This window comes from Drosophila takahashii, chromosome 3R (genome assembly GCF_030179915.1).
Source record: "Drosophila takahashii strain IR98-3 E-12201 chromosome 3R, DtakHiC1v2, whole genome shotgun sequence".
Classification (NCBI taxonomy): domain Eukaryota; kingdom Metazoa; phylum Arthropoda; class Insecta; order Diptera; family Drosophilidae; genus Drosophila; species Drosophila takahashii.
In genome coordinates this window covers 33116090-33245139 of record NC_091681.1, presented here as the reverse complement: position 1 = coordinate 33245139, position 129050 = coordinate 33116090, and the positions used below count along the sequence as shown (strand labels likewise).

The following is a 129050-nucleotide window of genomic DNA, read 5'->3' as shown; positions in this document are numbered from 1 at the left end:
TACCAAAAACTCAGGCCCCACGATGCTCCCAGTATGACTATACCTCTACCCCCTCGAACTCCTCCTTTTCATCATTTCCTGAACTATTTTAGTGGGCCCGACCAACAAACAAAGGCAACTCGACTTGGCTCGTTTTCGATTCGGCTCGTTTTAGCCGAGTTCGGTTGAGTTTGGCTGCTTTGGTCGCTTTACTCGTTTTCATAAAGTCGATAATTGTGATTGGCGCCTAACGGTTTCTAATCGATGCCGAGCGATTGTATCGATACTATTGCATTTCGGTTGCCAATGGGCGATCGATATTTGCGCGGTGGCAATCGCTTAATATTTTATGATCGCTATAAGGAAGGTTCCCACGTTTGATTTAATATTTAAGTTTATAGCATTCATAAATGATTAATTTTATCAAATAATTTAAAATTTTTACTGTTTTTTGGGTTATGCAATATATCATAAGCCAGCATCGAAATTACTCATACGCCACGTGAGCCCTTATAAAATTGATGTTGAACTAGTTTAGTTTATTTATGAGGTTTTTTATTTATATATAGTACATATTAAAATTTAATGATATCATTGGGGATATATTAAATAATAGTCAATATGTAAGTATAACCATATTACTTTTTTTTACTCAGAGATAACATTGCGTATGATTGATATGGTAAAGATCACTTTCTCTGTAACTCTTTTTTTTATAAAATAAAGATCATAAACCGAAATAAATAGATGTAAGGTAGCTTAAAATTTGTATTTAATATTATATCATATCTGGGCAACATAAGATCCAAATAAGATCCATTATATCGTATGTAAAGTTTACATATAAAGAGGTTTTAAGTTAAGAATAATAATATCCTATACCCAATAACGCCTATGATAGTAAAAGACATTAAAATCAAATCAGTTCAAAGACGATCGTGAGTGCTCATATCATTGTTGTTGATTACGAAAGCAGGCAGCGTAACGTCGCACCTGATCTCGCTGATTCTTATCAGCAGCTGGCGAGTCAGGTGCTTTTCGGAGCGGAGCCACCACAGTGCCGAACGACCTTTTGCTGACTGATAAAAGTGGGTGGTTCGGGTGGCGAGGCGTCCGCTAAGGCATCCCCGCTCTCTCTCATCTCTCTCTGGCTCATTCTCCTCCCCTCCCGCACACACAGTCACACTCACGAGAGCAATTCCCCACTCTCTGACCCCGCTGACTGCTGATTGCTTTGCTTGCTTCGCTGCACACTCACACACATACACAAGTAGGGTTGGGGAGTGGGAGAGAGAGTTGGGTGGCTCTTTGTTTTGCCCAAGCTCTCCCACAGTTACCAACCCACAACCGCCTCCCTCTCCCCTACTCTCTATCTCTGTTTCTCTTTTGGGAGAGCCAAGCCGAACTGAGAGCCAAAGTTTCTGCTACCAAGGCAAAAACCAAAGCCGCACTCAAGAAAAAACTTGACTGAAATTCGACTTGAAAAAAATCGACGGCTAATTTTGTAAAGTTTTCGAAATAACTTTTAAATATAGAGAATTTAATAAATCTTTCTTTCTATATTTAATAAGTTTTTTTGAAATTTCAAAAATTCTCCATCAATTTATTTTCATGGAAAAAGACCAAATTTTTTTCTTTGAGTGTAAAGCTAGATTTCTGGCTCTGCCGCGGTGGCTTTCGCTGTTGCTGCCTCTGCCGCTGCCTCTGCTGGCGGAAAACTCCTGGTCCAAAGGCAGCCAAAACAACCGTCGACGGATGACGACGTTTTCCGACTAACAACGGACGCGCATTTTCCACCGTTTCGAGGCAAGAGCGCATTGAAAATTGTGCGACGCAGCGCAGCCTCGAAATTGGCAAAAGGGGGGCTTAAGCGAAGGGGGACAGCGAAGTGGTAATGGGCGGCTAGCAAAAAGGGGGGTCGGTTGAAGCTCTAACGATGTTGGCCGCTCTGGCGGCTGTGGCATTCATTGTTCGCCTTCGAGCGCCAAGCACTGAAAATGCCATTTTCACTGAACAGAAAACTGAGTTTTAAAAGCAAATTACTAAATTTTGAAAATGTAAAATTTAAATTGAAAGAGAAAATTTAATTTTTGCAATCAAAATTCAGAATGATCCATAAAACTCAACTCGACTTCCGAATTACTTGAAATTTTTTTGTATATTATGAGATCATAAGTATTTAAAAACTAAATCAATATATCACACCTTTACATAATGATTGGTTACAAAATCCTTAAGTGATTTGATATGATTCATATTATTTGATTTTTTAAAAGTAAAAAAAAATTATTTAAAAAACGATTATAGCAATAATACAACTAAAATCGAATAGCTAAAATCTTGTTTGTTTTAATTTATGTTTAACTAATAAGAGTTGAGAACATAAAATCTTGTACCTATCTTCATAAACCTGATATTATCTCTCTTTGAAGAGTGATTTTAATAACTTGAAATATTTTATCGCGCAGTGTGGCGATGTTGCTGCCGCTGTTATTCCATCCACTTTGCGTATCCTTTGGCTGTGCTGCTGATTTGTGCGCAAACTTTTACAACATCGCTATGGCAGTGGCAGTGGCAGCGGCAGAAGCACCAGCACCAGCCGAAGCAGAGGAACAGAATCCAAAGCGGCAACAACAGCAACGGCTATGGCAATGGCAACCTATGGCTGTATGGCTATGGCTATATGGTATCAGCAACATTAACGAGTCTCAGCAGCGACAGCGTCACCGTCGACGAGCGCCGTTGTTGTCGCGTGGTTATTGCCGCCAGTTGCGGCTCTGCTTTGTCTACGAAAGGTCGAAGACGGAGTCTGTGGTCTGTCTCAGTCGCAGCTTCAGTCTAAGGGGATTCGGCCTCAAGTGGCAGGGGCATTAACAGGGGAAGGGGTAGCCGGCTTTGTCCGCTCTGGCAAAAATAAGTTCAAATATGCATTGCCTTGGGTAACACGGGGGGTCATAGGGGGTCCTCATAGAGATAGATGGATGGGTGGGATCGCTGGATACTTAGATCTAACTCATATCATAGATGGAATAGGTAGCTAGGATAGTCAGATAATTATGATGATAGTAAAATAAAGAATTTTAGTCACAAGTTATTTGATACAAATAGAGATAAATAAACAGATAGATTAACAGAGACTTGGAAATATTAAAGAAAAGTCGATGTATGATAGGTAACTAAATCTCAAAAAAGGAGTTGACTTAGGAGGATCGATTCAAAAATAAAAATTATAAATTAAAACTTACAATATAAAATAAAACTTACAATATGTTTTGATATGAAGATCATTTATTGGAACTTGGGAACAATTTAAAGATTTAATAAACCCTTAAATCTAGCTCATTTTAAGTTATTTGTCCATTCCGATCCATAACGGAAGAAATACTATTACATCAAAGTATTATGACTGATCTTCCCCTCTATAAGACTTTCTTACTTCACTATAACCCTTTTCTTAGGCTAAATGCTTCCCTCATTAAAGACTTAACCGACTTTGCCTAGGGAAGGCTTTAATAATTCTGTGTTTCTAATAAAATTCTCCTGATTGCCCGAAATGTTAATCATTTATTGATATTTCATTTCTGCCACAGGCCTTTCTACGCGCTTCTCATGCCAGACTCGAGCCGTGTCCACATCGCATCCCATGCAGCCCGTCTCTTTCGTTCAGCTGGCTAGCTGGGGGTTGAGTGCTCGCTTTGATGATTTTGTTTTCGAGGCTTATCCACCCCACTCAGCCACAGTGGACACTGGCTGCCAAGTCACATTCATTTTTTCCTTCAACTCGATTCCCTTGAAAAAATAAAAGAAACTTAAGAGGTGGAATATCTAACTGAAAGTAGGGATCCCATTTATTGGGGAGATCTTTGAAAAGGATTTTACTCGAGCAGCCTTTAGAGAGAGCTTTCACTGTATATGCCACAGCTTACACATACATTTGCCACCCGTTATATACATGTATGATATACCCAAATACATATGCATCTATATGAACAGAGACACACACACACCCCGGGCATATACACACATCTATAAGTAAGCATATGAAGGCAAACAAAACTGAAAATGCGGTAAGCCAGGGGCGTGTATTCTATGGTCACTGGAAAGGGGCTTCTATAATCTTTTGTAATATTTGCCTAGTCCAGTAGTTTATTTAAAAACCCATTGGCTTCCCTCGTTGGTAAAACCAATTGAACAAGTACTTATTGTAATCCGTTTTCATCTATCAAAAATCTATGGAATTTTTTTTGATCCTTTCGAATTAATTTGGGTATAATTAAAATATTCCTGTTTAAGCAGACTTAGACAATTTTTTTTGGTTTTCATAAAAAAACTTTCTAATATTACAAATAAGTTATCTTAAATCCCCTTGAATAGTGTTTGGCTCATTTGCTTACTTAAAAACAGGTTTAACGAAAAAAAGTATTGCATACTTAAATGGTGTTGTTGGGTATTTTAAGCCTTATTAATTATGGTGAACTTCGAAATAAAGTTCCATCAATATAATAACTATGTCTAATAGCACACAAAATACAAACTCCTATTACAAGATTATATAAATATTTAAAATAGTGTATTTTATTAAAAAAAAAACTTTTTTTTCTGATTTGTTGTATAATAAAATCCCCTTTCTAGCGAACGCCTCTGATGTTGCTGCTGTGATGCGTTGCTTGCCCTTGTTGTTGCTGTTGTCGTTGTTGTATTTTGCCGCAGCAACAACAGCACAGGCAACAAAAACATCAGCAACAACAACGAACATTCGTTTCGTTCGTTAGATGACTGGCTCTGTGTGTATCTGTATCTGAGTGTGTGTGTGTGTATACAGTCCTACATTTCCATCGATTTAATCTATCTGACTACGACATCAGCCAAACACACACACACACAGGGAAAACACCACCCAAAAGTGGGTGGAGGGAGTCGTAGAGTGGGTTAGTGAGTGAGTCAGTGGGCGAGTGGGTGGGTTGGTGGATTGGTGGGTTGGCGGGTTCGTCGGTCCTCGGTCGACGGTTCGACAACGCCGACGATCCGTACAAATAACGAAATGGCAATGGGGTGTACTATACTGCGAATGAAAATGGGAATGGGATTGGGCATGGGTTTGGGTTTTCGTTCGAGTTTGGGTTTTGGGATTGCTATTGCGATGAGATGGGAGTTGAGAGCTGGGAGTTGTGCTGGGTGGTTCTCAGAGTGGGAATGGCAATGGAACTGGGTGCTGTTTTTGCTGGTTGGCTGCCATTGCCGCTCCATGAGCAGTGACACGATGCTAGGGCACAGTGGGAGTGGGTTTCCAAATGGGACTGGGACTGGGAATGGGCCAAATTTTGGTTCGACTCTATAGCTGCTAGCTCTGGCTCCAGTTCTAGCTGGTTCTACGGCTCGGATTGGATTGGACTCTGCTGTATTCTGTGTGCTATATGCTGCTTTTTGGGCTGAGTTGGAGCCGCATAAATTTCGCTCGTCTAGTTGCCTCTGTGTGGCATTGTGTATGCCGACAACTACGACGGCGCCACAATTGAACTGTCAGTAAGCCGAGTCGAAGGGAAAAGGGGAGCGGACTGGGGGTCCTGGAAAATGATAAAGGGGAGTGGCCGGGGGGCGTAATAGGAACGGGACTAAAACAGAGTGTAACTCATAGTCTGTGCTGGAGTGTGCATAGTGTTGGAAAAGCACAAAAGGATTTCCCCCCTCCAGCCAGGAAGCGAATAAATTCATGACGAAACTGCAGTCTCGCTAGTCTCGCGAACTTCTGTTCAGAGCATAGCCAGGGTTGCCACATTCCGCCGCACAGTTCATTAGTAATTCTGAGTGTGGGTGCTAAGTCATCAATCTAAAGGAAATGCTCCAGTTATCTTCTCGCCCATAAAGCGAGTGTAGTTGGAGCAAAAGTTGTTCTTCTTCTTGACTCATAGCTGGGTTTTGGCCAGGGTTGCCATGTTCATAATGCAAGCAAACATGTTTATAACCTCACCAAGATGGCATTTGAATTACAAAAATGTTTATTTCAATTTAAAACTAGTTTGTAGTGTTAATCACCTAAATATATTCCTTTAAAATGTTTAACTAACAAGTATCAATTACCGATATTTTTATGACACACTTTACACATTTAAGAACAATAAGTCCTTTGTTTTCTGGTTCTTGTTGACTTAATTTATAAACAAATATTTTCCGATTCGATATCAGGTATGATTGTGATTATTTCCATACAATAAAGACAGCATTTACACTGTAAGGATTGATTAGCTGCAGCAGTCCATCTATGGTTAAAATTAAAATACATATGGTGTATACTCCTTTGCTTAAGTCTTTAACCATCGCTCAGTGTATCCATCTATTGCCATGGCGACAACAATGAAGCAACAATGCAACAAAGCATTGGCCATCGCAGAAGCAGCCAGAAACGAGTGCTGCATACGGCTTGCTTGGTGGGGAATCGGAAGTGGATGTGGAAATGGAAATGGAGGTGAAGTCCTGGAGCTGGAGCCATGGAGCCATGGCTATAGTCGCATAGTAATAGCAAGAGCTTTGGGCAGCAGTTCACTGATTGCCAGGGCAGCTGAGTGGGGAAGTCTGTGCGCTGAACTCGGGCCCCAAACTAAATAGAAGGCACTGGTTGTTGGTGGATGGTGCTTCGTAGTTGGATGCTGAATTTGGCCAACGGTCACCAGGATGGTCCAAAACTCAGGACTCAGTCTGGACCGGAGGGGACAGCAAAGGCTGTGTGAGTTGGCAGGACGATGATGATGACGACCATTTCGGCATGGGCATGCAATATAGTTGCACGTTACGTATACGTACTGTAGTCTCCGGTGTATATGGTCAGCAGACACAAATGCAAATACACAGATACACTGATACACCAGCACACACATAGATAGAGATTCTCATAAACATGAACATGGCCACGTGCATATGAAATACTGACCGCTGCATAGGGTAGCTCGGACATTAAGTTTGCGGCAGGCACTCGGCTTTCGTCTCTCGATTTGGCCAAAGAATTGAGCTGGGATCAAAACCGAGTACCGTTTGCCGTTTGCCATGGCAACTCGCACAGCTTGCTCTGTGTTTTTGCTGTTTCTGCTTCCTGGAAACAATACAGAAATAAGATGGCTCGAAAAGAATTCGAGCTTAAATTTAACTGGTTGCCAAAGGCTTTGTTGTGGCTTAAAGCTGGCTTTTGAAGTGTCGGTTCAGGGAAGCTATTATATTGTGCAATGCAGTTTGAATTTTCCATTCATTTGGCTGCTCTGATCTCTTATTACATATTACTTGATTTTGGTTTTACAAGCAGACTTTTAAAGGTGGAAATAACTAACTTATAAAAAAGGATTTTAGTTTATTTTTTTAGATTACTTGTTTATATTTAAATATAATAAATTAAGACAATAAAAAATAAACAATTCAATAATACTGTCATATATTTTGTATTCAATATCAGATCAATTATCAGATCATCAGATTTGTCAATATTATCATCGTATTTTATGGTTTACTAAATGTATTAATCTGTATATCACCTTTATATCTTAGTTGGTTTCTAAAAATTCCCCCGTCCTTCTTTCGTTATTCCCATTCATTCATTTAGGCCAAATTCATAACGATTTCAATCACTCAATCAATCCACATTCATTCATAGACTTCCCGCATTCATTAAAGCGATGTTAACGGCTAATTACGACTACCACTTTTTGTTCTTTGGTGAACTCCACTTAGCGCCATTCTTGTTGTGGCTGTTTTAGCCGCAGAAACTAAGGCAAACCTGATTTCAGTTTGGTTCTGGCCAAAAAGGTTGGGGGATTTGAGGAGAAGGGGTGGAAGAACCACTTGTTACTCGCGGGGGTCTCGATATATTTTTTCGCGCTGTCGTTTTGGGAAAGCGCCAAAGTCAAAGTGGCCGAAAGAGCATTGAACGTAACACTTTCGCTGATGACGTAGCAGCAGAAGCAGCAGCAGCTGAGGCAGCAGCAACATCAGAAGCACAACAGCAACATTGACTAATGATAGATGGATGGATGGCTGCGGCGCTGTGTTGTTGAATGCTTTTTGGTGGTTTGATGTTGATGGTTTTGAGTGACAGGTTCGCCGGTTGTTCCGCGTGCCCCGCGTGCCCCCTGCCACACCTTTTCACCATTCTCCTCCTGCCGCTTGCATACATTACAAAGCGGCAGCGGCAGCAGCAGCAGCAGCAACACCCATAAATAAATAAATAAATAAAAAGCAGCCAGAGGAGCAGCAACAACAGCAAAGTCGTGGGGCGGTGCGCGGCGTTTGGGGAGGCAGTAAATTGTTCAAGGTCGCCGCTTGTCTGCTGCTTTCGAGCATGAAAAATGCAAAACAAACGCCGTCGTCGACCGAGGCAGAGGCTGCGGCAGAGCAGCCGGCGTCGCTGCTAGCGTTCAAGCTTTAAGCGTCTGCAGCGACAACAAAAGTCTGTCATAATTCACATGCGAGCCCCCTTTTTGGAGCCACCCCCTCTCGAAAAGGCAAAAACCAGACATAGAAGCTTTAGTTTAGCATCGCCAAACAGCTGGAAAAATGTATTAAAAGCAAAACGCACCGAGCGGCAACAACAGCAGACGACGCAGCTCCCAACTCCCCACCACCCACTCACCACCCCCTTTCGGGTGCATTGCCACATATGCACATGTGTGTGTATGTCTGAGTTTGGCTTTCCCGGAGTCTGAGTCTGCATACAAAACCATAAATTGAAAATACGCTCTGCCTTCGATGCTGACGTCAACGTCGACGCCTCTGTCGCTGCGCGGCCTCTGTCGCAGCCGCTGCCTCTGCCGCCGTCGACAGCGACGCTCAAAGGGGTTGCTGGCTAAAGTTTTTCACTTTTCACGGCGGCGCAAAAAAAATAATAAAAACCGAAATTGCTGCCTGCCAAGAAGCACAGAAGCGGCAGAAGAAACTTTCGCTTAAAAAGGGGGCCGTGGACTTACACAATGGAAAAAAGAGCGCAGAATAAAATTCTAGACATTCAAAATGAATATGCTAATTTCCACGGTATCTTATATTCGCAGCCTATAACCATGAAAAAGTTTGACTTATAAAGCTTTGCCAAATATTTGCCAATTTTAATACAATTTATTGGGTAAATAAGCACTGTGACAAATAATGATTGAAACACCAAATCAACAATTGGTTTATCTGTGAATATTTGAACAGCAAGTGTCAAGCGGTTAAATTGTTTAAATTTTAATTACATTTTGTGATTCTTAAATATGCAGAGATCTCGGTTTTAAATGGTATATATTAGACATCTGCATGAATAACAAAAAATACATATTCGAATTGACAATGTTCAAAATGAGTTGAATGAGTTGGAATGTGTCGGGAAACTGGCTTGAATAAATAACTTTGCTGACGTAAAACTCAGTCGAACCAGAAAAGGTGATGGAAAACGAATCGAGTAAATGAGAACACGAACAACTCAAACGAATTTATTCGAATCCATTCGAATTCTTACATGACGTCATAAGGGCAAAATGGAAAATGAAATTTGTTTTGAAATACATATATATTTGGCTTTTTGTCTTTTTTTTTAAGTATAAAGCGGTAACTTTAGTTTTAGCTCGCCACAGAAAGCAACCATGCCATTATATTTAAATCCTAAGAATTCGCGGACCAAGGAGAAGCACAAAAATAGTGTCGTGAAGAGGCAGAAAGGAATGGTTCATTGAGAAAATTAGTTGTTAACCTTTTTTGAGTTATGGACCGCTGTTCCAAAGATTTCGCGAATTGATTTTGATTGTTTTTTGAATCGGTTGCTGTTTGCATTCGCAAGAGCCAGTGCATTAGTGCTATGCTTTTTCCTCCATGGACCGCGACTTCTTCAGCACTTTTACCAAGAAGTTTTGTATGTTAAGCATGAACTCGTTACTAACGCCAAATGAAATGATCGAAATTAATCCGCGAAATCTTCAGGTTACAGTGGTTTAAGACAATCCCAATTGTCCAGCTGTCAATACCCACATAAAAACGTTGAAAAACTGTTTTTCCTCCATGGACCGCGAATTCTGTTAGGTATGTTAAGTATGAACTTGTAACTAATGCAAAAAAATGATAGAAATCACACCGCAAAATCTTCAGGCCTAAAGGGTACACCACAAAGATGGCGATTTCTTTCGAAAAAAAATGCACTTGTCGTTACATTAGGACTATCAAGTTCTTGTAAGTCAATTGCATGTTGTGGTAACATAAAATATACTTCCTACTGATGTAAAACCCTGCCTTTAAAATAGCGGCTTATCTTAAAAATATTGTATTTATAAAGACACATATGTGTACTATGTGTACTATACACATATGTATGTATATACATATATATATATATAAAATGTAATTTTCTATTTTTCCCTAATGACGTCATATAAGAAAATCGAATGGATTCGAATAACTCGAATGATTTCAGCTTATTCAAATATGACATTCTGTTTTTCGTTATCACTCGTTTAACTCTATGCCTTTGCTGTCATACTCTATACGGACCAAGATTCAATCCATTCTAGTCATAGTGTGCTGAGCACTTACTCAACTCTATTCTATTCGAATGGAATCATTTCAAAGCCTGTTTGATTCCAGTCATGCAGATGTCTAGTATATATATAAATATTCCTAGCTGAAATATAAAAATAAGAGGTATAGTCACTTGAATTCCATTTACTTTATGAGTATTAAAATCCTACTTTGTAATTTAGCCCCTAAACCATTCGAGAATCCCCAGGGTGATATTGGTGAAAAATTAAACGAGTTTCGGTATTTAAAATATATGCAACAAAACGTTTTGATATCAAAAAAAAATCCTAGATCTACCACTGCTCTAATCTTAATCTCCTTTATAATCTTGAAGTGTTTAGGCATCATAGGAGACCGTCTATAAAAGTTTTTTCCTGATGATAAGACTGCAAAATCTTCACAAAACAGGAGAAGCTTGCATAAAAGGTTCTAAAAGTAATAAAAGTAATATATCAGAATCTTTTTTCTCAGTTCACAGGGGCGTCATGTGAGGGGGGGGGGACATGCCCCATCACCCCCCGCTGATTAAGCGCCGCAAGGAGTCGTCACCGTCTGCAGTCTCGCTCGGCATTGTTGTCCTCTGCTGCTGCGGTTTGCCAGACTCAGACCAGCAGGAATTACGTGGGGGTCTGGGATCTCTCCGGGGAGTATGTGAAAGTGATGCGGATGCCAGGGGGGGGGGAGTGATGATGCACCCGGGGGGAGGCCGGGAAAACCGACACGAACTCCTACACTTCATGCATTTGCATAAACCTCGACGCACTTTGACATGTGGCAGGCCAAGTGTTTGGCTTATATGAATGAACAGCCATTGTGTGTTGGTGTTTGTGCCACTGTGTGCTTGTGTGCGTTGTTTGTTAGTATGTATTTGGGTCACATGCATTCACGCACCAAGGGGGTGAAGGGGGTGGGGGTCCCACAGACAGCCGCCAACAAGGAGCAGAAATAGCAGCAGGACACGGCTGGTTCTCGGCCAAATTGCACCGCAACCTGCGGTTGCCTTGGCTGACCTTTCGCACAGCGGGCGGTGTCAGTTTGGCGGAAAGGTGATGCCGAGTGGGCGGTGGCTATAAGGGGGCGTGGCATCAACATCATTGCCTTCCAGGTGTCATCACATCTCACCTGCTGCTGCTGCTACTGAGAACCCCGAAAACCGAAAACTTTTACCAGGTCAAGTCATTTCGTCGCTTTCTGCACAAACCAATTAGTGGGTCATGTTACCGAATGTTTACTCGCTGCAATTCGGCCATAAATATTGTTGTGCGGGTGGCAAAAGGGTGGTGGGTGTTGGGTGGTTTGGATACAGCACAACACACGTTTAAAATGCGAACATTGCGGTGTTCGCTGAAAGATAGTCGCCCAGATATACAATGCTAAATATGAAAAACAAATAGCCAAAATGAAAACTTAAATAAGAGCTTTTATAGGTAGAATATGCATAAATGAAATGGAAACCATTCAGTATAATTATCAGCAATTGTACAGAGAAAACCTTGATATTTAAAATACAAAATTAAGTAGCATTTATAAAATTCGCCAAATATCTTTATATTTTTTTACATTTATTTAACATATTAAATACCCAATTTCTCTAAATTCTATTCACAAAATTTTACAATTTTGTCCAATCACCAAATACTCATAAAATGGCAAGGGGTTGTTTCAAAAGTGCTTGTCATCAGGGGGTTGTGTGATACTTATCGTCTATTATCCCGATCTGCGACACAGCTGTTGGCATTATTAAATGCGTTATCCTATCTATTACAATATATTTCAGGGCCAAGAATGAAGAAGAAGAAAACCCAAGATCAAAGATAATAGGTAGCTATTAAATTTGGTATAAAGTTTGATTTAAGAAATATTTCAAGTTAATAATGTTAATATACAAATAAATTTACCAATAATGTCTAGAACTAAAAATATATATCCTTTGTTGAAAGCATCTTAGATATCTTCTGTACAAGCAACCCATTGCATGTTCAAGCCATCAACTGTCAAATATACTGAACGTTATTCAAGATCACTATTATCCTGGGCCCCTCATTAAAAATATAATGCTCTTTCATTCTGCTAGATTGCAATTTGATTCTGTTCCTTGTGTTTTGCTTTGTCCAGAGCTTTGGTTTTGCCCAATTCCAACAAAACAGCTCCAGCTTAAATGCCAGAAATTTAATAAACAATTCTAGTGGAATATATTTTCGGTCTCTGGCTCTGGCTTCGGTTCTGTGTTGCTACCAGCAAGAGTCCTGCAACCCCAAGTCCTTTCCTTGGCCCCCCTCCCAGCTCAACCTAACATCAATTCCTTTTACGACCAACCTCACCCCTGCTGTTGGGCTTCCACTTCTTGTGCTGCTGCTGCTGCTCCGGCTGCTCCGGCTGCTCCTGCTCCTGCTCCTCCACTGCCACTGCTGTTTGTATAAAAACATGGAGGCCAGGACATCAGGGGGCGGGGGGCGGTACGAGGCGGGAATAGAGAAGCATTACGACAACACCAACGGAACACCAACAACAAGAACAATGCGGATTCTTGGCGTGTTAGACTTTTGCCCAGCAACAACAAGACATTCGCTTCGAAATGAAACGAATGAAGCACAGGACGGAGCTCCGCTTCTGCTGCTTTTCGGTTTGCACAGGGAAAAAATATTTAAATTTATGGAAAATTTAGAAGATGGTCTGTTATTAAATTGGATTTATAATTATTTGATACTATTTATTATTACAAATAATTTAAAATACGGATTCCAAAAAACATTGCCTACTTTCTGGCGTTTTTCAATATTTTTCAAAACTTCCCAAATATATTGTATCAATTAAATTTTATAGATCCATTTCTAATCTGGCAAATTACAATTTATTTTTGCTTTGTTCAGTAAAAAAGAATCTGTTGGCTACCATAAATATTTAGGAATACAAAAGAAGCTCTAATTCAATAAAACAATAAGGATTGCCTAATGAACGTAGATTTATTAAAGGTGATGAAAAACTAAGAATTTAATTATTCCTTACATATGTATATGTAAGGACTTTAACTGAAAACTAATATTTAAAACCCGAATATTATTTTTCTGATATTCGGATAAAATCTAAAAGCACTTCTAGCAGAATTACAAATTTTTTCTGTCATAATATTCGATGAGATATCGTGATATTTTGCTCAGTGTAGACCCAGCCTCAGATTTAGCTTCAGTTCAGCTCGTTTCTATCTCTGCGCATCTCTGTAATCATCATCAACACCAAGGCGAGGCAAGGAAAGGAATGGAAAGGAAAGGAAAGCGAAGGCAAGGCAAGGCAGTCAGGCAGCCATCCTGTCCTCGTGCGCAATATCCTTGTCGTCCTTTCACAGAGCCACACACACACAAACAGATATACAAGCGGCAACTGCGAGACAGACACCGACACAGCACCGTACACATTTTCCATTTTCGTTTTCATTCTGGCCAAGTCTTCTACTGGCTCGTATCCTTGCCATGCCATCCTTGCTTGCCATCCTTGCCTTGCCTTGTGCTGAGTCGAGTCGAGTCCTTGCTGCTTCATTATTTCAGCATGCGGCTGCTCGATGCCTTTTCTATCTGATGGATACGTATACGTACCGTGGGCCACGTTCAGGCTGCTGCTGCTGCTGCTTTCGTCCTTTCCTCTTTTCCTCCTTTCCTCCTTGTTGTTGCCGTGAATTTGCAGCATTTTATCCTTCGCTCAAGTATGGCTCTCTGTGTATGTCTGTGTTTGTGTCTGTTTGTGCTGACAATAAAAGTTTCGTACACACACAGATACACCCACAAATACAAACACACTCACATGAAAGCTTAATGCTTTGTCGCTGTTTGTTGCTGTGTATGTGTGTACGGTTACGGGAATGTATGCGTACACGAGTGTGTATATGTTTAGTCCATCGTATTTCAGAGCAAGTTTCATTTACCCTATAACCATGAAATCGCCAAAGAGATTCAACACGATCTCGCATGGGTTCAGCTAAGTTTCAGAATCTAAAGATTTGCTAAAGTTTATTAATAAATCAATTCTAGAACTGTCTGAATTTCGATTTGGTGTTAGGAATTTTTTAATACTAGATTTTATAATTATTTTTTAGTTCCCCTTTTATTTATTTTAGATTTCCTTAGAATTAATAAAAAGATAAACTAAATATTTCTTATTTAATTTAGATTGTAAGGAAATATCCGGCCCAAAACAGATTTTATATTTATTTTTCCTGTACATTTTGGATTTAATTTTTATATTTGGAAATTTTAGGAATTTCTTACAAGATCTTAACATCTTTGGTTTGGTAATAAAGAATACCTTTTAACCGGGAATATCTTTGCAACAAAGCTTCAAAATAAAAATCGAAATAGTATGGAACTTTTTAGGATAATTATGATAATTATGATTTATAAAATTAATATCTTTTTATTCAATTTTTAACTAATTTTATTTATTGCATATCGCTTTTAGTTTTCGTTTACCTTTTAACACCGAGGGCATAATCCTTTTCGGCTATTCCCTGTTTTCTACTCCCATCCTGTGTTGGTGTTCGTTATGCCGACAACGTAGCCCAAGCGGTGGGTTGGTAGTGGGTGGTTGGGTGGTGGGTTGGTGGTGCGGCTGCCTGACATGGTGGGTGGCCGGCTTGATTGGGTGGCCGTGGTGATGGCTCTGGTGGGTGGATGGCATGGCAAGGGTGTTGGGTGGTTTGGTGGCATTGCGTTGCGTTGCTCTTGCCTGTCAGACATTTGGGCTTTGGCTCCGGCTCTGGCTCTCTACCAGCTGGGGAGGTGGCAGGCGGAAGGCGGGCAGGGAGGTGGTGGTGTCTGTGGGTCGCATAACGGTTACAGTGAAACTTTTGCCCTATTGTGACAAACAAACGAAAAGGAGGGGTGGCCAGGGAGGCTGGCTGGGGGAGGACAAGCGACTGGCATTCACCCTCAGCCGAGCGCCGTGCGCCCTCCCTGCCCCCTTTCATCCCCCCTTCCCCCAATTACCCGCCCCTGCCCTGGGCCGTTGAATAGCAAAGTGAGCGACCGACTGACAGCCGAACCGGGCCTGAAATGTGTGCCGCTAAACAGGGTGCTTTATCTTTCAGGATAACCCAAAATGAGTTGGTTCTCTTTAAAGAATTTCAGTTTTTAAATTATAAAATGAATTAAAACTAGAAATATAAAAATTTTAAAAAATATATGAAATATTGGGGATTTTTTTAGTTATAATCTTTGTTGGAGAAAAGTAATAATGAAACGGAGAAAATGGAACTTTGAAGTCAGAATAAGTTTTTAAATAGGCACTCATGGAAAAAGTATATAATATTTTAGTTATTAATAACAGTTTTGTCGAACTATTTTAAAATAAAAAAACAATTTTAAGATGTATTGTATCAGAATCAAGCAGTTCATCATTATAATTTTTACCAGAAAGGCTTTGCTCTAATAAGTAATCTCTATTGCAAGAGGTTAGAGTTAAAGTAAGTTGAGGTTATCTTGAGTTAGTAATCTCTATTGCAAAGTAAGTAAAGGTTAAGTAAGTAAGTTGGGGTTATCTTAAGTTTTAGATAAATTTTAAAGGAGACTTAAAAGAAACAGTTACCCTGTAAAATCTCCCCTGGCTTTTTATGCATTCGCCTGGGCGTCGAGGTGGCGGGAAGGAGAGATGGGCACAATCTACCTAACAGCAAGGACTGCTGCCCCGTTTCCCTGCCCCCCCTTCCACAACCCCGAGGAACTATTGTTGCTTTGGCTGTACGAAAACTAAATGAATGAGGCGAGTTGTGGGTGGTGGTGGTGGTAGAGGCAGCAATGGTGGTACAGCGTGGCTGATGGGATGAAAGTGGGTGGCGTGGCGTGCAGATTGGTTTCAGGGGGTTGGGGGCGAGATATCTGTGTGCGCCAACGGCTCAAAATCCGGCTCAAAGTTTGGTCCCTTCTGGAGGATTTCGATGGGCCAAAGTAGCAGCAGCGACGACGGCGCAAAAACGCTCCCCAAGGATCGCACATTGCGCAGCCCTGATTGAGCCATCGGCTCAAGTTCGCCGCTGGGAAGAGGGCATCTCATCGCAATCGCATTCGCATCGCATCGCATCGCTTTGCATGACGCATCGCCAACACTTTCAGGTTTTTATCGGTTGTTTCTCTTTCGGCTGAGAAAAAAACTGAATTTTTTCGCGCTGCGTTGTTTGCTTGCCGAGTGACGAACCAAACCAAACCAAAACGAAAAACGAACCGAGCCGCCTGAACTCTGGGAACGTCCCAAAAAATATCTCATGGCAGTACTACACGCAGTTGACTTGGCATTGGTTCAACACCAACGAAAACAACAACAACAGCAGCAATCGTCGTATCCATCGAAAGGGGCTAGGCCCCATTGGAGCGAACCTAAGTGGGGCACACACTCCCAAGCACACAACACACTCGTATTGGCTTTAACTGTTATTCATGGCAGTACTTCGATGATTTATCGATTTAGTAATCGATTCAAGTGCATAGTTGCAATCATATGAAATCAAACAATCAAAAGTATCCACAATTGCATTGATTTATCTATCAAATCAACCAATTTATGATGGTATTTCATTTGAAATGATGATCAAATGTTAGAGTACCTCAAATGTTATGAGTGAATTAGTATGTTGTTTAAATATAATTCGATATTATTATATGTTCTTAAGGAAGAAGCCTTTTTAATTAAACAATCCTTTTTTCCCGATTTAAGGCAAAGGAGCGTTTTTAATTATTGAAAATACTTTTTTTTACCTTTTTTATTTTCAGAATATTTTTAATTGATCTCTTGTTTTATTCTTATATTAAATCAAATACATAACAAATATTTGATCTTGCTTTATATCCTTGCTAAATCCCAACCTAGACCGAAAGTATTTCCAGTGCTTGCTCTAGATCCTTTACACTATTACCCCCTTAATTTTTAATTAACCCATCTTAAATTTGGAGCAATCGATAGAGAGCACTCTCTATCTTTCCATTCCTTCCCACTCCGCCCACCTAGCTCCACGGCCAAAATCACCCACTCGCTTTTCCGCAAAGGCTGAGTCCGCTACTATTTCTGTCCGCCACAGCGGATCGATGTTTCAAGTTGTGTGTGTTGTTATTGCCGCCGCTGGTTTGGTTATTTCGGTGGCGTTGCGCAAATGGCAAGTGGTCGTCATCGGTTCGTCGTCGTCGCTGTTGGCCATGTGCTGGCTGAGAACCAGAACTGAAGCTGGGTTTGAGTACTGAGTGTAAGGCAGCCGAAGAGGAAGAATCAGAGTCTCAAGTCGCACTTTAAATGGGAACGAAGCAGTAATAATGAAGCTCTACACTGAAAATAACTTTAAAAGCTGTTCCTAGCTTAAAGTAGATTTAATTTATGTATCCAACTCGTACTCTTTAAGAAAGAATACAGTAATTAAATGTATACACTTCTTTTTCTGAGATACTTGTTTTGTTAATAAAAATGTAAATACAGCCTTAAAAAGTTTACTTTGTGACAAATAATTAAATACCATAAATATGGTATACCCTTTAGGGTGAAGCTTAAAAAAAAGATTTATTCAAGTCACTATAAGTTACGACTGAAGAAAGCCAAACATTTCTATAGGGATCCTCAAAAAGATTTATAATATCATTGCATACTTTCAGACATATATCGAGTGATTACAAAACTCCAGAATTTTTTCGAAACGTAACATTCAAATTGGGATACTAAAGTCTGCGATCGCGGATTCTCTATTCTATATCTTTGCTACCAACGTTTGCTTGTGAATTGGTCCTGTGTCGACATATAAGGTCTAACTCAAGGCTCAGGGCAGCAGGACAAGAAGTGGAGACAACGATCTTGGGACAAGAGGTGTCTGGGGGGTTGGTGGTGGGGTGGCTCAGTGGTTCGGTGGCACTGCAGCGGCAAATGTGTTGTCACAGTGGTGTGGTATTTCCTTTATCGCAGCAGAATGAATGGTGGTAACCGAAGGAAGGACCAGGTGTGGAAAGGGGGAATATTTTAGGTCTCCGCACACTCGACGGCTGCCCCGCCAACACCCCTATCCCTCTACCTCTCCCCCTCTTTACCCCCCTTTTACCATCTAAAGCTCTCAGCACTTTGGGTCGCCCACCGCCCACTCCTTGGCGTTTCATTTCGGCCCGGTTCGTTTCGTTTGGCTCGTTCCGTTGCGTTCGCTCTTTCGTTCATTCGTTCGTTTGTCTTGACATTTGCGTTTTGCCTCTGCCCTCAGCTCCAGCCCCACTCCAACCGCCCCCCCACTCCACATCCTTCCTCCCAAAAGAGGCGACAGTGGGACGATGTGGTTATCGCTTAAAGAATGCCTGCAAATTGAGGCTAAAATGCGGTCAACAAATCCCAGCTATGAGTTTCTATTTGGGATTTTTAGCCAGCAAAGGTTAAGCAAATACCTGTTAGCACTATACCAAAAATACATATAGATATACATTTCAAATTAAATCCATACATCTGAAAGGGAAATAATATTTGGGTAGTATATCAATTATAATATTTAGGCTAACTTTAAGAAACTTTAAGAATTAATATAGAATTTTTAGAATTACTTCCAAAACTTGTTCTGATATTATACTTTGACTTTAATGTTCTAAAGAGAATGAATTGGGTATGTATTTATTATATGTCTTTTTCTTTGAAAAACAATTTTTTAATAGATCTACTTATAACCAATATTATTCTCATAACACATTGAAGTCCTTAATAGAGGATACCCCAGAATACAAATATTTCACAAGCTTAATAAATCACCAGATTCACCTTTAAGAATATTTCCTAGGGAAAATCCCCCAAACAGTTTGCTCCACGGTGCACGGCTTAAGCGAATTTTCGTTTATTCTGATTACAAAAGGCAGCATGGGGGAAAAGGAAGGAAGGACGCAAGGTAGGGGCTACAGCTGGGGGAATGGGCTGGGGGAGGGGGTGTCTTTCGGAGGACAGAGCGCTGGTTGAGGCACAAATTCCAACTTTACTTTAACTTTAATGTTGGGTCGGGTCGGTCGGTCGGCTGCTTGTCGTTGTTCATAGCCGCTTGCTTGGTTGCTGGCTGGTAACTCTGGGTTCTCGGTCCCGGTCTCATTCTCGTTCTCATTCTCGTTTTCGGTCCGGTCTCTGTGTGTGCTGAGACCTCAGAGCAGTCGGTGCGACGATGACGACGGTTCTGACGCGAGCACCGACTCCGACTCTGCCGATGATTACGTCTATGACTCTGACTCCGGCTCTGGCGATGTTCTGTTCTGTCGTTCGGAATACTCTAGAGACTTGCTGGGCACTCGAAATTCCCTATGTTTGAGAGGGGATTATACCCTTTAGTCTATAGCTTTGGGTTATATTATGAAATTAGTATTGAGGTTTTTTTAAATTTATTTTAAAGTTTGAAAAAGAAAAAAAAAGAATTTAAAGATGAATTGTTTTAGTAATTTTAAAACTTTTTTAATCAACATTTATTTTATTTTTTTTTTTTTTTTATATAACCTAAATTTAAAATTCAATATTTTAATATAGATTACAACTATTCATTTTTTCTAGATACTTAGATAGTTAGTTTTTACCTATTAAATTAGAGGAAGTATGTATAAGAGACTCTTTAATTAAATAAGAGAGTATAAATAATATCAAAACTCATTTAAATTGCTCATAAAATATTTAAAAATATGAATTCTTTTTATTTAATTTTTTTTTTTATTTTTTATTTTTTTTTTTTTTGTCATGTTAAAGCTGGTATACAATACTAAAATTAATTCAATGAAAATGGCACTGGAAACTGAAGTCCTTCTGCCAACTATTTAATTTTCTTTAATAAATGTAGCCTTACTTCAAAACAAAATCTGCTAAAACAGTTCTGTTTCAGATACATCTTTAGAGATACCGGTATATTATATTCCTCATTAAATATATTTTCCTAAATGATCCCCCATCGATCAGTTGGCAAGTGCATTCCCATTTCGGCTTGATTGCGGCCATCTGAAATTCTCGTTCTTGGCCAGGTCTGGTGCTTGGTGCCTGGTGACGGCTGATGTTGCCGCTGCCCCTGGTTGCAGTTGCAAGAGTCGCCATCGCCATCGCAGCCGCTTTTATTCAGCCTTTTTGTTGTTGGTGCTGCCGCTGGTTCGTTGGTTCGTTCATTTGCTGGCTCTATACATATTTTTTTCCTTTATTTTTTCTTCTTATTTTCCATCAGCGTCGCCGTCTTGCCTGTGGTACGGAGCCAGGCCAGCCAAGCCATCCAAGCCAGCCAAGCCAAGCCAAGCCAAACCGAACCGAGCCAGGCCAACCAACGCCATCGCCATCGCATGCTTCACCTTCGCCCCACCGCACACAGATACACACGCACACACCGGCACTTTGTGTGGCGGCTGCCTTCCCATTCAGCCCACCAAGGCCCCTCACCCCTCCCACTTTGCTGCTGGAGTTTCTTGTTTTCTTTCGACGTTTTTCCCCCAAGCCCCCGTCCACAGCCACTTGGCCAAGCAAGCAACGAACCAACCAACCAACCAGCCCAGCCACCATCAGCAACCTTCTGCCCCATCCAAGCCCCAATCCCCCAGTCCCCCATCTGCACCATCCACCATCCATTCTCCATACCCATTCCCCATTCCCACAGCCCACTGCTTTGCCTTGTCGTAATTTTACTTGGATTTTTTCCCCTCTTTTTCTTTTCCTTTCAGCGCGCTGCTTTCTGCGCTGCCTGCGATTCGGTTTCGAAATAAACTTTAATGCGAGCCATTCGTTCGGTTTTGGGGTCTCAGTTTCTGCTGCTCTGTTAAATTTTCTGGTTAAATTTTGTGCGCAGTCAGCTCGCAATGCAGTTCGAGGCGGTGACTCGATTGGGGCTGCTCGCGGGGTTGCTTTGGGTTCGGGTTTTAGGTTTAACTTAAGGTTTAAGGCTAGCTAAAATTGCTTAACTTTCTGAGATTGGTTGGTTAACAAATCTAGGGGTTAAGTGCTGAGATGATTCGAACTAATATTTTTGCATTTTGTGGGTAGGATTATGAAAAGAATTCTTAAATTGAATAGATATTCATATTCTGCTTGAAAACTTTAAATTGGAATTTTATTAATGTTGAAAATCTTGTTATTCAAAATTCCTAAATATTATTGGAATAAAAAATATTAAAATTTATAATCAACGATTTTCATGAATGCAGAAAATCTTATTGTTAAAAATATTCTAATATTCTAAATATCATTGGAATCAAAAATTATCCCTCTTTAAGGACAGAACCCTAACTACTTTAATCCTTTCTACCCAACTAAGCTCGACTCCTTTTGCGCAGTCTCGCCACTGAGGCAGCAACATCGCCGGTGACAGCGGCAACATTGCAAGTTGCCGGAATGCTGCTGCCGTTTATAGTTTCACTATAAGGCGCACATATGAATTTTGCCATCGCTTGCTTTTTGGCACGCAAACGCACACAGCACAGCACAGCAAAGCACAGCGAAAGAGCCAAACAGCCAACCCAGTCAGCCATCTAGCGAACGTCCTCGACAAGCCCAGTCAGCCAGGCCAACGGCAGCGGCAACATCATCAGCAGCAACAACAGCAACCACTTCAGTTCCGCCGACCCGCCAATACCCCCTATATCATACAATCTGAAAATATAGAAAAAGCAGCGACATTTGGGACGTTCGCTCGCTCGTTCGTTCGTTCGGTCGCCTGGTACGTTTACGTTTGCGTTCCGTCGTTCGCTTTTTGTTGGTATCGCTCTGAGCCGGAGCCCCAAACACCAGATACAGATACGAGGCGCACACACTCGGCTACAGCTACAGATACAGATACATTTACGGTGCCAGGCCAGCAACAGCAACAGCAACAACAGCAACCTTCCTATATGAGTGCGCCCCGTGTACATATACGAATATATTTTTATATAGAGTCGCAGCAACACGCGCACTGGATTCGAGAGACGGACACAATGCTCTACGGCTACGACTGCAGATATAGATACGGACGGAGGGCTAGAATATAAATGTGGGGTTGGATCTCGTTCTTGTTGGGGGGAAAATGGTTTTCGGGTGTTCGGGGATTTTTAAGAACTAGATCTGGGATTTCAAAAGCGCGGTTTTTGAATGATATTTGAAGCACTATGGTCTTTTCTTTCCTACGATTATGAAAAATTGGAAATAAACTTGTGAAACGGTTTATATTTAGGTAATATGTGAAGTATCAATAACAGTTTCTTGATCATTCATATTTTTGAAAATGTATTGTTTTTTTAATAAATTGGAACATTAGAATACTATCTTAAATGTAACATATTCGGATTTAGACCAAAAAAAAATTATAGACTACCAACTAAAAATATAAATGATTCACAGAAAGAATATCATACTCTTTTGAGTGGGAATAATAACTCTAAATAATTTTGCAAAAAGTATTTATCCCGACTTTCTAAAGTAAAAAACAAATGTCTTCCAAATTAATTGATAATGAAATTCCCAATTAATTAACATTAAAAGACTCTTAAAAAAAAAAAAACATTAAAGCCTTTTTAGAAAAATTCAAGAACTAAGACGTCATAATTAGCTTTAACCCTTCTTCTGTGGTATTCTTAAACCTTCCTGGAAATAAAGAAATTCTCTAGTAATATACGGTGATATGGTTAATATCGGAACTGGCTAAGCCGGCCGCATTATAACCGCAGCGCTTTATCAGCTACACTGAATTTCTCGAGTGACGCAGATGGCGAGCAGTTCCGAGACCGGCGATATGATGTTCTGTTCTGTTCTGTTCTTGGGGCAGCGACATCGATGTGGACTGTCGTCATCGCCTGAGCTGAATTTGAATGCAAAGTCGAGAGTTGCAGAGAGCTCTTGTTGCTGCTGTTGCAGTTGCAATTGCTGTTGCTGTTGATGTTGCAGCAGCATCGGCTCAAGAGCAATGCGAATATAAAAATGGTGATTCTGTTCTTCCGCTCCGTTTCGGGGGACGCCTCTCGGGTGTCCAGGTTTTTATTAGCACCCGACTAACGGACACTTGTCCGCTCGCTCGCTCTTCCTCTTTGCTCCTTCGGCAACTCAAACAAAGCCGCCTGCCGCCGGTAACTAATTTTCGAAAAAAAGCCAAGATGATGATGACTACTCGTGGCTCTGGCAACTTCGCTTGAGTACGAAGCGGGTTTAAGTCGTCGCACTTGCATCCTGTTCGAGGCTGTAAAATGTTAAATCTTCGTGCATTCTATTAGCTCTATTAAGTGAATTTTTATATGCCTGATTTGCATTGCGAGTGAATTAAATTTTAATTTTCTTCATTATTTTTTGGTTAATGGTATTTGATTATTTTACGACACTTACACTTAAGTTGATTTTTAACCTGAACTATAGTTGAAGTACATGAACTTTTTAAAGGTACTTTATTTATTTTTTTTAGATGTTGTTATTAAACGTAAGATTTTTTTAAGTTTCTATCCAGATTTTCTTTGAGAAAGTGAAAAATTGTTTGACAATTTTTTATTAGGGCCGCAGTACATAATTGACATATTTATTTAATGGTATCTTTATACCCTTGTAGAGGGTATTATAATTTCAGTCAGATGTTTGCAACGCAGTGAAGGAGACGTTTCCGACCACATAAAGTATATATATTCTTGATCAGGACCAATAGCCGAGTCTATCTAGCCATGTCCGTCTGTCCGTCTGTCCGTCTGTCCGTTTCTATGCGAACTAGTCTCTCAGTTTTAAAGCTATCGCGATGAAACTTTCCCGAATGTCTTCTTTCTATTGCAGGTAGTACATATGTCGGAGCCAGCCGGATCGGACCACTATATCTTAAGGCTCCCAAACAAATATAAGAAAATTCATTGTAACTTTGTAGGAAGTAGGCGTTTTGATTCTTGACTACTTAAAAACAAAATTGAAATAAATCGAAACGCTGAATCTGGAATCCCTGGAACTGCACCGAGTGAGTATTCTTTTATCTACAAGGGTATATAAGCTTCGGCTGGCCGAAGGTAGCTTCCTTTCTTGTTTATTTTCTGAAATCTCAAAAAAGTTTAAACTAAATTTGGGGTTTAATATTCAATCTTAAGTTACCACAATGGCGCCCCCATAAGCATTACATTCAGATGCAGAACTATGAGACGCCACATGTTGGCTGAAATTGGTAACTATAAAACAGGGAAGGTTTCCACAAACATCCACGAGAGGGCTCTGCTGGCCACGAACAGCTGACTTCAGGCGCTTACCAACACTTGCTCCATACTCGATATATTCGATATAGCGATAACATTGTTAACCCAGCTCTATTTGTAATATAATTTTTGATCAGCCAACAAAACTTTTGTTAAATAATGATGCAACACACAAAGCGCATGGTAAGTAAACTTAATAAACTGAGTGGAATGCAAAGTTACATAATCCTTGGTGCTTTTTAGCTGACTCCTCTGATAAGCGGACTGCGCAATTTACCGGCACGCGGTGCAACAACTACGACGGCAGCTGCGCCCGCCAAAATTGAAAAAAGTAAGTGATTCTAGGATTCGAATTATGAAATTGAACTCATGGTTGGCTTTCTTAATGCAGCCGTCAACACGGTTACCATTTTGGGAAGAGTTGGAGCCGATCCCCAGCTGCGGGGATCCCAGGAGCACCCGGTGGTCACCTTTTCCGTCGCCACACACACAAACTACAAGTGAGTACGATTACCTATGTGTGTGTGTGTGTTTCGGGGCACAGCATGTGTTCGCAATTGAACTTGAATTTGAATCTCCAAGGAGGCCAGACAGTAGCGGTCATAAATATAGGAACATTACATTATTTCTTTATCTTAATTATTACAAATTTCCAATCTCTGTTTAAAAGGTTTATTTACAAGTTTTACAGAAATCTCCACCAATCAAAAAACCAAAAATTTTAGTTTTTGTGTCCCAGAAACCATTCCAACTCTACTAGATATTTTAAAACCATCTTTTGACAATCTTTTTCTAAAATCAGAGAAAATTTATTCCGTAGCACTTTAAAAACTCTACAGATTTGGTCACACCGGTCAGTTTTCAATTGTTAGAGGTTTTGAAATAGTCTATAATAATTTGAATATCCTATATTTTATTTATAACCACTTTTAAATATTCTTATAATGATTTTTAAAGCTTATATAGCACGTTAAACCTTTCCGAAAATTTAAAGCAAACTCGGTTTTTTTAGTCACAGAAAACCCTTTAAATTAATTAAAATAAGTGAATTTTTAGATGCTACTACACAGACATTATTACTAATTACTTTTACAAAAATTCCCGCACAGATACGAGAACGGCGACTGGGCCCAGCGCACCGACTGGCATCGAGTGGTGGTCTTCAAGCCCAATCTGCGCGACACCGTGCTGGAGTACCTGAAGAAGGGACAGCGCACCATGGTGCAGGGCAAGATTACCTACGGAGAGATCACCGACCTGCAGGGCAACCAGAAGACCAGCACCAGCATCATTGCCGACGATGTGCTCTTCTTCCGCGATGCCAATAACTAGGATTTAAGCCCAAAAGACCAAACCTAATCTTAAGCACAAAGTTTAACTTGCAGCATTGTAAGCATTTATACTATACGTATGGATATATTATGTTATCAAATCTTGGATTACATGCGTAGTTGTATTTCACATGGGCTTTACCTCGACGTTATTTTTGCAGGAGCACTGTGGAAGGTATTTGCTAGCTTCCTGTTTTCCTTTTAGCACTTCGTACTCTCGCTGAACTTTCGTGACTTCGCTCTGCAACTTTTGGATTTCTTTTTCCAAAGACAACAGGATATTATTGTGGTAATCCATGATCTTGGTAATCTGTGGTTGTATTTATTTAAATCTTTATAAAACGTTTAAATTACTGTTTATTACCACATTTTTTGGAGGTAGTTTTTCGGACGCCTCTTTGTTGTACATCTCGATCTCCTCCCTTAAGGTGTTGCACTGGGCGGCTGTACTTTCCGCAGACAGAAGTAAACTCAGCAAATCCTGGTAGGTGAAGCGGGCCAAGGGATATGTTCGACAAGCCGTGCTATCAGATCTCGGACAAGCCTGCTCCAGTCGAGTAACAGCCTTCTCTGCCTCGATCAAATTAAACTCGTTGTCATTCAGCTCCATTTCTACCTTAAGCAAACAGCAATTTATTGAGCCCAGCAATTGGTCCATTGAGAATACCTGTGCTGGTTTAAAATATATGATATCTATATTTATTTATATCCGGAATACCTTACATTTTTGGCATTGTCCAAAACCTTTTGCTCCTGGTCCTTGATGAACTTCATCTGGTTGTTAAAAGACGTCTCCATCTCAAGGGTGTCGCGCATTAAAAGATCCGATAGCATATCCAAGTACAGGAATGTCGTCGGATCTGAAGAGTTTGACTCACTCATAATTTGAAAGATTGTGTATTTTGATTCTGTATTTCTGTAACTAAGTTATTCTTAGAATTTGGTTTGAAAATTTATGGGATAAATCATAGCTTGCTTTGCTTGGGATTCAATTAAAAAAAAAAAAAAAACTTAACAATTAAAAAAAAAAAAATTTTTTTTTTTAACTTTTTTAAAAATTTTTTATTTTTATAAAGGATTCCGAACTTGGACGTTTACCAATCAGGAATGGTTCGACTTTAAAGCGCTTACCATCCACCATTTATATATCTCTTTAGCTACCAACATTGGAGACCCACTCAAGACCCGCGATCCACAAGCGCTCTCCACATGTGAGCTCGTGGAGCGACCTTATCGCTGTAGACCACCATGAGTGTGTAGAGTGTGTTATTCAGCCCGAGCTCGGTGGCCTGAGAGACACAGTTCGCAGTTAGTATTTGCCAGTTCAAATGCTGCCGGCGGTCGGAAGAGTTGATAGCTGATCGAGTGCTCCGTCCGCGGTTCTTTTTCCATTCCTTCGAGCACGTTGTTTGTCCCGGATTCCAATCCATCTTCGCGACCCGCAACTATCAGTAGTTTACTGGCTCCCCCTTTGCGGAAGATGATGATTTGCTGAAAGACAACAACACCGCAATAACTATCATATATCATCCTCGAATAAAGTTGGCAGTAAAGAGGCAAATATGGCTGTGGATTATGTGCTGGAGGACCTGATGGGAAAACTAGGTGAGTGGATTGCTTTTTGGAGCGAAGACTTTTGAAAGGTCAGCTGTTGCGTTGCCAGGCGTCTCCATCCCTCCCCTGCTGATAAGAACCCAGTGTTAAAGCTTATCATTTTGAGAGGTCTTATCAGTGATGCAAGCTGCCATGGATAATATTTGATTTCATGCCCGCCAAGTCGGTTTAACGCCGACGTTGTGTTCTGCATTTAAATTTCATAATTAATTTATTTCGGTTTTTCGCTTTTAATCTCCGCCTAATCTATCCGGCTGGCTACCGTTCGTCAAGTGCTCAAAAGAAGCCGCCTCTAATACTGTTTTAATTACACCTATTTTTACTTTTTCATTTCGCACTATTTCTAATTTAATAAATCCTCAAGGCCGCTCAAAAGTGACAGACATCTATGACAGCTTGATAGAGACTCCGACGACCTGTTGATCTTCTATAGATTCCATTTATATAGTGTTCTATCGACACATGTTCGTGTGGGCCAAGTTCTGAGTTTGAGCCTTCTTGGCTTTAGCACAGTGACGCTAAAACGAGTGCGGCGCCTGAAGAGCAAACAAAATTGGGATGGAAAAGGGGCAGTGACGGCTGAGCTTTCGTCACAAGACTCTGAAGTAGGCTCATCATAAAAAGATCTTGGGATCTACGGATCTCTGGGCTATATTCTGCTAATTTATTGTACACTCTAATTGTGCGGTTTATACATTGCAGTTAGCTTGTGGGAGCTGGAAAAATAAGCCTGTTTATCTGCTCTATGCAAAGCAGTTAATAATAATTGTGGGAATACAGTAAAAGCTCGACGGGGCGGAACTAAGCTATAAATCATATGTTTATAGCTCAAAATATACTCAAATGTACAGAAAATTTCTTTAATTAAAATCATATCTATTTGTTATAGAACACCTACAGCTTTTGCAATAATTTTCATAGGAAAACCATTCAAAACTGGTTTTCTACTTAGCAGTCGAGTAACCGCAGCCTATAAGAAAGTGAGAGGAGATGGAGAGAGGGAGTAATAAACGCATTAGCGACTTTTTCTTAATCGTAATATGTTTATTCATTCGCATACGATTGTATCTGTCAAATGCAAAAAAATAAAAAACTCAAACTGGTTTGTTCAGATTCAACTGTATCGCAAATGCGCTCAGCCCTCAAAATTCACATATCGCTCTTTTTATGTGTATTTATTTTGTTGAAGGCCTCTTTGGTGGGCAGGCAGCTCTAATTACTTCGAATTTGGAGGCGTGTTACATTGCTGAATTCGTGAGTTTTTGGTATGGTAAGGTTACCATAAAACCAGAAACTTGCAATGACTTTGAGAGTGCTTCCACATGTGCTGTGTGTGAAGCTCAGAACAAAACTGAAACGACCTTCAGTTGTTTGTAACTGAGGGAAGTGAAAATGTTAAAAAAATATTGCGAAAAAGAACAAAACGAAACCGTAAAATAGTGATTTAAAACCCTGATCTACCTCAATCCAAACCAAACAAGATTTTTTAAACCAAAATAAAAATAGCTTTCAATAAAGTATCCACGAATAATGAGATATGTAAAAAATACAGTTTAATTTTTTAAATAATAATAATCCATATTATTACTATAAATTAGACTGTACTATCACAGTTTTGTAATATTCCATGGCCTTATCAATTTCCTTTATCACCTATATTGTTCCCAGAGTAAACACCTCTCTGTAAACTTGCCCTATATTAATTTTAGTGGGCAATCTGTAGTTTTCGTACATCAATTATAACTGACTATTAAGAGAAGTACAAACATTGAATGGGCCAAAAACAAATGTCATATTCAAGGGCCCCATGGCAACAATTATAAGGCCAGCTATACTGATCGGATGCAATAAATCCCAAACAACAATAGCCCTGATATATGATATAGCATTTAGTTTTAGTGGCCCCTGATAATCCGCTATGATTTCCACATGTGAATTTACTATTCCAAGTTTAGTTATCATGATTTCGCTTTATCGATTGCCAAGATTGTGGGCAATTATACGCTGATTATGTCTATTGGGGGCGTAATTGAATTTAATTAAGGATTGTGTCAAATTATAAAAATTTAGATTAATTAAGTCATGCTCTTTGGCTTCGATGACATAATTTTACACTCCACGCAATCATTTTAATTACAAAAAATTTAAATTCTCAGACGATTCACTCACGAGTTGTCGATCCTAACGTAACCGGGGTGAACGTAACTTTCTATATCGTTTAAACGATCAATAAACGTAACCCACAAATCAATTGAAACGGTCGATTGAACATTGGACCGCTCAAGTGTCAAATTCTCGTATCTAGGCTACATACTGTCCAAGTCGATAGAAATTTACACAGCCCCGATGCCCTCTTTCAACGCGATCGCCAAGTCATAATCGATTCAATGCATTCTCCCAAGACATCCGAGTCGAGTCTCCAATAGACTAAACCAAACCAAACTGTGGGCAAATATTTGACGGGCCATACGAATGCGCTTCAATTGAAATCGAATTGAATAAATTCCACTTGATTTAATTGCAAAGCCTTTGGTGTGACGACAATGCCACCGAAACCCATAAAAAGATCTCATCTGCATAAAAGTCGGGTGTTTCTTTAGGTTCTTTTATCGCTGATACGTGGGGTTTTGGCTAATGATTTCATAAGAAATTTGAAATAAATCACTTTACTTATAAGATCTATATCTTTAGTATACAGTGACATTCTGTACAAAAAATTAATTTACTAGTAACTGTATATTTCCAAATAAAAAGTAAAATAAATAAATTTAAAACAAAATATAGAAATACAAAAAATAACCTTTAAATTTTTATATTTGCTTAAATTGTTTAAAAATTGGATTGGTTTGAGTAACGATAATGATAGTTCTGTTTGTTAGGTATTATAAAGTCTGTGATCCATTCAACAGATAATAGCTATTGGTTATTTAGCTGGAAAGTTGACTAGAACAATTTCCTATATATATTTCTGACCTTTCCCAACCGGATTCTAATTGAGCTTCTTTCTATTTGCAGGGGAATTTGGAAAGTACCAGTTCCTTCAGTTCTTCCTGCAGGTGCTTTCCGGCCTCACCGCTGGCATGCACATGCTTTCGCTGGTCACCGTGGCCGCCGTTCCCGAACATCGGTGCTTCATCGAGGGCCTGGACAACAGCACGTTGTCGGTGACGCCGTGGAACTCGAGCGCCATCCTGGCCGCCATCCCACTGAAGGCCAATGGCGAACTGGAATCCTGCCTCATGTTCGATCCCTCTAATTTGGGATCCAATGCCACTGTTAAGTGCACAAGTTACGTATACGACACGACGTACTACAAGACCTCGCGCACCATTGACTGGAACTTCGTTTGCGAACGCCGTTGGATGGGTTCCATTGTGCAGACTGTTTTTATGCTGGGAGTGTTCACTGGTGCCGTCACACTGGGCGGACTCGCCGATAAAGTGGGCCGAAAGACCGTGTTCTGCTGGTCAGCTTTATTCCAACTGATCATCGGCGTGGGCGTGGCCTTCATTCCCGAGTACTTCTCATTCATGGTGGCCCGCTACCTGCTGGGCATTGTGGGATCTGCGGGCGCCTACATCTGCGGCTTTGTGCTGACCATGGAGCTGGTGGGTCCCAGCAAGCGTACTGTGTGCGGCATTACCTTCCAGGTGAGGGAGTTATCCAGAGATCTTATCATCTATCATTTTTCACATTTTTCAAAATATGTTCCTTTATCCCTTCACTAGTGTGAAAAGTGAAAGGAGATGTGGAATTCAAAATAATGCAACAAAAACTTGTGATGAAAACAATTGTTTTTTACTTTTATGTGTTTTTTGTCGTATTTCTGTTAAATTTTATGGGTTTTTTGTCTTATTTCTGTTAAAACAGTTCTCCCATCTAAAAGAATTAGAATTAGAATTTGGGTAGATTTCATAACAATTAATTTTTGGCTTATTGTTGAATTTTTTATTAGGGGTTACAACAGAATTTTTTTGAAAAAATGGACAAAAATATAGTTTATAGATTTAAATGCTAGTCGAAAAGGGATTTTAATTACGATCTTAACTCGGTATAACATTCCATATTTCGACAAATTGTTCCATTGTTAGGAACAAAATACTGATTTATTTTCGTTGAAAATAGGGTTAAACTGAAAAATTAAAGAATGTGGTATTTAAAACGTATGCAATATAAACTGGACTCTGGATCCCTCAGTACGAGATTATATTCCAAAATCCTCTTTAAATATCTTAAGCTTTGATTGCAATTGCTATAATCACCAAGGCACCTTGAATCTATCAAATCAGCGGCATCTCATTATAAAGATCTCTTACTTGGCATTTAATCTCTATTCTCAATTTGTATCCATTCTAATAATCTCCCATCACTTTCAGGCTGTCTTCGCTGGTGGCATCATGTTGGTTGCGGGATGGGGAGCACTGATCCACGACCACCAGTGGCTGCAGGTGGTCTATGGACTGCACGGCTGCCTGTTCCTGGGCCACTGGTGGTGGCTCGATGAATCTCCGCGCTGGCTGTGGATGCAGGGTCGGGCCGCCGAGGCCGTGGATATTGTGGCCAAGGGGCTGAGGATAAATGGATCTGGCATACCGGTGGACAAGGAGTACTATGTCCAGAAGGCCAAGCAGCAGGCGGCTGCGGAGGAGAAGACCAGTGCTGGATTAAGTGACCTCTTCCGGACGCCCAATCTGCGGATGAAGACGCTGAATGTGTGCCTCTGCTGGTTCGCCAATTCCCTCGTTTACTACGGACTTTCGCTGAGTGCCGGCAAGCTGTATGGCAATCCCTACCTGATCCTGTTCATCATGGGCCTGGTGGAGTTCCCTAGCTACATAACCATTGTGTTTGTCCTGGATCGCCTGGGTCGTCGATCGATCACCTCCACTTTGATGTTGGGTGGCGGTCTGTGTTGCATCGTGGCCGCCTACATTGATCAGAGCAGCTCGACGGCAGTGGTGTTTGCAGGAAAGCTCCTGATCGCCGGATCCTTTGCCGTGATCTACAATTACTCCGCGGAACTGTTTCCCACTGTGGTGCGAAACTCGGCCATGGGATTGGGCTCCATGTGCGCCCGTCTATCTGGCGCCCTTACCCCACTCATCACATTGCTGGACTCGTTTGATCCCAAGATCCCAGCCGTGCTGTTTGGCGTGGTGGCCCTGCTTTCCGGTTTCTGGGTGATGTTCCTGCCGGAGACCATGAACCAGCCCATGCCCGAGTCCATTGAGGATGGCGAGAACTTCGGAAAGGGCGATACTTGGTTCAGCCAGTGCGCTGGTCGCAAAAAGCGACAGAATAGCGTATATCCCGATTATCCCGAGCAGATGGTGCCGCTCAAGAACATCGAGAGCAAGTGAAAAGCCAAGCCAAAGTCCCACAACCAGTTTAATGTCCTTGTTACCCTGTTTTTCTTGTTAAGAATTCTACTCTTCTGTTTAGTAGTATGTTTTAAGAGTTGCTATCCATTCCAAGAGAATAAAATGATGCTGCAGATTGGGTAAAACTATGGTTTTACCAATTTCTGTGGGTCCTTAAGTTGTTTGTAAATTATATTTTATTTTTTTGGGGACTGTTAGGACTTATCAAATATTTAAGCGTTAAAGTTCTTGATAAGCAATCCATGAAATTATAAATATTTGCATACTTTTAGGCCACACATAACGTATACGTTATGCGTATACGTAACGTAGCTTTTAAAATATGTTTTTGGAATATCAAGTTGCAGTTTCATTTCATGGCAAAACCAATGCACCTCCACAACACACAAAATGTTTTTCCAAACTTTCGCCAATTAAAGTTTATTCTCCGCCGCTCACAGCAAATACGAGTTCGCCTGGCCTTGCAAAGTTTTCAGTAATTTCCACTCAATTGCACTATCGAATTGCCAATTGTCGACAGGGATTTCCAATGTCAAATCCATAACCCAAAGCTGCCCCACACACCATCGCCCGTCAATTAAAGTTGGTTCAAAGAGTTTTGTTTAGGTTTTTCTGTTTTTGTTTCGTTTTTGGTATTTCTTCTTGTTTTTTGTTTTGTTTGGTACATTTGAGAACATTCATTTCGAATTTGAATATATTTTCAATTTAAATTTTAACTACACGTAGGCATATAGATTTATATACGGTATGCATGGCGATATCTGATGCGATATCGTTACACCATTTCGCTGGCTTAGAATTACATTAACATTTACATAGATATAGTAGCTTTATATCTGGGATTTCTTATTTCGGTTTTCGGATCGCGGTTCTCGGTAGCGCCGTCAAAGGTACACAGAGATAGAGATATCGTTAGCAGGTAGTCGCGATGGCCTAACATCAATATTCTTATTCTTACACATAGACATACACTCAAATCGAGAGATAAACACATCTAGATGCGGTTGCTAGCCAAAGAACACTGGTATCAGAAGCCAATTTCGGGTAAATGCTACACTTGAAATGAGGAGGGGTGGGAAAGTAATGGGTAATGGGGGTTCGAGTGCCTAGTAATACAAACATACGAACGTAGCTAAATATATGTATGTGTAAATTAATCACAATTGAATCGGAAAATATTTACAAAAAATACTCAATCCAAGCCCCAACCATCTTCTGTTCGTTTTGGATTTACAACTCAAGTTTTCAGTTTCAGCTTCTCAGCATCGTCTTCGTCGCTGCCTAATGATTATGCTCGTTCAGGGCACTTGGTCTGGACAATGGGCGCCTTGACCTGGATGCCTCCAGATCCAGTCTCCGCCAGCATGGCCGTGTGCACAATTATGGCCGGCTGGTCCTCGCTCTGTGGATGCAGCTCGTGCGACTCGCCGGGCGTGAGACTGGCCAGGGCGGCCAATAAGTCATGGTTGACCAGCGGCTCGCCCTCCTCGCGCGGCTCCCAGCCGGCTGGCGGCGAGGCGGGCGGCGAGATGAGGAACTGTTTGACCGGCGCCGGCGGCTGCAGGTTCTTGTTGCTCACCGGTGTCACCGGCTGGGCAAAGTAGCAGGTGATCACCGTGCGCGGGTTGAACTCGTACTGGTGCAGCTTGATCCGCGCATTGGCCGCCGCAATGGCGTTGTCATAGTTCACCCGCAGGCGGCGGAAGCTGCGCAGCCATTGGAACGTGGCCGTTTCGCTGAACGTCCGGAATAGCTCCTCCATGGCGTGCTTCAGTTCCGGATTGGCAAACACCTCCGAATGGATGTTGGTCACGATTATCGAGGTGGGTAGGTCGTCGAACGAGTCCGCGTCCACCTCCGGCTCTGTGTCGCTGTCCACGTCGCCCTCTTTAGGTAGCGTTGGATGCTGATTGGGTAGCCCGTCGGCGGCGTTGATGAAGATGTCCTGGTCCGGCGATAGCTTGTCTATGCTCCCACCGCCGCTGCTATTCTGCGTCGACTTCAGTTTGTTCGAGCTCTTGCTCTTGCTGTTGTTGTTGTTGTGATTACCACGCGGAGTGGCTTCATTGGTCTCATCAGGAGGAGCTCCTCCAGCGGAGGGAGTGGCGTCGGGTGTGGCCGGATCAGGTGCATCGGCGGACGCATTGTTGTTGGACTTGGCCGCATCGGACATGGCTGGCTGAAAAACATCAGGTAAAGCTATTTTAAAACATTTCGTTAAGTGAAAAGTTAAATAGAAATAAAAACGTATTTCCATAAGCTCATTAAAAGCAATTAGCATAGTTTTAAGTGCACATTTTCCTCTCTGTGGGAAGTCGACGGCTGCTTAAAAGTGCTATTTTTGGAGCCAAAAGCATTACTGCCTTATTTATACACATACGGTTTTTAATTATAGCCCTGAAGGCAAGGATTTTCCAGTAATTAGATTCAACAAGTCGGTGACATTTTCCATAAATAGAACTGTCAGTCGGCTAGCCTTCACCTCCAAACATTTCTAAAAAATTGGTAAACAGCGTTTGCAAATTAATTCCACACAAAGGGTGCTACTACTTTGTTTACGTAATACACTTGTAACAAATTTCAAGCGCCACGCTACGACAATAAAAATTGGTTTGCTCCTTCCTTCCATGCAAACCAATTACGAGACCAAAAAAACTACAGACGTGTCTGAGTTTCGGGAAGGAGTGGGGAGAATATAAGGAAGGCCAGGACTTAAGTATCGACACGTGAAGCTAATCAATAGGTCTACCGAGCGGTTGGAGTGCCCGAGGGGAATCGAGATGGTGACGCACTGTTGATTCACAACTGCTCTTGATTTTATTGTTATGCCTTAACAAACTTGGAGCGAAGGGAAGGCGCCGCCAGACGGGTGATTAATAGTGGCGAATTTTTTGTGAATGAATGAATGAATGGGTGAGGAACTGGCGCCGCTGGTTGCTGGCGTCAGAACAAGATTGGTGACGTGTGTCTGCTTTCGCACCTGTGACCGCCACGAAACCCCAAACCCTTAAACCTTAAACCCCGTGCTTTCATTATAATAATAACTGCCAGTCGTCGGTCCCCCATTTGTATGCTATAAAAATAGCATTTCTCTTAGTGTTTTATTGTGACCCATGAATCAGCAATATGCAGTGAGTTAATTATACGCTGTTTACCCCAAGGAGGCAGCTATTTTAGCCAAATGCAAATGGTTCTCTGTGCCACCAGCTTGGGTAAAGCAAAATTGGCTTAGTTTTGGGTGAGAAATTTGCAAAAGTTTTTACGATTTTGGGTTTGGTTTCGGGTGAGCTGAAAATGTTCGCTTTGTATTCCTTAATTAATACTTTGGGCATAAATTAAAACCCCGTTTTGCCAGAATTTTTTATGGATTTTAATTAGATTTGGGATTTAATTGATTTAGATATTAAAGAGATATTGCCATAACTAGGAATTAAATCCTTTTTTAAGAGCCTGTTAAGATCCTTATAATATTATTCTTACTAAGAAAACAATGTTAAATTAAATTTATCATGGAAATCCTAATTAAAATTACTTCCTAATCTCTGATGAGCAAAAAACACTTTTCTTAAGATCTTGATCTATTTTAAGCACGCAAATAAGCGGTGTTCATTGTGAAGTGGATTGCTTTTTAATGTAATTAAATTGCAACGCCCCCATATTTGTGATAAGCCATCATACTTATGCACTCCGAAAAATGAATAACCACTCGAAGGGATGAGGAGGCCAAGTGGTGGGTTTTAAAGCTCGCCAGACGCTACTCGGCGGCAACCCCTTTCCCCCAATTCTCCCAGCCGAAGGTTCTTTCACTTTCCCTTTTATGGCCACTTTTTTTTTGTTGACTTTCACCTCAACGCAGCCAGGCAGCAGAGGAACAAACAGCGTGGCTAACAATAAAAACAAAGGCCAAAAAAGGAACCCAACGACGAGTTGATCTATTTCCGGATGATTGATTTCCTTGAAAGGACACACCCACACAATTGTTACTTGTGCTTCCCAAGGAAGCGGGGATGTATGGAGGATATTTCTGTATCGGAAAGTAAGGGAAACTCGTTCATGACGTGTGTACTTTGTTTCGCTGAGCAGCTTGATCCCTATCGCAGGAACAGCACGAGGACGAGGAAACTGCAAGTCAGCATAAATGAGCTGCTGGCATGCAAATCGCTTGGCCCCGTTGTGACGTCATCGTTCCTGCACGCAATCCATAAAAAGCAAAGAAAGCGCACTTTAAACTAGACAAAAGTACCTCTTAGCCCCGCCCACTTTTCTGAAGGGGAGGGAGGCGGTACCGTGGTTTCGACATGATGATGAATTGCCTGCCGGTCGTTAGCCAGCGACCTTCACTCATTCATAATTGCTGTCATCATTATATCAAGTGGTCGCCGCCCCCCGGGAATCCTGATCTCCATCCATATATCCATTCATTCGCCAATCCATCCATCCTTTTGCTCATCCCGTCATAAGGGACTTTTGCTGATTTTTTTTTCTCTAAGTAGCCTGCACGTAAGACACGCAAAAGCTCTTTAAATCATCTGAGACGGCTTCATTGGGGCACTTAGAAAAACCAAAAACACAAAGGAATATAAACATATTGGTTTAAGCTAAGGATTAGTCTACAAGCAGCAAATTCTAATATCATGGAGATATTTTTAAAATATTTAAAAATTTCTTATAGATATTAAAGGCTGCAAAGACTACTATCATCATTTTCGGAAGTTTGACAACTATTTTGATTTAGTCCGCTTGTTAAATTTAAAGTAGGCTTTAAGCTCTCAGTTTCCCTTCCTTAAATTTACCAAGCGGGCTCTAATAATAAAGTCCTTTTAGACACCATTTTAAATTTTTCTCTTAAGATCCTTAAAGAGTTAAAATGGTTTAACTCCAATTCATTTAAAACTCGTCCTTGCACTTAACATTGATCGGATGTGTGAGTGCGCATACGAATGTGATTGAATTGTGGCCTTATTTACATTATCGTCTCGTTTTCGTGACAAAAGGCAAATCCCCCGAGTGCGTTTTCCACTCTCCATTACAGCTGCAGCCGCTGCAGCATTTGTAGTTGCAATTGCATTTTACACCATTTTAATTCAAATGCAAATAACGTTGAGAGGGGGAAGATTAATTTGATTTTCTGCTAACATTTTAAACTTTTCCTCGGCAATTTTCCGCCTTTGCCAGATATTTGCGATTGATGTATACCGCTTGGAATTTAATTAAATTCTTCCTGGTCTTTTTGCAGGGCTCAGAGCATGGCTATGTTATTACAGCTCCTTCTTGCGGTCTCCTGTGGATGAGGATGAGGATGTGGCTGTGGAGGTTGGTGGCTGGTGGCTGCTGCTCATATTTGAGCCTGCAAGTGTCGGCTTCGTTTGCCACATGTCACATGTTGCTGCAACCGGAATCCTTTCAAGGCAAACGCAAAAGGTCAGGCGGTCAGGTATGTGTGTTGCTACAGACCTTATATACTGGCCGTTGGGTATTATATTTTCAGGTATTTTATCACGAGTTCTGTGGCAGCGAAAGGTTCACAAGGTCACGCGAAACGTGTGCGAAACCTAAGCCATTGTTGAATGGAAGCCTCGTCAACAGAATTAATTGAATCCTAATTAGTTTGAAACTTCCTTTCCTTTGTTTTGGGCTTCTCGTTTCTTACCCATTAGTAGTTCCTGGTACAAACTTGGTAATTTCGCACATATGCTGAATGTGGGAGATTTAAATTTTACCATCTATGGGCTGCATTTGAAAGTCTGCTATGCTATTCTTCCCACACAAACACACAGGATTCTCTGTAATTGAGAGCTCCAACAAACCGACTTTTTGCTTCCACGGCTGCTGTGGTTGGATAATTACTGCCAAAGGTGAAACGTTCACCGAAAGCTTACCCCGCATGGGCGGTTCTGCGTGGGAGTGGCACAACCTGGGGGCGGTTACCAGGTGGCGGTGGGTGGCAGCGGAACAAATACGGCTGATTGGCAGGACATTGATTGGTCGCATGTACCGTGTGTGTAAAATGCAAAATGGCTTAGCTTTGGACTGCAAATCAGCGAAAATTGTGTGTGCACAAAGTACATAGCGTGACATTCTTGTAAGGCTAAACGTTAAAAATGTTAATAAGTTTGTAGTATAGTTTGCATTATAAGCATTAATTCCTGGCTAAGGAAAAAGTAGAGATTGCAAACTGTAAGAAAACGATAGCCATATAATACTAAAAATCATTAAAAGTAATTCAAATTTCTTCAGCTAAGTATTTAAACTTGCATAAAAAATTCTGTTAAATTATAGAAAATTAACCACTTATAAAAATATATTTAATTTCCGACAAACTGCAAGGAAATGCAATAAATAAAATGTAACTTTATGAAATATTAATCTTTTTTTCTTAATATGAAATACCAGGAAATACCAATTACTCGCACCCCAAAACGGACATCATTCAATAAATAGATTAATTATGCCAAAAGTTGGCATTTTCTATTCAGATTAAACTTTCGGTTTCAGTTTCAGTTTCGCATCGCGCTGTCCGCTGTACCGAATGTTCTTACTAATTCAATAGGGAAACTGTGTGGGTTTGTTCTGTGGACTCATTAAACGTAATCCCCTTATCCATTGGCCAGTCCAACCAGTCACCGGTCACAAGGGGCGTCCATGATAACAACTGGCTTTCGCTTTGGGCTTTGTTGATATTGAGACCTTTTTTTAGTTGGATAGAACAGCACAGCATCCGAGGGGAAATTACTGAATTTGCTGAATTTACCCACCTTTGGCATTGCATGACAATATCAGGTTTTCGTAATTACCCGACACTTCCAGGCATGAACTGTTAATTAAATCATTTACACACCGATGGCTCGCACCGCAATAGGTTTGTAAACAAATTTGAACAGCAAGTGAATATGAGAAATGCCTTTCTTTTTGGCCTGGCATTTCGACTGACCTTCAATTGAAATTGTAAATTCATAGATTCTGATGTGGGTGGACCAAAAATCCACACACACAAGCACCCATCAAAGTTCACCCAACCCCACCCCTTCACTACTTTTACAAATTGGATTGTTATCACTCAAAGTCCTTGGGCGATGCCGAGGAATTCTCACTTGTTTCACCCCTAAAACCGATTCGACCAGCCCCTTTCTGGTCGCCTGTCACTCGCAACTGTGCATCTGTATCCTGTGGGTTGCTTGGGTTTTTGGGTTTGGGATGTCAGCGCTTTGACACGAAAATAGTTTGGCCAACTTGGATAGGGCTATGCAAAAGCGATTTATATTAAGAGCAGCCATCAGCCGACATGTGCTGCCGAAAGTCGTCGATTTGGGCGGAGAGATTAGCAAAAGTTTTCAGTAAAATAAGATCAATATTTATCTCAAATAAATGAAATATTGCCTTGCCATTTGCTATCAGCAGTTCAAGGTTGGGTTCAACCGGTTGAAACCCGCTGGTTATCGTAAATCATGACCACGGTAGTCCCCTCGATTCGCTTCTTATCGCCACTGACGCATTCGATGGACGCATCAATCCCAAAAAAAATACAACATTTGGCCATTGTTGCTATCGTTTATTGAGACGTTTACAGCCCGCATATATAGAACCTCAAGTTAATCGAAAGCGATGCCAATCAGGCCGATGTGTTAAGTGAGTTAGGAGCACTTTTGCTGGGACCTGACGTCAGTGGGACTGCCACTGCTACTGCAGCTAGATTCAGTAGTCCAGTACTCAAAACCAATTGACGAAAGAGCCGACGGCAGCGGTCTGTACTCAATTCATCAATTGGCAACCCCTGGCAAAAAGGCAACAGAACGGCAAAGAAGCTAGAAAACAAAACAAAACAAGAGAGAACGCTATAGTCGGGTGCCCCGACTATCAGATACCCGTTACTCAGGTAAAGGGAGTGCGAAAGAGATGGAGAAAAACTTTGATCCGCCGTAACTTTTTAACGAATGGTCCGATTTAAAAAATTTCTTCTACATTTCGATAGGTATTGATAAACACAATAAAACTGCATTTTTACTTTTCCAAAATATTGAAATTTTTAAAATCGTATATATGCGATTGTGGGCGTTAGAGGGGGCGTGGCACCCTTTTGAAACAAACTTGCGCTGCGTAGGAACTCCTAGAATCTGCATGCAAAATGTCAATCTTCTAGCTTTTATAGTTTCCGAGATCTCAGCGTTCATACGGACAGACGGACAGACAGACAGACAGACAGACGGACAGACGGACATGGCTAGATCGACTCGGCTAGTGATCCTGATCAAGAATATATATACTTTATGGGGTCGGAAACGCTTCCTTCTACCTGTTACATACTTTTGCACGAATACAATATACCCTTTTACTCTACGAGTAACGGGTATAACAAGAGCAAACGCAAACAGAAATAGCATAGAAATGGACAACAGACGCGACAACACAGAGCACAGACCTCAATCCAATCGCACGGGGGGAGCAAAAAAGATGAGTTGCTTTTATTTTAAAATCGTTTCATTTATTTTGCGTCAGCAGCACCGCCTCTCAATGAGGAAACGCTGCGTATACATAATTTTCTGGGCAAATATACGCAATCCCATATCTGTCGGCCGTCGATTGTGGTTGTTCGGTTGATTCCAATCAAAAGCACAGACGAGTGATCTTTCCTTGGCCTTTGCAGGCTCTTAAAGAAAACGAAAACGGGTTGTTTTCGAGTGTTCTTGGCGGTTCGGAATTTGTTTTCGAATTCCACCTTTATCACATAGTCAAGAAACGGAAATATACTCAATGGCCTTTCCCAAAATATGTACTTCCATTAATAATCTTTCTCTTGAAAACTGATTTTAAGACTCAATCTCTTTACTTCTCTAGTAATCAGTTACTGATAACACTTTAAGGGGAATAGTTTGTTATTGCTTTATCTTGAAGTGATGATTACCATTATGGTTTTAGTTTGTAGTTCCAGAAATAGACTTAATCGGATTATAATTAAATTTCCTAGTGGGTTAACCCAAAAAAAAAACCTACTTAGTAATAACTAATTCGCGGTTATTCATGACTAACACTTAACACAAGATAATATAAACAAAGGGAAGTAATCTTGAATTCTCCTAGAAAGTATCAGACAATGTAAGGCAATTAAATCCGCAATTAAACCAATTTTATTGTTAGTTTGATTCCATACAATAATGTTCAAGCCATTAATGGGATAATGGGTTAATAACCAGCCACATTTCTTAGCCATACATCCCATGCATAGGTGCTATTAAATGATAGTTCTTGGCCAGCTGTTTTGTATATACTTTTCTATATCCCTTTTAAATACGCATTTGTTGGCCGTGACACGATGATTTGCCATTTTATTCACAAGTATTAATTTGTCATGATTCTTTTGAGCGTGCACTTTATCTGAAAGTCTGAACAGCTGGCTGGGAAATGGAATCCGGATTGGAATCGCCGAGTGAATCTGTCTTCGCCTCAGACGAGTGGGCGCCACTGGGCATGGGATTGGGGATATGGATATTTGTGGCACTGGGGAAAAGGACAGAGCTACGCTGAGGTCGCTATGCAAAGCCAAGGTCGAGATTTACAGCCAGGTCATTGTGTTGCTGGTTGCTGGCAGTTGAAACGCCCACGCACACGCCCCCTGTCAACTAGCCGGGTAAAAAATAGAATCAAATACATGCATAGAACAGGAGCCGCCACAGCAAAGCTCGCATTTTATTTGCATTTGTGAATTTATTGCGTTACATTTTTCCCTGCCCCAACTCGTTGGGCTGCTTGGGGAATTTTCGGGAATTCTACGGGATTGGGTTTTCGGTTTGAAGCAGCCAGGGGCTTCTACTGTTGCTCAAAGCAATTAAATTTGTTGAGAAAAAAGAAAAACAGAAAGCGAAAGCAGCAGCAGCAGCAACAAAGCGACCGCAACAGTGGCAACAAACCGCCTCAATCTTCATTTTTCAGCCAAGGACTTGGCACGTTTTAAATTCAGCCAGAGCAAAAAGGCCGGCGACAGTGGGCGGAATTTAATTTCAACGAAAACATATTACTTTATTGTTCACGTCTTTACCCACACCTCTAACTCTCGTTCGAAGTCCTTTACTTGAAGACAGTAAAAGGATTTTCCAACTTAAGGTACATTTCCTTTGACTTTGCTGTTTCCAATGAATATGCTTTTCTTTTAAACTTTATAGTTAGTTAGAACTTCGCTTACTGAAAGTTTGTATAAGTCAAACTAGTTTTATTAGCAATTTTCTTTGATTTTATAACTTATAAGTTAAGGGTGATTTTAGTTCATGGTAACAATTTTCTACATTTAAGAAAAACTTCCTTGATTTAAGAAAAACTTTCATGACTTTAGAAAAATTTCCTTAGATTTAGAAATAACTTTCTTGTATTTAGAAAATAGAAATTTTAATGGCGATTTTTTAAAATTTTGGGTAAAATTTATTTTGAGTGTAAAGTCTTCTGCCTTAAGTTATTAAAGTTCCACTGAAAAATGTTAATTCTGCTTAAATGATTTAATTTAAAAATTGAGATTACTCATTTAGTACTAAAAATAATTCATGGATCTCTTTAAAATATTTTTTCGTGGAAAATCTTCAATGTTGTTAGCCAATTTAGTGTTCAGCGAATACCAGGAATTTTTTAAGTGGTTAACGAAACGCTTTGTACCTTATATTGGGTATTACGACCACAGTGCAGTGGCTGGAAAAGTATGCGATAACAATAACAGCGTCCACTATGTGGTAGTGCTGGGGTTACGGGCTGTCAGTCACGGTCACGGCTGCATCCCCTCCCCACCCCTCCGCTCCACCCAATTTGAGTCCGGCAAACAATGGCTGCGGTAGGACGAAGGATGATAGTAAAGGAGATGAAGGAGGGGAAAATTCAATAGCAGCAGCAGGAAGAACAAATATTCCACACCCACGCAGGAGCAGCAGAAACTGTGGCAACAACAGCTGCTGCAGGATCAACGAGGTGGGAGTGGATTCGAGGACTTAAAAACGCGAGCAAACTAAAAACAATCAGATGCGCCGTAGCTGGAATACTGTTATAAGTAGTGTGGGCATTAATCAAGGGGGATTTTTGAAATTCCTGGGTATCTTTCTAGCTATTTCTAATTTTTATCCGGAATTCGTAAATCGGGGGTTTTAAAAATAAAGCCCTTCAAATTTCTGTTCTGAGTAATAAGGGGATTTTAAGGAAATCTCTTAAGAGTTTCTTATTCTGCTGTGTGATTCCCAGAAAAAAATGTATTTCTAAAAATTCTACCTTTCTGCACAAAATTTGAATATTTTAGTTAAAAGTTTATTATATCGAAAAATAAAGAAATTTAGAGAATTGATTTTCGGTATGGAAGAATGTTTCGAAAACTGAAAAATAATTTCATAAACATTACTTTTTTTAAAGCTGCAGATAGTATTTAGATAAATAAATTTTTGGGATATTAGTCCGATTTTTAATTAAATAAATAGCTAATTTTTTTTATAATCCCTTTTTGCACGCCACTGCAAGTGTATAAAATATAGAGCAACAAAAACGACATTATTGTCGGCAAATTATGGCATGTGCATAAAATGAGCAAGTGGAAAAAGGGGTGTCTTTTTGAAGGGGGTCTGTGCTAGCCTTGTACTTTTTGTGATAAAAACAATTCTCCTGAATGTTTATAAACAAATCGAGAAAGAGAGAGTGATGGCCGCAAAAGGGGGACAGGGGATGGCCCCTGTTCGCAGACGCTGCGGCACCAACACAAACAAACGCAACAAAGGCAACACAGCAACAATTTGCACGTAAAACCTCAGCTGCTGCGTTACATAAGAAATGAGAAACTCTTGCAAAAAGCGCAAATCTCAATTCGGTATGCAAATGGACCGCTGCCACAAATTTACTTACCTTTTCAGAAACTATTCAAAGGCCAAATTGCGATTCTTTTTTATGCGCCAAACGGCCGTTCTCCCTTTTGTTGTTGTTGCTGCAGGGGTTGCTTGACGCAATTGTTGTTGTTGTTTTCGCAATGCACACTGCCCGTGGCAACGGTAATTTGCAAGTGCACCGCTATTGTTGAATATTATTTAGCCGATTGTCATCCAAGTGGAAGCTTCCAGTCTGCGTCGTCATTCGCGGAGACGCGCTTTTTTCCGCTTTTCCGTTTTCCGTGACGACCGCTCGCGAAGAATTTTGTTTTTGTTTAGAGGTGGGTGTTTTTAGTGTTGTAGGATAAGAAATGGATTTTCCCTAAAAAATCCTGAAAAATATCGATATTTAATGGCGACTATCGGCATTAATAAATCACTGAAATGTTAAAGTCTAGCGGTTTTTTTTTAACAGAAATGTTAAGATTCACGCTGTTAAGATAATTTGGCACAGCTATAGAAAGAGATAGAAATTGCAACACTTACGCTGCTGCTCTGTTATTAACATAATGTTAAAGCAAACGGCCTCACTTAGAGATGTGCGATAGTGGAAAACCGGAATATTATCCGATATCTTTCAGTCCAAAGGGAAGCCCAAACATTGCAGAAAATAGCCATTTTTGTATTAAAACTCGGGAATTAGGTGCCAAATAAAAGCGCAGGAGGAAAACATGGCCAACGTGGAGTCAATGATTGTGGAGGAGAAGACGCAGGTCAAGCAGATTGACCGCGAGAAGGTTTGTTTGCCCAACCGGCGGGGGAGGCAATGTTTACCTGGAAACTTCTCGGATTTACCTAATTTCTATGACTTTTTCAGACCTGCCCTCTGCTGCTCCGAGTGTTCTGCTCCACGGGTCGCCACCACTCCGTGCAGGAGTACACGTTCGGCAACGTGCCCACCAACGAGCTGCAGATCTACACCTGGCAGGACGCCACCCTCCACGAACTGACCTCCCTGGTGAGGGACGTGAATCCGGACACCCGCAAGAAGGGCACCTACTTCGACTTTGCGGTCGTCTTTCCCAACTTCCGGAACAATCACTTCCAGATGCGCGAAATCGGAGTGACCTGCACGGGCCAAAAAGGCATCGACGACAACAAGACGCTCGCCCAGGCGAAATTCTGCATCGGGGACTTCCTGGACATCTCGATAACGCCGCCCAACCGACTGCCACCCACCGCCAGGCGCCAGCGACCCTACTGATGATTACATTTCAATCTATTCTAATCGTATTTAATCTTTCACTTGACACTCAATGGAGTATGGACATAATTATAAGTGGAATACACACAAGTAAGACGACCTACGAGCTGCTTGACTTAAGGGACTATGATGTGGGTAGTAGTATCTCAGTTCCTGTAGATGCCATTCGGGCGCTTCGACTTCTTCTTGCCCAGCTGCGTCATATCGATCTCCAGGCCGTTGGGCAGCACGGCGCGGTTCTCCTCGTAGTTGATGAACCCGTTCTCCTGCAGCTCCTCCTCGTTGTTGCGGTTGTTGGGATCGCACTTGATGCCCGTCTCGTAGTGGTACTCCCGCTTGTTGCCGTCGGGGTCAACGTAGCCATAGGTGCCCCTAATTGGAGGAGAAGAAGGGTTATTTGCTTAAGTATTTCATCTAAAAGAAGAGACTATCTAATACCCGTGACTCGGCTAAAGGGAGTGCAAGGGAGATGGACATATAAGAAACTTTGATTGCGCATAACTTTTTAGTGAATGGTCCGATTTGAAAAATGTCTTCTACATTTCGATAGGTATTTATAAACACTATAAAATTGCATTTATATATTTTTAAAATCTTAAAAGATGTGGCCGTTAGACACGTTTGTGGGCTTTAGAGGGGGCGTGGCGCTCGGCTGAAATAAACTTGCGCTGCGTAGGAAGCCCAAGAATATGTGTGGGAAATCTGAACCTTCTAGCTTTTGTAGTTTCCGAGATCTCAGCGTTCATACGGACAGACAGACAGACGGACATGGCTATATCGACTCGGCTAGTGAATATATATTATCCCTTTCTTCAAAGCTTTACTCACTTGGTAATGCAATCGGTGCCGATCAGCTCCTCCTTGAAGGAGCCATCGTCGTTCTCGTAGCCCCAGGTGATGCTCCCATCCTCGTTCTCCTCGCGCCACTTGCGAATAGTCTGGGAAACGGGCTGGCGGCGACGCTGCTGCTGCTGGTCGACGCGGTCGTCCTGCAGTTGATTCTGATCGATGAGGGGACGCGGCTGAACTGGCTTAGGGCGCGGCCGGGCCACAGGCTGTGGTGCTGGTGGCTCAGGACGCAGGGCAGCAGGCGCCGCTGGTCTCGTTCGGATCACAGCCACTCGCTGTGGCTGCTGAGGAGGAGGTGGTGGTGGTGGCGCTGCTGCTGTGGGAGTGGGTCGCTCCAGGCCGAATCGCTGCGAGTTCTCAAACCGACCGATGCCGAAGTCGTTAAAGGCGGCGGGACGATTGAGAGGCGCTGGAATCGAGGGACGTTCGGCGGGAAAGCGAGCAGGAGCTGGTAGAATAGCAGCCGGCTGGGAGTCCTCGTTCTGGAGGAACTGCTGCACTGGCGAGGGTTGCTCCACGGGTTGCTGGCCAGCCAGGAAGGCGGCCGCTGCCTGCTGGAACTGCGATTGCTGGGCCTGAGCCAACTGCTGTTCCCGCAAGAGATTCGGCAGGAATGGCTCCGGCTGCTCATCCTCCGCCGACTCAGTCACGGGGCGTGGCTCCTCGAGGGCGATGCGTTGCGTCACCGCCGGCAGGATGACATTCTGACGGAGGGAATTTCCCGGACGACGGACACGCAAAACAGGCTGCCGGTGGGGCACTGAACCAGGTGATGGCACTGCTCCGGGGATGTTCAGGCGCTGCGGATAATTCTGGGCCTCGGCCAAAGCGAGGGCGCTGCAAACGAGCTGCAATCGGATGGAAAATGGAAAAAATGGAAGTCATTAGTGCCGTCCATTTAGGGATCAACTGTGTCAATTGCCGGAACAAGGCGTTACTTTGGCGACAGCATGCCACACGTGGCCAATTTGCCACTACCTGGTATCTCGCTTAATTATTTCTATATGGTCAGTTTTGACTTGTTGTTCGCCCCATGGCTTCTTAGAATTTTCATCACCGCTCGACGGTTTTGGGGGTGGAATAGAAATACCATCGAATTGCGATTTACTTATTTGGAACCCTAGTGGTCAATGGGTTCATAGAGGAATAGGAAAACTATTTTATTATAATAATATATAATATATTTTTTGGATTTCCGTTGGGGAGGTAAAAAGGTCTACAGATACTTTAAATTACAAATCTTAAAGATGTTGGGTATATTACCATTTTTTTTTACATTTGAATAAGAGGGTAAAATGTTTATATTTTTTCTGTAAAATTTCCTTGCCTTTTTAATAACTTTAACGATACAATTAAATTGAAAAGCCTTTATCTTTTTAAATAACTTTATATACAGATCTTTATAATTTGTTAAGAAACTGTCCGCTATTTCTCATCAACTCCCCCATATTAATAGTTAAATTCCAAAAACTACCTATATTTTTAGCATTCCTCGATTAATTAAAATGCATTTTGGGACTGGTAAAAATATCTCCACTTGCCGTCACACTTTTGTGGCACTTCTTGGTTAGCTGCTCGCCTCACACCTCCGTAAACTGGTTTAAAATTTATCAACCGCTTATGTACTGCCGCAGCAATTTGTAATTGTAACGGTGTGCTGCCGCCGCCACAGCAACAACAACAACAACAATTGTGGCAATACTGTAATGGTTGTAAATGTAGCACATAAAACAAATCGCGATTTTTGCCCCACCTCGCTGCCGATCGATCATAAAAGCCGATTCCAAAAAGCCAAGACAAGCCAGAGCCAAAGCCAAAAGCGAGACCAAAAACAGTAGAGAAAAACCGAAAACATTTCAGTCTTTTGCCGTCTGGGTTGCGTAATTTGCATGGCCGGAGTTATGCGACTCTCGTGGCGGCATGTAGCATGTGGCAAGCACATTGGCCAAAAGTTTCCGGTTCGCGAAAGAAGTCAAAGTCTAGGACAAGTGACCGACCGCCTAGTCGTATACTTAATTTTTCTTTTTTTTTTAGCACGATGTTTCGGTGTTTCAACTTTTAATTAGTAGCCCCTGTTATTACACAATTCTTAAGAGGGAGGTGAAGTGGAGGGTTTATTTTAGCCGGCTTATGGGTTTTTGCCTTTGGTTTCGGTTTCCATCTGGCCACAGATCAGATAACTTTTTGCCCCACTTCATGAGGTAGCTTATATAAAAGAATTACTGGTTGGGGAAGTGAATAAAAGTCAATACGGAATTATGTTTTCCATTAAAGTTCTTGACAGAATTGGAAACCCGAGTGGGGAATTAGTTTGAAATTGGTGGTCATTTGGGAATTAATATTTTAACCAATTCTGTAATTCACCTTATTTTTTTAATTCTCCTTATTTTTTATGGTTTTTGTTAAGATGTCTTGATATTTGCATTAAAGGGTAATTAGATTAATAAAATAAATAAGTAAATTATATCTGTACATTTTACAATCCTAAGAATAAGTTCTTAAGTATGTTTGATAAAATTTTGCAATTAATTTTTAGCCTAAGCTTAAAAGAGTCATCAATCCCTTAAGTTTAATGTACCTTATTAATTGAATAACTTATTTCCTAGGTATTTATATACCGTTTCCAATCTAAACTGTCGCCCATAATTCAATTGTTCAAACATGAATAACTATTACGGCTTATGGTTTATAATAATCAATCGAATCCAATGAAGCCTTCGGCTCATTCAGATTTTGTTATGCATGCAGTCAACACATTTTTCTGCCCGCTTCTGTTGTTGTTGTACTATTATTATCCATTACTTTCCTGTATCTGAGCCATTGGCTTTGTTTTTTCGCTTTTAGTTTATCTTTGTGTTTGCGTTGTTGACCATTGAAGCCGAACATTCCAGTGGCTTGGCTGGCTGCCCAACTACCTGGTCAAGTGAACTACTTGGCTTTTATAAATTAATGAAAAGCCAGGCCAGGGAGATATGTAGCTGAAACTGAAAAACTGAGCAAGGCCCGCCAGACACTTGCAGCTATTTATTTGGGTGCATTGCTCGGCAGGGGAACTTGATTTGATTTAATTGCCTTTATGACTCCGCCTTGCGTCTGCGTCGCGGTTCAAGGAAACCGAAAAATTTCGTAGTCATGTGTAATGGGAAGGTGTTCCCAACTTCAAGTTGAAACCAAAACCAAAACCAAACCAGGTGAAGCCAAGCCTAGTCCCCAGCTGGATGCAGGCGTGGGTGTTCCACTGGTGGAGCATCATCAACATTTATATCTTCATCATCAGCGAAAGACAACAAAAGATGTTTATGTTCCCGTTGATCTTCCATCATCATTAGTAACAATAACTTGGCTAAGGACTTTTAAGACAACCTTGACTGTCCGAATGGCCATTGACCGAACAACCGAATGAAATCGAAAATATGTCCTATGCCAGCCAGGCATTTTTCTGTTATTTTTTTCGGTTTTTTTTAGCTGGCTGGACTCGTTGAGCTGGAATAGTTGTCAGTGCACTTTCGAGCCGGCTCGGGTCTCTCAAATATGTAACACTTTATGCATGTATAAAGGCTTATTTATGCAGGCTTACTTTATATACCCGTTCATTACGTAATCCCAGCACACTACGCCCAAATGCGTTGCGGTGTGGGCAAGTATCTGTATCTCGGTATCTTTGTATCTGTATCTCTAGCTGCACCTGAATATGAAGCCACTGGAAAAATGAATGGAGTGTGCGTGCCGAGAATTTGCATCGCCTTGGGTGCGTTTTCTGTGGATGTGGATCCCAATCGCCCATAACTAGTTATTAGCTGCGGCCACCAACGACCTTGAAACACATAATATCGGTGCTCGCACAAATAACGTGTCGTGACGAACTGCTCGCGAACAATACTCCCCGAAAATTACCGGCAAATTGAGTGTTTCTTGTCATTAACAATTCATTTTCTGGTCTACATTTTGGCCAACTCATTAGGCCGTATCCACAATTTCGCCAAGGCAATCAATCAATCAAGCAAAAGCGGGAAAATCTGATTAGATACGCTGATTTATGGGGTTTTGAAAGACCATTTAAGATGGAAAATTTTAGAAGGATATATATTAGTTTTAATAGATTTTTCTCAAGTAAAGAAGAAATATTTAGAAATATTTTTTTTGGCTTCGGGACTTTGTATAAAAATAAAAACATTTTAAGGAAGTTAAATTGAATAAAGGTCTCTTAAGCCCGTTTGTTTTGATTGATTTGGTTGATTGTATCGCAAATAATTGTATTTATTTATCACATAATTGGCCATTCATCAGCTTTGCGCAGTAGCCAAAGCCTTTGATAATCTTTGGCAGAACAGCAAATTGAACTCAAGTCAATTGTGGGCCAATTTCGAGAGCCCAATATTCAGGTTAATAATGGAGGTCGGGGGGAATTTTGCAAAGTTAAGGCGGAGCTGGGCTTAAAGCCAACAAATGCTCGTTAAAATTTCTGACCCGAGGGCTTGGTTTGGTAATTCCTCAAACGGAATTCTTGGGCCACACAGTGCAAAGAGAAAAAACAATTGCTGGGCGATTGTATCGCATATTTATGATGTGAGTTCCTTTGTATTGCTCGATCGTTGGTTTTATGATGCCAAACGAAATGAAATGTCAATTGGCCAACATTAATTGCTAATTGCATTGCATTGAGACACAGGTACACACAACAACTCGCGCACTTTCTATAAAATGCAAATACTCGTAAATAAAGTAGTAAATGTATCAATCTGAGATCGAGTGATCTTAAGCTGAAACCCGAACGACCTTGATGGCTGCATATTTATGATTCACTGACATGCTTAAATGGTGACTTGACCGAGAACACGAACACACATATGATCCTTAGTTTCAGGCTTCCAACTTACCGCAATTAGTTGGAGTTTCATAATGGATCTCTGGGCTGGCTGACTCCTCTTCGCTTTTTGTAACACTTCCGCAAGACGAAAAGAAAGCACTTTTGATGTCAGGGAGAACAGAAACTTATTTATCCGCAGGGCACCTGGTACTACTTCTTGGCCAACCGTTGATCGCTCAAATGCTGGGCCCGCCAGGTGCGCAGGCGGCTTTATAGCTCCTGCTCCAACGCCAATCGGAGCTTTGGAAACAGCGGTGGAAAATTTATGTGCGGTGTGTGTTTGGCATGGACTGAAATAAACCAAATGAAATAAATGACCGGGCCGAAAGTGGAGCGCATCTCTCGATGAAGTAACGAAAGTGACAGGGCTGCCTTCTTTTTTGTTATTTGCACTCTTTTGTGGACATGAGAATTGCGGTGTTCGATCAGCTCCGGGAACGTGATATAGTTTTAAATTACTTTTACCGCCTTTAACTGTTTCCATTTAAATTCAATGGGCTGGCAACGCTGCTGCTCAAGCTTAAAGTTTACGTTTAACGAAAGGAAAGTCTGACCAACAGAGCGTATGCGCAATGGTTGGTGTATTGGCTAGAATGGGTTATAGCAAAGTTAGTATGGCTTCCAACCATTCCTATAAAAATTAAAATTCCATAATAAAACTAATTCCTTTTGCATATCATAAAAATACTGCGTTTTTAATGCAATGAAAATATAAATAAAATCATATCAATTAAATAAAATCATAGTTAATGGGTAGAATGAGAAAAACGATTTAGTGCGGGTGCGCAAAGTCCCCCAAAATAGGTCCAATATATATCACAGTTAGGCATGTCATAAAACGGAAGGTCAGCTCCTCTAAAAATGTCCAATTCCCGATCCTGGCTATTCCACATCCTTCATAAGGCTGATGGCAATGGCGCCAATCAGACCGCTTACTCCCATAACATTCAAGGGCAGCAGGGGATCAATGTGCTCCTATGATATGAAGATGAGAACAGATTGGTAAAATCAAGATATTATAGGTAAACGATTTGAGAACCCACCAGTTGCCAGAGGAAGGGCACAAGGATTAGGGCCACTCCCGAGGCCAAATTGCCCATGCCAACGCCAAAGTTGCGAACGATAGTGGGATATTGCATTGCAGTGTAGGTGGGAATAATGGCGTTGTTGGCTCCAATAAGGCACTTGGCTGCAAGAGGAGATTGTTACTCCCTTATCATTAATGAAATTCACAAGTTAACTACTTACCTATGGTGGCCAGTGCAATCACACCCGTCTGATTCGGCATTAGATTCGTGGCCAGACAGCAGAGACCCGGCAGTAGCATGTAACCAATGAGACTTTTTCGTATGCCAACCTTCAAAACCACCAAGATGCTGATGCAGATGGAAATGGCCTCCACGGATCCCGCCACGGCACTATTGATGTAGATGTTGCCACCCAAATTGCTAAGGTGCAAGGTCAGGCCAAAGTAAATGATGATTAGGGTGAGCCAGATGACCAAAGTGAGGCATGTGGTGCGCCAGTACTTGGCACTAAAAACCACCAGCAGGGGATTCACATGGCTGTGATCGGGTGCCTCTGCTTCGGCTGCCTTCACCTCTTCGCTGGTCGCCGCTTCTGGTGGAGATTGGGTGACCGCCCGAGGAACCGCCGCCTCGAGCGTCTTGCGATAGTTACTGGGCAAAGTGCCGCTGGTCCCATTCATTCGGGCCGCTCGCTCAATTAGCGCGCACAACTCATCCAACCGACCCTGGGCCAAAAGCCAGCGGGGCGACTCCGGCAGCCAAAACCTGAAAAGGAATGGTATCAATGGAATCAATGTCATGCCCCGGTATTTATTGGCCGCTTGGAATTTTTTCATTTGATTTCCAAGAGCGGTCAGCTAATGTGGCTTCCTTTGGCCCGGATAAACACTGAGGAATTTCCTGGACAGGGGTTTTTCTTTGTCCCTGCCGGAATCTAATTGGTCCCACATCCCACGCATTGTGCTGTGTGTTCTCGGTTTTCTGTTGTCAATTCATTTAGTTGACTGGCTATTAGAAATGTTTACACTTTGAAGTTGAAATGCGCTTTGAAATGGACAACAAATAGAATCTAAGAATCTTGTCTGATTTATTGAAGGAATTATCTTATTTTAAGCGGCATATTAAAGAACTTTTAAATACAATTTTAAAGCCAATTATAAGAAGATAATACTTAAAACAAACATTTATATTAGTATTTAAAGATTCATATTTCTATTTTAAAATATTAGCATGCTATAGTCATGCAATTTTAATTATAGCTAATATTTTCTTGAATATTTCTTGTTGGTAAAAATGTGTTCTTAGTATTTTACCAATGCAAAAAAATATAGAAAATATTATTGTAAGTATTTTTTGATTAACGGAAGGTAATACTAATACTAATCATGATTTAATTAATCATAATTTAATTAATAAAAATATATCACTTCAGCGTTTATGAAAAAAGAGCCTAAAGCAGAATGCATAAAAAGACCTCGATTTCCCCCAAGCTGATTTCCCAATACGGTTTACCAAATAAACGGCTCATTATGGCATAGGCCCCCTCCCAGGATGCAGAACTTACCAAATTGTGAGCATGATTAGCCAGGGAAAGGAGATGGCCAGCTGGAGGTGCCGCCAGTCGCGGATGAGGTAGGCCAGTCCGGCGGAGAGGACGTACGAGATGGCCACGGGCAGAATGTTGAGAATGCCGATTACGGTGCGCCACCTGCCGGAGACCAGCTCCACCACCAAAACGAAGCTCACAACAGTCACGGTCATTGATGCGAATCCAATTATAACACGTAGCGACATGAACATGGCCACCGATGTTGAGAAGGCCAAAATTCCACCTGCAACGACGGAGAGCAGAGGGGAGAAGTGAGGTGGTAATGGTGGACAAAAGGGTGGCCGGGGGGGTGGTGGGTGCAGAATGTCAGTGGCAAGGTCGGGCACGTAAATAAGAGTGTAAAGTCAATTAAAATCCCAGCCGGGCCAGAGAGCAGGACAAATGCAAATGCAGCTGTTAGCCCAACGATTCACGGACAAAGCTGCATATAAATGACAATTAGAAAATGAATCCCACTCAAATTGCCATGGTCAAAGGAATTCTCGTCCTCTCGGCCCTTTTTTATTTTCTCGGACTGTTGCAATTTAACCTGAAATCTACACAGAGAAAAATGGGTTCAAACATTATCTTCTTTAAAAAATCTGTTGATTTTGAAGATCTCTTTTCTTATAAAAAGCCTTATAAAATTTTTTATAATTTCTAGATTTTTAAAATTTTGTTTTAAATCAACTTTAAGCTAGTACTTACCGAAAACACTTTGGATAGTGACGAATGCCATTAGGGTGTGCCTTCTGCCAAAGCGATCTGAAATCCAGCCGCTGAGCACGGCTCCTGCTGCAGCGCCTACCAGAAAGCAGGTTTCCACCAGACTGAGGATGTCCCGACCGCAAACCAGCTCGAACTCCTGGACCAGAGTCTTAGCAGATCCTTCCTCGTCGGAGAACTCAAAGTGCCGGCACTGCCGGTAACCCATTTCTGAAGCATTTGCCGGCCAGTTGACCAGCTGATTATCCTCGTAGGTCACCTGGGTGAAGTCCATATCGAGCAGCAGGCAACCATTTGAGGACTGGCTGATATTACGCCATTCGGAGACACTCATCTGCATTAGGTTGTCCGGCCGCGCACACCAAAAGTCTTTGGGAGCAATCTATAAAGTAAAAGTAGTATTGAGAATTTATAAAGATTTATAATCCTTATGAAAATATTAGTTTTAAGTTTACTATTAATATATAGTGATAATAACCAGATTCGCAGACCTAATCAACATTTTCTCAAGATTGCTCTTTTAATTTCTGATAACACATTCTCTTTTTAATGCCATGCAGATGGCGATTTTAAGTCAAACAATTTTAAACTTGTTTCGTTAAATTAACACAAATTTTACTTGTCTAAATTAGCAAACAAATGTCGCAATATAAAGGTTGGTGGCTTTCAAAAGTCCATAAATAACTTTGCATATAGAAATGCTATTAAAAATTGAAGAAAAAACTTTTTCTCAGGATTTGCGTAACAAGTTCTCATAGGAATACGAAAATACTAAAATTTTGAATGTTTCTTGATTCAATTCACGTTTGCAATTACGTGGACTACATAAGACATTATCTTTTTCCAACTTCCATTGCTTCGAGCCAATCAAAGTTTGAAAGGGGAGCTATAAATCGAACCGGAGATTGGAGATCGGGCGGGACTCAATTTAAATCGGTAGTAAACCGTTTAAATTTCTTCCGCATGTTGATTGCGGTTAGCTCGTAGTTAGTTTGTTTTACAGCAGCCCCATTTGTCATTTGGGTTTCGATTGCGAATGTTTCGTGACAGGTTAACACGGCTGAAATTACTGAATCTTGTTCGAAAAAACACGAACAAAAATGTGCGGCCGTCTGATTGATGATCGAATCAATGGAAGCGGCTTATCAATCGCAAAACGGGGAGGCGAAAAGGTTGTTCACCAGCACCACCGCCCACTATACGAAACCCCCTTGATACAACCCATAAACAACTATGTACAACTTACAACAGGTTGATAGCCTCGGCCGACATTGAACGTGCCTCAATTAAACATTTAGCAGGCGCTGCGAGGAAATGGTTTCAAGTTCAAGTTGAAGTGTAACAAGAAAGCGAAACATTTTCAATAATTAATGGCCAGGGAAAAGGTAAGCTTTTCCCAGTGAGGTTTCCTTATTTTTTCACCCGGCTTTGTGGCTTTAAGTCTGGCGACTTTTGATCGCGTGGCAGCCTCTGATGTCATTTGTGGCCGCCGTGGCAGTTGTTCTGTCGCCAGTCCGTTGGTTACATGTCACGTTTCAGGCGAAACATTTGCATAGCGAAACAGACTCTCGACTCTCGGCCAACAATGGAATTCTGTGCCACAACGTGGGCAGTAGTTCTCGACTTTGACTACACGGGGCACATAAATTTCGCTTGATAAATTGGTTTGCAGATATGCACGAGCTGCACCTGAGAGTGCGCTTTATATTAATGACAGCCAGGCAGGCACACTGGGCTAGGCTCTAATTACCCCCAACCCTTCGAGAATTGGATTTAAAAAACTGTATTTTTCGGAAAATATTCCATATTCTATTGATTTATAATAACCAATTCTTCAAAAGCTATCATGTAGGGGACTTACCAGGTCAAGCACCCTGGCTAAGTGCTTGCACAATGCAAATCTTAATTTAGATATTCAACTAATGGCACGATTAGTGACAATACATGTTCTATTGTTTCGGAGTAAGGTAGTGACATATCCGTAATTGATTGGTTCGGAAAAGTTTGAATCGATTTGCATTCAATTGGCTAGGAAAACGTCAGATGAGTCTGTTAACTGAAGCTAAGAATTTTTAGTTAGTCATTGGATTAATTTCCTGGATTCTTATGTTTTGTAAATTACCTTTCTTATCGATAACATTTTTTTAGCATAACCTTTTGCTTCTGTTTAAAACAACGAAATATTTTTAACTGATCTGTTTTTGTGTCCATGAAATTGTTTATATTTTAAAATTCGTGGTATCTTGAATAGTTCCAAAATATTTCTTTAAATTTAAATGATTGTTATTTTTTATTGACAATTATCTCCTTAGAATTGTCAAGGCTTTTTTAATGCCAGATCAAACAAAACGATTCTCTTTTAATTAAATTAAATTTATTCAATCTAATAAGAGGAGGGTTTTGTCTAAAAACATCTGGTTCATCTGGCCTTCTGAGAGATTTTCTGATTACACAAAGCCAGACTGTTAAATATAGTACGACGTCTAGTCTAGGTGCTTATGGGGGATTGTTAACTTAATTGTTACAGGGTCATCCACTGACCCTAGGTGAGAAAGTATTCAAATTGCTATTTTAGATCTAAATTCAAATCAGATTTGGTTTCTCCGGCAGATTGGAGACCAGTGTACCAGGTTTAAGTTGAGTGTGTGGCTCACAGAGGTATTTCTGTGCATTTTATTATTATTGTTTAATTAATATATTTAGACAGTTAGCGGTCAATATTGGCCTGTGGCAGAGTGTAACCTTTCGAAGGCAACCTTGGGCTCGGTTTGAAGTCGGAGCAAACCACCGACACCACTGACACCACCTGATATGGATCAGTTGGGAGTGGAAACTAATTGAAAAGTCTCTAACTGCTCAGCGGGAAATCGTGTTGTCATGGTGTCAGACCGCAGAGCTTAATCCACCGAGCTGTCGTCTTCTTCAAAATAAATAAAACACAAAGCGTGCAATTTGCGGACTTGGCCAATTAAGATAAGGTAATCCAACACGAAGACTGTGTCAAATATATGCCATTAAATCAGTGTAAACAAATCAACGACTTTCGGGGGTTGAGCAGGGTGGTAAACTCGTTTCGGCCTAAGCCAGTTCAAATTTGTTATTACTGCGCTGGCAATTATTGTGTGTCAATAATTAAGCCAGAAGTGGAACAATTAAGGTGGAAGAGTCCAAGGCGCATTTTAGACTAATGAGTAAAAGTTATAACTGAACAATTTTAAATATTTGCAAATTCTTTAATTATATAAAATAAAATCACACAAGTTTCAGGTATCTGAAACATTTTACTAATTAATTTGACAAATATTTCAACTGGTTCAATTAATAAAACACAATTTTAAGCCTTTAATGTTTCTTCTACACATCAATCTTTGTAAATTGAACAGTTCAATAAACACATTAAATGTATCTGATACTGGCAATTCCCGCTCCCAATTTCGCTCAATGAAACTGTATCTTTGGCGGATCAAAAGTAAGTCTCGCAATCAATCGAGAGCGAAAACACGGGCAACAGGTTTGAGCTGAGGCACACACACCTGCAAACGGAGTCACTTGAATTCACGTTATCACAGAAAAAATAAAACGCTGATAACTGACATTGGGGGAGGCTTCGTGTACTATGAACATATGGGTGGGCAAAGGCAAACACAGAACCTTGTCAATTGCGGTTGAGTTGTAGTTGTCCCTCTATACGAGTACACCAGCATTAGCTCGCATTAGTTGGCACATGTGGCAGGCGATGGAGCGCGACGATGGTCTAAGGCCGAGCAATCAACTCAACCCGACTCACCTGGAACACGTAGACGAATATGTGGAAGGTGCAGATGGCCTGGAAGATCGAGAGCAGGGCACACCACCTGGCCTGCCAGGGAGTCAGGCAGCCCAGCAGGCGTTCCAGGAGCTTGGTGTGCAACTGGTCCAGCTCCTCCATATCGCCGGACTCCAACATCGGCGAGGCCTCGTCCGGTCCACTCACATCCGTTAGCTCCATTCTGGCCCGAATTTCGAATTGCAACCGCTTGCCTCTTGCGATGCAAGTCAACTGAGTTAGAATGCTCGACTTTCGAAAAAATATATATCTTATGAAATTCAAATTGGTCTCAGATGCAAGATTCGGCAGGTGTCGAGAGCCGAGAATGCGTGTGCCAGAGAGTTTAAGTCGAGTCTCTGGTTTTCACGCAGGCGCGCCGGTATTTAAGATTTCTGTGGGGGCCCCCGAGAGATAATGTCCAAAAAAATACACACTCGGCGATATTACGATAGCCAAATTACTTGTTAACTCTGTTTCTGTCTTCATGAGTCATTAAAGAATCACTTGATGACTTTATAACTTTTATGGGGAGTGCCTTGACCAACTCCTCCCACAAGGTTGATGCACACTCTGCGACACTTGAATTTCATTTGGTACATCCAGCCAACATAAAGATATTTTTATAGAACCCAACTTTCTTTAGTTCGGCAGCCGTCTAATCTTATCTGCACACGACTGTCTCTATTATTTGATTGGTTCATGTAGATATAGAGGATTCTTTTACAATTGCTTATTGTTTGTCTTCTTTAAGATAACATTATGCTTATCAAGGCGAAAAATAGCACAGAAGCAATCAAAGCAGACCAAGTCGTTTGCATTAAATGTGTTATCAAAAGTGCGCCAAGTTGTTGTCTATTTCGCTACTATTCAATTAGGTTCCTATTGATGATTAAAAAATACTTTTATAGTTCGCGGTGATAAAAGTTTTGATAGACCAGGGTTTGACTATACTAAATCTTAAGACTTTAAAAATGATCTAACACTTCTTCGCTCTTGCATCACACAGCCACTAAGGTTAACCAATCTCTATACTTATTCCCCAATTTATTAACGCTCGATTGGTATAATTAACCTCTGCAAAATAACTGTGCTCAGTTGGTCGAACTTCTTGGGTTCTTGAATGACTATTGCAACTTCCATTGGTTCTTGCCAAGCTCTATTACCCACCGAATCCACCGATCCGCCAATCCGACGATCGTGTGTGTCAAGGTCGCGTGTGGTTTTTGCTTAGCTCCCTTCGATTTGGGGTTACCTTTTGTCAGTCGTCGGTGATTACCCTGATTACCTTAAGCATCGGAGAATCATAGGCAAATAATGCACACGCAACCTGCTCGCCGATAAATGACTCCTAAGTGGCTGTGACAGCCTCCCTGAAAAAAGTTGGTCAAAAGTGCCCGAAGGTCGATCATAGTTTTCGAGGGGCAATTCGAAAAAAAGGTCGAGCTAAGTGGGCCTCAAAAAATGTGTGGCCAAAATTGGCATGCGTGCTGCCGTGATTGTCGGTGGTCGGTTAACTCAAGTGGCAGCCTCTCAAAAAAAAATTGTTATCAATTGTTTTGTATATTTCCACCTTACTCACTCCACGCAAACTCATTTGCTGATAACGTTTTTTCTTTGTAATACCCCCTTACTCTCTTTCGCTTTTCATTCGGCAATTACTTCACTGTCAACACTTCGCATCGATGAGATACACACAGGCAATTAGCCGCCTATTATTAGTGCAAATCACCAACAGACTTTACAGCTATCAATCAATCAATTGCACAATGTTTTCTTCCGGTCTAAACACTAAACAGCCCTGCATCCGGTAAAGGTTTTTTTTTTAGGTGGGTAAAATGGTAGGCTTACCTACCAAAATATTTGATTTTCATGTTTTTTTGGCGACGCAATCAACTGGGCAAATATTTACCATGCCATAAAACCGAAAACCTAAAACCGAAACTCACCTGGAAGACAAACATGAACAGGTGGAAGGTGGTGGGCAGCTGGAAGAGGCAGAGCAGCAGGGTCCACAGGAAGCTCCAGCGGGTGTAGTGGCCCAGGAAATTGGATATCACGTCGCTGTCCGCATCCTGGCTGAGGTCCCTTTTTGGAGGTTGCTCCCTCTGCTCCTCCTGTGCGGCTGGCTTCTTGAGGTCTTCGGAGTAGCGACGAAAGTCCAATGCTATGACACTGATTTCCGGGGTCTTTGGGCCGGGCCTTGTCTCGCGATATCCGCCATACAGGTTCGCCTCCAGGCTGCCCCTGCCCTTGTCCCTCGGTCCGCCCACACAGTCGAAATTCAGGGAACCGCGACGAAGCACGCCACTCATATCGAGGAGTAATATCTATCTATATATCTAGCGATTTCCCAAGACTTCCGATTTTATTGCTCCACTTTTGCGTTTCGATCGATCGATTGGAAATGAATATAAAACCCGCGTCGATCGTTGGTATCTCAGCCGTCGGCGTCGATCTGGAACCGTTAAAAGTTTGGGGGCTCTGTTATAAGCACTCTGTAAATCTGCAAAAGAGCGAAAGCTACGGCCGAAGGCATTGCCAGCATCGAAAAAGCTTAGCTTTAAGCTTCAACTACCCCACGATCGTTCGAATTGGTATAGGTCTTTTCAAAACTTTTATGAGCTTGAGTGAGCTAGAAAACCTTCCTTAAAAATCCCCTAGAATACAAACAAATATTTTATTTTATTTATTTATTTATATTTTATTTTGACACTATAATTGCGTTTGCTTTGGTAATTTTGATTTACAACAATTTTCATAAATTTATTCGAGTGCTTCATCTCAACACCGTCAACTTAACAATTAATTTCATGTTGTTTTAGATTCGGGTATTCCGTTTATTTGAAGCTTAAAAAAATCTCTTACTTATGACAAATACATAACAAAGCTGATCTGATCTTAGCGGGTAAGTACAATAGGCAACAGAAAAGTAATCGTTAGCGAAATAAAAGTACGGAAAATAATACAAAATACAAAAGATGAGCAAATAACAACTTGGTAGGTAAGTACAACAAGTAATTCAACAGGTTTGCTTTTTCTAATTTGATTGTTTTTTTTTCACTACATATACACAAACGCACACATATCCATATACACATAATTGTATACATTGTTAAATGCATTATATTGGAAATTTATTTTCTTCATTTCATATACATACATATATTCTTTAATGACTCCAAACAATAAAACTCCTTGTATGCGCTGTGTCCCCAAAAACACAGACCGACATACATATATACAAATCCATAATTGACCGATACCTATAGAGACTGATCTGTGTTGTATATAATTTTTTGGGGTTCTCTTGGGGTGGACTAAGGATTAATTGACTACAATTACTAGAGATTACAATTTGTCGCTTGAATCTGCCATTCTCATTTCCCTGGAAGATTTAGATACTCTGCTTATTGATCTCGTATTTGGAAAACATTTATTAATAGACAACAAGAAGACGACGACGACGAGATTATGAATACGTTGAGATATTGACAAGATATATTGACAACATTATAATTTGTGTTTTTCCTTGATTTTTTTGGGTTTTGCTTTGTGTGATTCGTTTGTATTTAAAATTTAATTTAATTTAAATTTTAAATTAGCATACAATTATTGTAACGCTCTGTGTTCAGGGTAATTTACTGGGTATTTTGAAAAACTTTCCTTTTATAAACTATTCCTAGGGAGGAGCAAGTGTATGATGGTGTAATTGCATAAAAATGTGAAAAATTAAAATATTAAACGTAGTTTTAGAACTGAGAAGAAGAGTCATAAAATAACTAAAATAAATTTGTATGATTGCTAAACCTCCCTAAGATCTGGCCAAGTTCATATTACCTTCGATGGGAACCGAAGAACTTAAACTACTTCGAGTGTGTTTGTTTTTAATGACATTCTGGGTGTTGTGTGTGTGTGTTGGTGCGTTTTCTCAGTACTTAGACTATGACATAAGCTACAAGCCATTGTTGTTAGTTAATTGTTAAGATACATACTCACTACATGCTACGCAAACAAGGTCCTGCCTGACATGTGACATTCTCTAGCGAATTGGCATTACTCTTGGACAATCATCATCGAATCATCGTAACCGTAAATTTTAGGTGGCTTCAGGCGGTGGATATGTCGGGGGGCGTGGCAGGTTTTAAGGGGGTTTTTGAGGTTGGGGTTTAGTAGGGGTAGCAGAAAGCATTACGCTGACTTATAATCGGCATACTTTGGACCAGCCAAAATACTTTGTTCCTCGGGGGCTGAGCAGGTTTTGGGTTTTGGCAACAGCTAGCAGTCATTACACCTGCTTGGCCGCACTGGCATTTGCATTGGCATTATTGGTGGTGTTATTGGAGCCACCCTGGTTCTCTGGCTTTGAACGCACGGCGGTCTCGGGCAGGAAGAGCACCACAAAGCCGCCAAAGATGCTCCAGGCGGTCAGCAGGGTCATCAAAAGGTGGCCCTCGATCTTGTTCTGAAAGGTATGAATTCAGGGTTAAGGGGTTATTAAGTCTAAAGCTGAAAAACTCACCAGTAGCGATAGATAGGGGGTGAGGATCAGGGCCAAGCCGGCGGCCATGTTGCAGGCACCCACGCCCACATTGCGTATGGGCGTCGGGTAGAGTTCCGCCGTATAGACCGGCATTATGGTGTTGCCCGCACTGATCGTGAACTTGCCCATCATCAGGAATGTGATCTTCAGCCAGAGCAGATCCGCATGCCCCTCGGTGATCGCCGCACAGCAGCAGGCGACGCCGGCACAGATCAAAGTGGCGCAGAAGAGCCACTTCTTGCCCACCTTGGTGATGATGTACATGGCCACGGCGATGGCGGGTACTTCGACTAGGCCAGCTAGCGCCTGCGGAAAATATAAAAAAATATTTAAGAGGTGCTAAGGGGATGAGAAGGAAGAGGATGCCCAGGCAAGTGAACAAGATGTCAACTGTCGGCGGGGCGCATTAAATCAGAGCGGCATCAAAGGTGCGCCCGGCGTTGTCAAAATAAATTATGCAATAAATTAGCTGAAAAACCTCGCTGGCATGCGCATTGTCGAATGCTGGACAGTGCTGAGCATTTGGCTCGGAAAAGTCAGGGAAAACTGAAAAACTATTGCCTAAAATTCGAAAAAGTATGTCTGGATTTTTGATGAATTAACATTGAGACATTTTCTCGAGGAAAAAATAGCAAAATAAATATTTTGTGCATACTTCAGATATATTTAAAAATTTAAAAGAATTTTAGGGAACACCTTTTGTTCATAAATATTTTTAAAAATATTTTTAAAACTCAAGCCATGTCAAATTCCCATTTAAAATCTTCACGCCACTTAGTCCATTAGCTTTCTCGTTGGACAACAAAAGAAAACAAACATGGAGATCAGACAACATTAAGCGCCTTAGCGTTTTCAAACAATCAAATCCCGAACAAATGCCAAACATGTTTAGAAAACACAATATTCCAAGGCCCGTCAGCACTGTGCTCAACATTCTGCTGGCCAGCTGCCAGGTGGAGGGGCTAAGATGGCTGCGAGTGGCGCTGCGACCGCGACAGGATTTATCTACTATATATTATAATGGGGGGTGGGAGTGGGAGTGGGCCAGCAACATCATAATTCGATTGCAAACAAATTTCGGCATCAGCAGTCCAGCAGGCCAAAAACACTTGACATCGCACAGACAATCTTCAGTCATCGGCTGATGGAATTGCTGACAAATCCAATTAGGCGGCCACCGGCTTGGCCACTTGGCACTTGGCTAAATGCTTGATTGATCCTATATGTTTGACGAAATTTCGGCTGAAGTTTGCCTAAGTGAATTTAGCCTCTGCGCCCACGCTGCGTATACTTAATTCTGGGAACACACAACTCACCGAATTCAAGTAGACATTGCCGCCGAAGGAGCTCATGTTGAGTATGATGCCGTAGTAGACCAGATTAATGGTGAACCAGATGCAGAAGAAGCAGATGGAGATGCGTCGCAGGTAGCTGGAGCGGAACAGGTAGGTGACATCCTGCGAACTGCTCTCCTGCGTCGGCGGCGTCAGTTGATAGTCGGCGGGCAGCTGGCGACCATTGAACTTGGCCGCCGCCTCGATGATGCGACGCACCTCATCGATGCGACCCTTGACCAGCAGCCAACGCGGCGATTCGGGCACCACAAACCTAAAAAATAAGAGATCCCAGGAAAATATAGAAAAGAAATCAAACGAAATAAATCGTAGGAAACATGTGCCGCGGCAATTATGCCACTCTGTTTATAGTGCTTATAGTGGCGAAACGGAACGGAACACCCACGCATCGTATTCCTCTTATTTATTCACACCAGTCTGTGATCTATATACACACATGTGCTTTTTTCTGTGCAATATTTTATGCTGTTTGTTTACCTGCCACATCTATCAAAGACTCACCAGAGGAAGCACAAAAAGATCCCCGGAATTCCGATGCACAGCTGCAGGCGTTGGTAGTCCTGGGTCAAGTAGGCCAGACCCGATATGATCATGTAGGAGATTGGCAGTGGGAACAGGTTGTACATCCCGGCGATGGTCCTCCACTTGCCGTCCACATACTCGATGGCCAGGATCAGGCCGGAGTAGGTCACCGACACCGAAACCAGGCCGAGAAGAGCGCGAAGTGTGAGATAGAGCTCAAAGGAGCTGCAGATGTAGAGCCACAGGCCTAAAAGGGAGATATAAAGAATATTTTCATATGAGATTTACTGGTAATTGTTGGGAATTCATAGTAGTATAAAATACTAGAAATAAACTACATTCTATATATCAAAGGTAGATGATTTTCTTTTGGGAATATCTTTGTTGTAAACTTATATTTTAGGTTATTTATAAATTGTAAATAAGGAACTTTAGGATGATAATTAGCTTCCAAGTTAATTCCCACACTTTACGGAATTTCCTGAGTATTTCACATGCAATCAAAAGCCAGTCCGCACACACGTGTGCACCCTCGATATGCCAGTTCCTCATTAGTAATGTCCTTTCGAATGCAAATTTCAATTATACATTGTGAGAGATTTAATCAACAAGGACAACAAGGCCGGCAAGAGCCTGGCAGCCACAACTACTGAGGAAACCACCTGACAACCTGAAGCCACCCAACCCCACAACGCACAGCAAAAACCCGCAGAGAGCCACTCGATGTGCTCGTGTTGACCCCCTCGACATGGCCAAGTTCACAGTCACCACGAGAGGAGGACACCGTCAGGGCCAATGTCGGTGTGACTTCCGTATATATTAGTGGCCTGTATATACATATATAAGAGGGGTGGCACATGGATGGCCTTTAGACACTGACCGAATATGGTCTGCAGCACGGCCGATATGAAGAGCATTGTCTTGCGGCCGAACTTGTCCGATAAATAGCCGGAGATAATGCCACCTGTTGCCACGCCCAGCAGAAAGAACATCTCGGCCACGTTCTTCAGGTGCTCCTTTTCGCACACCAGATCCCATTGCGATGTCCAGGTGTTGCCCACATTGTCGTTCGTGTCGTACTCCCACTTCTCGCAGGCCACCAGCTTTCTATCGGCCTCTAAAGGTTTCTGAAAAGTTAGAAATAATATTAAGAATTTTAATGGATATATAAAAACCCCATCTCACCTTCCATTCTGATGGCAGCGCGGTCTCATTGTTCACCTGACTCCAGTCGATGCCCTCCCATCGCTGGCAGTTGTCCGTGGAACCGCTGACATTCCGCCAAACATCGACGGACATGTGCTGAAATTGCGCCGGTCGCTGGCACCAAAAGTCCTTGTTGGCCGCCTGGTAGACGGACGAGGATATGTGGAAGGTATTGGGCACCTGGAAGAGCGACAGCAGCACCGTCATCAGCAGCTGCCACTTGCCGTAGTGGCCCATCAGGTCGCCGATCACGTCTGTCTCGTCCTCATCGTCCGAAGGATCCAGCCCGCTGACCGCTGCCGCCGCTGCCGGCGACTGGGGCGTCGCTGCCTGCTGTTTGGGCGGGATGGTGGGACTGGTGGTGGGGGACGGTTTGCCGGAGTCGTGCATGATGCACAAAGGAACTGGAAGAGGCGAGAAGAAATAGGGTGAATGTGAGTCATCAAATGCAGAAAATAATCAAGATTGACAATATGTTGATAATATACAATAGGAGTAAAATTAAACATGGTTTACAATAAAATATGGCACCATGTTAATGCTATAAATATTATATTATAAATATTTTAAGCATTTTAAGTTTATGTAATTATTTAATTTATATTTCCGCTAGTCTTAAACTTTACTAATGTTTACAGGATATTTTCAATAGAACAAAGAGACTGCAATAATTATATAAATATTTAATCTATGAAAATCTCTACTTAATATTTGTATGAGTCATAAACTTTTATTAATGTAAAGAATAGTTAAAATTGCCTGGTAAAGTTGTATTTTTTGAGTTAAAAAATGCAAGCTTTTAAAAAAAAAATTAAACTAGTCTTCAAACAACTTAATATTGCTGCTTTGATTTGTTTGTTATTTAAATTAGATAACAAACTTATCTGACACACCAACTCCAATTCATTTTAATTCAGTTCTTCATCAACCGAAGATAAATAAATGCCGAGGATGCAGATTGAACAGTTTTGTCTGCGGAAAAAAGCATGCAAATAATTGACTTGGAAGATGCCAACGCAACGGATTCAGATCCTGCGGGCAGGGGAATTAATTTTATTGCCCGTGTCAGGAGCACACAAAGGAGCAATTAGTTAAGTGGTCAGTGACTGGCCATAAACCAACTCGGAGTCGGAGGCGAAAGCAGAAACTGAAGCTAAAGCCTCTCAGAAACAGTCAAGTCCGAATGCAGTCAATTCAAGCGGCTCTATTTCATTTATTAGGACTAACCCCCCGAAAGCACCCCGCTTTCCCAGCCAAGGATGCCGATGGGTCATTGGTCAACCTGCGTTCGATGGAATTCAATCACGTTGGAGGCGATTAACTACAGCAGCCGAAGAGGAGACCGGCAAAAGTTGCTGCTGAGCACCGAGAACCGAGAGCTCTACAAAGTAAAAGAATAATAGCCAAGATTTAATGTAATTGCGTCGGGGGGAGGGGAAGGAGTGGGTTGCTCCTGCCATGTTCGTGTCCTTTGCTCAGTTTGCTAGTTGAACTTTCCCCCCACTCTCATTCCCCTTCCCCTATTCCATTCGCATCCTTTCTCCGCTTTGCTCTGTTTGCGTTTTCTTTTGTGGCCACTGGCCAGCGGGGCTTTTGTAGCGCATTGGCTTTGTCTGGGATTTGCCCGGAATGGGTCCATATACAAGATATGGCCAAGTGGCCCAAGGTATCAATGCCCAAAAGTAGGCAGCCGACTGGCCAACTTTTCGACTTTAGTTAGCCGAAGTTAAATGTTTAATTCCATTCAGTTGATTTAACAGTGCGGTATTACTAGGCTAAATTAAGCAATTTACCACACGCCAAGTAGGGGTTTCAAAGGATCAGTACTTGTAGCGAAGAAAGTTTGGGGATTATTTAATAAGTTCAGAGGAAACGTGTAGGGCTATAAAACTTAACAACTGAAATGGTGAGGGATAAATAAGGGATAAATACTCCCTCTCAATTAAAAAGTTAAAGGAAATATGGTATACAAAAAGTAAAAAAAATATTGTCAGCCAATCAGTCAACCTATAAATTCTCGACATTAATAAAATTAATTATTTAAAGTATAATTTGACGATTTTTTTTTAATTTCCTAAAATATATTTTATTTAGATTTGAAAGGACATAAAATCTATCTATATTTACTGACTAAAGTTTAATTTAAGATAAATAAGCCTTTTAAATAAGATTATAATAATCAAAAGTTTTTAAACTCAACTTGTGTGTTTCAGTAAGGTAAACTATACTGCTGATACTTTTAATATCAAATACATCTATCCCATTCTATGTTCATGATTTGTCAACAGCATGGATATCCATATTCCTGTGTGTCTATGTCCCATGAATCAAGGACTCGCACATATCAATCAACGGAGCCAACATTTATGGCACAATTCCCGGGAGCCGTTGGTTAAATTTGCATATGCCCGGGGGGAGGCGTGTCCAAACCCCCGGAAGAGATATTCCATTTAGGAGGGGATTTAGCATATGTGGCCAGTGGGCAGGGCACCACACATCGCACCACTACCGCAGTAGCTGTGCCAGTGGTAGTGGCAGTAAAATTCACGCCATACGCCGCACGTGATAAGCAGTTGAGCGCACATTTTCACGCACTTGTAAACAGGAATAAGCGAAGCGTGTCCGCGAAAAGCCGCGGGCTGGAGAGAGAGAGACCCCAACCGCCCCCTAAAATCCTCTATCCTCTGTTTTCCACAGCAGGATAATTAATTATCAATTTTATAGGGCAGTTGGCTTAGCTTTTGGCCAACGGAGTTACTGGGCAACCAGCAGCTGCAGTTGCAACTGCCACTTGCCACTGGTGTCCGCCGAAGGTCGTCGTCGCTATGTCGTCGTGTGGGCACAACGGCTCAATTTCAATGCTATAAACTACGTCGTCGCCGTTTACCTTCAACTCGCATGCGGCGCACATGGCGTATGTGCAATATCGTGGCACGCTGAAAATAACGCTAATTGCATTCAGCAGCTGTTGTCGCCCTGGTCACACCCCAGATGCCCAGATGCCCCAGCCCGATCCCCTTTTTCTGTAACATTTGCTGGTCTGACAAATCGACAGGTTCCCGGTTGCGAGATTAAATTAATTCAATTTAATAGACTAATTGAAAGCTGTCGAAGATGGATTAGTTACCCATTTTGTCTCTGCAAGCGCTTTTATTGAAAATAATTGCTATATAATTAACAGATTTATATGGATTAAATATTTAATATTATTAGGAAATCACAATACAAATAACATGATAATAATATATTTAATATTATAAGCAGTCATTTATTATTATTACAAGGAAATTCTAATAAAAATAATACAATAAGTTATTAAAATCAAGTAAATATACACATTCTAATATTGATAAGCTAATAAATTTATTTAATTTTTAGTTATTGTTCACATTAATATTTAATTGTTTGCATTTACATTTACAAGCTATTCCCTCGATAGATGAATGTTCTACTCAATCAATTACCTACATTTCCAACCGACAGCTAGCCATAAAAAGCAGAACTGGTCACTGACGCAATAACCATTCGATCTACTTGGCGCTCTTGCCAGTTTTGTATGCATATCAGGGGCTCATTGTGCTGCCAAAGATAGTACCTTATAGACAGTTTCACACCCCATGCTAATCAAGTGGCAATGGCCCATGTCCAATTGGTAATTACGTTTACACTGCAGCCATAAATAACGAATTATAATGCCAGGCACGTTCATAAAAATGCATGCTAATACCGCCCATCCCCCTATGGACACATATCTGCTGTCTCCCAGTTTTCCAATTTCCCAGCAATTTCCCAGGGAGATGCTTTGGAGCTTTGGAGGCGGATGCGTCTGGGTACGATCTCTTGACACGCTCCACCAGCGCCAGGGCGCCTCAATTGAACATGATCCACACAAGCTTCTCTAATAATGATTTGTTTCAATTGAAAAGTCAATGCCAGAGCTCCGCTCTCTCCCACTGGCCATTAATAATTTGCTTAGCTTCCATTCGTGGTCAATTAAAAATATAAAACAAAAATAGCAACGAAAAAACGCTAACGCCGCTAAAGACAATTGACAAAGGGTGAAAGACAGTGCGAGGCTTTCTTGTTACTCATATTTGCATAAATATGCGAGAAGCTGCTCCCGCTGCTCGTAAAATATTAATGAATAACTAATTTAATTAACAAAGAGTGTGGGTAAGCGGAGTTTCCCTCGCATTTATGACACTTTGTTTTTCACACACTTAAGGGGAAATTTAAGCGGAATTTCTCTAGTTTATAACTAACTTGAAACCATAATAAAGTATGAAAATTTATCTAAGGAAATTCCATCATGATTTATGCATTTATTTTATTCATATCTGAACAATAAACAAACGTGTTAAAACATAAAATATATGTCTCACTGAGTTCCATTATTACTTCTTAAATTTAAGACAAGGATGACGTTTTCGCATGACAGATTTTAGTGGGAATTAACTCCTTCTTTGGCTATTAATTTAATGGTGCACATAAAGAAAATCTAAAGCAGTTCAGATTGTAGCTATTAAAAAAACTAAAAGTCGCATCGCATCCATAAAAATGCTCTTAAATTTAGCTATTAAAAGAACAATTAATTCCTTATTTAAGCCATTTTTACTTTGCATTTAGCCAACTTCTCAATATTACTGCTTCGCAATGCTGCGGCTGAATTTCTCTGCCTGTTTAAGCAGCACAATGACAAATCGCGGGGGGCTTCCCCAGACAATTACCACTAGCCGAGTGTAAATAATCAGAAATGGGAAGGAATCGCATCAGCGTCATAATCACAAAAGCCGAAATGTGCTAAATATTTTTAATACAAAGGCAAGCGTTTAGCTCTGGGGAGCGAAAAGAGATGGGCTGCAGAGGCAGACAAATTGCCTCTGTAATTAGCCGTCATGCATATAAAAGTGCATTCACTTTCATGCCATGATAGAAAAGAGAATTGAGAGTGCCGAGGGGTGGAATGGGGGTGGAATAGGAGGCTGGGTTGCTGGGCTGCCATGATGATAATGATGACGCCTCCATCTGCATTTTGTGCAAGCATGGCTCGGTGACGTTGCCAGCTAATTTGCACATTTATAGGATTTGATTTGTTTATTATGCATTCGCCTGCAGGGGAAACAGAAGATAGAAGGCGGCACGGCACACAGAGTGCTGCCAAGTGGGTAATAGTAATCTTCAGACACTTGCACGCAGCAACGAGCTGCGCTTCCGTTGCGCCGACAAGTGCCCTCAGTGCGGATGAGCGATGACGATGGCGGATAGTGGGGAGTGTATAGAGGATGGGAGTGTCGCAAAACCAAATCCAAATCCCGCCGGATGACGGCCCGTCATCGTATAGCATTGGCCAGCCTCACTTCATCACTTGTCAGACTAATTGCTGCCTGTATGACAGCCGCTTTCGTATAAGTAACATCGCCACTGCGAAACTGCACCACAGGGCGTATGCGCAATGTCTGGCGAATTGCATTTCATTCTGCTGGCTGGCTGTTTGGCTGGCAGCCCGCGGCGTTCGTAAATAATGGCAATTCAAATTCGATTTTCACCCGCTCAACGCACAATCCTCCTCCTCGTCTCATTGTAAACAATTCAACTTTAACTTTCCATATCGACGATTTGCGCACGAACGTGCTTGAACCAAACCAAGCAACTAATGTAGTGGGTGAAATTTACGATTTCACGCCTTGCCATTAACACAATTGATTTTGGCACTGGCTAAACAAATTTTAAATACATACCCATAAACAACACGGATTCGATCGGATCCCAGAAAACTAATGCGACTAATTGCGAGGTAAATCAGCCGATAAACGATCTGAATTTTTTCTCCATTTTACTACCAAACCTTGTAGTTTACGACTGTTTTTCCAGTGGAAAACAAAGGCAAAGAAAATATACGAATCGAATACCAATAGGCTCGTCTGGCGTCCAAAGAAAACTTTGAGCGTCATTAAAAGGCAAAATTGCAGGCATCATAAATTTTGAGAAAAACAAAAACAAAGGAATTATTCATGATAGCCTGTGGAATTATTTTATAAAATTTGTTTTGACTGTGATATCGTCGAGTCATTGTTTTATTAACAATTAGTCACTAATTACATGATTATAAAATTTAAAATGCTAAGAAAAACATAAGTTAAACCTTACCTACATATATTCCCCAATTCACCCTCTCAAACTAATGAGCAATAAAAATACAATAAATTCCTGGGAAATGAAGCGAATATAACCAAATAAGAGCAGTTGTCAGCGATTTTCATATCAATGCGAGAACACATTTGCAACTTTATAAACCCGGCCAAAGCCACAAAAACCCTCGAACACATTTGATTGCCACAAATTGGCGGCAGCTTGACAATTTTGTGTGATCGGATTCCGTAAAATGGTGAATTTTCACAAATTTTCAAATGCCAAAATCATTACAATGAAGTGGGCGACCCTCCAAACACACACATGCACACTCGCACAAGGATCAAATCAATTCGAATCAATTGAAAAGGCAGCCGCAATGTATTTTAAAGTTTTTATGAGGTGGGCGTTTGCCAGCCTCTCGTTTTGTTGATATATATTATGCAAATTTTAGCTACCTTTGCTTGGTTCCGTCCCCTTTTCATCTGCGGATATATTTTATTTAGCCAGAATTACCAGGAGAACTCAGTTGAAAGATTGGAAAGGGTGGCACTGGGAGGTAAAAACATTGCAATATGGCAATTCCGTTTCGTTCTCGTTCACATTTGAAGGGTCTTTACTGGCTTCCTTCCGCTTGCCGCCTACCGTGCAGCTGCTACTGGGCTGTCCTGTTCAGTTCAGTTCGGTTCAGTTGAGTCCAGTCCGGTCCTGGCTGCTGCATTTGGCTGTAAACAAAGTCAGAGATGCACAGGATACAGCCGGACTCGCAGCCGGAATCGGAATCCAGTGTTGTAGCGCAATACAAAAGAATATGGGTCATCAGCCATGGGCGAAATAGCCCTAACAAAAGGTATATGGAGCATACCATTTCAATTTGAGATACCATCTTTTAAATATAAATGACTTGATGGGTTATTGAACTATGTTGTAATTAAACAAAATTAAAGTAAATAAATATACAGAATTTATAAAGTCTCTGCCAATCAAAGGGTATTCCCCAATTCGTTAGCCCGTCTCTTTATGGAATCATATTTGGTTTCTGTTTAGCTTCACTCTTAATGTAAATCCGTATGGCTGTCTAAGTGAATGCCTGCTGCTGATCCATTGTTGTCAACATGAATTCACAAATCTATTTCCATTTCGACTTGTCGGTTCTTGATGATGGGTTTAGTCCCTCCTTGCCCCTTGTTCTTGCCCCGCGGCTCGTGTCTTGTTAATCGAATAGCAAATCGTTTGGCAATTTCAAATTTTGCCAGCTAAGCAGGAGGAAAATCCCCGCCCCCATCTATTGTGGGGGAGCGCGCCTTTTTGATTAGAATTTCCATTTCAAAGTGCGCACTGATTTGCTACTTTTATGCGCTTCCAATCAGTGGCAAGTCGAGAGTCAAAGCATCCGCCATTAGCATAACCTTACGGCAAAAAGGGAGTAGGGGGATGGAGAGCCAGGTGATTGCCAGCTATGTTTGTTTGTCCCCCCTTTGACCTCCGGGCTCAGTAAATCTTTAGCCTGCATTGTCAGGATTCCCTTGCCATTCGAATATATGCTTATGAGCCACTCAATATGTTCAATGCTCGGTTATGCGTCTTTGGGGTTCAGCCATGTGGAGTTTTCAATTTCATTTTCATGAGCTCTCAGTCGACTCCTTAGACTTTTGCCTCAAGCTTGAGTAACCTTAATTCCTCAGAGGCATATGAGCGTGTTTTGAGGAGGAATTTGATCTATATTTGCATGCTTTTCAAAGGCAAATAGTGTATTTTATTAACTTTAGCTTTATGTAAATTTAGGTTTAAATTGAAACTGAATATAGGGCTTAAAACTTTGGTATGCTTAATATATTAACTACAAAGGACATCTTAAAAGTTATTTAATAAAATATTATTGTATTTTTAAAGTAACCTTTTGTGTTTTTCTCTTTTTTACAATAGTGCATCTTTACCCACTACAACCATTAAATTTAATAGATTCAAGTAAAAGCTACATTTAAAGACCGTTTCCGTTTATGTCATTTATGGCAACAATTTACAGGAACAGGAAAATCCTCGAAGCAAATTCGGATGCTTGGAGTGGATGCTTGCAGATTTTCTACCAGAGGGCCTAAAGCTGCCTTCAACAATCTGTCAGGATAAAGTCATTGTCGTTGTCATTGTTGTTATCCTCATTGTTGTTATCCTGCTGCTACTGCTGCTGCTGTTGTTGTTGCAAGAGCCAAACAAATAGACTCGGGCGGCAAAAAAAAAGAAGAAAAAAAGAAAGCACACACAGAGAAAGAAAGCAAGCAAAAAAAGGCGCACAAATAAACAAACAAAGGAGAGCAAAGCAAACGTCGCTGGCGGCACGTCCGCGAGCAAGGATGCCAGGACTCTTGCCACACATATTCCTGCCCCCTTCCCCCTCCCCCCGTCGCCTGGCAGCCTGTGTGCGTAATGAGCTTACCTTATGGATAGACAAAACAAGTTGCCGCTGGCGTTTTCGCTGGTGTTGCTGCTGCTGCTCTCAGGCGCAGCCAATCCTGCAGCACGCGTCCTGCTGCACAATTGGCAGTGCTGATGGCGACTTCCTAGCCCGTTTCCTGTTGCTGCTTCAGCTTTTTGTTTTTTGAAGGTGTCTGTGTGTGTGGGTGTTTGTGTGTCTGTCTGTCTTGGCGCGGAAATCCGTCGCACGTTCGTCGTTTGTTTTTTCCCGTATTTCTTCTTTTTTACGTTTGGAATAAATTTACGGCCAGTAGCGCACTAAACGGAAACTAACACATAAAATGCTGTCTGATTTTACGAGCGTCTATGGGTGGTTCTACGAAAAATATACGATTTTTTAACGGCATTCGACACGTGGTTTAGGTTTTCAATGCATTTCGCGGATTGCTCATACGCAGCGTGGTACGGCTGAAAAGGCGCGCGCGTTTTTTTTTCGCTTTTCTGAAGCAACAGCAATTTGCAATTTGGACAAACGGGGAAAAATAACAAGCAGAGAGCAGCAGCAGCACTCTAGTAAATAATAACGTCAAATAATAATAATAATAACGCGCTGATATTATGAAATTTCAAGCGGTTCTCCGCTGTGTGGGCTGCCTGCTGCTGCTGCCCGCTGGCATTATTTATGGGTTGTCCAAACATTGTCTGGTGTGGCGGCCCGTCTTCGTCTATATATTAGCACATCTCAGAGGGAACTCAGTATATATAGCCATCATTGTTGCCACTCGCATTTGTTGCTGTTGTTTCTTTCATTCTGTTTAATTTTATACTATGCGCACTCACGCACCCACACCTCGAATTTTCGGGGATCTCGGGATCTTAGAACTCGTAGCGTACCGTACCGCACTAGTACCGCTTGTCTTTTAGCTGCTCGACGCTTCCTGCTCTTGATTCGCACTATTTCCTAGGCGCTGAGTGGCTGAAAATGCGATTCGATGGGCAAAGACGGGCGAATTGCGATTGCGGCGTTCAAGTTCATCACACAACGACTGACCAAGAGCAACTGAGCGCTCGTCTCCAAAGCGAAGAACTTTTATAACCTTCTGCCCCGCCGCTACCCGCCTCGCCCCTCGCTGCTCCACCGCCCCCAACCGACTGCGACGTCGGCAGCGACGCCGGCAGAACCGATGCTCGGATGCTGCCAGCTTGGACCATTCTTTGCCAGCCGACGACGCCGTTGGTTGCCTCGTGGTTGTGGTGTTGTTGCTTCTGCCGCTGCCTGCTGCACCTGATGCGCGTTCTCTTACAACGCTCTCTTAGGTGACTCTCTTTAGCTCGACTCTCGATTCGCGTGGCGCGCAAAACTGTTGCTGTTGTTATTTAATCGCCGGCACCAATTCACTCGGCATTACTGGCATACACTCTACCCAGAAGGGGAGTCCCCGGAATACCGATGGTTTTGGGTATACAATATGATAGAGCCCTCTTTAACTTAAGTAGACAAATATTTATTTTAAAGGTGAAAATACATCTGTCAACTTTAAATGTAGAACTAGCTCTACTTTGTTTTATTACGATCTCAAATTTATTTGATATAATCCATTTTAGAAATTTAAAATTCAATGAATACATTCCATTATAAACAATTACTGAATAAACTAACTATCTAATACTAAAAGGTATCTAAGAAGTCGGTAATAGATCACTAGCAATAAGTAGTAAGACCTAACAGTAATGTAAAGGAATAAGAACGAAGCTCAGCATTTTTATTAGTTGGTGACCCCAACCAACCAAGTTTGTAGAATAAACCCTTAAGAAAATAACCGTATAAACGCCGTTTATAAATTACTCTCAACAGAAATATTATATTCTTACCATAATAAAGGAATAGGAACGTAGAGTGACTATTTTCTAGGATCTGTGAATGGTGACCCCAATCTACGAAGTTTATAGTACAATTTTTTTAAAAAATCCCCGAATTAGTAAAGTAAGGGTGTGTCTAATTCGACATCAACAAAAGCCTAGTTGCTCTCCTCTTGCACTTCCGCCTGAGGTGTAATGATATAAATCAATTGATCAAATGGGTATAGCGCTATAGCTATCTCTGATGTGTGAACCTGAACTGCAATTCCACTGACATTAAACTTAAAACAACGGACAGTAGTGGTGGAGATCGGCAGAGGCAGTGGCAAATCGGCGGAGCGTGCCGAAAGATCGCTCGACCCTCGGCGATCAGCGGGTGTTTGGGCCTAATGTGTTCGTCTGTCGGCGGTCGCGAACAATTTGCCTGATAGATCACATCAAATATAATTCTGACAATTTGTTGACACTTCTGTATGCTGTTGGGCCTTTTGTTTTGTTTCTCGTATTTATTTTAGCTTGGTGGTTAGCTGACGATGATTGTTTAATGGCAATTTACTGTGGCTCGTCGGCTTGTTCATGGCGTTATGATTATATTATTGACACAGAGAGAGTTTCCAATCTCTCTGCTGCCTCGTTTTTCTCCCGAATAATTGTTGCCGGAATATTCGGCAAACTGAGTGTGCCGGTTTACGATTGATTTATGACTGCGGGGTTCGTGGGGTCTGCGCTTGTTTATTGTTATTTTGTCTCATTACGCGAAAATTTGTTATTTATTTGCTTAGAATAAAACGAATGAAGACAAAGTTGCGGAGGCCGATCCGCACTCGTCGAAGATAACAAACAAGACTCTTTGTTCGGTGGCTAAATTGTTGCTAATTGAGTGCCATAAATGGTGCTAATTGTGAAATCAAGCTTGAAGTCTAAATTACTATTAGCTGAAAAGATTAGGATATCTTCGGGCGGTATATCTTCATTGAGTACTTTAAGTCGCTATCAGCTTTGGTGTAAGAGAATCATTTTATAGTAAGTCAATACTTTGATTAAGTATATGATTCACTTTGCCCAACCCAATTAAATTCGACGTAAATTAGCTCATGAATCATGCATCCTGTTGATTTCGGAAACGCCCTCTTTTTGTAGGTAAATATTTTCAAATGCGGAAATGTTCTTTAAGAAAACATAATAAATTTCTCATCGCCTCGGACAGATTGTCAATTGGGAATTTTGAGTGATTGGGCTCGTTAAAATTAGAACTAGAAATTGGGCCATGTGAACAATTGAATATTATATCTTAAATGATGATCGATTGAGTATTAATTTATTAAGACTTAATATAATTTTTTACCGTACAATTTAAATTGGTAAGAATAGAAAAATATAATATTTGTTTTGACTTTAAAAATATTATAAAATTTTCTGTTGAAGGGCACATGTTTTAAAGAATATAAGACCGATAAAGAATGAACGCTACTGTTTGTAGAGGGTTCAAATTTTTATCAATTTGTGTACACAATTATATAACATTTCCTGTTCCCTCAATAACTTGATAACACATTTATTCACAGAATTCTTCTCCCTCTTTTCCCTTTCCGAATTTGCCACCCTTACAACCACTTTCATTCACAGCTGAAAAAGCAAAAAATGTCGCATGCAACATTTTCGCTTTGCCTGCGATAAAAATGACTCCCTAATCTCTTTAAAATGCTCATACAATAAACATTATTATTCCCTTGGCTGTTGTTTTTGTTTGATTTTATTGCCTTTGTAGCTGGGCAAATAAAATGCAAATTGCGCTGGTTTTATTTTAATTCACCAACGACAGAAATAATTAGCTATCGAGTGGGAAAACAAATGACACCGAGCTTTTATCAATGAACCGAAGGGAAAAAGGGGTGGGGTGTTTCGATTTCGTTATAAACGATATGTGGGAAAGGCAATAAGGGAGGGGCTCGACTTGGTTTAGCTGCCAATAGTATTAGTTTCGTTTTGGTTTGATTTGATTTATTCTAATATTCTAATTGGATTGGCGCTACACGATTTCCATAAATTAACTGGCATACAAATAATTCGCATTCTGAATCGAAAGGGGGGAATTCAAAGCAAAGTCCGCAGTAAAGCCCCTGGCACCCCTCCCAAAAAAAAAAAACTCTGGCCATATTGCAACCTGCAAGTGTCACTGATTTATGGCCAAGAACGCAAGTGTGTGTGTGGTGTGGTGTGCCAGTTAGCTTGTTTTGACCAAGTTAACTGGTTTAATGGCCCAATGGGGGGAAGTGGTGGGGTGGCATACTCACTGGTCCCGCTCCTGCTCCTCTGACTCCGCTCCTGCGGCGCCAGCAGCGGCAGCTCCAGTTCCATCGACTTGCTGTCGTGTGTTAAGCTCGCACGCTTGGCCATCGTTTTTCCACTTCTTTGGCCGTTTTGTTTATACTTTTAATAATGCCTTTGATTAATGATCATATACTAATTAATATGATATGCCACCAGTGCCGTTTTGATTTCGAATTCTATTTCAGTTTCTATTTCTGCTCACTCGATTTACGACTTGGCGCCTTTTTAATTCCGGCCTTATCACGCTCGCGGCGCTTATCAACCCGGCATTGGCTGAGTTCCGCTGGGGACTGAGACCAGCTAGGGCACTCGGTGTAGGAACTATTCACTCCGTTGGCCCACATAAATCACGTTCCAATTACCCTAAACTGGCCAGACGTGCTGGCATTCGCTGGCATTACTAGAGTCCAGTAGCAGTTCCAGAACAATGGCTCAATGGGATCCCGATAAATCGCGGGATGAGCCAGGCACTTGGTGACTAGTATTGTTTTCTTGGCGCGACGTGTGAACTGAACGGCGAACGGTGGCTAACTAACCGACTGACTGGTCAGCAAAAGCCCCAGAGTCTGAAGCGATTGGCGTCGCCTTCGGCAGCGGCTACCGAAATTCACGATTCGCAGCGGAGGGTATCATAGGATTTTTCATATGGTTGCAGCACACCGAAACGGAACCTGGCTAAATGCCTAAATAAACAACACTACATCAAAAATGATTTTAAAAAAATGTGTTAACAAGCACCAAAAAAAATATTCACACTGAATTTTAGAAATTCCAAGTAAATGGCGATTTTTTCTATAAATTAAAAAGCCTTGCTAATAATTTCTTAGATGTAGATGTTTCTTTCAAAAGGTGTGCAATCTATATGTTTTATACATTCATCCGTCTACAACAATTACTGTTAGTTTACATGTCTAAAAGTCTACTTGAATATATTAGAAGTTTATTACAAAACCGCAAAAACTATTAAAAACCATTTATTGCTGCAATAATCAGCAAAAAAAAATTTAATTGGTACAAAATTTACCAACATAATTAGTAAGAGTATGTAAACTTCGACTGAATGCAAAACTTGCAATTCTCTTTTTTTTTGCACGGCTTGTTTGTTTTGATTTTGTTTTATAATTCACAGCACAAAGAACACCAGCAAATTCGTTTATTTGGGGTTCATTAAAATGTATTTACACGTTCATTGATTACTAGTTTCGAACCGAAAGCTCGCATGTTTGCTCATTGAGAAGTGATGTGAAGTGCGCGGGCGACAGCTGAATGTCATCCGCGACTGAATCTGTAAACCCCATTGAACCCGGGCATCAATATTTTCCTCTGTTTTCAGGTGGTCTTCTTAATGAACGCGACTCGACAGGCGTTTATCGAAAGATATGCAAATTTTAAAGTAGTACGCCGAAGTTTGCTAATTTCGAGGACAGGTTGATACCTCTATATTTCCGAAATGTTTAGCTAAAATTATGGTATTTTTATCGTGCACTCAAATGAAAAGAAATAGTTATTTCATAAATCTTGTCTCTTTGTTTATTTTTGATCCATTGGTATTCCCAAAAATAAAAAAACGCGTTGTTGTCGAGTGGCTCGACTATCTGATACCCACTACTCTTCGAAACATACCCCTTTTTGGCAGCTAACAACCAAAACTAATGATCTCCAGGGGGTCAGGGTCACTTTCCGGAAAATTAATTTTTTGATCAATTTTGGCATGATTTTTTGCACAAAATTGTCAATAATAAATAGGGAATTAAATTACGAGCCCAACGAGGTATTACACTCTGTATTTTGAACTTATTTTGCTCCATGACGGCAAAAATACCGATTTTATTTGGACACAAAGCAGGAATCCGATTTAGAATATGCGGTATAAAAACAATTGCGGAAGGTTTTATTATTGCATATATATTCTGTAACTTTACATTAAAAACTAAATCAAATTCCTTAAACTCTTTCTGATTTGAATGCGTTCCGGAAGATTCAAGTCTGTTTGCCTCACAAAGCACAGGAATGTCCTTCTGCACAGAAAGCTTATTCGAAATCAACAGAGACAATTTTCCAACCATTTTGCCTTACTAAGCTCCAGTGAAAAGCTTTTAGCTTTCAAACTAAAACTCACCTCAGCCAGCGGCGCTAAGGATGTTTGTTTTTCCCAGGATACTCTGGCACGGCGAATCGGAACCCATGAAATGGCAGAGACTTAGCACGCATTAAACAACATCAAAATAAACAAACAATTTCGCAGACAATTGCTTCGAGGCAGTTTGAAGCAGCCGCAGCGAATTGCGGTCAAAGGACGAAGGACGAGGAGAAAAAGTTGCACAAGAGGATGGGGTGGGATTATCCTTGCGGAAAAGTGCTCGGTGCTTGGGTCGTGTGCCGCTACACAGATTCACGGAATGGATTTGCTCTGGTTTGGATGCAAAGCGCTAATCGATATGTACCATACAAGGGTCCTGCGTCCTGCGTCCTGCGTCCTGTCAGCAACTCCGAAAAGGGGATGGCCTGCGGTTGATGGCTGCGTTCGCAACTCCTTGACACTATCAATCTGTTTTCTTTATTTGCCCAGTGTGTGAGAACCAGGGAACGTAACTGTTATAAGTTTTATTTTAAAAATCACACTTTAACAGTTATTTTCTGATTTGTAAAGTAAAACTCAAAGAATAACTGTTATTTTTTGAGTTTTATAATAAAAGTTGACAAATAACAGTTATTCGTCGTGATCAAAATAAAACTCAAACTTGATTTATGGCGATTTTGTGGGTAAACAAAATTTTAAAAAAATATAGGTATAAAATATGCGCGGTTGCCTTTTTTAACAAATTTTTAGTAAGTTATAAAAAGCACGGGTATTATGTTTTTTTTAATTATTTCATTTTTTCAAAAATGTCAAGGGAATAACTGTTATTCATAAAAATCAAAAAATAACAGTTATTTTTTGAGTTTTATTATAAAAATCAAAAAATAAAAATCATTACGGATTTGTAAACTACAATGGCTAATAAAAATTGTGGTGTATTTAAAAAATTTTTAGGACCCTTCTAAGTGCGTGATTTTTTTGTATGAAAAATTTACAATAACAGTTATTTTCGTTCCCTGGTGAGAACCATTTGATTCAATTATGCCAACTGACTGATCTCAGATAATCTTTGGTAGATAGAGGTTTTGAGGTAAGCCCGATTAGAAATGCACTTTGATTTAAACGCTTGGTAAATCCGTAACTATTATTAACTACGTCAATAGTACAGATACGTACTTACCTAATTTAGTTTTAATCAACTTGATTATCAAATTAAAAATAACCAATCTGATTTCAAGGTACAAAGTTGGCTCTATGATTACGGGAGGTTTCTTTTTATTTCCGTGAAAATTTTTAAATTTAGGTAGGCATATTTTAAGAATTAGTTCTTGGAGATAGTGGAGTAAGCTATATATTTTTAAATAATTAATTTCTCTAAGGAAATAATTTAATAACTTATTCCCACAAAGCTTCCAACTTAATTGGCCTTTGGGTTAAAATTATAACCCTAACTTAAATTAGCTTAGACCCAAAGGACTTTTCAAGTAATACTCTTATATGCAAATCAAATGGGTTTAGGATATTCATTCTATTTGCTTTTGGTTTTCCCACAGTCCGTGATTTACACTTCCTTCGGTGCACTCGTTTGAAATGCGATAATTTAATTGTGGTGCGATGACAAGTCCACCTCAGTGGGTAAGGGTTAGGGCTAGGATTAGGGTACGACCAGGCTGCAGGGCGGTTTTCCTGCGGCTATTGCCAAAGTTAAATTAACAATCGTGTTTACATTGGTTGGTAACAAGATTTCACTTAAGGATGTCAGCTTTCCACATTCCTATCTGCCGCTCAATCGTTTTGGCTGCGAATTCTATGCCGGATTCGGGCACTTACCCTCCATCAAAACTGATTACTGTCATCAGACCCCGGAACTCTGGGGTGCGAGGGGAGTACGAAGTGTGCGCCGACGCGTGCGACAAGCAAATTTGTCTGGTAATGAAAAGGTTTGCGCATCCGCCCTGACATATTGCCGGTTCTTTTGTTCTGCGGATCGGACTGCTCGGGATTTTCGCGCCTCGGGTTAGGGCACGTGACCCAGTCGCCTGGCTGGGCGGGGACTTCTTCTTCTGACGTAGCTAATTTGCGAGCAAACCAAAACATCAAATAAACATAATTCAATTTCAACAATTGCCCCGTGACAAGGACTGCGGCTTCGAGTGGTTCCTGATCCGCAGTCTGATCCCGTTTCTGGTTTTCGCTCTGGTTGGGTTAAATGATCCGTGAAATGTAGCGACCAGCTATATCTGCCTTGGATCTAATTGCTCTGGTTCCCCGTGGGAATCAAAACTGCAGTCGAGTCAGAGTCAAATCAACAGGTCCTTTGAGCCCCTATATCTTACTCCGATTACTAGCAGACTTTATTGAGAACCTCGTCTCCCATATGTCTGCAAAAATTGACTTTAACATGCGGTACGATAGGGTTATTCAGGGAGGGTTAGACCACATCTCCAGAAAATTCTTTCCTGTCCTCCCACATCATCAAAGTAGTGGACTCAAACATGGCGGCTTCCTGCTGTGCAAAATATAATGGCAGAATGTCAAAAACAGGTGAAGGAAGCACAAAGCGAATGCTGGAGCTGAAACTAAAAGCGAAGGGGAGTGGCTGGAATGGGGATTCTCGGTAAGGGAGACTTTGGGATGTCCTACATGCAACAAGGAAATATTGATAATTTAAAATATTGGTTAGAATTGAATTGTATTTTGTTTCGATAAAATTGCTGTTATTTCAAACGTATTATAAAGTTGTTCTTCCAAATCAGCGAATTAGAAAAACAAATAAACCTACAAGAGTAGGTATTTTGAAAAAATATACCCATATAAATTTTATAAAAAATTAAATCTGAATCCAAGAACTCCCATTTCTAAGAAACCCGGAAAATCAATTATCATAATTAACTCCAGATCCAGATCTACGCCCAGCAATCGAAGAGCAGCCGGAGGCGAATAAGTCCAACGAATTTCCCACAGCATCCTTTCCACTTCCATTCGCAGGGGCAAACACCCTGTACTTGCCAAGCTCCGCCCATCGAGTAGAGGGCGCACGGCGACTGGCTGCCAGGATGTTTAGGGGTGGAAAGGTCCTGACCAGAGTTGTGGCATTTCCAATTGGATCTGCGGCGCTATAAAAGGCTCGCAATTCCCGGGAGATGGACTCATTAAAGTTTATAACTTATTACGAAGCGGAAGTGCGTAAAAGTGTCGGGAAAATAAAAAATAATTTAAAATTGTCATTTTAAAAGTAATTTTTAGTGAGAATAATTATAGAAAAAATGTCGCGAAATCAATTACCAGACTCGTCCTCTTCGCCTCCCATTAGGTACGGTGATTTTGAATAAATAAAAATATTCGAAAAATCACATATTTAATAATTCAGTGATTTTGATTTAAAAACGCAACATTGTTTTCTTTGTTCTTAAGTTTTAAACATTTTTATAAGCTCTAATTATGTGATCAACTTAAAATGGCTGAAAGCCCCAAATAAATATTAATGAAAAATACAGGAGTGGCACCACGCCCTAGAATATGTATTAATCCTTGTCTGTGCCGTCGGCTACTCGACTCGGTTAAATAAGTTCATACCTAAAAATTTTTTAGCACATTAAATATATATGGGATAATATAGAAATTATCTCTCTTTAATGTTGATATGCCACTAAAATATTTAAATTATTCTGTAAAATTGCCTTCAATAACATAAATATAACGCCAAAAATTTCTAAACCTAAGCAAATCCTTAAAAAATCGCGTTCTTTCTTAAAATGTAAATGATTACTAATTATTTTAGATATATTTAGTCTTGAAACTAATTGAAAATGTTCTCCTTACCCCGGCAGTCACTTACCCTTTCACAATTTTGACGACGATCTGATCAACGATCTGCCCTCCTGCATTTATGCGGGTCAGCATCAAGGTGGAGGCGCCTCTGGTGGAGGTGGCGGAGGTGGTGGGTCAGGAGGAGGCGGTGGCAACTCTGGATTGCGTCTCAGCTCCAACAATCTGCGTCACATCCAGCAGCATTATATGCAACATGGCGGAGGTAAGCAGAAAGAAATTACATTTTTTTAAAAAATGTTAACAATCAACAATCCTCTAGAGAATCTGCTGGACTCCTCAACCAACCCAATGGGGGTGCACAATCCTGGGGGCGGAGCACCCTTGATGTGCAACAGTCCCAGTGCCAGTAGCAGTGGAGGAGGCGGCAACAACGGTGGAGGATCAGGCACCCCTGGCGGCGGAGGTGGCCCCAATCCTAACTACGGAGCCGTGGGAGCCACTGCGGCCTCCAGTTACAAAATGCAGCGACAGGCGGCCAATGTGCGAGAAAGGAAACGCATCCAGAGGTCCGCCCCAACCGGGTACACCAAATGGTCTTTTCCATTTTACAACTCCTAATCCCTAAGTTATAAATTTGATCATTTTACTAACGAGCTTTCCTTTTTTTCTTGTATTTTCCTTGCGCTTTGCAGTAGCATCAATTCGGCCTTCGATGAGCTGAGGGTCCATGTGCCCACTTTTCCGTACGAGAAGCGTCTCAGCAAGATTGACACTCTGCGGCTGGCCATAGCCTATATATCCCTGCTGCGTGAGGTGCTCCAAACCGACTACGATCCTTTGACCTATGTGGAGAAGTGTCTGCGAGGGGAGATCAAAGCGGATAGGGCCAATTGGAATACAAGTGGTGAGTGGTTAAGAGAAAATCCCAAGTACAAATGGTCAGTAAAACTTTTCTTAATGCAGATCTAACAGCTCGTCTTTCCTGGATCAACTGGGAGAACCTAGGCGTCCATCCTGGTAGACGAACTCTGCTCACCTCGTTGGCCTTGTCCTCGGAACCCTTGTGCGGAGCTCACTGCGGAATGCCATAAATAATAGGAAAAGAAAAACAGGCCTAGCCTGTGAACTGCTAAAAGCACTTACCACATAATCTCTTGATCTTCCCCCAAAGATACCACTATGTCTTCCCTTCATAGTTTCGATCTCCCAATTTAGTTTAAGGCTGTACATATTTCTACAGTTACTAACAGTTAGCAATAGTATTTTATTTGAAAAGCGTCTCGGCTGCATGAAATATATAAAACCCATCAGCCATTGAAGCCCACTTCCGCTTTTGGGGAATAGTTGTTGGGCCCAATGGCTAGCGGGATAATGCATTTACAAATCAATTCCTCAAATTATATTTCAGGATAAATCTTTTGTAAATAGTATTGAGTATTGCGGCTAACAGACGTTTTACAGTTAGTCAACTATGTAACAACTTTAAAAGCATTTTTATATATATAAAAGTAAATACATGTTTCATCTAGACGTAGACATTTACATAGCTTCCTATCAAAGTACATATACTCGAAAATAAATACTTCTTTGATCAACAAGATAACTTAGAACACAAACTCTCTTCTTTTTGTTGGGTGAAACGTGGGCTAAATGCGCTGCCGATGGTTGGGGATGAATATATATATATGGTCTACATGCGGAAGATATCAACTAGAAACTTTTGGCTACTACTCCTACAGCATAGGTACGTACATATGCGGCTAAACTAATCTGTTCTTTTCTGTTCCATTTTGAATTTGTTTCGCTTTGGTAACTCGATTTGATTTCGTTGGCTAATACTCGAATTATTTTGGCCTTAGCTACAATTGGGCTACAATGGTAATACAAATGCGCGTACTATATAGAAACGATTACATAATGCACACTCACAATCATGAACATAAACACAATGATACGGTCGAACTACGCTCCTAATAATTGAATTTTTCGATTGCTTCTCCAATTTGTTTTTGGTTTTGTTGCTGTTTGTTTGATCTGTTGGTCTTTTTAGGCCGGATTCAGCACGGCCACCTTGCGCAGGCTCTCCAGCTCGCTTCGCTTCAGCCTCAGACTGAACATGGCCTCAATAAATCCGTGACAATCCGTCACAATGCTGTCCTGGATCATGTGGTCTCGAAATAAGTTGGCCAGGGCGGCTATGTCATCGCAGGCCAGAATGGCGTTCTTATGGGTGACGAACATGGCCAGGGCAGCGCGAAAAACAATCTTGTAGCCCTCGGCGAAGACGCAGTCCCAAATCCGCAGCACCGTTTCCACGGGCAGCACCTCGGCAAAGATGCAGATGAACCATTTGCTGGCGATCACCGGGTAGGGAAGGCCTACAGAGAGTTTTTATAAATAAGATTTACAAAAACTGATGAAAACTTTATCTTACCCAAATTATCCACATGCCGATTAACAGCGGGTATCCGCCGGATGACCAACTCGCGGAACACGGCCAAATCCCTCAGCAGATTGGCCATGTTGTGCGAATGGTACTGCGGTACAATGTTCTCCACAATGTGCTTGAGCAGCCAGAAGGACTTCTCCTCGTCGTCGGTGACGATCAGCAGCAGGCCGGCTATGTAATTGAGGCCCTGGCAGTAGCCGACATCCCGATTGTGGTGCGCGTAGGCGATGAGGATGTTGTACAGGCGCTGCTTCTTCGTATCGAAGTGAATATTGTCGGGAAAGGTACGAGGTAGATCGATTGATATGGAATCGCTGATTTCCTTGTCGAAGGGCTCCGAGCGCAGCAGCTGGCGAAAGAGTTCCGGAGAGCGTCGCTGGGCGGCGGCGGCGCCGGATATCTTCATCCAGACGTCGGGACGGTACGGCCCAGGTATGCCCTTTCGTATGTACCGCTTCAGCTTGGCGTCCACCTGGCTGAGATCGGTGTTCTGCTGCAGCATGGCCTCCCACTTCATGCGGCGTCGCGTCAGCGTCTTGAGGTAACCATCCATGAACTTGGAGTAGTTGCTATAGTCGAAGTGCTCGCCACGCTTGAAGCCATACTCGTCCACATCGCTAACCACGAGTGGTTAAAGGGAAATTGTTGAAAATAGTGAAAAGGGGGTATTAACCAAAAGCTCACCTGAACTTTGAACTTGCGGTAGCATCCATATGAACTATTGACTAGAGTTTCTATTGCTCACAGTAAAGAAGTTTGGTTCTGTTGGTCTTTCAGCCGCTCGACGTTCGTGGCATGACCCCAAAAAAAAGTTTTGGTATTCAGCGCACGTTGCCCGGTTACGTCGCTGCTTTTGCCTCTGCCGCCGCTGCTGCTTTTACTGCAACTGCAAGGGATTCAAGAGTCAATAAATATTGCCCTTAACTTGGGGGGCCCTTCATTTATTTATATGCCCATTTGGCCTTGGGCTTACTACTACCTACCTCTGCCTACGCCTCGTCCTTGAGCTTCAGTGGGTGGCCTTTTGTTTTTGTGCGCGCCCACTCGTAGTTGTTGCTGCCTCCGCTGCTGCCCAACTGCTCAACTGGTCGACTGATAACATTAACGGACCGACGACCAAATTGGGTGGGCGGCCAACGCACAGGTGACGGTTGCGGGGAGGGGGTGCTGCGGTTGGTGGGCGTGGGCGAATGGGGCCGCTCCGCTTGGCGCGCGCTTGCAGGTGGTCGATGGCAGGCTATCTAGCGGTAGTGATTTCATTGAAGATTGCTGGTCCCCTCGCTTATCAGTGGGCTTGAGTTGCTTTATTTTTGTTTTTATTGGCAAAAAGCCTATCGGCACACCTCTTCTTCTTCGATTCGAGGAGGCGTCTCGTTGAGGACTATCGGTATCGGTAGGTACTCGAAGGTACACACGAAGCACGAACTAGTTCAGTTTGGCGATGTTCGTGATGCGATATATTAAATAACAAGAAATAAATTAATACAATTAATAAATAAAGGGCCGCTTTCTCGTCCACTCGTTAAATTTAAAGTCAAACCCTTAATTCCCAAAAGTCTTTAAGCTTTAAAGACCAGTTTAAATTTACGAAAATAGCCTAATAAACCATTTTTTAAACGTGAAGTGAACTGGTCATATGAATAAATAATTAAGCAATTTTTCTAATAGGTTAAAAACAATAAATAGTTAAAATTGTTATTAAAATAATTAAGCAGCTATAAATAATGATTTTTCCTTTCTAAATGCCTTAAGGTTTATTTTGTTTTACATTGATTATATTTATTTTCCTAATTTTAAGTAAATAATAACGGTACATTCAACCCAATACCGATATATATCGACCACCGACCACCCACACGTGACCGCTGCGAACATCTGTTGCACGAATCACCCGCTGCGTCATACGTAATCATGCACACGTCACTCGGTCGCACCGTGCCTTGCAAATTACGCAATGTCTAACAACTGATGTAAAACACAAGCAATTTTACCCAACAGTTGGCTAAATTCCGTGTGTACACACACTCCGATCGACCACTGACCACTCCGAGATGCTGCGCACGACGGCGACGATGGGATTGATGGCGGCGGTGGCCGTGAAAGCGGTACCAAGCGAGCCCCAAAAACCAGCCGCCAGTGCTCCCGACTGCAGCCTAGTGTGCCGGCCCAGCGAGCTGCCCATCTACGGGTCGCTCCGCAAGCCAGAGTGAGTTTGGGGGCTCCATTTTTAGGTCAGGATTACCTACTTATCCATATCCCTTCTTTAGACCCAAGAAGGAGCGCCACACGCCGCAGGATTCGGTGCTGCACCGCAATTTGGAGGCCGGCGTTCGCTATGTGCGCGAGGAAGTCCAGTCGGGATACAAGGCGGTGGCCGACCAGGCCGGCATTGTGGGCCAGTACGTGGACACTGCCAAGGCCCACACCCAGCACACCATCGACCTGCTGAACGAGCCGCAGAATTCGCTGCATCGCAGCGGAGCCATCGTGGTGGGCGGTCTGGCCGGTTTCATCTTTGCCGCCCGCGGTGGCTTCATCAAGAAGGTGGTGTACACCGGCATCGGTGCGGGAGCTGTGGCCTCCCTCTGCTATCCCCGCCAGGCGGAGGAGAACTGCCGCGTGGTGCTCTACGAGGGTCGCAAGATCTTCGCCGTGGCCTACAACTTCATCAAGGGCGTGAAACCGGGCGAGGAGGTGCCCCTGGAGCCCATCCAGAAGTTCCCCACCTCGCTGGAGGACCTCAAGTATCTGGCCGGCGATCTGTACGAGGAGGCCAAGGAGCTGATCTTCCCCAAGAAGAAGTAATCCTAAACCAAACACCCCTTCGGCCGTGAAGTGTGCATCGATTTAAGTTTTACGGAGCTTGGACTTCTTTCCCGATTATGTGATCCAGCTGGAAGTAGTTATCTCTTTTCTTGTTGCCAGAAATAAATTGGCCTCGCGTCGCAAAAGTGAAAACCTATGTGTGGCCTATGTGTGTGGGATGCCAGAACCCGCTCTCACATGAATCTTCGAGTGATTAATTGTTCAGATGGCTGGCTGGCTGACCAGAGGTGTTGGTGTGTCGTCAAGTCAAATGTCACGCCGGTGAGCTGTTGAAAAGTGAAATCCGGATGTCTCCCATCTTCCAACTTCCATCTCCCCACGTGCAAATCGATTGTGCCAATCATCATTGTCGAATGGCCCGCAGCCCAAACGATGACTGTAAATTGTGCGAATGATTTTGGCCATTCGTAGTTGCCCTCGGGCGACACAATTGTTGAGATTGAGGAGGAAATCGGCTCTTATGCAGATACAGTCCATCTGTATCTATATATGTATAAGAGCCCTGCATGAATGGATTCAATGAATTATTTTACATTTTATGTTTTATGTGAATGAATTAATTAGAATTTTGAGTTTAATAGAATTGAATGAATTTGAGTTTCGAGTTTAATAGAAGTGAAATAATTCAATCGACAATTTCTTTTGAAGAAGAAAAGGCCATAATTTTGTGATTAAATCTGCATGAATTTTATTTTCTATAGTTAACATTGATTTGTTAAAAATTTTCCACTTTTTGTTCTAAATAGAAAATACAAAAAAAAAAAACTGGCAATTTCAAAAAATTTATAAAAAATTTTCATTCATTCATTCAATTCGAAATAAATTAGAAAAACATTCAATTTATTTCACATAGAAATTTAATGGCATACTATGATAAAACAATAATTGAATGATTCACGCAGGGCTCTAATCTGAGGACCGAGGGCTACGTTTTATATTTATTAGACAATATTTTCAGTAATCTTTTATTCGCTATAGATAAACTTGTTCTTTGGGCAAGATACAAACAACGTTTCAGCTGTCTGCATGCATTTGTTTACAATAAATATAGATTTAGTTAATTGTTAAATATTACTACACTAAAATACCAACAACTTGTGGACATGCAAATGACTCTCCATCCCCCCGATTCCCATTATTCCCCGTTTTAATGATCCCTTCGGCTATGTACAAAAAGATAAATCCCTTTCGAAATCGCGATCGAACTTAGGTGCTAACATTTTCGCTAGACTAACTTAGTGGGCGTTGACTGTGTGAGTGTTTAGGTGAGTGAGTGCAAATAGGGGCGTGGCAGTGGCCCACAAGGCCAAGTCAAGGTCAATGCTGTTAAAATTGTTAAATTGAAGCTAACTACGCTTAACATTCCTTTAAGATAAATCACACAAGACTTATAGATACAACTGATAAATTAAAACAAATAACAAAAGTCGAGCTGCCATCAATATCGCCGTGATCTCCCTGCTGATCATCATCTGACATGCTCCAGTATCCACGGAGTAAACTTGGAGATTCGTGTACAGACCCCGGGCAGATTGGCCTCGGCGCAGCCAATGCCCCAGGAGATAATCCCGGCCAGAAAGAAGCGGCCATCCTGCGACTTGGCCTGGAAAAGTGTGGTTTAGTATATTTTTAAAGGGTTCTAAAGAGTTCTTAAAACTCACCTGTAGGGGACCTCCTGAATCGCCCTGACAAGAGTCCTGGCCTCCTGTCTCGTAGCCCGCACATAGAAATATGTCCGGTATAAATTCCTGGCGACCCGCGCGCATGAACATCGATTTGCAATTGTCGTTACTCACAATCGGAACGGAGACCTAAGATATTGAAAATAAATGGATAAATAATTTATTGGAGAATGAAATTAAATAATGGACCATTATTTCTATTATTTTTAACATCGAAAACTAAAAATACAAAATTATTTAGAAATTTCAACAGCTATATTAAAAACGTTTATAGATTGAGGTTTTAAATTGGGTGTTCTTATGGATTGCCTTGCTAACTTAGTATACCTATTTTTGAGGTAATACTATCTTTATTCTGAAACTTATTTTAAGTGAAAAATCTTGCTATAGAAAAAATATTTTTTCTTTTAAATATTTAAGTTATACCAATTAACTGGTTCACATAAGTATTCATTTTAATTATTATATTATTAATCATTTGCTTTTATATAGTTTAAAGCTTTTCCCTCAAGTAAATCCCTTATAAAATCATTCTGACTATTCCTAATTGCTATCGCCCCATCATATTCCATAACCCACACCAACTGCGTTCTCGATTCGCTGCGGTTTTCATTGTCGCTGGACTTCGAAGCGTAGTTTAAACTACTCGTAAACCTGGGCCAACACTCACCTCCTGGAGGACGGAGGGCAGGGTGCCGCCCTCGCTGAGGCGACCCCAGCCGGTGACCGTGGCGTTCATGCCAATTAGAAGGCTCTCCGTCTCGGGCAGGCAAATGGGACTGACATGCGGCGCGAATTCGAGCGGCTGCTCCAGCTTGACCAGCGCCAGGTCGTACTCGTACGTGAGGAAGCTGTACTTGGGATGCACCACCTTCTTGGCCACCCCGCGCTCGATGTAGGGCAGCTGTTCCTGCACATGCGAGAAGTCGTACTCGCCCACGCGGATGCGTATCTGCGAGATGAGCAGGCTGCAAATGAAGGGGGAAGGGAGGGATTAGCTCGATCTGGATTTGGATTCGAATCTAGTCCGGTTTATGGGCCGATCCACTCACTCGTCCACGCAGTGTCCGGCGGTGGCTATCCAGTTCTCGTTGATCAAAGCGCCACCGCAGCGGTGGGTGCTGGAGAACCCGAAGAAGGAGGTGCGCCGCACAGACACCTGCCAGGGCCAACGACCGAAGGCCGCGCTCTTGCCGCCCACGATCCGCGTCTCGGGACGCGCCAAAGTCGGCACTCCGCACTCTGCAATGGCAACAAACAAATAGCAAATAACAAATTGCATTGTCAAGTCGGGTGCTTCGAACAGTCAGCAGTACATATCAATGCGATGTTGTCTCTTCCTTTCTGGAAGTTATATAAACGGAACTTGAAAGAATTGAATTTTTATAGGACAACGAAACACACTTATCTAATAAAACTAACTAATTTTAAAGTCACAAAATTGTTGATAACCACTTAACAATTTTCTAAAATATATATGTTGTCAATATTATATTAATTTGTATGGGTTTGTATTATTTCCCAATATAAAAAAACAGTAAACTCTAAATTTTACCTCCTTTTACTCAAAATTTTATAGATTCTAGAAAATTCATGGAATGTTAAAGTCTAAAAAAATATATGTTCAGAGGTTAAAATCGTATTAAAATTATTGAAAAATTTTCAGAATACATCAGTTGTCAATATTATATTAATTTGTAATTAATTATTTCCAAATTAAAAAAAAAAAAATCTAAATTTGATCACCTTTTACTCCAAATTTTATAGATTCTATAATATTCATGGAATGTTAAAGTCACAAAACTTAAACGTTCAAAGGTTAAAATTGTTTTAAAATTATTAAAAAATATTCTGAAGGATATTATTAAATACCTACTATTATATGGTTATGAATCTTTTTCGAACCAAAATGTTTAATACCCATACTTCCTCAGATTTGCCCATAATTAGTAGTTGATAATTTCGATCAAATATATTTAATTTATCTTATCTTTATCTTACTCACCGCTTCTCGCTGCCGATATGGTCTTCACATGGCCCAGAGCCCCGGAGTCGGGGCTGGAGGAGTCCGTTATCTCGTTGGTCTCGATGCCGGAGGTGGCCAGGACCGGCGGACGGTGCGTGGGCCGTTGGCTGCTGCTGGTGACGATTCCACTGGAGCTGCTGCTGGAGCTAATCGGCCTGGTCGTGGTGGGTGTCTTGCCCGAAGTGGTAGTGCTGGTCGAGATCGCCGTGGTGGGCCGCTGGTAGGGCCTGGTGGGCTTGCTTGTCGTGGTTTTCCTCGTTGTGCTGGCCGGTGTGGTTGTCTGTCGAGTGGTTGTTGTTGTCGTCGTTGTTGTGGCTGGGGATGTGGATGTGGATGTCGTCGAGGTGGTTGGCGATGGCGATGGCCAAGCCGAGGACGAGGATGCGGCTAATGATGTGCCCGGCGACAGCTGCAAGGCAGGCCAAAGTGGTAAACATTATGCTAAAATACTCGGACTCGGTCTCGAGCGGCAAATCATTCTCCATTCTCATTCCCATTCCCGTTTCTCATTCCCCCATTTCCATTCCCATTCCACGCAAAGAATCAATTTTTCATTTTGCCGCTAAATCTGCATTAAGTGGGAAGGTTTCTAGGGGTTTAGTTGGAAGTCGGGATGCTCTAACTAAGGGAACTGAGATAAATATTTTTTAGAATTTTTTGAAATGTTTCATTCGGTCGTATATTGATCTGAATATTTAATATCTTTAAGATTATCTATTATAATGACTGAAAATCAAATTTTGGATATTGCCAACATATTATGTTATATTATAACTCAATATTAATAATTATAAATTTCTTTCATCTACATTTATGAGTTCTGTTTGTGAGTTCCAAAAACTTGTCAACTAATCCAGTTTTTTAGTTCATTTAAATATTCTTCGAAGCCAGACTAAATTTTTTCCTGAACTTTAAATTAGCAAGTGGCTTGCTCTGTTTGAGTTACCCTTTCCTGGAAGGGTCCTAAATTCCACACACACCCCTGAGAGCGGCGGCAGGCGAATCTTACATCAACTTTTGGCTCCGGCTCCGCATTGTGCAAACAATAAAATGTCCCCCAAGGCTGTGGCCTGCCATTATGGGGCTGAGTTTAAGGTTGAGGCTAAAGCAGAGGCCCAGTCCCAGTCGAGGAGTAAATGACCTCGTGGCTCGTTTGTTTCGCTTTCGACATCAATGCATCACCCAGAACTGAGAATCCAGAACCTGAACCTGAACCCAAACCAAAACCCAGACTTGTATTTACATACCTGCGGCCTGGTGGGGCGATGCGGCTGGGGGGGATGCGTCTGGCCCGGCCAAATCAGCGACGTTGATGTCGTCGTCGAGGTGGACGATGGTGGCGACGGTGTCCGCTCGTAGACAATCGGTTTCTTTGTGGGCTTCGAAGGCTTCGAGGGTCGCGCGGGCATTGGCAAATTGACGATGCCGGGCTTGGTCCAGCCGGTGGGTCGCGGCTTGGTAATAAAGCTCGGCTCGGTGGTCATCTGCCAGTGGTTCTGCTGATTCTGCTGATGCTGCTGCTGCTGCTGCTGCTGCTGCTGCTGCTGCTGGGTCGATGTATGCCAAATGCTATCTGCAGATGGTATTTGTTTGTTACAATTCATGCTAACAATGCAGCACCGCTGGGCGGGGGCGCCAAGCCTCCTGAAACCTAAACTAAATCTTTACTTACTGGGATTCGAACTGGAGCTGGAACTGGAGCTGGGATGCGAGGCGGAGCTCTGCAGATCCGAGGACGTAGTGGGCTTGCTCTGGTAGGGCGGCGGATGCGGCCGCGCCAAAGTTCCCTGGTGGTGCGGCCCCGAAGGACGAATCACAAGGGTGCCAGCGCCATGGGGTCGCTCTATAGTGGTCATGCCGCTAAAAAAGAATACAAATAGGGAAAAGTAAGAAAAATAAGCCTTTCTGCATATGAAATTATATGTTTATGTATCGACTGTCTCATAAGACTTAAGATTATAATTGATTAGTTTATATGGTTCATATGTTTTTCATATTTTTAAATAAAGATATAAAAGATGTAAACGATTACGAATACAAATTGAGAGCGAAAAAAGCCTAGAACAAATGTTCCCAATAATCTCACTCATTAGGAAAGAACGTTCATAAAATCAGGAGCAAAGTATTCTCGATTAGTTTGTGAATGATCTTGGCAGAGAGATTTTTTGAAACGAAATTAATCTAATCTAGAGACATGAGATTAAATCGATATTGGCTTATGTTACACAACGAGAAAAAAATGTTAAGAACAGGTTTATCATTTATCAGATAAAATTGGATAAGAAAATGTTTATGAAAGAATAACAGGAAAATATATTTAAGCTTGTTTTAATATTTATTCAAGTTTTCATTTAAATATTTTATGATATAAAGAAATATCTCACTCTTCAGATATTTCTTTATATCTCCGGATATAAAGAAATATTTAAATATTTTATAGGTATATTTTATGATATAAAGAAATATCTAAAGAATGAGATAGATCTGAAGAATGAGATATTTCTTTATATTATAAAATATACCTATAAAATATTTAAATATTATATCCGGAGAAAGAAAAAAGATAGTATAGTAATGGCAAACCATCGATTAGCTAATCGCTTACCTGATCATGGGCTTGTAGGGCGCCGGGGGTCTGGGGCGCAGGGTGAGCGGCTTGGTGGGCCGCGTGTAGGAGAAGGCCGTCTGCGGCAGGGCGAGGTTGTCGGTGTAGTTGTGCGTGCAGCAGGAGCCGAACATGAAGGAGTCGACGCACATGCCCACGTGCCTGCCCTCCGATTTGATGCACTCCCACACGAACATGCAGGTGCCCTCGACGCGGCCAAAGGAGCACGGCTTGGGGTTGATCTTGAAGTTCTGGCCGCGCTGCAGCTGCTGCATCTGCGGATAGCCCTCCAGGCGATGGGGGCTGCGATAGAAGCCGCCGCTGGTGATGTCGTCGTCCTCGGAGGAGGAGGCGGAGGATGGGGAGCCCAGGGACAGCGACTCCAGATCGAGACTGTCGGGCGGTGTGATCAGCGCCGCTGCTGCCGTGGCCAGGCAATTGACTAAGATTAAGGCTACTAATACTTCTACTATTTGGTCTAGACTGCGCCTGCTCCTCGCTGCAGTTGCTCCTCCTCCTCCTGATCCTCTGTTGACTAGCCAATGCCGCTTGGGACACATCTTGGTGGCTGCTGCTGTGCTTCTTCTGCAACAAAACGGGCATGACAGTTTTCGGACATTAGTCTTGTTTCGCCTGCCGGAACCCATCCAAATCCAGCATAGAGAACCCTGTTTGCCCCCCACTAATTAAGCGCACTTGTCGCAACAAAAAGTGGCAGAAAAAATTAAAGAAAGAAAAAAAGCGAAGCAAAGCCAAAGTCAGGCAACGATTTCTACTCTTTATGATTGTTGCCGCTGCTGTTGCAGATGTTGCTGCTGTCGCGTTGCAGTTTGTTTTTGTGCAGTCAGTGACTGGTTTAATTACAACTTTTCACTTTTGCTTCATAATCAGCTTTTTTTCGTGGCTGCTGTCTCGTTTTATTGTTGAACAAGACTGGAAAAAATTTATTGCGATCGCACGACGACGACGTCAAACGACACATGCTACAATTAATATTTTTCTTGTCCCAAAAGCAAGTGCACAGCTAGTGTGCCCCACCTCCCCAGCTTGCAGCTCATCAAAGCGGAATCGTTGGGGTTTTTTTTTTTTTGTTTTTCCTTCTTTAAATTTAATTAAAGTTTAGCCAATCCATTGCTGGCCAAATTAGATGTTTGCCTTTATGGTTTGTAACCTAAACTGGTAGCACACATCGCTGCCTCCTGCTGGAATCCCCCCTGGAATCCCCCCTGGAATCCCCCCGGGTTGTCAACTCACCTGTGTCTGAGTCTGGGTCTGATTAAAGTCGCTTGCTTCATCGGTAACGTGCCGGGCGCATGTCTGCAATGGATTGCCAGGAGAGAATAGTAATAATCAGTATGGTTAGCAGAGAAGTCGGTTGTTAGAAAATCGTATGCTCTTGCTGTCGAGAGTGTAATTAGTAGGATATCTAACTATATGCGGTCATGCATATGGGGTATATGCTATATGGTGTGCTGCACTTTCTGGTGCTGCAAACGGCCCACCCACCAGACAACCCACACACACGAGATTGCGGTATTAGCCGGCCACAGATCGTAATCACAAGATCGCCATCATCATGATGATGATGATGATTATGGGGGCTGCTGCGGAAGGAAATGTGGCAGGATGGTTAAAGCATGGGGGCCTCGGGGAATGTGAATGTGCTGACAACACTTTGGGGGCGGGATTGGGGCAATTATGCGACACTTGGGAATATTATGCAATTCATGGTTGCTGAAGTGAAGGAACTTGAGTTTCAAGGAGGAAAGTAAGTGGTCAGTGATGGAAAGAATTATATCTAAATGGTTTCGTGAGACATCAATCACTGATATTATTTAAGTGGAAGATAAAGAAAATAAAACAGTAATTGGAGATAATAATTTAAAATAAATCTTATAAAATCAAAAAAGTATTTTACTAATAATATAAAGCAATCTTTAAAATATATTTTCATCTGCTTTCTTATTTTGATTATGTCTAAAAACTTAACTTTTTTGATTGTGGATAACAAAGCTAATATAAACCATTTATTTTCCATACCGTAATCAAATATTTAGTGATATTCATGCAACGATCATTTCAATACCCAGACACCCAAATAACTTTGATCCGACACACTCAAACACACATGATCGAAAGCAGGCCCCCAAAGCAAATCCCGTTTATCGCCTAATCATCTTAATGTTGATTATAATTACAAATCGTTTGAATGCAATTTGATACCAAATACTTTGTGCACATCATTGGCTCGGAAAACGCTTCATGTCCATGTTGATTGAAACCGAAATTGATATTGATGTTGGCTGGTGGATGGTGGATGCTGCGGATGAACATGTGCCTTGAGATTAATTTCAGCTTTGGCCCCGAACATTTTCCCCACATCGTAAGCGACTTCGTGCCGAGTTCTCCATGGGCCACTCGAATCGATTCATCAATTGACCGACCGGCCGGGCCTACAGACTGCTCAATGGACTGGGACTGGGCCAGAAACGCAAACGAAACGCTAACGTTAGCGCTCACTCCTAATAACTCTATCTCCAATTGGGAACGGGGGGTAAAGATGTGCTTGCCCCTGCCACACGCCGTCTATATGGCAATGTTGCTATATAACGATCCATTCGGCGCATGAACCGTTGGAAATCGATTTCGTTACGTTTTCATTTCCTCAACGAAAGCAGCAGCAGCCTCTAGTTTTTGTTTTACTTCTTCTTTTCAACTTCTTGGCCTTCTGTACTTTTGGGCTTGGTTTTTTTCGCAGAGTTTTTGGCTCGAAAAAGTACCCGAAACGTAATTACCCCGTTTAAACGCCCCAAAACAGAAGCAGGGAAAAAAGTAGCTACTAGTCGAAGTAGCAGCAGCAATCTCTCGTGCTAATGACTATCTTTAGGAGCCCAAAAACGAGCCAAAAGACGGGTAGCAGCAGAGCTCTGACAAACAGTCAAATGGCCAGACATCGACCATCAGGCCCAGACAGACGAAAGACGAAAGACTCAAATCCCAAGCCAGGGGCCAAATAATTTTCCAGCAAAATGCTCCAACTATTAGAAAAATGTTAGCCGAACTTGGCCGAGACTCAGGCTGACCTGCCGGAGTTTTTTAGTCGTCGGTTTAGAGAACTCACTGACCAAAAATGATTTAGACTTCAATTAACTAGGGGTAAAAACCTTTAAATCAGCATTGAAAAGCAGGGAATTTCTTTTAAATCTTAATAACATTTTTAATGGGTTCTGCTCTGGTTTATACTTACATTTATTCCGTTTGGCTTCTATTTGAGGTTGTTACTTGATATTACATTTATAAGTTAGGGTAGAAAACAAGCTTTATCATTTTTATGAATAAAATATTAATGAATTTTATAACCCTATTTATTTCATAACAATTCAGAGTTATTAAAGCTCAACTGTATATTTTTTCCCACTACCTTAGTTTTAGTTTTAAATGTCTTTCGAGGAATTTATAATTATTCCAAGTAAATCATAGGTCTTTTCGCTGAGTGCAAGTACGTGCTGAGTAGCTGAAGTGAACTCAAAGCTGGGCCTGCAGCAGCCGAGTTAGTGGAAGAGAGTAATTGTAATAACAATTGCGCAATTTGCGTCAGTCACTTAACTTCCTCAGCCTCCTGCCCTTTTCCACCTCCATTGGCGTGTGGTAAAGTGAGGAAAAGTCTCGGCCCGTTTAGTTAAGAGTTAAGAGCTGAGAGCACTCCTGTCTGGGGGCATCGGCATTTCGCCATCACCATCTGGCCAACTTCAGAAGGTATAAGGTATCGGAGCTTTCGGAGGATGAGTGAGGAAGCCTCTTACCCGGTAGGCGTTTTGTCAATCGCTTGGCGATCGACAGGCGACGGCACAGATGACAGGCCGCCCAGGCTAATGAAAAAGATAAACAACTGGATCACACAAGCCACGAGCGACTTAAGCAGCCTGACACGCAGCCAAGTAATACACGGTAAGAAATTTCTATACTTTAATTACAGAATTAAATAAATATTTAATCAGGAATAACAGATATTTTGTATGACTTTTAGAGAAATTATAAATTAAAAAGTTGTATAATTTATTGAGGTAATATTAATAAAAGTTAAATGTATTTATATGAGAAATAAAATGGTTTACCTAGTGGCTATAAATATCTAAAAAAAACTCTATTAGTCCTACAAATCTATAAACAAACTTTTAAATTAATTTCTCTTCTTTTCTCTCTGTGCAGATGGGTTTTTTTACTCGAAGGGGGCATGGGGCATTGGGCAACTTAGATGATGCTGAGCTGGCGGCATCTTTTGAGATAGTGAAAGAGGGATAGTGAGCGAGAAAAGGTAAGGAAGGGGCTCGGAGCTTGTTATAATCACTGCGCGTAACGCAAACACAATTTTTGAGTGGCCGGGCCATGTGAAATCCATTCCATCCATACCTGGAGGCGGTCACTCGATGCTGCGACTACTAAGACTACAACTTGGGCAGGGGGAATCCGAGCTCCAGAGTAAGAGAATCTCGGTACTCTCACACCCGAGAACAGTAAGGGGGAAAAGTCGTTGCACCTGAGACGACCGCTTATCAATGTGAAAATCAAAACGAGTCTCAAAACAGCGGAAGCAGCGCAGTAAATTGAAAGAAGTGTTTAAAATCTCGTTATAACTGAGAATGGCTCTAGGAAATATGCAGCATGATAAATGACAGCCATTTGATATAGGGATTAATGGCAAGAAACTGTTTTACGAGCTTAGGAACTTGGTTCTTGGTAGATTTTATTGATGGACCCTATAGTTTATAATGCTAACATGGCCAAAACTTATACACTATCCCAAACTTAACCTTCACCTACGCAGAGGATTAACTGCAATGAAGAAAAGCTCCGATTTTATGAGTGTGCTTACATCTGTTTTAATTTTTGGATTAATTTCTTATGTTTAATGCATAAATTAAATTCATGAAACTTTCTAAATTAAGTTGTTAAATGTATTTCACATTTTCTTGCGATTTTCTTTAAGTTATTTCGTTTAAAAGTAGTAAATATCACCTGGATGCTGTTAAATCCCCACTTTCTTTTTGATTTTACTTGTTTTGTTTTGTAATTTAAACCATCGGCAAACTTTATGGAGCAACTGTTGTAAAAAAAAAAACTGGCGCCTGTTAACTGATTGAAAAACAGCATTAATTAATTGCACGGCGATGCCTTTTCGGGCATTACGCATACGCAATGTGGAACACATCCTCCGGCGAGTCATTGGCCGTTCAGTCGGTTCGAAATAAAAGCAACACGTTACCAACCTGTTAAGTGTCCGAGACTGGGCCACAAACATAAATCACCGCCGGAGCGGGCTTGGCTTAAAACCCCTCCCCCTCTCCCCCTTCCCAGTTTGGTTTATTAACCTCACGCGGCTAATGGCCAGTGGGCATGGTCAAGTGCTATGCAACCTGTGGCTGCCTCGCCGCTGCACTTGCACCTCTGACTGACCGCAGAGTTTGGACCTGGAGTTGCACCAAGGGGGCCCCCAGCTGTTATTGTTGTTCGTTTGTTTATTTGTTTGTTTTTCCCTCCTTTCTTCCATGGGCTTTCCCGCTGACCAAATGGGGGAAACAAAAAAAAAGGGGTGAGCAGTCAGCTCGCCCATTGTCCAAATATTTACTTTGTCTTGGCCCAGGCTCAAGCCGACGATGACGGTGCTGCTTTTAAGGTCGCTTTTTAGGTTCTATGGTTCCATAGTTCTAAAGTGACTTCTCGTAATTTATTTTCCACTTCTCGGCATAATTAATTCGGTTTTCATTTCCAGTTTCCCAGCTCTCAACTCTCAGCTCTCAGCTTTTCTCCCAGCACAGCACCTATTCTAAATGGCTTCATTTTCGATTTCATAACGGTCGCTGGCGTTGAGTTGAATGGATTGGTAAATTGAAAGACCTCATTTCGGGCACGATCATCGAATCGAGCCGAGTCCCTTGAGGAAGTTACCGCAACACGTGCGTAACCGTAACCGCTCCGAATTGGCCATAAATGAGGGCCCCAATCAGGGTAAAAAAAAGCAGCAAAAAAGTAACAGTCTCTGCATCGCAAGCGTAACACTTTCGGCCAAAGAAATACATACAGAGCAGGCAAAAATGTTTGAGCCCAAATCGTGCAGGGCCAATCACTTTTTAGCTTCAGTTTAGCTCGGTGTGTGACAATTTGACAGATTGAAAGTGAAAAGAGGCCAAAGTAAATGTCCCTAAGTGCTGGCTGAGGGATAGACGTATCATTAATTTGCATGAAGTGCACGCCCCGAGCAAATGGAACTCATTGGATCCCATGGATCCAGTGGGTCAGTCAATCAGCATTCACTTGTCCCATTCATTGAGTGGCAAAAAGAAGACCCTCCGGGCAGATGAGCTGCAGAAAGTTAAGAAAAGTTTAGAAAAGAAATGAAAAGTGGCGAAAATAGAATGGCCAGAAGGAGTGCCGCATCAATTGAACCGATGGATCTTAAATCTGAGATCCATTCACACCTCCAGACCCCAGACTCATTTAAACTGGAACTCAGGTAGCTCGGCGAACGAAGAGTGTCAAGTGTGTTAATTGCTGTGTCCGCAATTAATGCAGAAATAATTATACATCTCGGCCTCTGAGTGTTTGCCATTCATAATCACAGGCCGTTCATTCATTCACTCGCCACATTCGTTGGCCATTCATTCATTCGTTTGGATGTGGATGTGGATGCTCTGTTGGCCAATGATTAATTCAGCGATTGCATTCGTTGTCTAGACTTTAATTGCGGTCTATAGCTGTAAATGGTATCTGTGTTGATGTCATAAAGTCACCTTAATGGATAATAATCGGTGGCCAGAGTTATTCTGGATTTGGAGCGACTGTGATATGTGTTCTCATGTGACCCAAAATCCGGTAAACTCTTCTATTGTTCTCATTTATTGATTGACTGCGAATGACATTTATGGAGTAACAATGAACTCCATGCCTTCCTCTTGACTCTGATTATGCATTTAAAGTCGTATTTCATTGTCATTGTTTTGGTGGGAATTTCTTGCTCAACTCGGAAATTATATCATTCATGCTAAGTTCTGAATTTCAATAAGGTTTAACTTGGGCATGACTTGGTAAACTTCTTCTTTATACAAAACTAAGAAATTAAGTTTACAAAAAAATCACTTCACCTAAGGCCACTGCACTTTTATTAAATAACTGCCCCCCTGAAGCCAAAATCCCAAGGTCTTTCCCAATCACCGTAATAATCAGAAATTAAACTATCGCACTGATATTATTTCGACATTTCCCAAAAGCGACAGAAATTTTTGACGCATTTAAATAATTTTGCGCCTGAAGTTGTACAAATGGAATAATGGGTTCGGAAAATTATATAACCGCTGTAAGGCAAAAAGACGGTCACAGTTTGCTGACTGCTGACTGTGGCTTGTTGCCAACACACTGCAAGTGGGCCGAAAGGCCCAGAGACACCGAACCGAAATTGGTTAAGAGCAGGAGGACAAATTTGGTTTTACGCGCAAGTGAATTGCGCTTTATGAGCGCGCACTTTGATTGCCGCACGATGGTATATGGGATATTATAGGATTGTATAGGATGTAAAGAGAGGGGAAGACTTCCATACACACATTGCAACAATTATTCTGCTCGATGACTTTCGCTAATAAAACCGACACACGCTGTGGAAGAAGACAGCCCGAGGTTGACACAACCCAGACAGGCTGAAGATGATGACGAGACTTCGACTTCGACTTTGGCTTCGACTGGGGGTTTTATAACACTCGGAGCCGCATAATCGCCTGCAATCTGGCAGCCTCTCTCGATGCGGCAACTATTGCGAAATTAGAATGGCTGGGCAAATTAAGCGGAGCCAACAGCATAATTAAATTTATTTTGAGAAAATTACACCTGCTGAAGGTGCCAAAAACTTCGGGAAACCATAATGTTGATGTTAATTTTGTGGTAAATACCTATATTTAGGGAGTTCTCAAGCGACAAGAAGTGTTTTGTAAATTAGGCAGTCGACCTAACGGACGGTTGCCTAATTAAGCGATTTGAAAGAATAGATCATTAAAATATTAGAACCGTAAATAGAAGATTTTCTGATAGAAGCGAGGGGCTTGGAAAATATTAATACAGGTATTTTATATAAAAGTTATTCGTAAAGATGGTTTCGGGTTAAATTGAAGTTTATGCTTTTCCTTATCGGCGAATAGCGAATAGCATCGTTAATTTTTGGTGCTAGGTGAAAGCTTAGACAATAAAAAGAATAAATACTTTTTCGACTTACTAGACTTTCAGTTCAGATTCGGCTGTTTGCTATCTGGCAGCGATCGTTAAATTTACGCCTTCTTTAAGAGAGTCTGTTAAATATTAAATGTTTAATTATCTATGTAGAACGGCAAACGCTTTTTGATGGATTATTAAATTTGATTTTCACTGCTTGCCATTTTGATCACTTGGCGGTTTTTCTTTTTACGATTTATCTCTCGCGTTGCTTTTATTTTAAATATTTGCACGCACACTCACACGTCCAGGGGAATTCTTGTTAATTATTTCTCTTTTTTTAGAGACGCGGACTTTCCATCGTTTTCATGGTCAATAAAACACATTTAATCCTCGGGTGGTAAATGGCAAATCAAATTGTAACGAAAATTTCTTTTCGTTTTTGCTTTTTATACCCGTTACTCGTAGAGTAAAAGGGTATACTAGATTCGTGCAAAAGTATGTAACAGGTAGAAGGAAGCGTTTCCGACCCCATAAAGTATATATATTCTTGATCAGGATCACTAGCCGAGTCGATCTAGCCATGTCCGTCTGTCCGTCTGTCCGTCTGTCTGTCTGTCCGTCTGTCCGTATGAACGCTGAGATCTCGGAAACTATAGAAGCTAGAAGATTGGCATTTTGCATGCAGATTCTAGGAATTCCTACGCAGCGCAAGTTTGTTTCAAAATGGTGCCACGCCCCCTCTAACGCCCACCATCGCTTATATACGATTTTAAAAATTTTAATATTTTGGAAAAGTAAAAATGCAGTTTTATTGTGTTTATCAATACCTATCGAAATGTAGAAGAAATTTTTCAAATCGGACCATTTGTTAAAAAGTTATGCGTGATCAACGTTTTCTATCTCTATCTCCATCTCCCTCGCACTCCCTTTACCTGAGTAACGGGTATCTGATAGTCGGGGCACCCGACTATAACGTTCCCTCTTGTTTTGCTTCTCTTTTTGTTTTAACAATATTTGTGTTTAATTGATTTGCATTTCACTGCGCAGCCGTAAAAGACTTTTTTTTTTATTATTTGTAGGTGCAACAACAATAAGCGCCACACTCTTAATTAATTGCTGCTGAGACCTTTATTTTACTCTCTCGGGCTTTATTTGTTTTCTTTATTGCTGCGTCTCGAACTGAAAATATTTATTTCGCCTGGGATTGGAGTTAAGCTTTTATTGCACCGCGATTTTCCTTGGCCTTTATTGTTTTTTTTTTTGTTTTTTGTTTTTCACTTTTGTTTCGGTTGATTTCTTTTTATTTTCTCACCGCCTTTCAGGTCGTGGGCGTTATTGTGGGGGCTGCAAAACAAAACAGAAGTAGAGCTGTTAAACGAAATGGGCCAACGATCGAATTAGAAATAGAAATCACATGCCCAGCATCGATTTTCGGCTTGCCACTTGGCCAGCCCAAATTTATGCAAAAAGCCCTCTCGACAGCCATGTGATTAGGCCAAACACGCTCCGCGCTCGACGGACCCTATTTGCATTCGATTCGCTGGTAGCCGAACGGAATTGCCAAAAATTGATGCATATCAGCATCGATCGATCCGATCTCGTGGGGAGTCCATGGGTCTGCCGAACAGGTCTACCAGTTAGCCAGTTAGCCAAAGACCCAAATTGACGGCTATCTTGAGTTATGAGGCGTTATGGAAATGGAAATTGCATTTTACATTTTACATTCGCGGACCACTCAAAAGTGACAGTTGAAAGCGACGACGACGACGACTACGATTTAACGAATTAATGTTTCGTGTTTATAATTTCGGATCTCTGATTCGAAAGTGACAACCCGAAAGGGGCTCCCCTCCCCCAATTGATGGTCTCTAAATTCAAAGATGCTTAACTGGGTGAGAGGAACATTATCACACCACCAAAAGTAATTGGGCTAACAAATTGAGTTTTCTCCCGATCGAGGAAATTAGTCTAAATAAAAGCGACATAAAAAACAAATTCGATTTATTTCGGGAAAATGTTTGGGGCTTACAAAGAGCCATCAAATTAAGTTAATGATGCATCAAGTGGAAAAAAGTTTGAAGGCAGGAAAATACTTCATAAGAATTTCAAGTATTTCTTAACTATATAACTGGATTTTAAATTATTATTTATAATTTTAATCAAAACAAATTGTTGATACTTTATTTAAATAAGCTACCTAATCATCTGCCTGTTTATTTTATTATTATAATTTGCTTTTCGATAGAAGAAGTATTAAACTGTAAAAAATGCATGGTCAAGAAAAAAAAGGTAACTAATTTTCATATTATTAATTTTCTTTCTTGGTAATAATTTGCAGTTTACCACTTATTTCCCTTGTTTATCTTTTCTCCCTGGCAATTGCAATTGCGATGGCTAAGATGGCTGAGATATTCCCCCACTCCAAAACACCACAGGAATCACTTTCAGCCGGGCTCAGACCGCAGCTTCCTGCCCCTTTTCCCCTTGCCCCTTTTTTCACCCTGCCCGGCGGCTCATTAAATGTGAATTTGCACTTCTTTGCCGCTTAATGGTAAATGGTATGCTTCCTTGTGGCACGACGACGACGACGCCGAGTGGAAGTTGTCAACGGCCAACAATTAACTGGTGCAAAGACTCGCTGTTGGCCAGTTAGCTCTTGGCCACTTGGCTGTTGGCTATTGGCCCGGTCTTTTGTTGCCAGCCCCTTGCCTTAATTGTGCCAAAGTGCTGCCAATTTTTATTGCCGACTTATCGCTTGATTTCCCTCGGATCCACGGCTCCCCATTCCCCTCTCTCACTTTTCCCATTTCGCGGCTGCTGTGTGTTGTACTTCACTTAATGAATCCCGTTAGCCAGTTGCAGCCGCAAGTTGATTTTTCGCAACGCATTCGCAAAACAAACATCAAACTGCTGCTGCTGGGGACTCCATGGAGCGCTATCAAAACTAATTTATATGCAAATGCAGTTCAAGTAGCTGCAACAAAAGACAAAGTCAAAGACTTTGGTGTGGACTAGAGTCCCTGGTGGAAAATTCACGGCACCAGCTGAAGCTGTTCAGCTGAGCAGCGGTGGAAAAGTCTTCAATAAACAGTGGGAAGTAAGCTGAGTTCTGATCTGAGTTCTTCTGCCTTCGATGCACAGAAAGAAATGGTATTGATTTGGCATTTCATATAATAAACTTTTCAAACAGGGAAATTGTAAGTGTGACTTTAGAGAATTTATTTTTTAATATCCCAAATTTTCTTACAATTCTTAAAGATCTATTGAAAATCTTGATATTGTAAAACTTTTTAGATATTATTGTGAGTGTCGACAGATATGTATATAAATATTCCGCGCTAAATACGATTTATAAAATTTTTTTTGACAAGGAAAACTAATTTAAAATGTACCCAAAAATTATTCAAGATTTATTGGTGTTCTAGGGAAGTTACTTTAGTTTAACTGCGACAGACTTGAAAACCTTGCTCTTTTTATGGTTAAAGGAAATTACTTAAATTTTACTGCAAGACTGGAAAGCCTTTCCTTTTTGTTCGGTTATAGATACTTGAAATTAAGCACATTTTCAAGAGAAATATATCGGAATGGCTTAAAAAATATTGAATATTTTTTCCATGTGCCACTCGAACTCTCTCACTCTGTGTGCGAAAATTCTCCCGAGGAGGCAAAGCGAAGAGCCAGCACACACGGCATGATTTACCGTAGAGAACAACAAAGAAATTAATTAACTGCACTTGTATTAGATCCCTGTCCGGCTGAATGCGAGTGTATCGGTGAGTATCTGTGAGTGAGTGCATTAGCTTGGCAGTTAAATGCCTCACGAGCAGCAAGTCGCAAGTCGCCCAGCCCGCGAGTTGGCATTTGACAGTGTCGGGAGCAGGAAAAACTGGCTGCAGCCGCGGCATTAACTCACTTTGCATTTGCAGCTGAAGTTGTAGCTGAAAAGCTGAAACTCTGAAGCTGAAAACCGAAGCGTTTTTCGTTGTTCTCGCTTCGTGATTTTTTCCCATTTTTTTTTTTTGCTAGTTTTTCCAACAAGTGCCAAGATGAGCGGCGATTGCAGTTGCTGCGACTAATTAGTGCTCATGTCGCCTGCCAAAAAGTTATCGACTGGCAGTTGCAGGCAGCCTGGGGTCATTATCCTGTCTGGCTGTTATCCTGCCTGTCAGCATTTGCATTCGCTGCCGTCTGATAAGGCTTTATTTCTTAATTAGCAGCCAAGTGCTCCAGTTTGTGAGCCCGAGCCCCTCGGGGTGTTAATTTCAAAATCTCAACGCGTGCTTTTGCTACTTTTGCTGCTGCTGCAATGCGTTGACAGCGAATGCAATTTGAACTTGATGGCCGGCAACGTGACACGCATATTAAGCAGACTCCAGAGCCTCAGAGCTCCAGAGCAACCAGAGCTCCGGTTTTGTAATATACGAGTATGCATATGTGCGGCATTCGAGGCGAGGCGGCGCTTTAAATACGCACAAAGCGGCCTCGCATGCGCAATTAGTCGTGATTGAGTCGCAAGTTTGTTTAGGCATCGAGAAGAGAAGTGTAGAGTGGAGCAGAGGGAGCCCAAGATGAAGAAACTACGGCAGAAATTACTTCGAACATGGACACGAACGTGGTGCTGTTAGTTGTGCTGGCGGTGGAAAACTCTCACTTTTCGACTGTCGGTGCTTTTGGCTTTATGTCTTAACAGTTTCTTCCATTTTGTGTAATTTTCGATTAACAATTTCGATTAGGTTTTGCGTCTTTTTGATTGATTGAAATGTCTTGTCGGTTTCGGTTTGGGTTACTTCTTTTTTGGTTTCTTGGTATTATTTTTTTTGAGTTTCTAGCCTCTGGGCTGAATGCTTAAAAGTGTGTAACAAAATTAGGCACCTTTTTGTATATTTCTTCTGGTTATCTATTCTTTTTTTTTTCTGCTGCAAGTGTGCGAACCGAAAACAGCAAACTGCTAACACAGCTAGCTAGCGAAATCGAAACCGAATATCCGAATCGGAAACCGATCTGAACCGCACTCGAGCGCTGTGAAAACCAAACTGCGGCCGGCAAAGCATCAGCCAGCGCATAAAACTGCGCCAGGTGCTGCTGGTGCTGCTGGCCAAGAGAAAAGCTAAGAGAAAAGAGAGAGAAAACCAGCCAAGAGAGCCTCAAGCTCCGAAGAGAGATTTATGACGGACAAGTTTGTGCCTTAAGTCTTTCGTTTGAACAGCTGATTGCGAGCTCTTCGGCTCGCAAATTGATAAGTGCACAAATGTTTACGGCCGCGGCGACCTCGACCCCCCAGGCTGGCTGGTAAACAAATAGCCGTCCGCACACACATATTTGGCCATCAATTTGGCCCGAATGGCTGTGGTTGTTGTTGGCCACTTTCCCGCCCCAGACTTCCCAGACTTTGTCACTTTGTTCCCGGCACTCTCCCGCCACCCTCACTCGCTTCTCGGGTGATTCATGGATCGGCGATTATTTAATCTGCGTATTAGCGGAGAGCTCTTTTATTTTCGAACCGCATGCGGTTTCTTTATTGACTCACCGACTTTTGAAAGTGGGTCAGTGTTAAAGATTTTTCGCCTCTCATTTGCTGGGCTTTTTTTTATGAGTTATCAGTATAACTGTTACATAACACTGAGTGCAGCCTATTGTTGCCAGTTTTTAGCGGGGGATGCCGAACCGATGATGATTCAGTTCGATTCACGCGAGGATGCTGAAATATTTGTTACCAAAGGGGGGGGAGTCATTTTATAAGTCTTCAAAAAACGCATAAAAATGGTCAACTAAAAATGAAATCCTAAAATAGGAAAAAATTCCTATTCAAACTTTAGAAACTGTATTTTTCCTACAAGAGTTTGGACTTTTACTTTAAACTTTCTGGAAAAAGAAGTCAAAAACATAAATAATCCCCGATAATAAACGATACCAAGCAATAAAATCAATTTACGAAAGGTTCTAGTTGAGTTAATCAAGAACATGGGTAATTAGTAATCACACATCTTCGAAGCCAAAGCCAATGTTTATTGCTTTTGCACACAGATCACTGATCAGTCGGGATTTTCTGCGAACCAATACGATTTGCATGATCGTATCCGCCAATTCCTATCAAATTTAGCTCAAATTGCCAACAATCTCTTACAGCTAACCGGCTTGAAAAATTAACACTCGAACATTGTAAATGGCCTAGCCGATCGATCGGTTTAGTGCAGTTCAACGAACGTAGCTGGGTTCCTCAGATGTTCTCGATCGGTGATCTTGGCGAATTGAAGAGAAACATTCATTCATGCCTGACTGCGCGCTGATAAATGGATCTTCTCGAGTGGATTCCGATTCCTGCACAGCAGAGCGGTTCAATGACAGAATACTCAACACTGATCGTTGATCGTCGACGACGACTGGCTGAGATTGTTGGGATCTTACTACTGTATTACTCAGCCATCGATTGAGCCAAGATCATTTAACACTGTCATCGCTAAACGATCATAAATCAGCTGAGAATGAAGTTGTATATGAGCGGTAATCAAGGGAAAAGAACGGAACGAAAGTTTCAGTAATTGAAATATTTATAAGATTCTTTGATCATTTCAAAGCAGTTTAATGGTTCCTTTCAATAATTATAATGTAACATAATATACCGGGTTTTTTTTGTATTTTATAAAATCGCTTACTAATTTAGCTTATCCGGTTTAATGGGTCTGGTTTTACGCTTTTACCCTCGCTACCCACATTTTTCCCATTTAATAATTCCAACTGTTATGGGTCTGCCAATTTAGCCCGAAACTAAAATATCTCAATTCTGCCATAAAAACTCCCCATGACATCTTCGTTTTTTTACCAATATTTAATTTGGCTCTAAGCGTTCGATGTAAGCCGAAAATCGAATTCCACCTTACTGACCCATTTAGCAAGCTCCTCAACCCCGCGGCTGCCGGCTGGCGAGCCAAACGCAGCAAGTGGCACTCTTCGACTGGCGAAGAGGGGAGTTTGTGGCAGGAGGCATGGATCGAAGCCAGTTGGAGTTGGACCCACTGCTTGGGACTTGATTAATCGTTTACACGTGAATCAAATCTCGAATCGTTAATTTAAATGGGTAACACAATGGCCGGGGCTTGAAACAAAATGCTGCCAATATATTTGCCAATTATGCCGGCTCCCAGCGATGCAGACAAAGTAAGTTTGGCGTTACATTAAGAGAAATGTCTTGATAATTTGTAAAAATTAAAGGGGATTTTTGGAAAATATATTTAAAGAATCTTTCGCTTGTATTCAGAAAAAAGTCTTCATAATAAGTACAAATTAGAGGGATTTTTGGATAGTATATTTAAAGAATATTTCGCTTGCACTATGAGAAAAAATAACACTTTTTTGGCACAAACTCTAGTTTTAAAGATAGGGTCTTGAAATTTATAAAATATACTGCCTATGCGCAAATATAATTTCGGTTTCTTGAAAAAGAAAACGGTTGTAAATTAATAATATCTAATATTTTCTTCCAAAAAATTAGTAATTCTACATTATATTATTTATTTATTATTTATGATAATTATAATCCCTATTTTGGTAAGTTCAAGTGTATGACTCTGTTTTTAGCATCCTGTCAACGCTTCTCTGATTGACATTTGCATAATATGAGCCCACCGAAGATCTCGTGAGCCGTGTGTGAACTACGGGCTTTTTGGGTCTGGGCTGGTTCAAAGTGAAAGTCCGTGTCAAGATTAATGGGTCCCAATTTGTCATGCCAATGAGGCCTCACTCCACTCCAGTACGCCTCATTCCACACCAGTCTTATGGTCGATAGAAGAGCTTTGCTCTGGTTAAGCCCGATCTTGGCGTGCACATCATGTCATTTTCATTCGCAATCGTTTTGTGCTGTCAACAATGCCACAAAAGCGCTGCAAATGACATGTACGAACTCAATCGATTATCGAGTAGGAAGTGGAAAGCGAGGCGAGTTTGTGCCTAGAGTCTTTCGTTTTCGAGTTCCGCCAAACTAAAGGAGAAGAAAAGAGTGAAACGGAGCATCGGATGGTGCGATGGCTAAAGTCAATGGAATGCGGTAATTAATTAAGCCAAAAGCAAGAACTGCCAACGGCAGCTGTCGAAGAATTTTTCTTTCATTTCAGTTTTCCAGCTGGAAAAGCCAAGGCAGTCTCTCTCTTTATCCCTCTCTCTCCTCCAGTTGCGATAGGGCGACGAAGGGTGGGACATGGTGGGCGGTCGATTCCCGAGAATCCAAACATTGCATGCATGAAATGAGCGTAATTATTAAGTACAAGCCAGGCAGCTGGGCACTAAGCCCCCTTGCTGCCGCCTCCTCTAGTCGGTCTTGGCCAAGAGTCTTTATTTAATAGTTGTGTAAGTATTTTTCACAGCAATATTGAATTTTCCGCACACACATGTGACATGGGTCAGTAACCTAGAAATGAAAATAACACCTTGCTGCGGCTGTGGCTGCGGCTATGTGGCTGCCAACTGCCATAAATGTGGACGGAATGGAGATGGACATGGGATGGAGCTATGGAGCTGTGGATCTGAGGAGCCATGGAGCCATAGAGCCTAGAAGAAACGAAACGAACCCACCTAGCCACCACCAGCGACCCCCCTCCTATGTGTGTGAGTGTGCGAGTTTGCTAACGTTTCAAGACCATATCTATATCTAAGCAAGTGTACGGCAGCCCAAGAGAAAAACACTGAGACGGGGAGAACCTGTATGGAGAGACAAGACCAAAGCCAAAGCTAAAGCCAAGACCAAGACAAGACCCAGGCTAGAAAATTTGTTAAACCGCAGCAGAGAAATGTTGAAAACATAAACCCAAAACCGCAAAATGTGGCAAAAAAAAAATAGTATCCAAGTGGAAAACCAGCAGCTACAATAAAAAGAACAATAAGAACAATAAAATGGCAGCGAACTCTGGAGGCAAATTAAATTAAAAGCACTCACAAATGTAACCCTAAACATTGTTTAATGGCCAAAAAGAATACAAAAGGCCCAAAATGTGTGGCAATGCGAGGGAATAAGCATCCAAATGGGTATGACAACAGGAAGCCAAAGTTTTGGGGAAATAAAACGAATGCAGAATGCTCTAACAACTTAATTTCCTACATAATAACTCAATTTAAAGAATTATTAATTTTTAAGTAAAACAAAACCGTAAATACTCATAATGGTATGCCATACATTAAGCAGTTCTATAATTATATAGAAAATTTGAAGTAATAGAACCTGCTATACCAACCAAAATAGAAGTCATGAAAAGATGGCATAATATTCTTACGCAAGTATTTTCTCCTTTCCACCAACCTATGATTAATATGCAACAGCAGGGTCTATTAATTACACTCTAGTTGTTCTAGTTTTGATAAGGTAGCCCCCATGCCATTCGCCATTCGCCAGACCCCGAAGATCGGAGGCTACACAGAGTATAACCGCCGGGGCAGTGACTCTCTTGGTGAACTCTTAGTCTTGGAGGCAGACGACGGTCACAGTCAGTTAACAGTTGGCGTTATGATGATATAATAAACTGAAACAATGACGGGAATATGGGGAGGAGTGGCTAGAACAGCAAAGACCAGATAGATGGGGTAGATTAAAGCCAGGTCATGTCAGCAGGGAAGACGGAGTCAGCAGTCACCGCTTTGGCATGCGTTTCAATTTGGGTGTCAGAGCCGCGAGAGACTCTAACAAATCACCCAACACTCCGGTGGACTGGTTGCCTGGTGTTATGGACGCAGATTAATTTCAGGTGACAAATTACACATGAATTTCTAACGGCAGTCCAATATTTATGGGAATCTTCCCACTGGAGATCTCAAGCCCCCTTTCCCCCTAAAAACGTCATGCGTGTGCCCACCGAGATCCAACCAGATCCGAACCTGAAGTGGAGCGCTGGGGAAAAAAAGAAACCTCTGCCTCACCGGTTGACAGCTGAAATTGAGATTAATTGTGCTAAATTAAGTGAGTGAGAAATTACGAAATTATTGCAGCGTGTGTTGCAGTTAGAAATCGCAATCAGTTTGCCCGAATCAGCTGTGGTCTATGGTCCACTGGCCCCAGAGGGTCCTACAAATTGTCTTCGTCGCGATCCATGGAGCTCTGCAGTTGGACCTGAAGATGGTGAAAATTACAGGTGTGTGGTGGCCAGCGCGAAAGGTGTGAAGCCGGATGATATCCCGATCCCATCGAGAACCCAGAACGCAGAACTCCCGGCTCCAGTTGAGGGAGAGACCATGCCAGTGCAATTGGGTGAACGCCCAGTTTTCGAACGGCGGAGGATGGGGCACCTGATGACTGATGATAGAGTTGATTGAAAGTTAACAGCCAGCGAAGGGATGCCTGGGCAGGCATTACCTTTAAATGTCCAGACCGAGCAGCCTGGTGAATTTCAAAACATTTTTTTGCTCTCTCCAATAAAACACAGGGAAAAAGGAGCTCGGCGCACTAGTTGTAAAACTGATCAGATAGCCAGCGTATCGTAAGCCCGTAATTTTACATATTTAATTTCTATTAGAGGTAATTAGAAATACTTAAGAGATTCTGCATGTAAGACTTCCGTCTTCATGGAACTATCTATCAACGCACTTAGATTGATGATAGAGAGCTGATTGAAGGTTGTACACGCTGTGAGAAATGCCAGGCAGGCAATTAAATAGTCTGAGATCTGAGATATATGAGTCTCGAAGGATAAATTTCTGGAATATGCGGATTTAGGAAGGTAAATAAAATTTTTATAGTCGAAATGGGAGAAGTATTACTGACATTTTTATTTTCATTTTTATTTGACAAACCTTTACAGCTTTTGCTACTGAATTGAGTTGAATGAGTGTTTTGAGAGCTGATTGTGGAGACTATCCCCCTGAGGCCTTTTGAATTCTTACTCAATAACTGCTTTTGAAGTCCAGAACCGCATTCCACGTGCCACAAAAAGCAGCGGGAGCAACACCCACCAGGCCCAAAGGTGACACATCAGAATCGGAGCAGGAAAGTGGATTTGAAAGGAAGTAGGGAGGTGAATTGAAGGGCGTGGTCCGGCAGTTGCAGTTGCAGTTGCAGTTGCAGCTCCCGGCTGAAGGTTGCAAAAGGGGCAGGTGGCATGTGGCATGTAGCATGTGGCATTTGGCAGGGGGCAAGCGTCAAAAGCTGTTACAAATTGTGCAATTGGTTTTGGGCTAATGCCAGGCAGCAGCAGCAGCAGCACAAGGAAAATCCAACAACTTGGAGGCAGCATCTTGGATCTGCGGCAAATGTTGCATGTGTGTGAGGAAGCGCAGCAAAACCGAAAATGGTATACGACCACTGCAACCTGTTTGGCTAAGGCTAAAACTGGAGACCAGAGACTAGAGATGGAGTCAGAGACCGCGTCGCACTTTACAGTTTGATTTCTCACGAGGCAGACGCGGCATCTGCCGCAGGACCGTTACTTACATGCATCTGGTTCCGCACTTCAAGTTCAGGTTCGGGTGAAGCCAAGCCACTTTTCTATGAAGAGGGAACAGGGGGAAAAGAGGGGTACTGGGTTTATGGAGGGAGCGCGATTTGAATAGGGATTTTGTTTTCACTTGTGTCTGGGTCGCAGCCAGCAGCCACCTCAAGTGGTACAAGGTCAACAGTGAGATGATGCCAGATGAAGATGTTTTCGGGGCCAGAGGAGCGATGTTTTGCCACAGGAAAACCAGACCCAAGCACACATCTTCATCGCCAGCTCCTTGAGAGCTCATAATGATGATAATGATGATGATGATGGGGCAGGCGGCAGGCGGCGGGGCAGCGTAATGAGTTCAAATCACAGTTGCATCCATGAGATATCGCTGCTCGTGTAATTGTTGGCATTGGCATTTGTCAAACGTTTTGCCCAGCAAAGAGTGGACCGACCGAGCGACCAACCAACCGACCGGCAGATGCAGTGCAGCAATTAAAAAAGAAATAGAAGAGAGTCCAGCACTGGGATTCGAACTCGGGACCAGCCGAGCTGGGACGTTGGGATGTTGGGATGCTGGGAACTTGAGACTATGGCGAACTGCAAAAGACGGACGTGATTGAACTGCAACTGGGGAACCTGTTTGCTTGTCTATATTAGATATGAGGCAGCGATAAGTGGAGCGTTCTCTCTCTCTGTCGCTTTGGTTTGAAGCCAGAGTTGAGATCGTCAATACAAACATGGCCAAGATATCAGCGACAAGCTGACATTCTCTAATAATTGGCCACTGGCATTCCTTCGCGCTTTGAATTTACAGAATTTATGGTCAAAGATGAAAGATCCCAGGCGATTCCATGCGAGGCTCATCCAAATCCAATTCCCCTTCGTTTGATGCCTCCGCTGGGGATCGTTTTCTTCACTCCGCCCGCTTCGAATCACCATCCCAATTCAAAGTACAAAAGTGCAAGGCCATTACTCCAAATTAAGTGGCACAGCCGTATGCAAGTTTACAGCCTTGCAATCCATTAACAGCCAACTCCTGAACTCTCCTGGGCGCGATTCTCATGCTGTATGTTGCATGATGTCTGGATGTCTGGGGGCGCCTCCAGCTGGCGAGCTGCCATAAACACAGGTATGAATATATGGCCGCATATCCATGTTCGTCCCCATCACTCAACGCCACTCTGAGGCAATTAGCCGAGTGAAATTCAACACTCCGCAACGCCAGTGGTACCATTGTCCAAATGGGGCTGGGTTCGGCCGGGCGATTTGGTCATCGGGCGAATGCCTCGCGGAAAAGTTGATCCAGGCCGATCCACTTGATTGTTGGTTTCTTGTTCGGTTCGGCATTTTTCGGATATTCTACACGTGATTGATCTGATTATTAAGAAATCTACTTAGCTATTTAGACTGGTACCTAAAATAAAGCTATACAGATTCCGCAAAAGTATAAACCACAAAAATGTTTTAAAGGCAAAATCCAACATAAGCAATATTTAAAAAAAGAAAAAAAAAACAAAAATTTCCAAATGTTCAAAAAAGTTAAAAATTACTTATCGTATTAAAAAATGTCTAAAAATTAAATGTTTTAAGTTTTGAGGGTTGTTATTTTAAGTTATTAGGTAGTCAATAAAGTCATTATTTTAGTCAGGGAACTTCGCTTAGCCAAATTACCACAAAATTAGATCATAATTATAGAAATTTTTTCAAAAAACCTTTTCTTTTTTAAACAGTCTATTTTAGAATAAGCACACAAAAGGTAAAAGTATTTGGAGTATTTTGTTCTCTTTTAACTTTAAATATTTAAAAATCTACATTAAAAGCGTCTAAAATTCCAAGACACAGATCTCTTTTCCAAGAAGTCCCTTAAAAAGTCTTCTTTCACTTTAGTAAACCATGAACTCAGTCGCAAGCAAAGTAACCTGGCAATGGCAACAACTTCATTTGCCGCTGCGGCCGGCATCTATTTTTATTAGTCAGGCAATTTGGCCAAAGGCAACAGGAAAAATAATAAAATAAGCCAGCGACGAGGAGAGACAGCAGCAGCAAAGGAGGAGGATGGGATGGGGATGGGATGGCACAGCACAGCATGGAATGGAATAGGATGGATGATGGCCAGACCCCAATCCAAGAGCCGAAGCAAAAAACCCAACCGCTGGGACACAAAACGGTTTCGAGCCGGAGAGACACCTGTCATGAGAGGCTCTTAACAACGGCCATCAACGGCGGAGGCAGTGCAACACCTCTATTCAAATAAGCCACAGCCTGGGATTTTAGGATCGGTGTCGCCACTTGTCGGGAGATGGACTGTGCTGGTTCGTGGTTCGCAGTCTGTTGTCTGTTGTCTGGGCCATGCGTGGTCCCATTTCGCAGCGCAAAACCACTCGCGGTTGACTTGACCCAATGCTAAGCGGGCTAAGTTGGACAATGGCCCACAGCGCTGTTTAACGGATGCTTCCTCATAGCCGTTGCTAGTTGCTAGTTGCCCGTTGCCATTGCGGTGGAGAACATAAAGGGTGGAACGGGTCTGGAGGCATGTTGCTCCATGGATCGAACGAGTTCCGCGGAAACGTGTTTGCCGCTTTGCAGTTTTGGTGCCTGGTTGACCACACGACCAGGCCAAGACCAAGACCAAGTCCAAATCCCATTCCCATTCCCACTCCCGTGTCTTGGACCAGTTGCATATACGGCCCGGTTGGGCTGCGCCTCGAAGTGTGGCCACAAATCGAATTGTTGTTAATTAATAACAGCGAAACACCTTTGTCTGGAACTCATTCGAAACCAAACCCCAACCCCCCCTAACAGGTGCTCCTAATTTGGGGTGGCGCCTCAATGTTGACGCCCTTTTCTGGCCTGGCTTTTCGTTTCGAATGGTTTCCGATGGCCAGGGGGCTGTCATTTAAGCTTGTTAGCATGGAGTTTTGGCCACAAAGTCCAGTTAACCAGCCAGCGCTCCCAGTCTATCGCCATCTCTGTCGCTTAATTTGTGGCATAACTCGTTTCGTAATTGAGAATTACATTATATTCGTGACGAGTGCGTGCAGCACAGAACTAGTTCCACCAGCAACGAGACTATTGAGTCATTTGGAGGCATAGAAAAGCAAAACAAGAAAGGCAGAAGTGAGTGGTTAGAGTATCGAAATACTTGGTACCGAGTACTAGGTAATTTTTAAAAAATATTCAAGACTTTAAAAGAAAGCGCGAGGTTACACGCATTTCTAGCATTGGGCACACGTTGATTCTTCTGTGAGTCGCTGTCCGCAGTCATTATTTCTCGTCGCTAATCCAAATAAAATATTCAAGTACCAAGGAGCTAGACTTTACCCACCATTTCATCCATACAAAAAAAATTATTATTTAAAAACATTATCCAAAAAAAGGGAATACCCCCCTATAGGATATTTCAACGAACGTGGCAATAAATTGGCCAAGATAAGCTGAGCGTATGCCAATATTTATACGTATTCGTGGTGCTCCGCACTCTTTCTGATGATCAACGGCTGATAGTCGGGGCCCCAAACATATCTATATTTTATTGCACGCAATTTCCTTTCAGCTCAATTCGTTCGCCAAATCATTTCCCCCCATTCGGTGTTCTGGGCAAACATTTTGAGTGCTCCTCCAGCCGCTGCCGGAGATAATCAGCTTTTGGAGCGGGGTTCGCTACCAAAACGAGCTACCTGATTGCCCCGTGGAGTGTAAGTGTGAGTGGAGTGCGGAAAGGAATGATAGCCGAGTCCCAAGTGGATCTCGCTCTGTGTGGGTATTAGCATGGGTAATCAGAGATGGGGCACAGCCCTCTCGGAATGAGGGAAGCTATGATAGAAACTGCCGATCGATCGGAGATAATGGCTGCCCTGCCCGAAGGATACAACGCATTATGGGAAAGCATAAAATCTGATCAGCAGCTACAAGTGTTTTTATCGAAAAATCTCTAGGCTAAAGTTAGAAACTCTAAAAATAATGCTCTAAACTCAGAAATTTAATTATAATAAATATCAAAGGAATACAACAATTATATTTGATTCCCTACCACAAAGTGAAAGAAATCATTGGTTGTCAAATCAAATCATATATAAATCCATCCATCAACGACTCACACAATCGGTTTGAACTTCCTGTGTGCCAGTGGCTTCATCATCGGCAGCAACCGCATACCATGGCATACCACACCACCAATATCCACATCCACCACCCTACTAGCCACCTTTAGTACGGCTAACCACTAGCCACTTGGATATGGGCCGCCAATTGATTCCACTGCTAATGACTGCTAACGGTTCCACAGACACTTGCCGCAGCTTCGATTGCGGCTGCAAATGCAACTGCAGTTGCGACTGCGGAAAGGAAGCCAGCGGTTACCGCTGCAACACCCAACTCGCCATCCGCCCCTTCCAGGTGCAGATCTCGACGCACTTCACCTGCGGCACAGTCAGGATTCATAATTGTAAATTTACACAGCAAATGACGTACAAATAAATGAGTTAATGGGTAAAAAAAATAATTTTGAATATATTATACTTAAACTTTATTTCTTAAAATGCATTTTAATTTATACTTGTTTCAAATGTTTTTCTATACAAAAATAATAAAGTTTATAATATAACACAGACAGTTATATAAGTTAAATGAAAAAGTTAGGATATCAATACTTTACTAGACATCAGAATATGTATTATATGTTTAAAATTTTTAAACATACGTTTTCCACATATAATTTGTTAAAAAATATATCCTTCAAGTATCACTGAAAATTTAATGTTAATATAAGTACCTACTTTAAAAGTATTCCTATAAATTATAATAATCTCTCGTTTTTTTCTACAACTTAAAATTAATACAAATATTTTGCATTTTTCTCACTTCAAGATATGTATATTTCCCTTTAATTTCACCTATTTTAAGTAGCAAACCCTTCAGGCTTCCTCCTTCTCGAGGCTCCACTGTCGCACGTTTGCGTGTGGCTTCCGCGGCCGCCAGTCCGAGATTGATTGGGCACTCGTTTATTGTCAGTGGAGCTGGCTTATCGCATCAGTGCAATTTGTTTGCGCCGCTGCTGCCGGTGGTTGTGGTGGTTCAGGTGGTGCTCGTGGTGGCGATTCCCCACTTTTCGAGTGGAGCCTGAACAAGTGGATTTCCTCAAGGAGGAAGGAGCGAGGAGCTAGGAGCAAGGAGGATGGATAGCAGATAGCAGAGAACTCACTGCCAATGGGCACGCACGCAATGCGGCTTAATGACCCCGCAAGCCTTAATTAAGGCCCAAACTAAAGCACTTTGATTTATTTACGCTTGCAAACTGCAAACTGCCTGGGGACGATGGGACAGTGAGATGGAGAGTGCCACAATTAAGAGGCAGGAACGGAGGGCAGAGGGGAGTTCCAGACGAATCCGGCTGCTTGCATAATTACCCCATAAGACTCAATTAACTGTAAATTAAAGAAAATGCTCGCTTACATTATGGCTGCACTTGCGTGTGATAATGGTGCAGATCTTCCCTGGCACTCAAAGCGACTGCGCAAAAATTATAAAAACTGGAAAGCCGAAGTGTGTAGTACCCTAACAAATTGGTGACAATTTTTGTTTAAAGATATTCATGAATTTTCAATAAATATTTCCAACATTCCTTATTCTAGCCTTTCCGAACTGACTTATGAAAAAATAAAATAAAAATTCAAGAAAAATAATTAAATTATTCTAACGACTTTTATTTTAACCCTTTAATTTAAAAAAAATATTAGTATCCCCTGATTTGAAAGTAGTAGATTTATAAAAACTTATGCAAAAAAAGAAAAAAAAAAATTTGTGAATTCAAACGACTTGTTAAAATACCCTTTATCTCTAAAAAATAAATATCCCCTGTTTTGAAAATAGAAAACTTATCAAAACTTATGAAAAAATAAAATGAAAATTAAAAAAAAAAAATTAAGAATTCTCACGAGTTGTTAAAATACCCTTTAATTGTAAGATATAAGTCTTCTCTGATTTTAAAGTATTATTAAAGATTTATCTTGTAGATAAAATACAATTAAACTACAACTTTCTACAATGCAATGCCTGGCATTATACCCCTATTTAGGGTGTTTTAAGATCATCGCAAGGTAAAAGCATTTTTGTTGCTTCGTTTTTCTGCTTTTGTTTTTGCTGGCACTGCCTCTGCCACTGCCGCATCCAAATGCCACTTCCACTGCCACTTCCACCTGCCTCTCCTTGGCGCACACACATGGAATTAGAGCGGGTAAAAATGTACGAGGAGATAAAAGAGAGGCGAATTAAGTAACAAGGCACTTAACGTTAACACTTAACAAGGCAATGTCGTGGCTGTCTGAGGTTGAAACTGAGGCTGAGACTGAGGCTTCTTCTTAGGTTATATGCACCATGCACGGGCCATAAAACGGAGATGGAGCTGAAAAGCTGAAGTTGAAGCTGGAACTTTGGAGCTGGCAACGAAATGCCATTAAGTGTCATTGCTCATTCCTGCGAAAGATTGATATCGGGGCCTTAAATATGCGTACTTTAACAACGGGAAAGATGGGCAGATGGGCGATGGGATGGCAGTATCAGGAACTCGGGAACATTAACACTGTCACGGGGTCGCAAAGAGTGTGAGTCTGAGTCACTGTTCTGCAGACTGCACTTCTCCAAACACCTTGGCCAAAAATCTTCCCATGACAGCAGAAGGCGAGAGACATTCCGAACGGAAGCCACTGGCCTGTAATTACGTACTTTCCGAAGAATGAATTATACGTCTTCAATTCACACACACAACATTCTAGGGGTTAATAACTTTCTTCTCTGTAGTCTTGACTGAAAGTAAGTTTTCAGATGTTTTTCTACCCAAAACTTCTTTTTATATTTGGATAAAATATAATATATTACAATTTTAATAGAGGAAATATTTAATTGAATGAATACAAATAATATCTTTCAATTCTATTGAGGTAATATTTGATTAAATTAATATTATCTTAATTAAATACCAATATTATCCTTCAATTCCATCGAGGTAATATTGGATTAAATTAATGTTATTTTTATTGTTACGGGATAATTTTAGCAACAGATTTTAAAATTCAATCAATTATTTTATAGAAATTAATTTTCCTATTATTTTTACAGAACTTTTCCAGCCACAGATGAGTACATTTTTTTGAAACCATAAGAATCTAATATTCTTATGGCCAAATGGCCAAAAGTTTCCCCGATAACTTTGATTGATTGCAGCTTCGCATACCGCAGACTTCGCTTACGATACATACCAAAAAATAAGCGATCGGCAGGTGGGGCCACAAATGCTGGCCCACAGTGAACTCCAAGCGTGGAGCTCCGAGTGGCAGTCAAAGCCAAAGGCAGTTTGCGGTTAAAGCGGCTTATCACATTAGCACACTTCCAGACTTAAAGGCCGAGACTTCCAAGCGGGGACCGAAAGACCGAAAGACCCAAACAATCCGAACAGAACCGGGCTAAAAGAGCCGCTGGAGAACCGTTAGCGAGCGCGACATTCGCATCCTGCTTTGGGATTGGTATCGTATCCTTCGCACACACGCACAGACTCAGAACCAAACCACCGAACCACCAAGATACAGATACAGGTGAAGATTTCGATATATCGTGCTAGGAGGAGATACTATACGGAGATACGGATGCGAGTACCGGCCGGCTGCACTTAACTCTTCGCCTGGACGAGATCTTAACAAAACTAACTCGATCAATGGCGATCGGACGCATTTCAACTGAAAGTCAAGTGGAGAATGCCTCCGCTGGCGTCGACTGCGACGTCGACAGCGACAGCGACTGCGAATTGCATTCCCAACTGGAGTCGCGGCTTACTCACAAAATAAATAAAACAGAATGATACAAACTCACAAAAAAAAAAAAGAAGACAAGAAGAAAAACTGAGCCAAACCGAAACTGTGTGTGCAGAATTTATGGCTTGGGCTGTGGCCGTCCGAAGAAATGCTCTACAAGGCGGTCACTCAATAGAGATTGGGTCTTCCCAATGAATCAAAAGCTTTCCCAGAGCCACTCAGTGAATCAGGCTTGCGTAAGACAAAAGATACTCAGGGAACCCGCCTAAAATTCAAGATCAATCTTTAGGGTCTCGAAGAAAGTGGTCCCTCTATGGAGAAGGGGAGACCACCCTATGTAAGTGATGGAATTCATAAGATTGGAAACCTTAGAAACCTTAGTTGCTATTGTTGGTTTTTGATCTTTAATGGAGAAATTAAAAGATCTCTTCGAAGGTTGATTGTTGATTTAATTGATATATATATAAAAGGTCCTGTATTTCGTACATAAGAAATACTTATAAAAAGCGATTGGTAAATCTCTTAAATGATTCATATAGAAGATTAAGTTCCGAGTTCTCAGCCGGAATCAAACGTCTTCTTCGACATAATTCAAAAGTAAAACCTGAATAAAATCCCTCCACGTCATAACTCCAATACTTTGTGTTGATCCTCCGTTGACATAATTTATGAAAGCTCTTAGGAAACCGAGGAACCCAAAATACCTCCATGTAGCGCACAACAAAGTGTGCAAGAAAAGCACATCGTTCTGCGGCTGCTCATTTTCTGTGGTTGCATGGTGGTGCTGGAGTAGCAGGTGGGGCAGAGGCAAGAGCAACGGGCACCACAATCGAGTTTCCACCAATGTGAATTAAATAGTTGGCCAAAAGAGAGGCGACAGAGAGCTCAAATGCCGCTAAAAAACGCAACAAATCCCAGACGCTGGCCACAAAGTAATGGAAATATTGAGAATTCCTTAGCCGCCACTTCGACGGGGACTCCATCTCGGTTAGAGACCGAGTCTTTGGGCTGAGTCTTGGATGTGGCATAGCCGTAACTCAAACCGACCATTAGAAACGAACATTAGCAGAAGACGTCTGCGACTTCTAAGAGCTGCAAACGCTGCAAACGCTGCAAAGGAAAAAGAACTAACGAACCTTGACAATTAAGTTTGCGCCACTCTGCCAAACCCAATTGGAATTCAATGTGCATGCAATGCCACAAGCAGAAGCAGCCAGGGATTTTGCAGGTGGTGGAGGGGGGCACCAGGAGGATCTGACGTTGATGATCCTCCCCAGCCTCCTCCCCATCATCATAACGAAGCCTCCATCTCCACCTCCTCCTCCAGACTGAAGTCGCCGTCTGTCGCTTGCTAATTCCCCAACAAATGTTTGCTGTTGCTGCTGGCGGCGGCGGCGGCTTCTGCAACATGTGTTGCAACAAATCGCCAACCGACAACTGCAGCTGGAAAGTCGCGTGATGATGCGCCAAGTGGAGAGGAAAAATCTCGTTAAAGGTCGTGTCACAAATTCGCGAAAAGGGGACAATGCCAAGTGCCAAAAAGCAGCAACAACAACGAGAAGAGGTACGGCAGCAACATAAGTTGCAAGTTGCTAGCAGCAAGCTGCAGCAGCAACAGCAGAAGATGCAAACTCGTGCCGCAGCTAACACAATAAATTTTCTCTTTCAGCCCGGGCTGAAAATCTCGTGGCGAACTGCGTACATGGGTGGCCAAGTGGTGCCCCTCCTGCTCCCCCGTCCCTTGCCCCCAGTAAATGGTAGCAAAAACAATCTGAATAAATTTGTCGCTAACTGTAGACTTTAGACTTGGTCCATGGGAAGCGGGTGGAAAATTTATGAACTCGTTGATAGGCGGAGATGGAGATCTTTCGGGGAAATATTTAGATGGTAGTGAGTTGAAGATGGTTTAGCGGGTGTAGGATTCACCCATTGAGTAATATATTGCAGTTGAGGTATCTTAATGTGTGCAATATTATTAATTTTACGAAAAAAACGGTAATAAATGCTCAGAAAGAACAACTCAACCAAATTATTCTTAAATTGAGAACGAATGTTTTTATTATTTTTAATTTATTCTAATTTTGAGTTAAATGTTCTTGTTATATTTTTAAGAACATTTTCAAGTCAGATGAGAGTTCTATTTATAAAGAAATATTTTTAAGAGTACCGTTTAAAACAATGTGTAAAAAGAATTCTTCTACTTTAAGAGAATTGCATTTTTTTTAAGTGCCCTTACGAAAAAACTGCTAATGTATTAAAACTAATATTGTTTCCTACAAATTTAGTAATCTCAGATCGATTTAAACCCTCTTTTTCCTAGCATTATTACTTTAAAATAACAACCAGACCGTCAATGGGCTTATCTATGGGCTAGCTAATAATAATAAGACGGAACCTAACAGAGTCTTGGCTTTTAATAGCCCACCATTTAATGTAAGCCATTTCGTTTGATTTCAGCTTTGATTCAACCCCACCCATCAATATTATCCTTAATACAGTGCAAATTCCGCCTTAAGTACTTGCCATTAAGCATCATTGCAGTAACTTTGTCTTGGCCATAACTTGGGTCCGAGTGGTCTCATCGGGGTCTTTAATCTCCTGCCGTCAACCGGTGCCCCATCTACCGATCCTCCATCCGCCAACCACCGATCCTCCTCCAGACTTTCCACGTCCGCAGCTTCATGCGTGACCCCGATTCTCACAAAGACTGGAAATGTTTATGGGGGGAACGGGGATCTCTTGGCTGCGGATCGGGATTGGGTTAGGGATATGGATGGGCTGCGATAAGCGATCACGGAATGAGGGATAACTGGTCGGTTAATGAATGGGTTCGCAATAATTGATGCCACTTTAAATTGGCCAAATGTTGATGGCAGTCCGGCAGTTGAGAACAGGAAGGGAAAGTTGGCCAAGGGACTTCGAAGGCTGCCCCAAGCGAGTGTTGCAGGTGATATTTGGACATGGAGTCGACTCGGGAGTGATATTTCAACCTTTCTCCCGCTACCCAAAAGCGAAAACATTTTGCGAACGTGATTGTGGATGTGGATGTTTGGACATGGCCTTTTAATCAAGCCCACATTGCGAGGCAAGTGATTTTATGCCTTGCATTTTTCTGCGCTCACTGACCAATTTAGCCGCCTGAGCACAAAATTTCACCGCAAGATCATCGCACTTGGTGCACGCAACCCAAAAAAAAAAATCCAAAAATCCCCATTTTGGCACTGGACTCAACTGATGTTTATGTATGAGTTCAGTCACATTTTGGGCCAAGCCAAACGGTTAGTTTTTAGTTGGATGCGATGCTGAAAATTTGAAAATGGGATCACTGTGCTGCGCTGCACTGGCTCCCTGACTGGCATTCGCATGCTCCAATTAGTGCAGCGATGGGATGGTACTGGATGGGATTGGATGGAGTTCGCTGTCCAGTTAGCCAGCTGTCACTCCCGGTTATATCACTACCAAAACCGAAAAAAATAAAAAAATGGAGTTGAATGCACCCGCCAGCCGGGAAAGCGCGAATACCATTGGCCTTTTGACTCCTGGGAAGCTGTGTGCATCGAAAAAAAAACATCAGTAGACAACAGACAACATCACTCATACGTGAATGATTCAATGATTGCATGATCACGAGGCAGATGCACCAGGTAAACAGGCACAACCACCCACCTGTCCATCTTTTGCTGGCCGCTGGGGTGTTGCATGAATTTGCGCAAATCTCTTAAAATTTAATTAAAAACAATTATTTAAAAATAAAATTTAATTAATTGCAATGTTGCATGAGTAGACACCCCGCTGCTGCTGATACTGTAACGGTGGCACTGGCCTCGCCGCATGGGGCATCCACACCTCCAGCTCACGGGTGGCACAATACCCCCTCCCCCGCCCCTTCTACTCCTCCCCTGCAACAGCTGCATGCGAAATGAAATGCATTGGGCTATATATGGCCTATATAGCCAAGTCGGTGTGGCATGTGGGAATAATTAAGTTATGCTATCTGCTGCCTCGTTGCATAATCAGCAGGTTCGGACTCGCGATTGCAGGTAATGGAATGAAAAACATTCTTCGGATTAGGATTAGTCTTCGTCTTCGTCTGTGTCTTCGTCTTGTTTATTGAGCGGAGAGATATGAATAATAAAATGCAGAACAAAGAACTATAAAGTAGCCAAGCTGAATTGATTTTTTACGACATGGAAAAGAGATTCCCGGAGATACAAAGATAGATGAAGAGATTGTGAATTCAATTTATTCCAGATTAGGATTGGTTAATCTGTTAATAACGCTGCTCAGCTTAAAATATTCTTTGGTTATCAATAGAACTTTAATTTAAAAGTTCAGAATTTTTAATCTAATAAACTAGAAAATAATAAAATTGTTAAAAACTTTTTTATAAACGATATGAATAAATTATTAAGAACTATTGAATATTCATAATATGTTTGAATATATATTTATTGATTTTTACTAATCTGATATTATCAAATATCACCTAATGAATGGTTGATTCTATCATACATAAATTATTTAACCTTCCGTTTATTTAGTTTATTGAACTTTTGTACTATTCATGCAAATGGAAATGATAAACACAGCAGGTGTGATAGAGAAAGTATTATTATAAACTCAAGTAAACATAAAAACGATTAAGATGATATTTATTTTGAACACAAAACGTATTTTATGAGGTGAGACAAGAAAGTGTTGAGCTTGTGATAACAAATCGGAGCTGTCAGTGCTAAATTAGATTAAATCGCTTGTTTACCCATCTCAAATGTGAAATCCCCGGCACTAAGCACCTGAGGAAAGCTGAGCCCCATCCCCCAAGTTCTTGGCTGGGAATGAAGAAATTAACATGTTGCCAGAAAACTGCAGTTATGCCCTGGAACGATCCGCAACAAGGCAGAAAACAGAGCTCTAACCACCGATATTGGCCCATGGCGAAAAAAGGCGAAAGGCAGGCAACACAT

General features: G+C 41.6%; 12 protein-coding genes and 1 long non-coding RNA gene across 17 annotated transcripts; 5 read left to right on the top strand and 8 right to left on the bottom strand.

The window, feature by feature from the left end:
* Positions 1-24675: 24675 nt before the first annotated feature.
* mtSSB (mitochondrial single stranded DNA-binding protein) lies at positions 24676-26081 on the top strand. Its single transcript, XM_017154844.3, has 4 exons — positions 24676-24803; positions 24864-24951; positions 25012-25120; positions 25730-26081. Exons 1-4 carry the CDS (start codon positions 24780-24782, stop codon positions 25950-25952), a joined length of 444 nt encoding a protein of 147 aa, XP_017010333.2. The 5' UTR covers positions 24676-24779; the 3' UTR covers positions 25953-26081.
* LOC108066342 (uncharacterized) lies at positions 26079-26899 on the bottom strand. 3 transcript variants are annotated; one of them, XM_070217622.1, is made up of 3 exons: positions 26675-26899; positions 26316-26618; positions 26079-26252 (listed from the first exon to the last, which is right to left on the bottom strand). In XM_070217622.1, the coding sequence occupies exons 1-3, from the start codon at positions 26831-26833 to the stop codon at positions 26079-26081; spliced, it is 636 nt and encodes a 211-aa protein (XP_070073723.1). In that variant the 5' UTR covers positions 26834-26899. The 3 variants fall into 3 exon arrangements, with proteins under 3 accessions (XP_070073723.1, XP_017010324.2, XP_070073724.1); XM_017154835.3 differs by having other exon boundaries at positions 26079-26261; positions 26675-26897; XM_070217623.1 differs by having other exon boundaries at positions 26079-26261; positions 26316-26623; positions 26675-26809.
* Positions 26900-27262: 363 nt separating this feature from the next.
* On the top strand, positions 27263-33115 carry LOC108066378 (organic cation transporter protein). Its single transcript, XM_017154874.3, has 3 exons — positions 27263-27556; positions 30581-31215; positions 31942-33115. Exons 1-3 carry the CDS (start codon positions 27514-27516, stop codon positions 32923-32925), a joined length of 1662 nt encoding a protein of 553 aa, XP_017010363.2. The 5' UTR covers positions 27263-27513; the 3' UTR covers positions 32926-33115.
* Positions 33116-33542: 427 nt separating this feature from the next.
* On the bottom strand, positions 33543-45124 carry sra (RRM_RCAN_like domain containing protein Sra). The gene is made up of 2 exons (XM_017154886.3): positions 44803-45124; positions 33543-35125 (listed from the first exon to the last, which is right to left on the bottom strand). Exon 2 carries the CDS (start codon positions 35117-35119, stop codon positions 34235-34237), a length of 885 nt encoding a protein of 294 aa, XP_017010375.2. The 5' UTR covers positions 35120-35125; positions 44803-45124; the 3' UTR covers positions 33543-34234.
* Positions 45125-45372: 248 nt separating this feature from the next.
* Bin1 (histone deacetylase complex subunit SAP18) lies at positions 45373-46129 on the top strand. Its single transcript, XM_017154946.3, has 2 exons — positions 45373-45559; positions 45640-46129. Exons 1-2 carry the CDS (start codon positions 45494-45496, stop codon positions 46024-46026), a joined length of 453 nt encoding a protein of 150 aa, XP_017010435.1. The 5' UTR covers positions 45373-45493; the 3' UTR covers positions 46027-46129.
* On the bottom strand, positions 46041-51883 carry LOC108066419 (proline-, glutamic acid- and leucine-rich protein 1). The gene is made up of 3 exons (XM_044395609.2): positions 51753-51883; positions 46855-47723; positions 46041-46398 (listed from the first exon to the last, which is right to left on the bottom strand). Exons 1-3 carry the CDS (start codon positions 51771-51773, stop codon positions 46173-46175), a joined length of 1116 nt encoding a protein of 371 aa, XP_044251544.1. The 5' UTR covers positions 51774-51883; the 3' UTR covers positions 46041-46172.
* A 526-nt stretch (positions 51884-52409) lies between these two features.
* On the bottom strand, positions 52410-61333 carry LOC108056215 (organic cation transporter protein). Of its 2 annotated transcripts, XM_017139929.3 has the most exons (7): positions 60839-61333; positions 58872-59066; positions 55067-55466; positions 54335-54602; positions 52991-53535; positions 52786-52931; positions 52410-52717 (listed from the first exon to the last, which is right to left on the bottom strand). In XM_017139929.3, exons 1-7 carry the CDS (start codon positions 61202-61204, stop codon positions 52625-52627), a joined length of 2013 nt encoding a protein of 670 aa, XP_016995418.2. In that variant the 5' UTR covers positions 61205-61333; the 3' UTR covers positions 52410-52624. The 2 variants fall into 2 exon arrangements, with proteins under 2 accessions (XP_016995418.2, XP_016995417.2); XM_017139928.3 differs by lacking the exon at positions 58872-59066.
* A 254-nt stretch (positions 61334-61587) lies between these two features.
* LOC108056209 (organic cation transporter protein) lies at positions 61588-79769 on the bottom strand. Its single transcript, XM_017139918.3, has 7 exons — positions 79211-79769; positions 66495-66919; positions 66190-66436; positions 65289-65556; positions 64749-65040; positions 63412-63738; positions 61588-63354 (listed from the first exon to the last, which is right to left on the bottom strand). Exons 1-7 carry the CDS (start codon positions 79311-79313, stop codon positions 63178-63180), a joined length of 1839 nt encoding a protein of 612 aa, XP_016995407.1. The 5' UTR covers positions 79314-79769; the 3' UTR covers positions 61588-63177.
* A 4722-nt stretch (positions 79770-84491) lies between these two features.
* On the top strand, positions 84492-86210 carry Fer2 (48 related 2). Its single transcript, XM_017139923.3, has 5 exons — positions 84492-84640; positions 85158-85360; positions 85418-85691; positions 85791-86002; positions 86062-86210. The coding sequence occupies exons 1-5, from the start codon at positions 84594-84596 to the stop codon at positions 86187-86189; spliced, it is 864 nt and encodes a 287-aa protein (XP_016995412.2). The 5' UTR covers positions 84492-84593; the 3' UTR covers positions 86190-86210.
* A 28-nt stretch (positions 86211-86238) lies between these two features.
* On the bottom strand, positions 86239-88913 carry LOC108056212 (growth hormone-regulated TBC protein 1). Its single transcript, XM_017139922.3, has 4 exons — positions 88531-88913; positions 88232-88433; positions 87533-88164; positions 86239-87476 (listed from the first exon to the last, which is right to left on the bottom strand). The coding sequence occupies exons 2-4, from the start codon at positions 88258-88260 to the stop codon at positions 87145-87147; spliced, it is 993 nt and encodes a 330-aa protein (XP_016995411.2). The 5' UTR covers positions 88261-88433; positions 88531-88913; the 3' UTR covers positions 86239-87144.
* A 555-nt stretch (positions 88914-89468) lies between these two features.
* Mic26-27 (MICOS subunit 26/27) lies at positions 89469-90505 on the top strand. Its single transcript, XM_017139909.3, has 2 exons — positions 89469-89753; positions 89815-90505. Exons 1-2 carry the CDS (start codon positions 89599-89601, stop codon positions 90350-90352), a joined length of 693 nt encoding a protein of 230 aa, XP_016995398.2. The 5' UTR covers positions 89469-89598; the 3' UTR covers positions 90353-90505.
* Positions 90506-91807: 1302 nt separating this feature from the next.
* On the bottom strand, positions 91808-105283 carry Sb (serine proteinase stubble). 2 transcript variants are annotated; one of them, XM_017139920.3, is made up of 10 exons: positions 104944-105283; positions 97941-98003; positions 96687-97271; positions 95754-95941; positions 95329-95654; positions 94061-94490; positions 93108-93297; positions 92726-93023; positions 92035-92184; positions 91808-91976 (listed from the first exon to the last, which is right to left on the bottom strand). In XM_017139920.3, exons 2-10 carry the CDS (start codon positions 97979-97981, stop codon positions 91842-91844), a joined length of 2343 nt encoding a protein of 780 aa, XP_016995409.2. In that variant the 5' UTR covers positions 97982-98003; positions 104944-105283; the 3' UTR covers positions 91808-91841. The 2 variants fall into 2 exon arrangements, with proteins under 2 accessions (XP_016995409.2, XP_070073026.1); XM_070216925.1 differs by lacking the exon at positions 97941-98003.
* Positions 105284-105863: 580 nt separating this feature from the next.
* LOC138913524 (uncharacterized) lies at positions 105864-109904 on the bottom strand. Its single transcript, XR_011419294.1, has 2 exons — positions 109755-109904; positions 105864-106226 (listed from the first exon to the last, which is right to left on the bottom strand). It is a non-coding gene; the product is annotated as an uncharacterized lncRNA (long non-coding RNA).
* Between the last annotated feature and the right edge of the window lie 19146 nt (positions 109905-129050).

Bases quoted from the DNA above. Each gene is read 5' to 3' on its own strand.
- LOC108056215 (XM_017139929.3), bottom strand. From the start codon at position 61,204: ATGAGTGGCGTGCTTCGTCGCGGTTCCCTGAATTTCGACTGTGTGGGC. The intron at 59,067-60,838 runs GTGAGTTTCGGT...GCCAGAATGGAG, and splicing joins TGTTCATGTTTGTCTTCCAG to CTAACGGATGTGAGTGGACC. The intron at 52,932-52,990 runs GTAAGTAGTTAA...CTCCTCTTGCAG, and splicing joins GATTGCACTGGCCACCATAG to CCAAGTGCCTTATTGGAGCC.
- LOC108066419 (XM_044395609.2), bottom strand. From the start codon at position 51,773: ATGAAACTCCAACTAATTGCG. The intron at 47,724-51,752 runs GTAAGTTGGAAG...ATCCGATTGCAG, and splicing joins TGAAACTCCAACTAATTGCG to CTCGTTTGCAGCGCCCTCGC. The intron at 46,399-46,854 runs GTGAGTAAAGCT...TCCTCCAATTAG, and splicing joins GGCACCGATTGCATTACCAA to GGGCACCTATGGCTACGTTG.
- mtSSB (XM_017154844.3), top strand. From the start codon at position 24,780: ATGATGCAACACACAAAGCGCATG. The intron at 24,952-25,011 runs GTAAGTGATTCT...TTCTTAATGCAG, and splicing joins GCCCGCCAAAATTGAAAAAA to CCGTCAACACGGTTACCATT. The intron at 25,121-25,729 runs GTGAGTACGATT...ATTCCCGCACAG, and splicing joins GCCACACACACAAACTACAA to ATACGAGAACGGCGACTGGG.
- LOC108056209 (XM_017139918.3), bottom strand. From the start codon at position 79,313: ATGGCCAAGCGTGCGAGCTTAACACACGACAGCAAGTCGATGGAACTG. The intron at 66,437-66,494 runs GTGAGATGGGGT...CTAACTTTTCAG, and splicing joins CGCTGCCATCAGAATGGAAG to AAACCTTTAGAGGCCGATAG. The intron at 65,041-65,288 runs GTGAGTCTTTGA...CTTATTTTTTAG, and splicing joins ATCTTTTTGTGCTTCCTCTG to GTTTGTGGTGCCCGAATCGC.
- Mic26-27 (XM_017139909.3), top strand. From the start codon at position 89,599: ATGCTGCGCACGACGGCGACGATGGGATTGATGGCGGCGGTGGCCGTG. The intron at 89,754-89,814 runs GTGAGTTTGGGG...TCCCTTCTTTAG, and splicing joins GGGTCGCTCCGCAAGCCAGA to ACCCAAGAAGGAGCGCCACA.
- LOC108056212 (XM_017139922.3), bottom strand. From the start codon at position 88,260: ATGGATGCTACCGCAAGTTCAAAGTTCAG. The intron at 88,165-88,231 runs GTGAGCTTTTGG...ACTCGTGGTTAG, and splicing joins ACCGCAAGTTCAAAGTTCAG to CGATGTGGACGAGTATGGCT. The intron at 87,477-87,532 runs GTAAGATAAAGT...AACTCTCTGTAG, and splicing joins TCGGCATGTGGATAATTTGG to GCCTTCCCTACCCGGTGATC.
- Bin1 (XM_017154946.3), top strand. From the start codon at position 45,494: ATGGCCAACGTGGAGTCAATGATTGTGGAGGAGAAGACGCAGGTCAAG. The intron at 45,560-45,639 runs GTTTGTTTGCCC...TGACTTTTTCAG, and splicing joins AGCAGATTGACCGCGAGAAG to ACCTGCCCTCTGCTGCTCCG.
- LOC108066342 (XM_017154835.3), bottom strand. From the start codon at position 26,833: ATGAGTGAGTCAAACTCTTCAGATCCGACGACATTCCTGTACTTGGAT. The intron at 26,619-26,674 runs GTAAGGTATTCC...AAACCAGCACAG, and splicing joins TTTTGGACAATGCCAAAAAT to GTATTCTCAATGGACCAATT. The intron at 26,262-26,315 runs GTAATAAACAGT...ATACAACCACAG, and splicing joins AACTACCTCCAAAAAATGTG to ATTACCAAGATCATGGATTA.
- Fer2 (XM_017139923.3), top strand. From the start codon at position 84,594: ATGTCGCGAAATCAATTACCAGACTCGTCCTCTTCGCCTCCCATTAG. The intron at 85,361-85,417 runs GTAAGCAGAAAG...ACAATCCTCTAG, and splicing joins TTATATGCAACATGGCGGAG to AGAATCTGCTGGACTCCTCA. The intron at 86,003-86,061 runs GTGAGTGGTTAA...TTCTTAATGCAG, and splicing joins GGCCAATTGGAATACAAGTG to ATCTAACAGCTCGTCTTTCC.
- LOC108066378 (XM_017154874.3), top strand. From the start codon at position 27,514: ATGGCTGTGGATTATGTGCTGGAGGACCTGATGGGAAAACTAG. The intron at 27,557-30,580 runs GTGAGTGGATTG...TTCTATTTGCAG, and splicing joins GGACCTGATGGGAAAACTAG to GGGAATTTGGAAAGTACCAG. The intron at 31,216-31,941 runs GTGAGGGAGTTA...CATCACTTTCAG, and splicing joins TGTGCGGCATTACCTTCCAG to GCTGTCTTCGCTGGTGGCAT.
- sra (XM_017154886.3), bottom strand. From the start codon at position 35,119: ATGTCCGATGCGGCCAAGTCCAACAACAATGCGTCCGCCGATGCACCT.
- Sb (XM_017139920.3), bottom strand. From the start codon at position 97,981: ATGAAGCAAGCGACTTTAATCAGACCCAGACTCAGACACAG. The intron at 97,272-97,940 runs GTGAGTTGACAA...GTTTTGTTGCAG, and splicing joins AGACCCAGACTCAGACACAG to AAGAAGCACAGCAGCAGCCA. The intron at 93,024-93,107 runs GTGAGTGGATCG...CTTCATTTGCAG, and splicing joins GCCGGACACTGCGTGGACGA to CCTGCTCATCTCGCAGATAC.